Source organism: Dipteris shenzhenensis, chromosome 20 (assembly GCF_047967505.1).
Source record: "Dipteris shenzhenensis isolate YYH24624 ecotype China chromosome 20, Dip_SZ_1.0, whole genome shotgun sequence".
Classification (NCBI taxonomy): Eukaryota; Viridiplantae; Streptophyta; class Polypodiopsida; order Gleicheniales; family Dipteridaceae; genus Dipteris; species Dipteris shenzhenensis.
Window position 1 is genome coordinate 883,892 of NC_141615.1, and position 144,179 is coordinate 1,028,070.

The 144,179-nt window shown below is 40.4% G+C and overlaps 2 protein-coding genes across 2 annotated transcripts; one reads left to right on the forward strand and one right to left on the reverse strand.

The window, feature by feature from the left end:
• The first annotated feature begins 18,242 nt into the window (after positions 1–18,242).
• On the forward strand, positions 18,243–19,287 carry LOC147889103 (glutathione S-transferase U19-like). The gene is made up of 2 exons (XM_087391427.1): positions 18,243–18,643; positions 18,887–19,287. The coding sequence occupies exons 1-2, from the start codon at positions 18,320–18,322 to the stop codon at positions 19,256–19,258; spliced, it is 696 nt and encodes a 231-aa protein (XP_087247553.1). The 5' UTR covers positions 18,243–18,319; the 3' UTR covers positions 19,259–19,287.
• Positions 19,288–25,260: 5,973 nt separating this feature from the next.
• Positions 25,261–81,196, reverse strand: LOC147889104 (uncharacterized). Its single transcript, XM_087391980.1, has 10 exons — positions 80,886–81,196; positions 79,651–79,776; positions 79,383–79,517; positions 56,597–56,731; positions 48,608–48,751; positions 35,489–35,593; positions 34,723–34,824; positions 34,416–34,544; positions 25,553–25,816; positions 25,261–25,359 (listed from the first exon to the last, which is right to left on the reverse strand). The coding sequence occupies exons 1-10, from the start codon at positions 81,084–81,086 to the stop codon at positions 25,261–25,263; spliced, it is 1,440 nt and encodes a 479-aa protein (XP_087248106.1). The 5' UTR covers positions 81,087–81,196.
• Positions 81,197–144,179: the final 62,983 nt, after the last annotated feature.

Here is a 144,179-nt window from a genome sequence, read left to right on the forward strand (position 1 = left end):
ATGGACTATCCCTCCAAAACCTTCTTCAATGTGCTGAAACAGAATCAACAAAGGGAATCCATTGACAAAGTACTCAACACAGAGGGGAAGGTGTTGACTGGCATGTGGCAGATTACGAAGGTCTTTCCGTGGGGCTTGAGTGAGATAGTGGGTGAGCAGGCGATCCAAGACGACGGTTGGCATTACAGCATGGAGCAGTTACTGGAAGGGGTCTCACCACGAGTCTCGAAGTACCAAAGAAAATGTATAGGGAGGCCCTTCGATTGTGAGGAGCTGGAGGAAACATTAAAGACAAAGCCCAGACCCGAACAGACTCACGGCCAAATTTTATAGAGCATTCTGGGACCTCATCCAAGAGGATCTCATCGACATGGCCAATTTTACCGTAGAACAAGGTACTCTCTCAAAGGACGTTAACTCGGGCCTCATGTAGCTGTTTCCAAAAAGGTAGAGCAGGCTCAACGTGGGGGATTGAAGGCCCATCATGATGCTAAGTACCGCATACAAGGTAATTGCCAAGGGGTTGGCAATTAGGATTATGGAAGTTTGCTACGGGGTGGTAGGCAAGGAACAGAATGAGTTTGTGAGGGGTCGTGACATCTATGAGAATATCCTAAATGTAGCATCAATGATCGATTATGCCACGCTTTCTAGCCAAAAAATCCTGGTGTTTGGGATCGACATGGACAAGGCTTATGACCAAGTCTAGTGGGACTACATCTTGATAATGCTGGGGATCCTGGGGTCAGCCAGGAATTCATTCGCAAAGTCAAGTACAACACACTATTCAAAATTTTTGGACTTTCTCTCCTAGTTTGGACTTTTTTTTGGAGCATATCTTCTCCACTCAACTTCACTTAGTGAGCTCAAAAATTGGGTTTTTTAGAGCACTAAATGTGTCACTTATATACAAATATGGCCTTACTAAGCTAAAAAGTCAAGTGGTGACCTCTAATTTTAAAAAAAAGGCTCAGTGAAGCTATAATTCCCAAACTCGTGCATGTTGCTCCCATCCAATAACTATAATAATAATAATAGTAGTCTCCTAACTCTAGTTCAATTTTAACACTATGAAGTGAAAATATGAAACCATATGAAAAGAGTTTGTTGAATTCAACATATAAGTGGTGTATAGATACACCATTTTTTTGAAAAAAAAAGTTTGTTGAATTCAATATATAAGTGGTGTATAGATACACCCTTTTTTTGAAAAACAAACCATACAATAAATTATCTTATTGGTGGTGTATAAATACACCATTTGTATGGAAAAAAGCATACAAAACATTATCTTATGCATCTGAATCTCATTCAAAGTCATCAGATTCATGTAATGTATTTGTGATTGATGGGTCAAGTCTTGCTAAATGATGTTTAATATGGACATGACTTGGATTGGGGATTGTGATACATTTTTCAACATTGTATCCATGATTCTTTTTAAAACTTCGTGTCCTCGATTTCCAGCAATGAATAATGCTACTGACTTTCACCTCTGTTAATCCCTCATTATTTGGAATCCATTCATGTTTCTTTTGCAAGCATCCCTCATAGTTTTATTGTATATCTTCTCGGGAGATTTTTCAATGGCTTTGGTTCATACCATAAAGCTGTAAATGTTATAGGAGTTCCCTTGTCACCCCTTTCTATCTTAGTAACCTTTGCAACCCAAATTGGGCCACCTTGGTCATCCAACTCTAACCTGGATCAGAGATGTACAAGCTACAACAAATAGACCCTCTTCAATCTCATTAGATGGTATAAACTCTGGTAAGGGTTTGTCTCCCTTCTTGCCACAATATTTTCGAGGTAAAAGACATTCTTCTGCTTCCTCCATATCTACTAACATATTTATATCCAAAGGAAAACTTGGTGACCTAGCTTGGTCCGGCCAAAAGGATTCACAGTATTCAATGCTCATTAAGTTTTCTTGTCTTTCTAAAGATTGGATAAGTGCTTCAGTTGATTTAATTGTCTCCAAATTCTTAGTTGATTGCTCAAGATATTTATGCATCATGCTTTGAAGATGTTTAATGAAGGCTTTCAAACCTTTCATTTCATCTATGTCAAGTGATTTGTTTTTTGCAAGAACAATCTAGTTTCCTCCAATGGAATTATTTGTTGTAATAAAGCATATGACTCACTCCATAAATGATCTCCATCTACTGAGTAGTGCTTCCATTGCATCACTGGATATTGTTATGCATGTGAAACTGAAAGTAGTGTGGATTTGTGTGTCCTATTAGGGCATCATCTCCTGTTTGTAAATGTCGATCTATGAATGCTCTCCAATCTACCATCCTCTCTAAGATAGCCGCTTTTGATTCTTCCTTGCGAGAACCTCCAATTTTTTTTCCAATTCAAAATAGCATATCCTCCATTATCAAAACATCCATTGCCTTCAACTCACCAGAGATAACACTGAAGATTTGATCTATATCTTCATTTGTATGGCCGACAAGAAGAAAGCCAACTTCCACTTCTTCAACAGCATAGAGCATAAAGCAAATATATATTTATTCTTGTTCTCTCTCCAACAATTATCAGCTTGTATTCACAATGTGTTAGGTAAACATCCATGAGCATCTCTGACCTTTCTTATTGCTTTCATGATTGATGTAACAACCTGGTTACTATCATGGTCATGCAAACTATCAATCCATACATCACAAAAGATTCGGTATCCATGTACTAATACTCCACACAAGTGTTTTTTTAGTCCACGTTTGCCCTCCAATGCTAGTGGGATACATCTATATCATGGCAAAGTGGTTGTATTCTGGTCCGTGCCATCAATGGTGATGCACATGGACTTATCGACATGTGAAATAGCTTTCTCTCTTCAAGAAGCATACAACTTTCGAGCATCCTGCACATGACGTAAATGGATTGATCGCCATTTAATATATCTTCCTCGTTGCTGCTCACATTTACTATGTTCAATGGCATTTTTTAATTCATCACATGTCTTACATTTTGACATCCTTTGCTTTGATGGTGTCTTGACATGGCAAAAATCTCTACGCCAAATTTTGTACAACTCTGAGCATAGTCCTTAAAGTTGCCAATTGCTAAAACTTCTCCGGAGCAAGATAACATCTCTACTTTTTCCCCCTCAAAATAAGTTTTCTTGATATCTTAAAAGTATGTCTTTGGAACAATTTCATCTTGGTCCCAAAGTGTTTTGTGTGCTTGCATATCAAATATGTCACATTGTAAGATATCCCCCAATGTTTCAAACTCTCCATGTGGATATTTTAAATGTACTTTAGGATTTACAACGTTGGTGATTATCACTACACATCTTCTCTCACCACAACATTGAAAATGACACATTCATAGGATCAAGACTATGAATTCGTCCAAAAGCCACCACTTCATTCTTCTTATATAACACCACATCCATACCCTCTATTAGGGTGAATACCTATTTTATGTACAAAAATAGATAAGCAACTCAAAATGAACATAATAAATAATCATTGAGCTTATTATTACTTAATAACTTCTATATCAAAACTAGTAGAGAAGGCATTAAACCTAAACCCTACATCCTAAACTTTAAATAATTAATACCAAAACATCTTAGCCACCGTAAATCCTAAACTTTAAACATTTAATTCCTAAACCCTAAGCCCTAAATCCTAAACTCCTAAACAATAAATCCTAAACCTTAAACCTTAAACTCTAAATCATAAACCCTAAATCCTAAATCTTAAATCCTAAACCCTAAACCCTAACCCTTAAATACAACCAAAATTTAATGAATTTTTTTAATTTGTACAACAAGTTGGATATATCCCCCAACCTGTTGCTCAAATCAAGAATTTTCCTTATTTGTGCAACAATTTGATATACAGTTGGGGAATATATCCAACCTGTTGCACAACTCAAGAATTTTCTTGATTTGTGCAAGGTTGGATATACCCCCAACCTGTTGCTCGAGCAACAGGTTGGATATACCCCCCAACCTATTGCAAATTCTTGATTTGTGCAATAGGTTGGATATACCCCCCAACCTGTTGCTCGAGCAACAAGTCAAGAAAATTCTTGACTTGTACAATAGGTTGGATATACCCCCCAACCTGTTGCTTGAGCAATAGGTTTGGGTCACCCCAACCAAGCCCTGTTGTTGGATATATCCCCCAACCTATTGCTTGAGTAACAAGTTGGGGGGTATATCCAATCTGTTGCACAAATCAAGAAAATTCTCGATTTGTGCAACAAGTTGGGTATACCCCCCAACCTATTGCTCAAATATCCAACCTGTTGCACAAATCAAGAAAATTCCTTGATTTTTGCAATAGATTGGGTGCACCATTAACCTATTCCACTTGCAACAAGTTGGGGCATATATCAAACCTATTGCACAAATTTAAAAAAATCATTAAATTTTGATTGTATATTTTAGGGTTAGGGTTTAGGGTTTAGTATTTAGGGTTAAGGATTTAGAGCTTAGGATTTAAGATTTAGTGTTTAGGGTTTCGAGTTTATGATTATGTTTTTAGGATTTAGGGTTTAGGATTTACGGTTTAGGGTTCAGGGTTTAGAATCTAGGATTTAGGGTTTACGATTTAGCATTTAGGGTTTATGATTATTATTTTAGGGTTTAGGATTTAGGATTTAGGTTTTAGGTTTAGGGTTTAGGGTTTAGTATATAAGATCATGAGCTTAGAGTCTAGAATCTAGGGTTTAGGATTGAAAATTAGGTTTTAGAATTTAAGTTATAGGGGTTAGGGTTTAAGGTTTAGGGTTTAGGGATTATAACTATTATATAAGTTTAAAAGCTTAGATTGTATAACCTAAGATTTAGGGAACTTTAGGATTTAAGATTTAGGATATAAGATTTAAGGTATATAGACTATATAAAATATGCATTCCAAAGTATTTAGTTTAGATATATATAGACTATATGTTATATGCTTTCCAAAGTGTTTTGTTTATAGGTATAATCCTTTGCAAAGGCTTTACTTTAAGTAAGTATAAGTCTACCTAGTCAAAGTATCCTACTAATTAGGGACAAGCACCTAGGCTAAAAGCACATCGATTCATATTTTCTTACATTCATGTTGCATGGTGTATCAGAAGGTACGATCCTTTGCAAAGGCTTTACTTTAAGTAATTATAAGTCTACCTAGTCAAAGTATCCTACTGATTAGGGACAAGTACATAGGCTAAAAGCACACCGATTCATATTTTCTTACATTCATGTTGCATGGTGTATCAGAAGAAATAAAAAAGTATGTGATAAGAAATATTCAGAAGAAATATGTATTCCATATCATGGATACCATGGATATCTGGTGGTTGCTAAAGTAAAAAAATGATATGGATGCAATGATACTGTAGTTTTGTGCAAATCCTTAAACAAAGTTAAGGCTTTTGCAAAGTATTACACATAGTAACAAAGATAAGTAAGTATGCTAAACCTCTTCTAGATTCTATGGTTTTAAATACCTACCCTACAAATACATTATCTAATTTTTCATTCTTCGACTAACTAACAAGTATTATACACATGGAAGAAAAGCATACATGCTAAAAGTACGTGTGTAGATTTTAATATTTTCTTATTTTTTAAATTAAGTCAATTCTTTGATTGATTACTTTTTAAAATTAAAAGGTTATTAGTATATAATCTACATATTTTTAAATGTTATTAATGTATAATATAAATAATTTATATTTTTTTTAAATTTATATAATAATTAATTTATATTTATATTAGTTTTTAAGTTAATAATGTATAAAATAGCAATATATTCACTAATTCTTCATTGTTTTAAGAATAAGTATTATATAAAGCACATATGCTAGAAGACCTCCCTTTCAAGTTATATTTTTTTAATTAATGTATTTATATATTTATTTATATAATATTTATAGATTAATAATATATATTTTTAGCAAAATTATATTTTAACATTAGTTAATAAAAATTTATTATATTATGGACTAAAAATATTATAAATGGATTTCTTATATTAATAAAGTGTCGTGAGAAGAGTTTTTTAGAAAGATTTATGATTAAATTTTGTTTTGAAGTTGTTGCATATGCAATAGGTAGGGAGGTTTGAGTGGTTTTGAGGTTGAGAGAGAAATTTGTAATAAAGTATTGTGAGAAGAGTTTTTTGGAGAGATTTATGATTAAATTTTGTTTTAAAGTTATTGCGTATGCAATAGGTAGTTTGAGTGGTTTTGAGGTTGAGAGAGAAATTTGTAATAGATTGTTTTTTTTTGTTAAGGAGTTTTTTGGAGAGATTTATGATTAAATTTTGTTTTGAAGTTGTTGCATACGCAATAGGTAGGGAGGTTTGAGTGGTTTTGAGATCAAGAGAGAAATTTGTAATAGATTGTTTTTTTTATTGAGGAGTTTTTTGGAGAGATTTATGATTAAATTTTGTTTTGAAGTTCTTGTGTACGTAATATGTGGGGAGGTTTGAGTGGTTTTGAGGTTGAGAGAGAAATTTGTAATATATATTTTTTTTTTTGAAAAATTGTTGCGTGCCCAATAGCCTAGGAGAGAAATTTCTAAAAATAGGTTGTGAGAGTTTGAGGTAAAGAGAAAAATTTGTGGAAAAAAAGATTTGATGCAAAAATGGCTTTTTGAAGTTGTTGCGTGCACACAAGTTTTTTAGAAAAGAATCGGATTTGAGAAAAAATTCAAATTTACAAAAACTTGATTCTTAGAAGTTCTTGCATACGCAATAGGTTAGAAATGAACTCACCTCTTACAACATTTTGAAATTTTTTGAGAATCCTGCAACAGGTTGATGAGAGGAGAGAAGCGTGAAGTGTAAAAGAATGATCTTTGAATGAAAGAGAGAATGAAGAATGTTCTACTTATAGTGAACCTAAAAGAACTGAAAAACCTTAAAAACTAAAAAAAGCTGACTTGACCTAAAAGCTACCCATTTCCTATAAAACTCTACTTCTCCTCATTCTCTCTCACAACTTTCATGGAGCTCCTCCACCACCTCTCCACCCAGGTACTCCCTCCCTCCCTCTCGTCCCTCCCCTCCTGCTTCCCATCCCCTCTCCTCCCGCTTCCTCCCTCCCCTCGCCCTCCCCTCCCCCTCCCTTCCCCTCTCCTCCCCCTTCTTCTCCCCTCCCTTCCCCTCTCCTCCTGCTTCTCCCCTCCCTCCTCCTGCTTCCTCTCCTCCCCTCCCCCTCCCTTTCCCTCTACTCCCCCTCCTCCCCCTCCCCCTTCCCCTCGCTTCCCCTCTCCTCCTTGCCCTCCCTTACCCTCCCCTTCCCTGCCTCCCCCTCCCCCTCCCCACTGGCGCCTCCCTTCGCTGTCGTCCCTCCCTTCCCCTCCCTGTCAGCCCCTCCCTTCCACGCCGGCCCTCCCTTCCCCTCCCCCTCCCCGTCGGCCCTTCCCTTCCCCGCCTCCCCCTCTGCCTCCCCTCCCCATCGCAGGTAGGAGGGAGGGAGGGGAGGGGGCCGACGGGAGGGGGAGCCGGGGAAGGGGGAGGGGAGGGGGCCGACAGGAGGGTGGGAGGAGAGGAGGGAGGGGGGGAAGGGGGAGGGGAGGCAGGGAGGGGGTCGACGGGAGGGGGAGACAGGGAGGGGGCCGACGGGAGGGGGAGGTGGGGAAGGGGGAGGGGAGGCGAGAGGGCGGGGGGAGGGGGGAGGAGAGGAGAGAGGGGGTGTAATAATACCCCCCCACCTACCTCCCCCTTCCTCGGCTGTTAACCCCCCCTCCCTCCTCTCCTCCTGCCCTCCCGTCGCCCCCTCCCCCTTCCCCACCTCCCCTCCTGTCGGCCCCCTCCCTTCGCTCCCTTCACCTCTCCTCCCACTTCCCCACTCTTCTCCCTCTTTTTTAAGGCAGGGAGCAGTGAGGAGGACGGGAGGGGAGGGAGGAGGGAGAGGAGAGGGTAGTCGGGAGGGAGGAGGTAGGCGGGGAGGCAGGAGGGAGGAGGGAGAGGAGGTAGGCAGGGAGGCGGGAGGGAGGAGGGGGCGAGAGGGCGGGGAGGGCGCAGACGGGAGGGGGAGGCGGGAGGGAGGGGAGGGGTTCGACGGGAGGGCGCAAACGGGAGGGGGAGGCAAGAAAGAGGAAGGGAGAGGCGGGATGGCGGGGAGGCAGGAGGAGAGGAGGGGGCTAACCCCCAACCTATTGTGCACGCAACAGGTTGGGGGTTAATCCCCTCCCCTACCCTAAGCCCCTAAAGGGCTTTCAATTTTTATTTTATTTTTAAAGATAAAAAAATTAATTTAATTGAATTTAAAAAAGAAAAAAAAAGACGAAAAAAATTAATTAACTTAATTTATTTTTAAAAAAATAAAAAAAGTTAAAATAAATAAAACTTTAAAATTTTTTTAAAATTAAATTAAATTAATTTATTTTTTAATCTTTTTTAATTATTTTATTTTATTTTAATTAATTAGAAATTTATTTAATATTTTGAGTTTGAAAATCATTGTAATTCTCATTTTTTATTTTTTATTATTTTTCAAAAAACTATGGCTTCCAGTTTTGGTTCCAAGGTGTCTTTCAAATACCTTGAACATGCTTGGTATTTTATGGAGCGCAAATCAAAGTATTTTTTGGTGATCACTGCAGAGAATGTGTCAAGTGTGAAATATTATCCAGAGGCAGTAAGAAATGGTGGCATGGTCTCAAACATCAACATTAAAGAAAACAATTTGATAGAAGTTGTGTGCAAAGGAAAGAATGACGAAGTGGTTTACAAGTTACGAGTTACGCACAAGCACTCCTTGAAGCCCTTACCAGATTCAATTGAGGGATCCCAACAATTACTTAGTGCCCCCTAGAAGCATTGAAGGAAATGTGGGATATGCATTTCCAAGTGGTGGTGTTGTACCTTTAGCAGCAGTAAGTATACCATCTATAACATGTAACCCTCAAGTTGTACCACCAATATCTGTGGCGATAACTACGGTAACTCCAGTAAGAGTAACTACAATATCTGTGGCAGTAACTAAAGTATCTCTAACTATACCTACACCATTGACTACTGCAACTACAGGAACAAGAAGGAGTGATCGTGGAGCAAATTCAAGTTCTACAGCTATTCCCAGAAAGAGAGCAAAACTAACTCCTACTCCACGTGCAGATCGTTCAAGTGTAGGTTATTTAAAACCAGGTGAAAAATTGGATAGCGATGAACAGGAGGATCTGCAAGAAGAAGATACAAGTCTCGAAGACTTTTCTATAAGTGTGGTAGACTTACATCCTCCAGAGGATGAGGGGTACATTTGGGGATTTTCACAATTCAGCATCGCCACAATGCTTATTGATCGAGCTTCGTTGTTCACAAATCAAAGATAGCTAGATAAGACATTTGCACGCAAATTGTATGAAGATACGAGGAAAACAAGAACTCTAGTTGCCACTAATATCACTCTTCGTCCTATGGCGTTTAAGAGACTTCAAGAAGATGATCCTACATTGCCTGATGTCACATTTCAAAAGCGCATGGACTTTCTTGATGCTTTTGAGAACTTTAGGAGTGAATTTGTTCATGGAGAGGCTTTGTGCCAAAGCCGATATGGGACTGACATATCGAGAAGAGATACATGCTGGCAAAGAATAGATTCTTGGAAAGATGTAGGTTTGAGCCCATTGATGGGCAACACTTTTGTGAAGCTTGAAGGATCGCCCTTGATGAGGGAAGAAAAGGAAACTTGCCACAGATTGAGTGGATGGAAAAGTTTCAACAGATCATTTGTCATGTATGCATATTTAACGATGACTCGAAGTACATTCTAGAATCAGAAAGGCTGAATTCTACTCCATTTAGGTTGAAAAAAAGCTCTTCTCTTCCTGAGATCTTGATAAAGGTAAGGGAGTTATGGATGGGCTGTGGAAAGCCACAAACAGTGAAGGGCAGGAGACCTACATCTGAGTACATGGCAAAGAGGACTCGGTTCTATAGATGCTTGAAAGGTGTTGTAAGCAACATGCAAGGCATACCAAGTAATAAGGTTGAGGCAAAGGATTTGAACACTACCGTTGCAAGATACAGGGGCAAGATACAGGGATGTTACTTGCATTGTCTTCCGCGAGGACTCAGTGTTTCAGAGCATGGTGGATGTTTGTCAAGCATATGAAACAGGGAAGATATCCTTTGAGGCACCAGAGCACACTGCAACTCAGAGGAAAGAAATAAAGAAACCGATGTCTATTGTTTGGTGGAGAGCATCAAGGTTTTTCCAGATGCAATAACAGAAGAAGTATGCAAGAAGATCCTAAGTGGTGAGTGCTTCTTTGGAAAGAAGAGCAAGCATAGCAACTTGGATGAAGTGGTCACCCGAATGATTCAAAGTGAGGCTGCTCTCTCGGCACTATTGCTTTTATTAAAATCTGATGATGAGTTAGCTAGCAAGTCAATTGATGTGGATAAGAAGAAAACACTTAGCCTAGGTTAACTCCTCGATAAGACATGGGCTAGAAAGTGGTTGGCTTCAATGGATGCAAATGCCACACCAACAAAGAATCTAAGAGCTAAAATGCCAAAGGTTGTTGAGACAGAATATATGGACATCAAGAAAAAGGCCTTGTAGTCCACTGCCCAAGGTAGAGCAATTGGTGGTTTAGATGATGGTTCTCCATTCAGCTTCTCCTATGATATCCTGCTATCAGAGAATGATACAAAATTTGCACACATCAATGGCATTGATACAGAGCATGTCATAACAATGAGCAGTCATGCTTGGGAGAAGCCATGCATATTTTTCATAGATGAATTGCAAGACCTTGCAGTGTCACGGATAGTTGAACTTGTGCCGTTTATCATAGAAGGTCCTATGGTAGATAAGAAAAGAACAACGTTGGTCCTATTCGTGACAGAATCACAAAGGGATGCCTTGTATGCGAGTTTAACATCTGCATTTGGGTATTTACTTTCAAAAGTATACCATGATATAGTCCTACACAATCATATGACTGTCTTGGAAGGCATTGCCATTCAAGTCTTGCAGCCTTTCTTGATGTGCTTCTTATCCAGGGGTGGTGGAAATCTAATCAAAATTCCTTTAAGGACTCTCGAGCTTCATTACTTTGAGGACAATAAGGTTAAGCTTGATGCAGCAATGGTGGATTACACAAAGCCGATGGATCCTGATGTGATACTAGAGATGACAAAGAATTTACTGAATGATGGGTGGGAAGTAGCATTGTATCGAATGGTTTTGCTGCTGAGAAATTGCTACACCAAGGTAGAAATGTAAATGTCATTGATACCCCCCATCAAATTAAGTTCTTTGACACATATTACAGTTGCACTACCTTCTTTGAAGAGGAAAATGTCAAAGAAGAGGGTAGTGAGAAAAATGTCGAAGACGAGGGTAGTGAGTCTGAGGGTGATGATTCTAGCTCAGGTGATGATGAGGATGAAAGCCCTGCATCCAATGACTTATGCCACGAAGAAATCCGCACAAAGAATAAGGGTGATCAATTGTCAACTAGAGTCAAGGAGGTTCCACTCATCATACGGGAAGGCTCGCGGCAGCAAGAAGTAGTAGTACATCATGTCACAGGAAAAGGTAAGGCTAAAGAGGTGGAAGCACTTCCCTTGAAATTAAAACTGAGGAAGGCACCCTTGATCTTGGGTGAAGGACATGCAAGTGGATCCAGCAAGGAAGCCTTACTCAAAGAAGGTATGGACAAGGCAAAGCATGACCAGGAGGAGTTACCAGGAGGCATAGATGGTTCTTCAACCATGACCTTACAGACTCCAGAGCAGCCTACTAGTCAGGAACCTAGTAGCTAGGTCCCTACTCACTAAGAACTTGGTCATGAGACTCTAGAGTAGCCTACTAGTCAGGTGCTTGGAATTGAAGAGCAAACTACCGAGGACCTTGCTACTGAGACTCCAGTCTTAGAGTAGCCTATTAGTCAAGACCCTGGTAGTCAAGGGCCTGGCATTGAGGACATTGGTACTGAGTAATGTGATGGCTCACGGCTTTGAAATCACAAGTTTTGAACTTCTATGTAAAGCAAATATCTAATAAAAAGTTTACTACTTTTTTGATTTCTTTACTCTCATTATTGTGTATAAAGATTGTTTATGAGGTCCATTTTATACTTAATGGTGTATTTTAAACTTTATGTCAAATGTATTTTTATAGTTAAGGGTGTTTTTTAATACCAAGTGAGGTGTATATGTACACCACAAGGTTTACACATAAAAGGATTTATCTACACTACCTTTCTAAGGGGTTTATGGACACCACCTTTCTAAAAGAAATGGTCATAAAGGTGTGTGCACACCACTTATACATAAAGGTGTTTATTTACACCACCTTTCTAAGAGAATTGGTCATCTATTGATGTTCTTAGGTGATAGTACCTCAATTCACAAGAAGTTATGAAGATGTTTATGTAGACCACCTTTGTAAGAGATTTGGTTATGCATTGATGTTCTTAGTACTTAATCATCAAATCTTTTGTTTTGAGTTGTCAAATCTAGTTCAAAAAACAACATTCTCGTATATTCAAAATTTTTGGACTGTTTTTTAGTCCATTTCTCAAATTGGACTTTACACAAGTCCAAAAATTTGGAATAGTGTGTTGTGCTTCTTTGGTAACGCCATGGCTATACTATGCATCAATGGAGGAGTGGTGGGCAGATTCGGCCTGACAAGATCGATCCATTAGAAAATGCTCCAGGGCAGCTGTGCTGATAACTCGGCCCATCCGAAGAGCCAAGAGGAGGTTGGAAAGAGTCTAGAACGTAGAACGTAGAAAGGGTGTAGCAATGGAGTCAACATGAGTGAAGAACTAGTGAAAGGTGGTAGCGCGAGCATAGTCATGGTGAAAGACAGCAGCTGTGAAGGATGTTAGCGCATCCCATAGAGAGCCTGAGTGCGAGAAGAGGCCATGAGGGGAGTAGGTGATGAAGTGTAACTATGGAATCAGTAGGGCAAACTTGAAGCAGTAGCCCAAGAGGCTTATGAAAGGAACTGAGGTAGTCGAGCACCCATAGACCAATAACTGCTCGAAGTGCTAAGCAAGAAGCTTTGCTTGACCAAAAGGCAAGAGATACCAGTGGCTATCAAGAGACCATGCAGGAAGTACGATGACAAGAATGTACCAAGAGCCAGCACGCAACGAGAGAGAAGAAAAAGGGAGCCAAGGAGGCCGACACTAAGAAGTCTAAGCTTTATAAAGAAGTCACCATGCAACAAGTCCGTGAGCATGAAAGCCAAGTGCCGCACGAGAGCGAAGAGTAGAAGAAAGTTGTAAAGTGACAAGCACCTAAGTGAAGAGGTTACATAAAAGAGAGGCTATGCTATAGAGGAGAAGTCCGTAAGAGTTTTACGAACAACATGAAGGAGGAGGCATGAGAGTCGATTAGGGGAGGAATGTATGTTTATATGACACAAAAAAGAGGTGTTTCAAGAAGTTATTTCAAAGAAAGCTTGGATGCCAAAAGTAATCCACTTTTCTCGCATTTTGCTTTACGATACCAAAAAGGTATAGTTCTAGTTTTTTGTCCAATAGTTTCCATTTCCCTTCGTGCCTCCATGAACTTTTGAGAAATATAGGCAATTTTGGGAGGGTCATAACATGTAGACATTTTAGCGGTCTTACGAAATTTGTTTGAGTTCTTCACTAGAATTTCCTATAAAATTCAGTTATCAACCAAATCAAGGGGGTCCACCGTCCATTACTATGGTACACATAAAAAATAAAAAAGAGGGCATTAATTCATAATCAAGCTTAAGATACTTTTTGTAAAAATTTTAACAAATATGTACTCTGGAGGTTTATAAATAAATTCAAAAAAGGGGGGGTCATCTACACCCTTGTGAAAAAATAAACCTTTAGAGATTAAACCTTTGTAACTAAGTACTATAGTAATCAAAGTGAAGCACTAACAATGGGGGCTTAATTCATAACCAAGATTAAGGGATCAAAAGAACGAGTTAAGAGTGTATGTAATCTGGGGGGTTGAAAAAGAGTGAAAGAATTCAATTAAGGGGCGTCCTCCACACCCATGTGAAGAAAAGAAACTGTTAAACAATATCCCTTTGTAACTAAGTGAAATAATAAAAATGAATTAAGGTTAATGGGGGGTAATTTGTGTCATAAAAATCTTAGGGGGGTACTCCGCTCCCATAACTAAGAAACTATTTAAGAAATGGGGGGTATTCTACACCCAAAAAGTTTTTTACAATGACCAAACAATCATTAATAACATCGAAAGTATAAACAAAAAACTCTTTTGAACCAGGGGGGTATTCCACACCCATGTGGTATATATTTTTTAAATTAAAGCATTTAGCAATTAGTTAATGTAAAAACTTAAAAGGGATTAATATAGCATGATAGGGGCACATCTAAGTATGTGCATAATTGTGTGTGTGTTTTGTAACTTACTACATGATTAAAAGCTCATGTTTTAAAGAAAAAGTTATGTTAGAGGAGAAATAAAACAATTATGGAAGTACATGAATAATTAATAAAGAAAAGTTTATTAATACCAGGGAAAGGGAGGAAAGGGTATATTTAAAGGGAATACCACTTTATGAAAAACTTTGTAAATATGACTAAAACCAAAACTTAAGAAGCAAGAAATAACAATTAGGAAATGAAGAAAATATACTGAAATTAATTAAAACAAGGAAAATAAAAGTTGCAATAGCAAACAACCCCCATAAGGGGCACTTAAAACAACTGAAAACATGTACTAAGTGCAACATGAAATGAAGAAAAGAAAGTTTGACCCATCTTTAAAGAAGGAGGCGTAAAAACCACAACAAAAAGAGTGGTACTACCAATGATATAGAACCAGAGAAAGGGACGCCGGCTCTTAGCCGAGGTTGTGGATAAACCATGAACTGTATAACTGCTACCTGAATCAGCGAGAGTCATGAATCACAATAAGAGGTAGTGAATACTAACAGTACACCAATAGCTTCACGCAGAAGACCACCATGCGACAATATAATCATAAAAACTATCAAGCACATACCAAGGTGCGATCAGCTTATCGTAGTGGGTAGGTGAAAGCGTAAAGGGTCAGCAAGGACTGAGAAGCAATACGGAGGAGTGAGAAGGGCAACTATCAAGGAGGTAAGGAAGTGCTAATCACACAACATCCCCGATAAAAGGAGTCAATCTATCGTGCAAGAGTATTAGAGAAATGACGGACAGAAGCTATAGCACACACGCTTGAGAAGATCAGTACTACAAGCAGCCAAAGGCTTGAGCCATTACCCGGCGGCAATCAACAGCATAAAGGGAGGTCTCTCAGCTATGACTATCAGATCCATGCCATATAGAGCACAAAAATCCACAGTGCTATGGAAAAGCAGATGATAAGTTCGTATAAAAAAAGCTAGGCAATCAAAAGTACCTACGAACTAGGAGAAGCCATTGGTAGGAAGTAGCGAAAAAGAGGTAAAACCAAATGGAAACTACGCCAATGATCACGAGCTGAAGAGATTATAGTGTGCCAACTAACAACGTAGTAAATAGGGAGAGCAGGTAGTAGAAGGAGATAGAGACTTCGTGAGAAAGAACATGGGGTGGTGGGGGGGTTACAAAAGACTCAAGATGTTACAAGAGTGGGGTAATTATAGGTTGTAGTTATGTGTGTAGTTGCTTAGGTAGTTCTCTAACTGTAGTTGAGTTGATTATATTATAATGTGTTTACTATTACATACTTATATTCAAGACGTAAAAGTATAATGATAAACTTAGATGTAGGTACTAAAATACCTAAGTTATAATTGTACACATTAAAAACATAAGCTTAGAAAAGATTAATAAAAAGCGGTTTATAAATTATCTAAAGAAATAGTGAACTTGACACAAGGGGAAAAAAGAGGGAATCAAACCAAGAAAGGATAATTATTAATATCACAATCCATGATAATTAAATACTAGAAAAAAGGAACTGGAAAAGTTACAAACGTACACACGTAATATCATATCAGTATTTCTATTTGAAAAAATTGTGAGTGTGCATGTGTATGATTAATAAGTGAGGGTAAGTAGGAGTATGTGTGTATGAAGTAGTATACTTTCATGTAGGTACTAATATCAAAAAAATTTCCAAATTAAAAACATACACTTAGCGAAGATCAATAACTAGCGGTTTAAAAGTTATCTAAAGAACCAATGAGGGAATAATTAGTTAGGAAAGATTAATCTAAAAGAGGGAATTAACTTAAGAGAGGTAAATTATTGTTTTCATATTCCAAATTAATTAATTAATTACCAAAATACAGGAAAAGGCACATTTAATTTAAAAAACTACAAGATAGGCTATGGGGTAAGAATCATTCTATTATTGCACGGCCCAAGGTAGAGCAAAAAGAGTCATGTAATCCAATAAGCTTACAACAGCAAAAATTACGAAGCTTACAAGAACTGAATACTAATCTGATCACATCAAAAAAAAAAAATTATTTTATTTTATTTTTTAATAATCCATGTCCAAGTTGTCCATCTTTCATCAAAGTGATAGTTCCCATAATCCAACAAAAACAAGGATCCATGTACTAGACAGCCATAAGATGTCAGTCTTCTATCAGAGAGATAGTTTCCTACAAATATAACCATAACAAGTTGAAAAAAGAATTGTTAAAAGAATTTGTAAGCACTATGTGTGTGCAACAAATGCTAGTGTGTGTGAGAAGCAGTAAACTTGTAAGTGTATGTGTGTGTGTGTGACTTTTGTTTGTCAGAGTTTGTCTAAAGAGTGTGTGTGTGTGCATGCTTGCACGCACGCGCACATGCATGCACACATTATATGTGTGTGGGCATAGTGTGTTTATGTGGATGTGTGTATTTTGTTTATCAAAGTTTGTTTAAAAGTATATGTGGCATTATGGTGGGATTGTTTGGATGTGTGCTTTTTTGTTTATCTTTGTATGTTTGCTTCATTTATTTAAAAATAAACTTAAATGGACAATGATGACAAAAACTATAGATTTTTAGTAGTTGTAGTTAAGGATCCAATCGAAACATCATATTTCATGATGCATTTTGTACTATAAAGTTCTCCATCTTATAGCGTACAATGTTGGCGTTTCTTCTTCTTCTTCTTGGATACATACAACGTTGGTTTCTTACTCACATATGAGTTTTACTTTGGGTTAGAAGGGATGGAGGATGAATAATGGATGTGCAATTAGTTGAAATATACTAGTGTGGATCTCTCTCTCTCTCTCTCTCTCTCTCTCTCTCTGTCTCTCTCTCTCTTACACACACACACAAACACACACACTACACATCCCACATTACATGATTAGCCTTTGTAAACAAAGTTTGAGGCCAACAAACAATCATTTACATATTGCATCATCATTTCTAAAAAGTAAAATTATAACTATTTTAGGTTTTAGTTTCTATTGTCATCTATGGGAGCACTATCATATATTGTTCAACTAAGATAAGTAAAGTGAGATCTCATGGCAAGGTAAGTGCAAGTCTTTTACATTTATTGTTTGAATGTTATAGCTTGATATGTCTTTTAAGATATTTGATTTAAAAAATTGAATTTCCTACTTCAAGATTCATGCAAAGAATACACAAGAGTGGAGACAACCTTCAAGGATTAAGAGATGATTGTTCCAACATGGAAGTTCTGGGATTATTCTAGGTATATAGCATCTTACACTTCCATGATCTTGTTTTTTCATGAAATGTAAAATGCCATAAAGGTTGATTTTATTAGCTTAAGAACTTGTCCCCTTGGATTGGATTTTCATATTTTGAATAGTGGAATCACTAGGTACAATTTGGGACGGAAATCTAGTTCAGCGTTCATCTTTGAATCGCCATGGATGATATCAGTTTCGGGTTGGATCTACAACTCTGATTGCCTCCCACCCCTAGAACTTTTGGAACAAGTCAAGGTCTTTGCATGATTTGGTTGGCAAGCTTGGTCCATGGGGACTTGCAAACTAGCTAGCAATGTTTGGAAGTCTGGTCCACAGGGACATCACATGAAAATAGCAGACAGTGTTCACCAAAAACATTTTTGCTAACCAATACAAAAACCTTCAACTTCAAAATTTACAAGGTTTTTTTCAAGATTTTGCAGGTTTTTCACCAAATGGCCTAGAATTACAAATTCAAAAACTTTCTCTCCCAAAATTTTAAGGTTTTTTCTGAATTTAACAATTCATCTGACATTAAACCTCGGTTTTTTGTGAACACTGGGAAATAGGCCGGCTTTCATGAGAGTTTAGAGGATTTGAAATTTTATAAGAGGAGAGATTGTTTCAAGAGAACCTAATAAATCTCAAGGCCCTCTTACATTGTCTCTTCATCCTTGTCTAGTTTCTTGAGTGTCATAGCCATAGTCATCTGCTCTCAGCCGTAGCTCTCTCTTCAACAATGCCTTCCAAGCACGGTGTCACGGTCCTCAACACATGGGTGAGCTTGTTCGGCATGCGCGTCCTCATCGCCCTCAAAGAGAAGGGCATCAGTTACGACTACCAGGAGGAGGACTTACAGAACAAGAGCCAGCTTCTTCTCTCCTCCAACCCTATCCACAAGAAAATCCCTGTCTTGATTCACGATGGCAAGGCCGTCGTCGAGTCTCTTGTGATCGTTCAGTACATCGACGAATCTTGGCCCTCCGCGGAGAAGTGTTTTCTTCCTAAGGATCCATACCAGCGAGCCGTTGCTCGATTCTGGGCGGATTATGTAGACAAGAAGGTGAGACGAGTGGCTCTGTTTTCTCGTGCATTTCATTATTGCGCATTTCTTGACATTTTGGAAAGTCTGCGTGGTGGTGTGGGTTTGGATTTTTCGTAATCGGCTTGGTACCTGCTAGGATCGCTGCAGAATGCAACGTTTGTTGGGTTCGATGCGTCAGAAATTCTATCAGAACCTGGTACAGGTTTCCGTTTAGTGCGATTCTCTAATAGCTTTTGCTGATTGACATGCGTGGTGCTCCAGCTCTACGATGCGGGGTCCCGGATTGTAAGAAGCCCAGAGGGGGAACTCCAAGAGCAAGCCAAGAAGGATTTCATCGATGTCTTAACCACACTAGACTCTGCTCTACACGATGTGGCTGGTGGAAAGCCTTACTTCGGAGGGGATTCCATAGGCCTGGTGGACATAGCGCTTGCCCCTTTCATCTGCTGGTTGAAGGCCTACGAGACGCTGGGTATTTTCAACATACCGGACGAAAAGCAGTGGCCTCATCTCAGGCAATGGATCGATCGGGTAGTAGAGTATCCGAGTGTGAAGGAAGCTATGCTTTTAGCGCCTCAAGAAAAAGTAGTGGAGTTTGCCAAGATGATCAGGGTGATGACTTTGGGAGCTTAGCTGAATGTAGCTCTGTGAGAGCATTTTGTGGGACTAGTACAAAGTTGACGGTTGGCAACATATTTTGTTCCGTTGTGCTGGTAGGAAGAGTTGTCATTTTTACTTTCAGCTAGACAGTGATCCTGTAATAAGGCCATACTGTGGGAGTCGTGCTGCTTGCGGCACTACCTCCGTGCCGGTAGTAGAATGCTCAATATCTTTTTATTCCCATCTAAGTTTACTCCGTTTACAACGTTAGGCATAAATTATTTCCAGACTCTACTTTCCCTGCGCTCTCTCTCTCTCTCTCTCTCTGTCTGCAAAGAGTATATGCTTTGTCTCCCCTCCGCCGAGTGTGAAAAGGTCGACAGGAAGCATGGACTTTCGAGTGTCTGACGATTGATAGACGGTGTATTCCATAATTCGCTTGACTAACAAAAGTACCATTGAGAATCGCGATTCTTCTCGCGCGAACACATTGAAGATGGCGTGTGCTGCACGCTCAAATGAATGACATTCGATGTGGTCTCCTCCGAAAGCTGAAGCAATTATTCCAATACCATTTCGATAAAGTCTGCGTCTTCCCTCCGGTCTATATGTCCAGACTGCCATAGTGTTCGAATTGACAATTGGATGAAGGCTGCATGTCTAGTCTCTTCCGTAAAGTTCTTGACAAATTCCATTGGACAATTCAAACAAATTCTCAAAAGTGGTAGAATAGGTTGAAAAAATATTTGGCCACTTTAGAAGGGTACTCTATATTTTCCTCTAAATTTGCAGCAAAAAATCAATAAAAATTCACAGCAAGAAAAAGATTTATTTATGAGATAGTAAAGGCGAAGTATAGATGGTAAACCTCCAAATTAAAAAGAAGTGGCTTCCACATAAGTATGCAATTTTGTTTCAATTAATGGGAATTTTAAAGACATGAATTTCGGATCTAGGCATCGAGGAGAAGTTAAACACACACACACACACACACACACACAAAGTGATAGAGAGTGAGGGAATGATAGAGAGTGAGGGAGGAGCCATTTGTTATTCATGAGGGAAAGGGTTAAAATTAAACTACTTACATCACCAGATTCATTAAGTGCGTCATGGTACGAGCAAGCATTGTTGACAAGGCTTGTATGATGATCTCTTATAACACCAACATAACAAAAGAACTTTTATAAAGACAACAAACTAATATCTAAAAACAAGTGTACTTCAAAATGGCACATCCGAGAACAATGTATGAATATGCGAGGATATAAGTATGTACATAAGCTTCCCAGAGAAAAAAACACAAAGCTCACATAGTCCTTGTATCCCAAAGACGACATAGAGGTGATTCATGGTCTAATGTCCCAAGCAACTCCTTCGGGAACCACACCACAAAATCCTAACTTGTGTATGTGTCCCCCAAAAAGTAGGTCACAGATATGGATAAATAAACAAAGTAACAGAGCCATATATGAGGTCCACCCATAAAGGGAAAAAAATATGAACCGTCCTATGTGGTTATTGTTCAAGTGTACACGTTGGAGTCTCAAAAATCCATATTGTACCTACGGAAAGCAAGTAAATCAATTTAAGAATTACAATTATTAAACCAAAAGACTTTTGCAACTCATTAGTTAGAATACTTATGCACAGGAGCACGTATAAGATGCAAGAACTGTACATGTAATCTCCATTTTGCCCATGGAAAAATGCATGCCATCCGACACGCTCTTGCTATCCCAAGAAGCACACGAAGATCCTTCGTGGTCCATTGGGTCCCACAACTCGCAGAGGAATAATACAATGATATCCTTGGTGCATGTATCCCCCAAAAATATAGTCTCGAGCTTACAAATTCAACAAAAAACTTGAATTAGGATGGAATCTATAAGAAAAAATAATATCAATCTTATGCACTAATACATAGCTGAAACAAGTCTTAATTATTGCAAAAAAAATAAAGTGACAAAAAAGATAGTTTATTCATCCAAGGTAAGATGCCATCTTTAGCAAGTCGATCAATAAATGTGGGTGTCATTGGAGCTGACCATACATGGGAGCTATATATTTATAAATGTCAACAAATATACTATTAAATATTATCAAATTAGCATTTAGCTATTTATATATACCTCTAATACTAGCCACCATCGACTGCTGAGTCAGTGGTGAATGTGAATGAATCATCCATTCTACCATATTGTAATAAAGATACACCAGTGTCAGTTTATACAAAGGAGAAAACCACTAGAATGGCCAAACCATAATGTTTAGAGAATATACTATGCACTTTATAATATGATAATGACAATATCGAATGGAATTTTTTCACCAAAGAAAGTCTCAAGAGGGGTTGAAAGAAGAATAGTATACTCTATCTTGTTATTGTTGCCAATTGCAAAACTTCCTTGTATATTGGTAGAAACTATTTCTCCATCACCAGCATTGGCCTCACATGCATCGTCTTGAAGGAATACCTTAACAAAATTTGATGATCGGACATGTGAGAAAGCCACGAGTATCGCCAGATATAAGCCAAGAATAGACATCGTTTGGCCTTGTGATTTGCTTATTGTCATTGCAAATGCTAATCAAATAGGAAATTGCCTCCTCCTCATATCAAATAGAAGTTTCAAGCTACTAGGAAGGAAAGTAATCCTTGGAACACTCCATTTGCTGCATTGGCACTAGTTGCAATTTTAGCTTCTAAGTCTTTCATGTGGAATTCTTTGCATATCAATCGGGTCCCATTGTACACTTCTTGTCGAGGATTCAAATAGTGTAACAAAATGATTGGAGCATTCATATTCAGAACCAATCGATAAGATGGGTATCCACCTTCACAATCAAGGCTGTTTAGATACTCTGTTGCATAATAGAAAGAATCTCTACCAAAGTTTATCACTGAATCTGCATTTAGGTTTTCTTTTTCATCCCCCAGCATTGCCCTCAGTGCAACAATAATATTGACTACATCAACCTCAAGGTTCCGAGGTGCTTGAATAGCACGATCTCAAAAATATTATGCATAGTCTGCAATTATTGCAAGTCCTCGTACACCCATTCAATCAAGCCTTCTGTGGACTTTGTATCTAAAAGAAATTTTTATGGAATTACAACCTTCTTTTGTGCATCTATTTATCCCATTTCCAATGTCCAAAACCCATTGTATGAATTCATGCTCTGTTGAACTATCACCGCATATTTTGAAGTTAGCTTTATGACTTCAATGTATCTCTAGATTTTTGAGTGGCATAATGTAGCATTAACAATCTCCTCTCTTCCCGCCTTTGGAACCATTGGCAATACCTACCTAAAATCTCTCCTAACAATACCACCTTTCCACCAGAGAGCTTATCATTTAACATCATATCTTGCAAGGTTTGATCCAATGCTTCAAATGCAAACCGATGTGTCATTGGTGCCTCATTCCATACTATCAACTTAGCCAACTTCAAAACATCTGCAAGTTGACTGTTGACCTTTACATTGCAAGTGCTAATGGCATCTAGATCCAAAGCTTTCTCAAATCATAAGACTGTGTGTTGTGCGTCCATTGGCCAGTAGCAATGTTGCAATCCCAAAAGATGCACATGCCAAAGCAACATGCCCCTCACTACTCAATTGAGATAGCAAACAATAAGAGAGAATACCTCACCAACATCTACATATATCCTTGCCAAAATTTGATCAAATGCATTCCATTGATAATGTTTCACGGCACTTTTCATCCGGTTGGCCATTCTATGCCTCTTTCTCAGCATCAAATATTCTTTCTTCTTCCAATAAACCGTTTGTAGCTAACAAAGATGATCTATCGGGTATTTGCAATCCCCATCAAACTTTGATAACCTCCATCCATGCTATCGAAGAATGTGATCCAAGTGCATTAAAGCCTTATTTCTTGCCACTGCTTGTCGGACAATTAAATTCCACAAGCTTGCTTCCAATGCACAAAAGAAATCATACGAAAGATTGGAGGAGAATCTTTCCCGCAAATTGCTAGGAGACATTGGCTCATAAAATACCAAAAGTGTGACAAAGAGGTGTCTCAATTGTACACTATTTTGATAAAACATTGCCTCTTGCATACACACAAACCATTCATTGTCACTTTCCAATACATCTCTCACCATACTTGCTGCCTTTAAAGTAGAAAAGACTTGCCCATCAAAAGTGCATAGGTCATCAAAAGATTTACAACCCTTGCATTTGTTAAGCAACATACGCATGAAGAGCGCATGAAGTAGAGCTCTCTAGTAGATCATGGAGAATCGTTGGTATTGCCTTGCTTTCTTCTAGTCCACTTTTTACCGCAAACTAACTCGCCTGGAAAGTCACCATATAGTAAATTATTTGAGTCATTATGCAATTGATTATGAGTGAACCATTCTATGAGAGTAATCTTTCTGTTCTAGTCCCTATCCACTATGTTCTACAAATCATCATCATCCCAAAATATGATGTTATTCATCACCAACACATGAATCTACAACGTTGGACATCTAGTTTTTCATCATGCATAGCATACTCATAAATTCGCCAGCACACTTCTATTGTTGACACATACCATGTGTCTAAGTGGCTACTAATCTCATCGATGCCCTGTCATGACTGATGTATACATATTTTGACTACACTCATTGAGAAAATTTCAACATTAATATACACCTTGTACGCTCCTTGTACGTCATGGAGAGGAAAGCCTAGATTAAATGGCACAATCCAACAATTATTTATTGTAGCCCCTTTCATGTGAAGCTTTCTATTATCCTCCCGATGCATGTAAATAGGATAACCATCATTGCCCATGATAGTTGATTGAGAGAATGCATGTGGGTAACAACTACTACATTTGCCATCAATCATGCAAGCAACAAAGGCATTGAGTGCACCACATGTTCCATAAACATTACACTACCTAACAATCTCCTACAGCTCAAGAAAAAACATTTTATCCAAGAGCTCTACGAATACTAGCCGATCATAGTGACGAATATCCACAAGTTTAAAGGCACCTTTCAAAATCAACAATATATGTGAGTGTGGCATGCCTCTCTTTCAAAATTCAATCACACATATGTATCCATCTCCTTTTCCAAACAAATTGTGTTTAATAATTGACTGCATCATATCGTTATGCTTTTGATAAAACACACAGGTTGTCAAATCTAGTCAAATCTTATGCAGTCTGACCTAGCAATAATCTTTCAGATATTTTAGGATAGTTTGGATGCACGTGAATAAATTAGGTTTACCCTTTTTCCTAATAATTGCCATTGCATCTTGGTATATATCTTGACCCTCCTGTAAAAGAAGATGGCAACACAAGTCTACGGCTTGCAGCATTGCCCATTACATTTTGTGCCCCATCAGCTGCATTAACCATATCCATCAATCCCTGATAAACCTCTACATGTAAAGAAGCTTGATTATTGTGTATCTAGATGAGCCTAGACTCTTCATACTGCTGTACGCATCAATAATGTATTATTACAACAACATCCCCTCATGCAAAAGGCACGAATTTGTATCAGTGCAAACAAAATGCATAGTACTCTCTCTGCATAACATATTTTTGTCTTTGTATCTCATGCAGTGACATGTCATTAGGAGCATCACTATACGGGTCATTAGGAGCATCACTATACGGGATGTATATATGATAGCCATCCTTCCCTTGAGGAAACGAGAGAACATGTACATGAGCTTCTAGTCAAGAATCCATTACGGCTCAAAATTTGGATGTCTCGTTTCCCAACATCAATATCATCCCCTTGTCCTGGCATGATAGTGACAACTTATCTAGCCATAGGAACCATGTATTTCTATGAGGTCAAACATTTCTCACAAATAACCATCCTCACAATGCTTCCCCCATGGTTATGAATGCATTGGCATATGGATTGCAGTCATGCATTATTCTTTGAAGAAAATTCACAGTCCTTGTATGTACACATCCATGTCTAAAGTAGTCATCTGCTGTTGTGCATTTAGCTATGGACTAAATTTTACTATGGCAAGAATTGGCGATGCTATGGGGACTCCAGGAATTCTGCAGGTGGATCTGTGAAAGGAGAAGAGGGTGCACATTTTCTCACAATCTGCAGATCCTCTTCAAAGGGCTTTAACACCTATTTAATTTTTTCACAAGCTGGAACGTGAACCAATGTACCACCAATAGTCAGGACCATTTCATCAGTAGACAAACCAAAAGGAAGGTGATGGTGTCAATTGGAGGTGTTGGCTGAGGGGCAGGAACCGTAGGAGTAGGTCTAGGATTAATGGGAGAATTAGGATTGACTTGAGGAAAATGCAGATGAGGACCAAAGGAATCATGGGAATAGGTGGAACAACTTTAGTTGGATCTTGGGCTTGTTCATCCTGATCTGTCCATTGGAAAGCTCGAATGATAGGATGTGCAGGATCGAGCCATTGTGCAGGTGTTTCCTCGGTATCGGAAGAACTATCTTCTTCAAACAAATCTAGTGGAAGAATCATAAATGTAGGGGCATGTACAGGCTGAAGAGTAAGATCGGAAGGACCGGCAGAAGAAGGAGGTAATGCAGGGGGGAAAGAGCTATACACAGACTGATCAACATTAGAAGCAGGACCAGATGCTTGCAATTCATTCAAAATATGATGTACCTTGTGGTCTAGCTTGTCGATCGCGAGTTGAAGATCATACAAAGCTAAGTAGCAGGTGTCAAGTTAGTCTTGTACTTCAAGGTTGGGCGAATTGCACCAATCGAGCTACTGCTGCTCGACTGGCATGTCATCTATTGCTTGATCCACCAGAGCATATGGTGCATGGATGGACTAGAAACCGAACACGACTGGCCATTGGATTGGTCTAAACATCATCATAAGTGTCATTCAATCAGAAGAAGTGACAGCATCGAAATTGGAATGCGACTGTGGATTATGATTTACCGTTGTAGACCTTCTGTATTGGAGACTAGCATCTGCAGGATATCTTGAGGTAGCAGAAGAAGAAATCCCCTCAACCTTTTCGGGAGGAAGCAGCGCCGAGGCAGCGCCTCAGTGGCGACTTCACTGTCAGTGGCTGGAATTCCAGCAATTGAGACTCAAGATGTGCAGAGCCTCGTTGAATCACTACTTTCGACTATGAATCTTCAATCTAGAATCGAGGAAGATGTGCTGATGTTTCTTCCAAAACTTGCTTGTAATCCATTTCCCATTCTTCTGGCATGGGCAATGCATCGAAAGGAAAACGAGTTATTTCCACATTGGACTTGCCATATAAGACACACTCATCAGAAGGATGGACATTATGGGGAATTGGGTTAATGCTAGAAACAAGATAGTTAATAGAGCGGATGTGTATAGCACAGTGTTCACAGAACGGGGCTTCATAGAAAGACCTTTAACCTGAACATATAATCTGAGTGCAGTGGACACCCCCGTTTGGCCCCATCAAGTAACAAACTCTCGACACAATGGTAGACAGTACCATGAATCTAAAAAATATGTATACCCCTATTTTCAAAAAATATTTGGTCAATTTGGGCTCCCAATGAGACAATTTATGCCATTGCACTATTGCAACCTCTTATATTCTTCTTAAATGATTTGCTCCTAGCATCATTTCCATGTCGTAAAGTTTTCAAGGCCTCAGGTGGTTCTTCCAACGAAAACAATGACACACGACCAACTTTACAGCAATGCTTTCCCACAACCTAATGCACACTTGTTCTTGTCTCTCACTTCCATAATTGAGCACGACAAAACTAAATATACAATCCATTGGTCCAAGTGACTCGAGAGTAGGAACATTGAAGACCAATGGATACAGAGATGGGTGGAGGATGGGTGCCTTATATCATCTCTCAATGGAAATCGACATAGAATAGAGAGATTCCCCCCCCACCCCTACTGTCGAAATTACATTCGTGTGCTCTCAAATGTTTTAAGGCCCTGGTTGTAGCCAATCGTGTCCTTACATCTAATACCGTAGTGTATGTTGCATTTCTATCCCCACCGACATATTGTGGCACATTCAACGCAACTCCAAGATAGGAAACACAATATGTTGCTCCAAAATGGAGAGTATCCCAGCTTTTAAGCAATTGCACTCTCATACTTCACTACACCCATTAGCCTCTTTTTTGACGTTGTTCATCGACACTTTTTACTTTAAAAACAATGTCCGTCGGTAAAAGCAGAGAGCAAGCGTTACATCGAAATCTCCATAAATATAATTGTCGATATTTCCATCCATATAAGCATAAAGTTCTAGAAGAAGCATCGATAAAAGAATTGATAACCTCTCTGGACAAACACACAGCGTCAATTAAAGCATCAATAACCCACTCAGCACATTAACATGGTGAATTTAATCCAACACCTTCCAATAATGAGATCCATTGACAAGTAAAAATATATTGTATCAAATTTGCTCTTTGTCCTTTAATCAATCGAAGCCTCACTGGAATCTTGATCATGAGAACGATTCTCCTCCTCTCGATCATCTGTGGCCAAGTCTTGCATATCTTCAACATTTAGATAGAGATCCCCAAAATCAATGTCTGAGAAACCCTCTCAGGAACTCAAGCTATCTTCACATTCCAAAACTCTAGTAGAAGGGTTACCGGAAATGCTAACTTCCAACCCATATATTTCTTGATCTTCCATTTCATTCTCTATTTCCACATCTTGAAAGACATGTTGGTTTCTAGGTGCAACTTGAATCACAAACCACCACTTGTTGTCCACTCAATCGGGTTGAAAGACCACTTAAGACAAAAATCCATGATATGTTCATGCAAGCATTAATGAAGTGGAAGGACAAATGATATCCATATAAGAAAAATACTCACTTGCTCGTAGTGCGTGGGTAGCATGAATGTGTCAGTAAGGTCATTGCAAATTTTTGTTGAGTTAATGGCAATAAACCCACTTGGATCCTTTCTAACTATATCTTAAGTACCTCTATAGATGACTTTGAACCATTTCACATCAAATATAAATACTTGAAATTTTTTAAAATTCAATTGCAAAATATCTTGTATGATTCCAACATAATCTATTTCTCCTGCGATGAGATTTCTATCCCTCACACTAGCTCTACTGTCTTCCAAAGTAGGGCCACTAGCTCTACTGTCTTGCAAAGTTGGCCATGACTCCTCGATCAAATGTGTTGTGGTTTACATCAATTTTCTCTACTCTATAGTGATTACCATATGCACATATTGCATTGAACGAATGGTACTGTAAAGGTATTAGCAATACATACAAAAAGGTTATAAACAAATATAAATAAAAGCAACATGATTATATACCTTTAGATCACAACCCCGTGCAAATTCCTCCTCTGTATCTGTCACAATCTCCCCTCTTCAACTGGCATCTTCAAGAGTGTCTTCTAACCAATCAATGGTGCATTTTGGTAGGCATTTTTTGTAACTCTAGGAGATACTTCTTACCTCCATTGGCCCTTTGCCATGTTTTTCTATCCTCCTCTCTTTTGTCTTCATATCGTTTGATCCATTTCTCCACAATTGTAAAGATAAAAGATGTTCACTTGAGTCACAAGGAGACACTCATTTTCTTTTGCTTTCCCTTCCCTTGACCAATCTCTCCTACAACTCGTGGGTCATCGCTATCATCCCAAAGTCGAGGCATGTCTGGCATGAGTTGTACAAGAATCTCCGTAATGTAAAACATTGACTCTTGCACCAGCCATCCTTCTGCCATGCTTCCCTCTAGTCTAGCTTTTTGTCTTACATACCCTTTTAACACCTTCATAAACCATTCCAAGAAAAACATCCATCGGCTATGTAAAGTGCCTGCATATGCAGCTTCATCAGCCAAGTGCACAAGTAGATGCAAGTGGATGTCCATGATACTTGTTGGAAATGCCTTTTCAATCAAACATATTTTTTTTATGCCAATAATTCTCAATTTTGAAATGGATGATTTCTTTATTTCTTTTGATGATATCATCCTGCATTTATCCATTGGTAAGAAAAGTCACTAACATTTGCAATGAGAAGGAAAATTAGACATGCACTAGGAAACCCTTTGACATACATCATAAATACACTGAGCTTGTTGATGGTATTTGACACATCTTTAGTATTGCATCCCCAAAAACCAATTGGAAGTACATATTATAGTAACAATCATGTGTTAGCAAAATTGAAACAAGAGTTTTTTTTTTTTTGGCAAATCAAGTGCATGGAAATAAGGTTACCTATATCATTTTGTGCCAATCGTATGACTTTAGATCACTTAGTTTTCCTTTCGAAGTAAAGGCACCCTTTTAGTTATGCATGTACTCGGTTGGGGTTTTCATACCTACAATAATACTCTTCACCCATGCCTCTTCTACATTTGTCAACACCCATGGTGCCTTTGGTAAAATCACCTTGCCGGAATGGGTTTGTTTTGGCCAGAAGGGTCTTTTAGTTTTCACCAGTTTTAAGTGGAACTCCACAAGTGAGCTGTAAATCACACATAATCACTCAAGAACTCTCAATCTTCATCAAAAACTAATCTAGGAGAGCTAGACCTAAGCTTTGATACCATGTCAAATCATGTGTGCCTCAAGATCTATGGAGCGCTCTAAGGTGGATGGAACCTATGTGGAAACATGATGAAGAGAGTGCTCATGACATGTACCTCAAGTCAATTAGGTTCCAAGATAGATTAGCTTGGACTCATAAACAGAATCTTAAGTCTATGTATATTTCTCTATTCAACAATACAAAATAGGCTTCTTATATAAAGAGAGCTTTTAGAATAGTTAACACTTGTGGGATCCTCTAGTCCACATCTCTCCTTGTGGATATCCTCAATCCACATCCTCACATCATGTAGTCCACATCCTAGGGTGGCTACTTTAATACATTACTATACCATACCTTATCCTCTAATATGTGCACATGACACAATATCTCAACACAAAGCACATTTGAAACCTTAGGGTTTTCAAACCTTGGTGCTATTTCCAAATGGAAAACCTATTGTAGATGAGGAGGATGCATACGCATATGCAACATTTGAAGGTCATTTCAATGTGTTAAGCAATGCCTTAAGTGTCGGTGACACTTTCATAGTAAATGCTAAGACCAACAATATAGAGGGATATCATCAAGGGGCACTTTAACAAACAAACAGATCCCCATTTCTTTAAACTCCACAACGAGTTGATAGTTCACATACTTTGATACCTTTTGCATTGCATCAAGATCCCTATGGAGAGTATCCCAAAACAACGGTAGATGTTTTCAATCATTCCAAAGACTAAGAGGGCATATATAACAGCATGCCCTTTAATGTTAACATGTAACTATCTATGCGTTTGTGAGCTTGATACTCTATTAGATTTTCTTCTCAAATTTTTCTATATGCTTTGTTTGTAATGTTTCTTAGATTATTTAGATTTCTTAGATTTCCCTAAGGTTAGAATTATAGGTGGAACGTGATGGAGTTGGCATTATCATTATGCAAGCATTGACGCATAAGTAGCTGAAGGTAACGGTTCCACTTTGAGATGTGTACCAAATGTGGTGTCTTTCCTGAATGCCAACTTCTCTCATGGAGATGAAGCTTGCCATCCACCAAATAAAATGGAAGTAGCTCATGTGTTTCGAGAGATCAAGTCCATACACCTATGTGCAATCTATAATAATGCTTTCGTCCATCTCAAGTGATCTTCCTGCACTTGTTTGAGAAAACCATCCTCCATGGATGTTTGCCTTTATTTTTTTCTCTTTTTAATCTGACTCTAATTTAAGGCATTGTGTACATCTGTGATCCATTTGCCAATAGATTTGCATCCTCGACATGTTCTTGTGCATGTCCTGCATTGAGAGGCTCTTGTGACTTTCTCATTTTCATTGACCTTAGTGCTAACATTGACACTACAATTAGTCCTTATTAAAGGAGTCACCACTCTCTTTCCTTTTTCTAGATATGACTAGCATAGGGGAAACAATTCGGATGGAGGGCATGAACAAGATTCAACATCCATGCTAATCCCTAAGGAATGTTACTTAATGCGAGTAAAGCCACCAGTAGTAAACTTATGTCCACAAAATTTACCGTGTATAAAGGAGACTGAAGCATGCACCGCATATGACCATATCATAGCGTGCACCATACTTACAAATTTATGTCATGTATGACCATTTCTTACCACGCACCATACTTATAAAGTTGTAAAAAAAAATCATAAGTTTTAAAGTTAAGTATAAGAATGCAAAATACATTCATTCATTGACTATTTAAAGAGAATATATATTCAAATGAATATGTAAGAATGCAAATTGATACAAGCTTATAATCTTGAAATAATATAAAATATATTCATCCAAGAAAGAGTGTGAGTAGCTGCACTTTCATTGGAAAGAATATGTGTATTCTTTCAAGAGAAAGTGTAAGTAAATTATTATCTCCTCCCTTGGATCTGTTTCAAATCAATGGCCTGGATTGAAGTGCCTTTTGCTTTCATGTCCTCCCTTGGATCTCCTACAAATCGATGGCTAAGATTGTGACGCTTCCTCCTTTCATCTCATCCCTTGGATCCATTACTTGATCAAGGGCTTATTTAATATTGGCATTCTTACGCTTACTTTTGAATGAGTATTTTTTATTCATTCATCAATAGTATGTGAATGAATGTTTTACAATGTGCATTCTTACATTTGAGAAAGGTTACATCGTTACACTTACTCTTGAGGGAATATATTTATTCTTTCAATCGGATGTGAATGAATGCGTAACTATTTGCATCCTTACACTTAACTTTGAAATGAATATATTTTATATTCTTTCAATAGTATGCGAATATATGTTGATTTGAAGAAGGTCCAAGGGGAGAGATGCACCAAAAAGTTGCTCCAATTTGAGCCATTGATTATGCGCTTCAATCCTAGCCATCCAATTGCATAAATGCATCTCCACCCTTCAAAATGTACCTCCATCTCCAATGTTCAACTGTCTAGCCCATCTCCACCATAGATCTACTCAAGATCCAATGATCCACAACTAAAGGCGCCTTCTCCCTCTTCAATACCCATCCTATTTGTGAATGTTTGGAGCCCACCAAAGGCACCTTCCTTTAAGTCTCCCACCATTTTGAGCATCCTAGGTCCTTGATCCATCCACTATCCTCCATCCAAAGGCCAAGGTTTCCCCAATTCAAAATAAAGGTACCCATGTCAGTTGAGTCAATGCTACAGGACCCTTAGACCATGGGTTATCATAATGTGTTCAATTCCAATTAACTTAATCCATTTCTTAATCCATTCCTTATGAGGTCCTTTTGAGACCCCAAATCTCTTCTAATGTATGAAATACGAGAATGCAAATTTAAAACATTCATTCACATACTATTAAAAGAATAAAAAATATTCATTCAAAAGTAAGTGTAAGAATGCTAATACTTAAAAGTTCATCCACATGAAATTAAAAGAATACATTTATATTCTTTTAGTACTAAGTGTAAGAACTCAAATTTTACAAAGGTGCAAAACATTCATTTACATAATATTAAAATAATTTAAAAATTTCTCACAATAATAAGTGTAAGAATGTCAATTTTTAAAAAATGTATTTCAAAAATTAAGAACATTACATGAAGAATACTTAAAAGTCCATCCACATAATATTGGAAGAATACATATGTATTATTTCAATAGTAAGCATAAGAACTCAAATTTTACAAAGATGCAAAACATTCATTCATATAATATTGAAAGGATAAAATATATTCTCTCAATAATAAATGTAAGAATGCCGATTATAAATAAATATGTTTAGAAGCTAATCATATTTTACAAAGGTGCAAAACACTCATTCACATAATATTGAAAAACCTTTTAACAATAAGTGTAATAATGTCAATTTTAAAATATATTTTTTAAAAATTAACCATATTACATGCAAAAAACAAATTCACAAACATAAAAACTTACTTAGGAAAAATAAAAAAATTTCAACAACAAATCTTACAAACTAAAACAAAGACCATATATAGAGATATTAGGAACTTAATAAATGAGATCCAAAGAAGTCTATCAAACAAGAAAAAAAATCACAATCCATACAAGAGATCTTAGAATCTTGAAAAAGAGATCCTTAGAACTTACACAAGAAAAAAAATAAATTCCATTGTAGTTCAGACCTTCAAGGTTGCAAGCAACTTATTAGGCCTTCCTTCTTTTCTTTTCCTTCTTTGATCTCTTCTGCTCCACTGGAGAACCAAGCACGAGATGAGCAAGGAATGCTCATTTGTGTGCCTATATCATAGTGAGTATTCGTACTAATACTTAATTCCTACTAATAACCTATTTGTACTAATAAGTATTCGTACGAATAGTGATCGATGACATGGTAAATTCTTTTTAAAAACGTGACATGGCATCAATTTTTCATTGATTTTTTTATCCTCTTGAATAGTTCACCCGATTTTTTAAAAATTTTCAAATCATGAGTTCAATTTTTTCCTCTTAGCTTGACATAATGCATAATTTAACATCTCACATCATTATTAGAACTTTGAAGGATATCAGACGATAACCCACCTCATCATAGATGAAACCAATTAGACATAGAGGTTTACAATAGACATAAGATTTGCAATGTTAGATGTTTACAAGCATGTAAGAACTCCAAGTTCAATCATTGTGAACCTTATGAATCACCCTCTTCTCTCCCAATTGCCCAAAAAACTTTGAGAATACTTCACTATAACATCTTTTTGGAGGAAGGTTTGCTAGACAATCAACTCTTTACAACAGCTTATGTCCAAAAATGCATATCATCCACATAACATTTGTAATATTGTCATAAAAAACACGTTTATTGAAATAAATATATTCCACTTCTATAGTAATTGAAATAAAATACATCCCATTTCGAAATTAATTGAAATTGATACTTCATCAATACTACAATATTATAAACTTTATTTATGTTGGTTCATGTTAGAAAAAATGATAAAATAACTTCTTTTTGTAGAGAATAGATTTGTTATTAGAATTTCAAATGAAATAATTTGAATAACTAAAGAAATAGAGGTGAGAAGTTCAGACGTTATTTTTTAAGTTTGAAACCCTATCCTGCTTTCTAGGTGAGTTATATGGACTATAAACAAACTTTGTGTTCCATAGTTAGCTTGTTAGAAGTATTTTCCAACTATTGTTTACTTTCAAAGGGGCACCTTATTTTCACTCCCTTGTTCAACATGTAGCATGATGGCCTCTAAAACTTGCCTTGTACCATCATGATTTTCTTCATTGTATATCGTAACATGATTGCCTTCATTGCTTAACATGATAATATTCTTCATCTAAATAAATGTAACTTTATTAGAATTTCCCTCCATCACCACAAGAAAAGCCATGGTGACATTTTAAACAAAAGATTAGATATACTAATTTTTTACAAAATGTGCACGTTGTATGACAAGAAGGTCCAATTATAAATGCACATTTTATTATATTCAAAGTAGACAATATAAAATATACCTTCTCTGTATCATTCGATTCAACTTGTACAACCATCTTCTCTAAAACATCTTTAACACGTGCACGAGTTTTCTCCTCGTATGTAATAATGGTATTTTCCACCTAAATCAAATAAAGTTTATTGTGATTTTCTTGTTATAGATTTGGATTACTTTGTAATAACATCTCATTTATGAAAGCATATGTATGTGGTATATTAATGCAAATGTGCATCATTTGTACTCATATAATTATGCATCATGTCCATACATCACATGTGCATACATATCCTTGAGCACACCCACAAGAAAGTATATGAGCTCGTGCAAACTCATGTGCTTGCATGCACGTGCATGTGCACTAAAATACACTCTCGTGTGCAGGGCCACATGTAGATGCATATGCATGCACCATAATTGTAAACATGCACATGCATGCACACATAGATACAAAAGAAAGTACATGATTAGAATTCTTCTTCTTTTTTAAAATTTGTATGGTAGACCTTAATTTAGTGGTGTTAAAAGCATGAACTATTGTATTGACAGGGTTTGGATACTAATAATATGGGTTTTCTTACCACACAATTTAAGGTGGCTCGTGCAATAGAAATCTTTTGCATTTCTTTATTCACGTTACTCATCAAAAATGGAAAATATACGTTCTTCACCTATTTACAACCAATTTCCAGCAAATTAGCTTCAAAGGTCAGCAATGCCTAGCAACTATCAAATATCAAAGTGTAGTCACATTAGAACTATCCAAACAATGCACAAAGCAAATGTACCTCTCTTTCAACAGGATCATAAAAAAATTGGATTTTTTGAAGAGTGTGAAATATATTGTCCATTAAGTTTTTGATATAATTTCTTGTGTACATTTGCACCTGGCTCTGCATGTTACAATGTGATAGGATAAGTTGATATATTGAAAGACCAAATAAAAAAGTTATAAAATACATTGACACACTCTATTACTGGATGTATGCTCTTAATGTCTTTTTAATGATATGGCACTAAATTAAAGTTTGATTAACTAGAAATCGTAAACAAAACAAAGATTTTTTCCCTGGTCCAGGATTCTTGTTGGTCTGCACTTAGCATTCTCCTCTCTTTTATATTATAACATCATCATCGAGTGCACTCAAGGGAGAGTCAAGGACTTAAAAGTTATACTCAATGTTGGGTATTGAGACGATTAGAGGGTTTATTAGACCAACATGCATGTTCATAGCCAGGGTTGTTTGATAAGTCATGTTACCTATAGGCAAACGAATGACTTTATTATTTAATCGGGCATGAAAAAGGTTAGATAGACATGTGATTAACACGTGGCAATCACCCACGTTTGGATTGTGAACCTTCTAGGGAAAACGGGGCTGTTCATAGAAGAGGTCATCAAATATAACTTTTGCGAGTGAGATGATTGTAGAGGTGGGATGAAGATCACAATGGCTAGGTGGTGACCCGAGGGATGATCTAGTTGTATACCAGTGTGCACATGAAAATTTAATCCCCAATTAAATTTCCATAAGATGGAACCTTCACTAAAATGCCCTTCCAAAAAGAGACACATCTATGCACTTCTACCAATCCACCTAAATTTTGTACATAGGCTTCTTGGATCAAGGGATCATCATGAGAAGCACCAATATAAAATATTCATTAATACCTCCATAAATACCCCCATATTTTCATGGAACACCTTGGTAACCAACGTCTAGAAGGTGATTAAGGCCTTTTGCATCTTAAATGGCATCATGTTATACTTGTACATGCCCATAATGGAGTAATGTTGGTGGTGTCCATCAATTGGAACTCATTGTATCTAGTGTATTTGTTCATGGAGGAACATGTGGCATGGCTTGCCAACCTTACAAACACTCACTCTAAGAAAAGAAATGGGTTAGCTATCAAGTCACGTAGCAGTATTAAGGATTTGTACTCCACACATGCCTATTATTTTTTATCTTTGGCTAAAAGAAATTATGTTTTTCAAGCTCATATGTCTGCTCGACATCTAGATGTCCTGCACATGGGCTATTATGGCACTGATGAATGCTCTTCTACCTAAGATTCTTTTGACTAGGTATAACAACCTTGACATCACCTATGGTATATATCTTGCATACGTATGGCCCCCCCTAAATGCCAGGTCATCTACAATCTTGGGTTTAGTTACAATAGCCTTATGCCAAAGGCTCTATGTATACTTGTCACTTTTTTAATTTTCTCTAATCTCAATCATTAGAGTACTCTCTATTATTGTGAAATCCATATTATGCATAATATGTGGCGATGCATCAACAACTTTATTATCCTTTCCTCTTTGATACCCAATTTCCATATGGATTCTACCCATCTAGCTTGCTAGCCACTCAAGTGGCGACAGACATGTTACCTGGGTGACACGTGGCAGTTGATGTGGCACTGACATGGTAGACACGCATGCACACTAACGTGACAGTAGTGTGCTGATGTGCAGTTTGCTGATGTGTCAGATGAGGTGGATAACCTATGGTTAGTGTAACCTCAGTTAGTGAACCTTGGTTACAGTTAACCAAACCAGAACAACACTAATCTAGTTAGCGTAACCAACCAGTCACTCATCCAGTTATACTAATTTTTTTCTTTTTAAAGACAGTTGTAGAGACAATTTTTGCCACTAGTTTCCACCTACCTGTCAGCTATGTTTCCTGTCAGAAATTGACAAAAACACATAAATCAGAGATTTGCAGAAATAAAGATATGCATGCATTTATACTCAAAAAAGGAGAAACAGATGCATTCTAACTGCTTTTTGCAACAGCAGCCAAAAAAAGGGGTTTATGCCTTTTGGTTTATGCATTAAATTGACAACCTATTACTGACACAAGTTGTGAATGCAATATACCTCTTGTTGAGGTATTTTTCTCCTTGAACGCAAAGGCTAAGCGCATCAGTTGCATACACTCTGTGTGTGAGAGTTTGCAAGTCTCAAACAAGTTGTAGTGATTGCTTCACAGCAGCATGCCCAATCATCCCACGAGGGAATGGCAGAGACTGATCAAGTTCAATAGGGAGAGGGTATGCAGACAAATAAAGAGAATGCTTACAAAGAGCTGCTTACTCAGTTAGCAGAGACAAGAAGCGACCCTTTGTTTCTAGGATGGTACAACCACTCTTTGATGAAGGGCCAGAGAAGCCTCTCACTGGAGCTAACTAGAAGGAGATGGGCAAAAAGAGGAAAAGAGAGGATTCTCTTCCCAAGAAGAAAAAGGCTAAGCATCATCATAGTTCTTCTAGTTCGCCTTCTCCTTCTAGCTCTACCTTTTCATCCTCGACATCATCTTCTTCTAGATCATCAAAGTCAAAGCATAAGAAGAAGAAGAAGTCTAGCAAGAGAGCAAAGACCAAAGAGTTCAAAGATGGTGGGAAGTCAATGAGATTTGCCACATATAATGGCCAGTATGATCAAGCTGAGAAGGCAATGCAATTTATAAGGTAATTTGATGCTGCCTTTAGTTTGGAAAATTTCAGCGAGTCTTCGAAACTTCATACATTTGATTGGTACAGCCGGTGCAGCGTGGGTTTGCGTCTACACAAAATTCAAATATTCACCTATAATCACATCGCGTCGCAGCTAATTATACAACTCCCAAGAAATGGAAGGGCTTCAAGAAAGCCTTTTATAAACAAATCATTCCCAAGCAGTTTCGGGACCATGTCCTCCTTGGTTGGGAAAGTATGCATATGGGTGCACAAGATACAAATGAGTCTTATAATCAGAAATTCTGGGATTCATATCTGCAGGTTTCACCTTTCAAGAAAGTCTCAGACAAGACTCAACTCAGGAAGTATCGGGCAGGACTTACTCCAAAGATACAAGCCCAAGTGAACACTAAGGATATCAAAGATATTTCAGATCGTATGCATTCAGCCAATGTGGCTAATCTTATATATATGCAAGATCCTACTACTGTGCCTTCACTACAGGCAAGAATACCGGGGGATAAAAAGCCCCCTAAGTCTGAGAGAAGAGAGTTTCCTAGGGCTCAAAAGAGTGGATTTCAGCCTTAAAAGCTGAGGGGGAACCAAGTACAAAAGCCTTATAAGGGAAGACCACAGTTTACCTCTGAACAGATTCAGATTTTCAGAAAAGAGGGTAAATGCTTCAGATGCTGCAAAGAGGGGCATGTAGCTGCCCAATGCCCAGAAAATCCTTCAACTCTGAAGGGAAAAGAGGCAGAGAAGCCACAAGGACCGCATAAGCCAATGGCGGGAGGAATTCCTGATGTTTTGGGACGTGTGTCAAACCCAGAGGAATGAGAGTTGCTGCTATCATGGGGCAAGATAAGAGACTAGCAAGCGCTGATTTTATTTGATCCCGGGGCTACAGATAACTTTATGTCAGAAGATTTAGCCCTAAGACTGGGTATAAAGACAGAGGAGTTGGGCAGAGCTCTAGATGTTGACCAGATGTTCTGTGGGAACCCTGTGCCAGTCACTCCCTTGATAGGGAAGCTCCGCCTTCATGTACAAAGTTATGTAGATCAGAAACACTTCTTCATCTCCCCACTGAAACATCACGATGTGGTTTTGGGTATGCCTTGGTTCCATCACAAGGCAATGAAGTTGACTCTTCCTGAGAGTGTGTTGGAGTTTGTACACAGGGGCAAAACACAATGTGTGGTTGTCAGAAATAAAGGGGAGACTTGTTGGAAAGCTGAAAGGAAAGCAAAGAGTGGACACAAACTCAGAATACTTGCATTACTTAGTTGTAGAATGAAGAAGAGTGAGGTCCTTAAGTAGGCACCTCATACATGCTCACTGACATCACTGATGACCTCAGAGCTCCACAATCATCTCCTCAATCTGCTCCTAGATTCTCTCAATCATCCTATGTGGCTCTCCACCACCTAACTGTGCTTGTGGGCACCTAACTGTGCCTCTAGCACTCACACATAGAAACATAAGGGTGTGCCTGAGGCATACACCTTGAGATATCCCAACAAACCCCCCCTCAAGGAAATGCCTCAGGCTATGTCAAGGATACATCTAGTCTCATAGTTTCTCATGCCATCTCATGGTGGTCAAGGATAAATCTATGGCTAGGTTCTCATGCTAGCAAGGGTTCCCTTGGGTGTAAGGTAAACAAAAGGGATACAAAAAGACCTTCCAATGGTTATCTCCCCTGCATGTACATGCACACAATGTCTGCAGGAGGTACCATGGAACAAAACATACACATGGCCTACATCATAAGGTGACCAGAGGTGTTTACAAAACACACAAAACACAATAGTTTATTTTCATTCATTTTGGAGGACTATCCAGGCTGAGTACCTTGACATAAAAAGAGAGATCTGGAGCATACATAGAGATGTTTAAAATGCATAATCTTCATGGGATGCCTCATCTTGTGGAGGCAAAATATCCATGTCAAGGCAAGGTCTTACCACATGGGCAGTGTCTAGTGCATTATAAGATGGTACTATGATAGAACAAGTGGATCTGAAAGTCATATCCTTCAAGAGAACAATTATCTTGTCATCTCCATAGTTGTGTAGAGAAGCATATCTTAGGTATCTGACCTTCATCTTTTTCTTGTACTTGGAGTCAAATAAAAGTGCCATGAGAGGGTAGATCTCTGTAGTTGCTTCCTTTTTGGCAACCATTGATTTGGCAATCTTCAACAAGGAAGTCAGGTTGGCATTTTCATCCTTTGTAGCATAACAAGACATTGCTTTATGTTTTGGCTTTTCACATATTTTGCATAAGCAAGCCATGAGAGGCTCTAACCCAAGTATTGGGTAGTGTCTTCTCTCTTACAGGGCTTAGAATAACAACTGAAATGCTTCAAAATATAAGCATTTAATGTAGCAAAGTCTTGTGACCAAATTTCAAACAATGATGCTTTCACTTACATGCTTCATAGAAGTGGCTAAAATGAATACTTTCCAATCAAAACCAGGTCTAGCAATTCAAAACAAAACTGAAGCCACACTTGTACTGAAGTTATTGAAAGCTTCAAAAGACCAGAAATGCTAGAGTAGCATTTTATGTAGCATCATCTTCAAAAGCTTGTCAAAACTGTCAAAACTAGAGAGCTGAACTTGGAGGGCTTATAGCTCACTCTTCAAAGCAAAAGAAAGGGGACTTTCTGAGGCAAAAGAAAGCTGGTATACCACAGTAGATCCTCTGGGAAGAAGAGGCGAAAAAACGCATCAGGTCGCCTTCTCTTCCTTCAACAAAGTCGACTTGTTTTTCTCTGTTTTCTCCTTCAATATGCAGCCATTGCTGCTCAGATTTCAGCACAAGGTAGCCCAAGGTATGGAGAAGCTTGCCCTGAAAGGAATTAGAGAAAGAAGGAGCAGGCGCAGAGAAAACGCAGCAAGAAAAATCGACGAAAATCGTACAATGGCGACTAGCAGAGGTGGAAATACGTCAATCCCTTGCAGCCAGAAATTCGCCCCAACAAGATGGATCTCCAGCTGGAAGGGCGTGGGAAATGGGTGAGAACCGGAGGAGAACAGGCTCAAGCAAATTTTGGGAAGAAGAGGGAGAGATGGTGAAGAAGAAGAAGAGGAAGAAGATGATGATGTGGCAAAAATGGGCTCAAGGAGGATCAAATGGCTCTGATACCATGTTGGAAAGCTGAAAGGAAAGCAAAGAGTGGACACAAACTCAGAATACTTGCATTACTTAGTTGTAGAATGAAGAAGAGTGAGGTCCTTAAGTAGGCACCTCATACATGCTCACTGACATCACTGATGACCTCAGAGCTCCACAATCATCTCCTCAATCTGCTCCTAGATTCTCTCAATCATCCTATGTGGCTCTCCACCACCTAACTGTGCTTGTGGGCACCTAACTGTGCCTCTAGCACTCACACATAGAAACATAAGGTGTGCCTGAGGCATACACCTTGAGATATCCCAACAAGACTATCCCCATTGTATCAAATAGTTATGTTGGAAAAGCAATAAAGTCTGTAATTTCAGCGTACATGGTTTTTGTAAAAGAGAGAGATGTTGAAATGCATGCTGAAATAAGTGAAGAGGATCAGAGACCTGAAGATCATGGCATAGAACTCATTCCTTGTAGTGAGCCACCTAATAGGCCCCCATACAGAGTTAGTGCAATTCAACAAGAAGAGTTCATGGCTTAGGTGCAGGACACTCTGTCCAAGGGGCTGATTCAGCCCAGTTCTTCTCCTTTTTGCTCCCCTGTACTGCTCGTATAGAAGAAAGATGGTTCATTCCGTATGTGCGTCGATTCTTGCGCACTAACCAAAATGACCATCAAGAACAGATTCCCTATTCCGTGCATTGATGATGTGTTGGATCAGTTAAATGGGGCTTCAGTTTTCAGCAAGAGAGATTTAAAGAGTGGTTACTATCAAGTGAGGATACAGACTCAGGATGTGCAAAAGACAACGTCCCACACTACTTTTGAATTTTATGAGTATCTGATGATGCCTTTTGGATTGACTAATGCCCCAGCTACTTTTAATAGAATGATGGATCGTATCTTCCAACTCACGGGTACCTTCTTCGATGACATTATAGTCTTTTCTAAGTCCGAAGAAGAGCACAAGGAACATCTTGCTACAGTTTTTCAAGAGTTGTGAAATCACCAGCTCTATGCAAACAGCAAGAAGAGTGAATTTTTCCTGGGAGAGATCCATTACCTGGGGCATATAATATCCAAAGATGGAATACAGATGGATTCGTCAAAGATCCAAGCCATTCAAGAATAGCTAGAGTTGAAGACTGTGCATGAAGTCCTTAGTTTCCTAGGCATGTGTTCTTACTACAGAAGATTTATCAGGCATTTTGCGGACATAGCCACTCCCCTTTCACGACCTTACTAAGAAAAATGCAGCTTTCAGATGGGGAACCCCACAGAAGAAAGAATTCACCACACTCAAAGAGAAGCTGACCACAGAGCCAATTCTAATAGTTCTAGATTTGTATCAACCATTTGATGTGGATTGTGATGCTTGTGGGGAATGTGTTGGAGCTGCATTGCATGAGAATGGTCATGTAGTGGCCTATGAGAGCAAGAGACTTTGGGATGCAGAGAGATATCTAGGAATCTATGAGAAAGAGTTGATGGCTGTAATTCATGCCATCCATACATGGAAGCATTATATTTTGGGTGCAAACTTTACAATTAAAACAGATCACCAACGTCTGAGATACTTCCTAACTCAGACAAAGCTCTCCGAGAAGCACATGAAATGGGCAAACATGCTATCAATGTATTATTTTCAGATTGTCCATACTCTAAGAGTTCGGAACAGAGTGGCAGATGCCTTGTCTCGAAGACCCCAAGTCAACAATGTGACTATTGCTTATCATCAAGATCTGAAAGAAATGAGGGAGCAATTTTCTTATGATGCATATTTTGGTGAGATTTTGCAGCGAGTGCAAGAGGGGCAGTCCACTAGTCACTATTCCCTAAAAGATGGGTAACTAATGAAAGATGACTACCTATGCATCACTCAAGAGATGAGGAAAAATATTTTGGAGGAATGCCATGCAGCTCCCTATGCTGGATATAGAGGAATTACAGCAACATTTCAAGCACTAGAGAGGTATTTGGCCAGCGATGCCGAAAGATATACACCAGTTTGCCACAGAATGCCTTACCTGTCAGAAAGTGAAATATGATAGATGAAAGGCACCTAGCCTACTTATGCCTCTTCCCGTGCCTCACGCACCGTGGGAAAGTATTGCAATGGACTTTATTTTTCATTTGCCAAGATCAAAGTTAGGGAATGATGGGATTTGGACTATCATTGATAGATCTGGCAAGCAAGCTCATTTCAGTCTGGTTCGCAAAACTATAAAGGCAGATCATATGGCTAAGCTTTTCATGGCATAGATCTTTAAGCATCATGGCATGCCTAAGTCCATTGTCAGTGACCGAGATCCCAGAATGACCAGTCTATCTGGAGAGATTTATTTGATAATATGGGGACGAATCTGAATTTTTCTTCTTCTTTCAATCCCTAGACAGATGGTCAAAGTGAGGTAGCAAATTCTACAGTGTTGGATATGCTAAAATGCTACATGATTGACCAAGGTTCAAACTGAGAAAAGTACCTACCATTGGTGGAGTTTGCTTACAATAATACAATTCACAACTCCACAGGGAAAGCTCCCTTTGAGGTCATCTATGGGAAGGTGATTCTGCCACCTATCTTGAGGACCAAAGATGAAATATTTGCAGCTGATCCATTTGTTAGAGACCTCCAGAGACAGCTTTCAGCCAAGTCTCAAGAAAAGCATAAGAGAGCTATAGATAAGCATGGGAGACACTTAGATCTCAAGGAAGGGGATTTGGCGCTTTTGAAGTTCGAGAAAGCTAGGCTCCTGTCACCTAGCTTCACACCGTATCCACTTGCTTGGTAATTTTTCTTTTAGATTTATATTTGATATGTTTTGCAAAAGAATAAAAATGTTTTTCATACTGTAAAGTTAGATACATGGAGGCAAGGTCTAGCATTTGAAGGTGGACCCCCTTTGTTGGTGACCTCCTTTAGGAGGGACATTGGAAATCACACTCCACCTGAGTACCCAATTTATGAAACCAATCAAATGCACAGATTGTATACCGACCTAGTAACCATTTAGGAGAATGTCTCCAGGCTTTGGGTGTGAGCTTGGAAGCATGCCAAAGAGACATGGAGATACAAGATAAGACGACAAACTAATGAGCTCAATTATGGCTCTCTTGTGACTTTAGACGTCATTCGCTAGTACAAGCTATCAGGTACCCGATAGTGAAATCAGAATTGAATCCTGACCACTTTGTATTTTTTAGGGTTTTTGGGTGACGTGGCATGTTGATATGGCAGCCTTGACATGTGGCATAGCCACATGGCAGCCTGTGGGGACATGTGGAGAGCCATGCATGGACCATGGCACCACTTGTCACTGCAGGAACTGCAGCCCACCAAAATCCAAGGGGGGCCAGCCATTCTTAATTGGGCAGAGGGTGGGCTGAGCCTATAAAAGGCGGCCTTTCCCCACACAAAATCCAACGTCCAATTCAGTCCCTCCTCCTCTCCCTTGATGCAGCAGCCCTCCTCCACCCTTTGGGGTTCAGCCAGCTCCTCTCCAGCATATTCTCTCTCTATTGTAGCACTTTCTCTCTCTACTGCAACACACTCTCTCTCTACAGTTTCTCCTCTTCTTCAAGGATCTACCCCTGCTCAGTATTTCTGGAGCAACAAAAGCTTTCCCTTTCATTCTCCCAGCCTGTGAGCAGCAACAGCATCCTTCTCTTTCTTGCTGCAGGCTTCCTCTCTCTTCTGTAGGCTCTCTCTCTCTAGAACGACATACTCTCTCTCTACTGTTCCAGCCCCTTCTCCATGCAGAAAATAGCCTCTCTGTGCACCTCTAGAACTGCAGCAGCATCCCCTTTTCATCTCTCAGCTTGGAGGCAGCCATAACACACTCTTTCTAAAAGTATAACCCCTTTCAAGCTTTCTCTCTCTAGCCTATAGGGCATTTTTCTGAGTTTTTCTTACTCCAGCCCCATGATCTCATTCTTCCCACCCAAGGGGGCTACAAATGCATCAAGGACTCCATCTCCAAAGGAGTCAAGTCATGAGGGGAGTCCGTAATTTCAAGTTTGTCCCATTTGCAACACATTTTCATGTTGATATTGCTCTTCTCTTTCTAGATAACTAGTACTTGCAACTAATGTTGGATGGAAGTGGTGATTGTTGCTAGCTTCCTCCTTGTGGATTGATTCTCTGTCAGCCCCAGCCCTGGAGTCTTTCTCTCTATAGTGTCTATATCTCTCTACAGTTGTTTCCAAATCATCTGTCTAGGTCCTAGTCAATAACTGAGTTCTCAGTTTGGAAGGTGCTTGCACCTTGGTCTTGTATCTCCTATTTCAAGAAATAAAGTGAGCTTGGATAGGGTGGGGGGGGCGGGAGGGGGGGCATCTTGGCCCATCAGCCATATTGCATTCTCTTTTCTTGTTGTCAGCAATTGTTAAGCTGTGTAATCTGAATTTAGCCTCCTTTGCGGTCTCTAAATTACAGCATTTATATGTGCAGGCAATTTGAAAGAGTTTCTATAAAATAAAGTTGTGAGATTCCATTGTCTAAAGTGATAAAAGCACAAAGTAGTTTACAGCTCCACAAGCTAAAGGGCAAACAAAAGGTGTATGCAAAGTTATCTCCCAGATATAATTACCCTTTCAGGGTTACAAAAGAGATTAATGAGGTTGCATACAGGTTGGCACTGCCAGAGCATTGGAGGATTCACAATGCCTTTCATGTGAGTCTTCTGAAGAAATTTCAAGGGCCAGAGCCTACAGAGCCAGTAACAAAGGATCCACCAGAAGTGGATGAGCTGGAGGAGGTCCTTCAGCCAGATAAAATTATGTACCATAATGTATACAAAGGCCCTCAGGGCAAGGAATTTTACAAATACCTTATAAAGTTCAAGAATTACTCGGCATTGGATGCCAAGTGGATGGATGAAGACATGCATTAGGAAAAAAGAGAGCTCATTTTGGGGCCCTGAGAGAAATTCACGATTTCATCATTTTTCTTTCCTCTAAAACAATAAAATATAACATAAACCCACTGACATACGGTGCATAATTTGGTATTTCTGACATCACTGGCGTGTCCGGAGTGGGCCAATATCCCCAAAAAGACTTTTGAAATGCCGAAAACGGGCCTCTGGAGGCCCGAAAAAGGCCAAAAAGGCACAGAAAGCCACCTGTACAAATGAAAGCGATTTGACAGGTTGGACCAGGCGGGGGGATTTGGCCCACTACGGACACGCCGGTTATGTCAGAAAAATTCTTGAATGCAAACTCGACGGTATTTCTTTTTTTTTTCTTTTTTTGATTTTTTCAACGTTATGTTGGCCCTCCTTTGATTAGTGGAGGGCTATTTTCCTTCTGGACTAAAAGGCCCCAAAATAAGCTCCCTTTTTTCCTAATGTTGTCTTATCATCCACAGCTTTTGGATACTTATAAGAAAGCTTTTCAGTTGAGGTCAATTGAATAGAAGCCGAGGGGATGTCACCAAGCTGTAAATACTCCAAAGTCAAAGTTCAAGTTGACCATCTATTGATCATAATTATTGAGTTCTTCATTTATTTGATTATGTTCAAAGAGTTTTATTTATTTGGTCAAAGTATTGACTTCAGTCTATTATACTTAACCTCAGTTAAGTAAGCCTAACCTTGGTTACGAAAATCTGGCTTCAACCAAGATGGTTAACCACGGTTAACCAAAGAACCAAAGCGATGACTTTGGTCAGAGAGTGTTGACTTCAGTCAACAAGGCTTGGCTTACACCAAGAGGGTTAGCTTCGGTTAACCAAGATGCGCCAACCTCGGTTGGAGAGACTTGGCCGTAATACGCTTTGACCGATGGTCAAGCTCCTTAATTACTACCAAGAGGATTGACCTCGGTCAACCAAGGAATTTCTTCTATGTTATGTGCACATGTTTGTTTGGTAGGGGGACACCAACAGACTAGGATTAGTCCACAAATCATTATTTTCATGCAAAGTGGTAACCTTTAATAGGTGCCATGGTTGTGCACTTTAGTTTATTATTGCAGGTACCAAGCGGGGTTGAGAATCCAAGCGTTTTGGAGCTCTACGCTCAGCCAAAAGGCATTCAGTGACCAAGGGCTACGAAGACCCGAAAGCTTTGCCCTTGGCATGTAACTAGAATTTAGTTAATTAATTTGACAAGTGGCCTAATCAATGAGCCTTGAGCTCTGTGTATCTTCTTCATGTTTTGATTTTTTGTAACAGCAGCTCTACGCTGAACTCTCTTTGTACTCAGATTTTTCTTGAATAATAAAGACCTTCGGGGGGGTCCAGCCCAACTATTGTCCTGGGCCCTAGTGTGTTTGCACAGAGAGAGAGAGAGAGAGAGAGAGAGAGAGAGAGGGAGAGTGTTTGCCGGAAATGAGTGTTCAAATGAACACAGCTAAAGAATTTGGTCGGAGAGGTTTACAACATCCCTCTTCAATACCAAATTTTCATATGGAATTCCTGCATGAGTAGTACCCATCTAGCTTGCCAGCCACTCAACTCAAATTGCTTACAAAAATATCATGATCAACATCCATATATACTATGAACTATATAAATAATATCTCCATGCTTTCAAAGAATAATTAATAGCATACAACTCTTGTTCATGAGTTGGCTAATTTTGTTGAGATGGAGATCTCTTCTTGCTTTCAAAGGCGATTGGAAAACCCTCTTGCAATAGAACTACTCTACCACATAACTTGCATTGGTCTCTAGGGAAAATGGCTTATGAGGATCAACAATTTTCAACACAGCTAGGAGATTTAGGATGCTAATTCCAGTTAAAAGTCTCTTCGGTGATTGTTTTTAGAACGGCCACTCAGATTTCTTTCTGTCTTTCTCAAAGTCAATATGCAGACCATTTGCATATAGGTATGTGAGTTCATGTTTGCTCTCTTTCGCTAAGAGCTACTCTTTTCTGGTAGCAGCACTGGAGCAAGTTCAAGATGATTTTCATATGTTGTAGCCACATAAAACTCTCATCAGGTTAACGGTATTAAAGATGAGGAAAGTGCAACGTGAGCAAGAAGTCTCTATGAGCTTCTAAGGTGTCCACTAAGCATAAAATTCTGTGCTTGAAGCAAAATGCAATTTGTTTCAAAAAGAGTATTCCCAAGAAACATCTTGTTTCACTGTCTATGAAAGAAAAGATTTCGTAGAAGCCTCTAGAAGTTTCAGAAGGTGATGTAGCACTAAATACATTCAGATTTTGACTACACAAAATGATTGACTCCCATATCACCTTTAACAGTGTGGATGAAAATCACTTTCAGGAGATTAAATATTGACTATGATATGATTTTTTGACAAACATTGGATTGAGGGAGATGCAAGGAACCTTTTCTTTGACTTTCTGCTCTTCTTCAAGTCTCTTCTTCTCTTGTTGAATGCGCTTTATCTTCTCTTCCATTATTCTTCTTTCTGCAGCTTCCATTCGTTGAGTTGCAACCAATTCTGCAGCTCGAATTTGTTCAAAGTGCTCCTGAAGACCACTCACGATTGAAATGAGGTTCAGTATAGAACACATCAGCATCTTCATTGGGAGCAGCAATTCTTCATCCTAATAGCCTCAGAGAATGCTGCTAGAATAATTAAACGCACAGTTAAATATTCATACAGAAAGAGCTTCCTAGCAAACATTATAATATTCATACTATATATCTATTAAAAACGTGCAAAAAACATAATCGTGGAAATTTTTGCACCAAAATAATATAGGATTATGCTGAAGGTTTGATTTACAACATAGGGAGAACGCGATTTTTTCTTTTTGACACATATCGACCTTAAGGTTCCCGGCCAGGTATTATCGTTTGCCCCATTGCCGTTCCTCAGGCCTGTGGACACATATCACCATGCTCCACTCCAATTGCAAAAGAAATTTTCAAGCTCATCATGATTTTCTCTTTCTGAAGTTTTTGTTGTTCCTTTATAGGATGCAGAATTTAGTGTCTAGTATGATTTTCTTAAGTTTTTGCTGTTTCCTTTACAGAATGCAGAGTTTAGCACATGGCGTCATTTTGCTCCAAATAGAGAAAGAATACTCACTGCAATAGAGATTAGATCCATGAGGCAAATATCAAAACCTTAACAGAATTGCTCGCTATCTCAATACAGCACGAGCCCATTTAACAACCATGACCACACGACACCATTATCATTTAAGAGATGGCTCCATTACTCATATATGAAAACTCCCGAGAGAAAAAACATGACGGAGGCCTTCCTAGCAAAAGGGAATGCCAAAGGATACCCCATAAGAGCAAGTGCCTCATCATTATATTGCCTTGTGCTTTCCCTTGTCCTTCCTAAAGAAGACTGACCTTGTGCATCACGAATGGTCAACCTAGCCCATTTTGGTAGTGGCTTATCGGTGGTAGCACCTGCTCTTCATATCCCACGACATTGATACACAATGGGCTGTCCATTCCCAATAGCTGTCTGCTTCTCTGAAACATGTGAGGCAGGAGAATCTATGTCATTTTGGGGCAGTCCATTTGAAGCACTTGAGGTAGAAGTAGGTTCCTCCAACACATGTGGGGTAGAAGAATCTACCTCATGATGTGGCAAGTCATCAGGCTCAAACTAAATCACATCCAAAGAAGTATCATTATCAAGTGGCATCACAAGTATTTCAGGCATCATGCTCTCATTCTCATTAAAGTAAACATCTTTGCTAATGATGAGCTTTCTCGCACTAGGATTATAGAGTCAAAACCCTTGCTCTCAATACTATACCCAACAAAAATGCATTTGATACCCTTATCATCTAGCTTTGTTCTTTGCTATTTTGGAATCAAAGCATATGCCATTGGTCCGACCCTCTGAAGTGACTGACCTTGGGCTTGTATCCATAAAATGCCTAAAAAGGTGTAATATTGACCAATGCCTCTTTAGGACATCTATTGTGGATGTATGTGTCTGTAGTTACAGCCTCTCACCAAAATGCCTTGGAAAATTTCTGAGCATACACCACATCATCTCCATGAGGGACCCTTTTCTCCTCTCTGCAACCCCTTTTGTTGGGTGTGTAAGAAGGCACTGTCATCTGATGCCATGTCTCACAAAACAAATGAAAGACCTCAAATTTATCTTTCATGAGAAAGACCCACGTGAATCGAGAGAAGGCATCAATGAAAGTGAATAGCTGCCACATCAATATGTGGTTATGTTCATGTGTCCACAAACATCACAATGCAGAAGCTGCAGCCTCTCTGTTTCTCTCACTAATTCATCCTTTGGAAAAGGAATTCGATGCAGCTTGCCAACAACACACCCTGCACAAAGTTCTGAACTGGGCTGCTGTAATTTTGGCATTCTCTCAACCACATCATGATTGAATAAGTAAGCCAAACTTCTAACTAGCCAATTATCCCATGCATCCCTGGCATGAGTGCATTATTTGATATTTTTCATTGTATGTCTCTTGATTGACAAAGACAACCAGTAGTTCCACGAGCTCCAGCACAGCAGTCATGTAGCAGTACCCAGAGCATCAACAGCTCCAACAATAACAGATGCAATAGCTCCTTCAGCTCAAAAGGCAACCATAGGCCATGGATAGATAGCAAGCTCATATGCTTCAGCAGTAGATAGTCCCCGTATCTTCGCCAAGATAACCTCCTCTCATGAAATTAGTTTTCTCCTAGACCTCTATAGCATAGCCACAATCATGAGCTGTTTATAACCTCAGTCATAGACGGTTCCATAGCTTCATAGCTCTTTAGTGGGGCCTCTTCAATGAGGGGACCAAAAGATGCACAAAAGGGTATGATCGGTGATTGCCACATGCCAACATAAGAAATGAAGTTAGTAGTTAGCATAACAATGGCATACGACACTTACGAGCTTGCTCAAAAGTTTGAGATCATGTGCAAGGGTCATAGACCCAAAGTTCCTCTCACGAGGAAGTATCAAGAGACCTTAGGACAAGCCATTTCCAAGACCAGCAGCAACTCAAATAGCGCAAGGAGAAGTAGAGACATGACAAGGAGTGTATCCGTTATCAATGCCATGTGCATTGCCATGACATCCGGCATTGCTCTCCGTTATCAATGCCATGTGCATTGCCATGACAAGCGGCATTGCCCCCATTTGCATCCTCCAAATAATGGAAAACCATTACGGCCTTCCTTCCATTAGGATCTGTGACAATCTCACGAGCAGTCTTAGCAGTCTCACATGTGGCAAAACTCAGTAGAAGGGAGACCCTCTAGGAGAACGAGTTCGTGAGGTTCTCATGTCCTATGGACAATTAGCAAGAAAGAAGGTCACTATCCTTTTTTATGGTGAAGCGGAAGATTTGTTGTTCCTTACCACCAAGCTCCATCTTCCAACAAGCAATTGACAATGGTGCTTCAACTTCACAGTGCATTTGGGAGCACCCAACCACCGATTTGTACCAAAGCAACGCCCCACACTGTCGAACTTTCTCATCAGCAGGATGGCAGAGAAGCGAACCTTCATTGTTGCCAGTTAGGCCTAGTAGACATCATCTTATCTGCACAATGGCTTACTCATCATCGAACAATAGTGAATTGGCAAAACCACACCATTTTAGTATTGGATACACACAGGAAGTCTGGAGTGCTTTTGATGGTGCCCAAATTGACCCACAGAATGGTCTATTAATGGCTGGACACCAGCCACAGGTACAAATAATCCTTGGACAGGGACCTTCAGCTTTGCCCTTTGTTCCAAAAGAACGTCAAGGGCATGTACAGCCCATGGCATGGCTTTCTTGCTAGCAACTCTATAGACCAATGCAGCCCGCCAACAGCAAGATAGCTGAACAAGAGCATTGCACTCTCTTAGAGGCAAGCATATACGTATGACCAAATGTGTTGTCGCCTGGTTGCAGTGCATTATTGAAGTCCCCACAGAGAAAGGCATTTCTCCTCCAAGGATATTGCAACATATCCCGCCAAATCAAAGCTTAGTGATGTGAAGATTGTGGAGCATAAACTGCAGCAAATTCAAATATCTCTCCTTGCACTAGGATTTGCATAATAATCCAACAACCATCTCGGTCATTCAAAGCCACTTCTGGATATAGGGCATGTTTCACAAGAAGAACTACCCCCGAGAACAAGTTATCACCCACATAGAAAATGGCATATTTCGCAAAATGCCATGTCTAGCCTGCATAACCATGCTGATTACTGGTTATGCTCCTGCAAGGCCACTATATCAGGCTGCAATCTCTTGTTATAAGCCCATACAGTCTTCCATTTCCACAAATCACATAACTCTTGTACATTATATGTCAAACACACGATCTTTGGCAACATATTTACAATCAGAGGGAAACTTCATCTTCCAAGAACAAAGTATAGCTCGCAGTCACTGCAGCCCAGGTAATGCCCATACCAAAGTTTTCAGCAGGGGTGTGCCCATTAGAGGATGTACCTGTCCATGTGTGAGCTGAAACTATTTTTCTCAGGGTTTGCCAACATTTCTTAAGGATTTCTCCTTAGCTTATGCTTGAGTTGCAGGGGGCATTGGAGTATTACCATCGCTAGCAAGAGAAACCTTGGCCTTTCCTTTATCCTGGACAAAGAAAACTGGCTTGTTAAATTTATTTTTAAGTCCAGAGGTGCAAGGGGCATCCTTATTCTATACAAAAGCAAGCATTGCTTCAAGAGGAACCTTATGTAAAGCCAGGAGACATTGCCAAGACATATGGCCAAATTTTTTGCATTCAAAGCAAGCTCCTACCAAAAGACTTGTAGAATGCACTGCCCATTGCCACTTTATTCACAGTAATAGAGTATGATTCTTGCGTGGGGACATTCATGTCCCACAAGATGCAAAATCTATTTGAATTATTCCCATTCTGCCTAGGTGGACACACCACCTTGCCTAATAAGGTTGCAATTTTTTATAAGAGTTTTTCCAGGCATTGAGGGAAAACCACAACCTGGACCCAAACTAGACAACGGTGCCTGGTAAAAGAAGGATAGTCTCGTGTGGGAGACCATGTAAAACATGCACCATCTGCTACCCATAATAAAGGGGAGAGTGCTCCAACAGCATTTGCTTGTAATGTTCGTCAGACACGATCACTTCAGAAAAGACCCGAGCTGCATAGTGCACTTTCTGAGCAAAGAATTCACCCAAAGTGTGTGTTAACCAATTTCCCACATCTGCAGCGACTCACATTCGGCCAAGGAAAAAGATTATCACAGCATTATTAGCATATTCCCTTACTAGATCAACAGTATCATCCAATTCTACTGTGCTGCCTTACCATGGGAGCTGGCTGCTTCCAATCTTCATGCCTATCTTCAAACGCCTCATGCACACTTCATAAACAAGCTGTGCCTCATGAGAAATCTGAACTTTGAAGAGGGTCATCCTGACCCATATCATACTTTTGCTTTTTGTTTTGAGCTGATTTTTCCTTCGCATAAGTTGTTTCAAACTGATATGCTTCCATCTTAACCCAGCCTCCAAATCTAGCAAAGTAACTGACACACAAAGGTAGGCAAAAAGGCCTTCAAAGAAAATAATGGGACCATATTGGATAGAGGGCTAAAGGCCCTTTTACAGCAGGAAAAAGGGAGGGTTTATGAACAGGAAAAGGACAAGGGAACAACCTAGGAATACTGACGGTGAAGATACTTGAGAAAAAAGCTCCAAAAATATCACTACATGCCCTCACAGACACACCCACACAACACGCATAGAGGGCATAAGCCATCGAACGGGGACAAAGTGACAGAAACGTTGAAATGCAGTGCAAGCGAGATGCTACAGAAAATACACGCAAACGGTTAGAACCTCCAAATGGACTGCTTGCAAGCAAGTCGAATCAGAGGGGGGTCGAATTCTGACAAAAGATCTACAAAGAACACATTGGAGCTGTCATGACACAAAGTAGAAGCCTTGGGAGAGCTAGCGGGATCTACAAGCACCCCAATAACTGATGCGAATGGAGAGTACACGTGGCTGAAGCTGTAAGGCAGGTTGAGGAACTGTCGGGGGGAAGTGCAGCAAGCGGAGCCATGTCTAGAAGGCCTCGAAGGCTGAAACTGCCATAGACAAGATGCTCCTCACACACACACACATAATAAGTTTGATTAGTAAATGTATCTCGCACACACACACGTATTTCTTCACACACACACACACATGAATACTTCCCTAACAATGAATTATTCTTTTATGTACCCTCGTGAAATCTTCCCTTTACACTTTCTTTTTAACCACCCACATACCAAGCCCACTAATTGTCCCATACCTCCTCTAATCCCTTCTTAACCCATGCACTCATTCACTCCTTACTCCACTTGTGACTTAAACTTCACTTGTGGCTAAATTGTTTTTTTTAATTCTCTAAGAATCCATATGGTTGTCTATATTCCTAGGAAAAGCGATAACAAGCGGGAAAAATAGGCATTGCCTGTCTATCCAAACGTAATTATGATGTTCTAACACCTAGTTTGTTGAGATGGTGGCAGGTAAGTGGACCTCGACCTCGGAACCTAGACTGCCTAAGGATTCGACATTTTTTTTCAATATTATGTTTGTCAAACTCAATATTATTAAAAATTCTTATTTAATCAAAATTTTTGCAAACTCTAGTTGCATTTTTCAACTTAGATGTCTCAAACATTTTTTTCTTATATGTTTTACTTTTTAAACAAATCAATTAATGTGGTCCAGATATACACGCACCACTGTTTCTCTATGTCTGCTCGAGTATTGGCTCAAGCAAATATGGCTTGGTCCAAAGCCATCGTCAACACATACATGAGTGATTTGTGTATCACAACACAGAGCGATAGTGATAGATAGATAGATCAATCGATCGAGAGATAGATAGATAGAGATACATGGATGGATGGATGGATGGATGGTAGAAAAAGAAAGAAAGTATATTAACGTCCACGGGAGGCCTCACGGGCCTATGGGACAAAACGCAAAATGTCAAAATGACTTACAACATTTGGATAAACCAAAAAGTCGAGGGGTGCACATGGCATCTTAGCTCGAGGTTATTATAGCTAGCACACATCTAAGTTTTAGAGAGATGATTGTATTAACTTCAAGATCTATAAGACTAATGACCACTATTAAACTAGATAGGTACCCCTAGTTTGAATTGGGGCCAATTAATTAATTTGTTTGTGGGGGGAGGAGGGATGGAGGAATGGGATAAAGGGGGGAGGGCTTCAATTAAATAGAGGAGGAAGGGGGAGGGGCAATAATTAGAGGGGGAAGGGGGAGGGGCGATCTCATGCTTGGGGAGGGGAGAGGTTGATTTAAATAAGGGACGGGCATTAAAGAGGGAGGGACACGTGAGATTGGGGAGGAGGGAACCATTCATGAAGGGCATAGGGGAGGGAGGCTTTATTATACTATTATAAGGAGATGGGCATATTATATTACTTTGTAGCCTAATGGTAGGGAAAACGCTTTGAAAAAGGAAGGTTTTGGGTTCGAATCTTTTCTTGAACATTTGTGGAAGCCCCCCTTGCACATAGTCTATGCATAAATAAATTAAGCCATAGAGAAACATAATTTAATTAAAGCCTAAATAAATTAATCCATCGATAAACATAGGTTAATTAAGCCTCCACTCACCAAAACTAATTGAAATTGGTAGGAGAGGCGAATAGAAGAGATCCCTTTACATAAAGTGGTCAATTGCATCCAATGAAAGACATATCTACAAAGCTTTCTATATCGTGAGTTTTTGCTGAGCTAGTTTGTGTGCTAGCCGAAGGACTTTGTTGCTCCAAGGCTTCTTTTAGGAAGCTTCCAAGCTTTTGGGCTGGCTGTTCCAGTAGGTTTTTCAGGTTACCCCTGCTTTTCTCTTATGTGTGCATATGCTTGGCATTTCAAGAGCACATCAAAACATCTCTAAGTATTACAAAGAAACAACAAAGGATATTACAATGATAGTTATGACGAGCACTAATGTCAATGATGATGGTGGTGATGGTGGCAAAGGCAAACAGCGGGGTATTGGTGATGATGACACATGACCAATTGAATGGGGAAAAAAGATATAAACTAAAGTACAAAAAGAAGGGATTAGATTTTAACCATTTGCTTGTGAATTTAAAAATTCATTAGGTCTTCTTTTCAAAAAAAATCCTGCTTGTTCATATGTGTTGTAACACTGCTACAACTTTGCCAAGAGTTTGTTAAAGGACTTATTTTTTTTAGTACAGCTGCTGAATTATGTGGCCCTACAAGTCTCCCACCTTAAGTAAGTTCTTTGTTGGCTAGCTATAGTTTATTTATAAGAAAAAATAATAAAGTTTATTTTGAAACATGTGAAAAAATACAATGTGTAATTTTTTTTAAAAATGATTACCTGATATGCATGAAGGTTAGCAATTTGCTTTTCTTCCATGACCTCCATCATTGATTGCTCTAGAGTTCTTCCTACCAAAACTTCAAGTATAGGTTCTACCTCCTCATCAAAATTAAACAAGTCTCCTTCCTCTATCTGAAAATAGTTATTTTTCACAACACCACAAAGGATTTCAATTGCATTCTAGACTTACTAAATAGAAAAATATAAAGATTTCAGTTTTAAAATTAAGCCTTCAAGAAATTGGAAACTCGAGGTATTTTGAAATTGAACATTCTATTTTTTTCAAAAAACCATTTGTAGGTTTGTAATAACATCTCTCTCTCTCTCTCTCTCTCCCCTTGTGGGTTGCTTTTGCACTCCTTGGGAGCTGCCATGTGCCCTCTCTAAAGCAAACGTACTAGAGGGTTTCTTGCTTTCCCATAGACCTTTTGGTCTCCAATGGATGTTAATAAATCTCTCTCTCTCTCTCTCTCCAGCCCAACTAGTCCACTACTCCCCCTCCGCTCACTTCCGCTCCAGCCCACTCCACCTCTGCTTTACCCCGGCTCCACCCCCGCTAGTCCTCCGCTCTACCTCCGTCCCAACCCGCTCCAACTCGTCCCAACCCTCTGCAACAGTAGCAGTTTGTGGAAGAACCACCCCCAGGCCGCGAGCTGAGCCCTTGGCTCTACCTTGGGGGGTTAATTCAAGCTAAAGGACTCCTCATTTAAAACAGGCACCATGGAATTTCAAGAGACAAAGATATTTGCAACTACACCCCTCAGCAAGCCTCCTATTCCGATGTAGCAACGACACCCAGCCCTTATGCATTGCATTTGAAGCGAAGGCCTGGACCAAAACCGCAGGAGCAGATCTACTAACACAGGAAGTAAGAGAGCTTAGGCTTATAGTAGCAGCTCTCGGGAAGAAAGTGAAGGAGTTGGAAAACAATGACGGTAAGTAGGAAATCATTGCCGAAGTTTTACAAAATGCAGCTCATCTCCACCAGCACAAACTCTTGTCTCCACGGTCAAAAAGATGATCACGACTCAACTCAGCTCAGCCAAGAAAGATATGGCTATTCTAGCCAACAACAAAATCAACAAAGTAGATTTATATACAGAGGTAAAAGAGCAAGAAGCCATAGCAAAAAACAAGAAGACATTGCGCAAAGGGGGGCTGCCAAAGGATTGTATGGGATGTCCTACATATAATTTTATGGAGGGATACACAGTAGAAGAGAAGATCACAAGTCTCAAGAAGGAGATACCACAGATAAAATGGGATGAAACTGACATCAGTTGGATCTCTCAGAAGAAAACCCAAGTACAAGTTGAATTCACAGAGAGAGGGCAGGTAGAGTCAAGATTCTCTGACAGACAAACAAATTGAAAGGCACACGGGTATGGATATTTGAGGAGCTTACCCTGAATCAGCTCAAACAAAGGAATGTTGAACTTACTAAAGTGAAGGATGCATACAAAGATGGAAAATGGGCAGAATACACGGATGGACAAGCCTTGATCCGTGATTTCAAATCTAAACCCAAAGACTCTCAGTCTTAAACTGATGTTGCTCAAGCTGGTTTTTTTCTAAGATTAAATTAGTAGCTAGTTATGCATCTAAATCAACTGGGGCTGAGCTGATATACTCCCCCAAAGACTCTCAGTCTCTAACTGATGTTGATGATTTTGCTGTTTTTTTTGTCCCGTAGACCCGTGAGGTCTCCTATGGACGTTAATATTTCTCTCTCTCTCTCTCTCTCTCTCTCTCTCTCTCTCTCTCTCAGCAAATCTGTTTAATGAAGGCAAATGCCTTGGATTTCCACATACCTGGACCCTTAACACTATTTCACCTATCCACAAGGTAGGGGATCATGAACCCAAAGAACTACATGACCGTCATGATTGGACATGTCATGTCCAAAATCTATGCATCCGTACTTGACACGGAGGTCAGACGTTTTGCAGAGATGCGAGGGCTTAGAGTAGAGGGATAGGCTGGATTCTGTTAGAATATGAAGCCAAGTTGAGTCAGTTTGGCGTGTTCTAGTGTGAGTTCTAGTCTAGTATGTCCTATGGATGCCACGTGTCACATTGGAAGTTATCCCATATGCATAGGTGTGTGTGTGTGTGCTCTATATAAGAGTTGTACTTGTCTAGTGTCAAATCAATGAAGTATCAAGCTACAAGCTCTTTGGTCTACATGTGAGTACTTTTATTTTAGTTCATTGCTCTAGTCATTTCATTTCCATTTCATTATATCTCTCTTTGAGTATCACTTCCTCTCTCCCCAACCTACCCTCTCTCTCTCTCTCTCTCCACCATGTGCCTTCATATGGTATTAGAGCCTCCCTTCCTACCTTCTTCTTGCTCTATCTAGAGGATGAGAGAAGCCCGCAAATGGAAGCTCCCCTCTCCTCTAAGGTAGAGCCTCCCTTCCCTTAGCCTCGCCATGATTCATCGCCATCAAAGTACTCCGGTGTCCTAGTGATTGCTCCTGGTCCTCTTTTGTGAGTTCAGCTCACTCCCGCATCAGTTCGTGGTTCTCCCTCAGCATTGGCGGACATTCCTCGTCAATTGGTAGCCAGAAACTTATTTAGGAGCAGTCCAGCGAGTGTTTTTTGACCTTTTGAGGTCTGACTTCGACATTATTTGACATTTTGGCATTGTCCAAACATAAGCGACCTTGTACCGCACCATTTTGAGCGAAAAAAATGTTTGCTTTTTTGTGTACAGCTGTACGTACATCCGTACGCCCATACGGACCTCTTCAGGCAGATGCACAACAGTGCCAAGAGTCTGTACAACTTGTCAGAAGGCGATTCCGAGCAGTTTTAGGCTATTTTTTGGCATTTTTTGCTCAGGTTTGGACTCCCGTGACATCTTGCAGTGATTTGTTGCGCCATCTAATGCCTTCGAGCTTCCCGTTGGTGCTCACGGATCTGATTTGAGCAGCCCACGATTTGCGTCTTCAGCTCGGAAGCTCCCTTGAGCATTTGGTGACTCTCTGATCCGCACATTGCAAGTCATGACGTGATCTCCATTGGTAGCTACTCCTATGACCTTCATTGACACATCATTCGAGGGCATCCTCGCCTGGTTCTTCACCGGCATACCTCTTTGCATCAGGATGTGCACACTCTTGTGCGGTAGCTACTTCGGGCTCATGGGTTCTCTGCCCTTGCTATGCATAAAATGAATGAAATCTTTTATATTTTTTTATATGTTAGAGTTAAAGGTTCTTTGCCTTGAGTAGTCCCTCTAAAAAGAATGTTTGAAGAGTTAATAAAGGTCCTCTGCCTTGGATGGTCCTCCTAAAATGATGTATTTTCTCTTATATGTTTGGTGTGTGACTCCATGTTCCTAGTTAGTCTTTGGAGTCAAGAGGGGGATGTACTGTGGGAGCCATATATTGGTAGCGATATGGTCTAGTTATCATGCCTGGCATATGAGTTCCAGGATGTTGGTGCATTGGTCTTCTAGACCTCTAAGTTGTTCATGCATCCACGCTGAAACATTAGCCTCTGAGTCATGTTTGAGATGTAAAGCCATGTCAGTGCTGCTCAGTCCGACCTCTAAACCATGCTCAGACTTCAGCCTCTAAGTTAGCATGGGAGCCATGTCTAGTTCATACATTGCACAGTTTAGTAGTCCTGTCACTGTCATGTTCTATCCTTGGTTCCATTCCAGTAGTCTCTCACCTTGCCTTCATGGGGGGATGTTAGAATATGAAGCCAAGTTGAGTCAGTTTGGTGTGTTCTAGTCTAGTATGTCCTATGGATGCCACATGTCACATTGGGAATTATCGCATATGCATAGGTGTCCATATGTGTATGTCTGCTCTATATAAGAGTTGTACTTGTCTAGTGTCAAATCAATCAAGTATCAAGCTACAAGCTCTTTGGTCTACATGTGAGTACTTTCATTTTGGTTCATTGCTCTAGTCATTTCATTATGTCTCTCTTTGAGTATCACTTCCTCTCTCCCTAGCCTACCCTCTCTCTCTCTCTCTTTCTCCACCATGTGCCTTCAAGTTCCGACATGATCACGGGACCACGGACCATATACTCACACTGAGGTACATCATCGAGGAGGCCAGGACATAGAAGCAGAAGGTTCGTTGCTGCTTCCTAGATTTCCACAAAGCCTTTGATATGGTACCGAGGGCCTGCCTCATTTAATACATTCTCTTTTGTATTCTCTCTCTTGGTTTTTTTCGTCAATTCACAAGCAAGGCAAATTCACAGGCGGTGGCATCGTATTTTGCCTCCCAGCCTATCTCATGGATGGCATGCATACAAAGATACGTAATTTCTATTTCTTCATGCCTATCCATAAGCCCTCAATTCCCTAGATGGTTCCCCTGCCACATGTCATCATTTTAGACCTTTAGCTTGGTACACCATTTACCCCTCTCTTGGGGCACAATTAAAACATTTGCCCCTTGGCATTTTTTACACATTTAGGTGCACCTAGGCCTTAGCACTCAGAACCACCTAGTCGATGCCAATACACCCTCACCTAGGACCTTGGCAGTTACTTCCCGAGACCATTTTATTTACGCACATAAAATATTACAGAAGTCGGTCATCTAGGAGAAAATGCCCACTGATCCTTCTGAGGTCATGCTATCTCAGCTAGAGCATAACATTCCTTCCCTCTTCAAGCATCAGTGTCCTCGATGATGAAATTCTCCATAACTGGTATACGGATTCCCAGGTAGCTTCCGATAGAGGTAGACCATGCCATGCAACCAACACCGTGGGTATCTTCCGATTGCGCACTTGCATTGTTCCTCGGTCCTGGATTCTTGTTGGTTTGCGTCTTGCATTATCCTCTATCTCCTGAAACAAAACAACACCTTCGATTAGTGAGTCACCTGTATGCAAAAATTTCTTTAAACGAGAAACATGAAACACTGGGTGCACCTTACACCCCGGTGGTAATTCTAATTTATAGGCTACCTTGCCTATTCTTTTTAGAATTAACCATGGCCCACAATATCGAGGTGATAACTTAGCACACTCTCCTACAGTCAAAGATTTAGAGTGCGAAAGAACTCTGTGAAAAACTCTTTCTCCTTCCTTAAATTCTCGATTGGATCGGTTTTCATCCGCATACGCCTTAGCTCTATCCATAGCTTGGCGGATGTTAACTCTCGCAAGTGCTAGCATCTCCCGCATCTGAACCACAAAGTTCGCGGCACTAGGCACTTTCTGAGGTATTCCAACTATAGTTGGATTCGCTGGTCTATAATCATAGTTCAACTCAAACGGACTGAACCCTGTAGAGGAATGTTTTCTATCATTGTAGGCAAACTCTAACAATGGCAACCACATGTCCCATGTATGTTGCCTCAATGACACATATGCTCTAAGCATATCCTCTAAAATTTGGTTGATTCTTTCTGTCTGACCATCCGTTTCTGGATGATCCCCACTACTCATTCCTAACTCAGTCCTTAGTGTCTCAAATACCGCAGTCCAAAAATGATCGGTAAATTTGACATCTCTGTCTAACACTACGGATTTGGGTAATCCATGCACGCCACTTGCAGGGCACTAATAGACTCTCTAGTTGGAATGAAGTGAGCCATCTTGGTAAGACGATCAACCACCGCAAGGATAGAATCATATCCACCTTGTGTCGTAGGCAGACCTATAATGAAGTCCATGGAAATGCTCTCCCACTTACCTAGTGGTATCTCCAAGGGTTATAAAAGTCCGGGTGGCTTCACCCGTTCTGCCTTACTTACCTGACACGAAAAACAACGTCACATATTCATGAATATGTTTTTTCATCTTTGGCCAAAAGAAATCTCGCTTCACGAGATCATATGTCTTCTCGACTCATGGATGTCCCGCACATGGGCTATCATGGCATTGTCGAATGACTCTCTGCCTGAGATCATTCTGATTAGGTACTACTACCTTGCCATTTCTTTTCAACATACCATCCCTTATGGCATATCTTGCATAAGTTTGGCCTTTTCTAGATGCCAAAACATCCTTTTTCCCGGGTTTTAACACATGAGCCTTACGCCATAGGCTTTGAACGAACTCATCCACCTTTTGAGTTTCTCTAATCTCGGCCATTAGAGCACTCTCTAACACCGTGAAACTCATGTTATGCATAATGCGTGACAACGCATCAGCAACTTTATTATCCTTCCCTCTTCGGTACCGAATCGTCAAATTAAAATCCTGCACGAGTTCTGCCCACCTAGCTTGGCGGCCTCTCAAGTCAGGTTGTTTATAAAAATGTTTCAGAGTATCATGATCAACATCCACATAAAACTCTGATCCATACAAATAATGTCGCCATGTTTTCAAAGCATGGACAACAGCATACAACTCTAATTCATGAGTTGGCCAATTTCTTTGAGAGGGAGAAAGCTTCTTGCTTTCAAAGGCTACTGGCCTTCCCTCTTGGAGAAGAACTGCTCCTACCGCAATGCCACTTGCGTCAGTTTCAAGGAAAAATGGTTTCTAGGGATCAACTATTTTTAACACCGGTCCTGTGACCATAGCTTGTTTTATGGTGTTAAAACTTTCCTGTTGATTTTGTCCCCATATAAAAGGTACTTTATCTGAGGTCAAATCAATCAATGGCGATACTATTTTGGAATATCCTTTGATATGCCTTCGATAAAATTGGACAAATCCCAAGAATGATCGCAAAGCGGTCAAACTCTGAGAGATTGGCCAAGTCAGTATCGCAACCACTTTCTTTGGATCCATTTCTACCCCCTCTGGAGTAATTATGAATCCTAAATATTCAAGTCTAACCATACACAGTATAGTTTTCTTCTTATTTACATAAAGACTGGCTTTCCTCAAAGTACTAAACACTATTCTTAAGTGTTCACGATGCTCAGTAATACTTTTACTGAATACTAGAATATCGTCAATAAAATGTACTACAAACTTTTCGATATACGGACGTAGTAAATCGTTCATAAGCATGACGAATGTAGCTGGAGCATTGGTAAGTCCAAAGGGCATTACCAAAAACTCATAATGACCAAACCTGCTTCTGAAAGCGGTTTTATGCACATCCTCGCCTCTAATATGGATATGATGGTAGCCACAATTAAGATCTATCTTGCTGAAAATTACGGCCCCATGTAATGCATCTATCAAATCATCGATCCGAGCCATCGGATACCTGTGCTTAATAGTGATATTATTCAATGCTCTGTAACCTATACAAAGGCGAAAAGTATCATCTTTCTTCCTCTTTCATATCACTGGCGAAGCAAAAGGTGAAAAACTGGGTTGAATCTGCCCCAGCTTGAGGTATTCTTCCAGTTGTCTTCGCACCTCAGCTTCCTTTGTAAAGCTTAATCTATAGGGAGGTCTATTTACATGTTCTGCCCCCGAGATAAGCTCAATTTTATGTTGAACATTTTGCTCTGGAGGTAACCCATAAGGTAACTCATCCCTAAAACAATCAGAGAACTTCTCCGATATCTCTTTAGTCAACTCGGCCATTTCCCCATCTTGGGTAACCTCAGTGCTAGCCGATGCATCATCAATCGACTCTACCGATGCTATACACAGACACAGAAACTCTTTCGGAGTCTTTTGAATTTCCATGGCTGAAATCAATGGTCCTCGAGGTAAATCCTTTTCACCTCGCAAAACATATTCTACCCCGTTCATCTTGAACTGGTAAATATGCTTTTTCCAATCAATGGCTGGATTTTTTCAAAAATGCAAAGCCATACCTAGGGCTATATTTGCGTGAGCTAGCCTGATCAATTCAAAGTCCAACTTCTCAACATAGTCCTGTATTCGAAGTTCCAACTGGGTAAACCTTTGGTCCCATACTTCAGTTGAACTTCCGTCCGCCATCCTGACCGTATAAGCATAGTCAGACGGACTAGTTTTCAACTTGAGCCTCTTAATAAGCTTTGAGTTAATTACATTGTGTGTTGACGCTGAGTCAAACAACACAATCACATCATGATTGGCTACTTGCCCTTTCATTTTAATCAACTCGGGCTCATCGAAAACTGTATGCCCCGTTGCTGCGGGCTTTGAAAGGATGTTATCAGGTGCACCGCTTACTAACTTAGTAACAGACACACTTAACAACACAGGTACTAACCTCTGAGAAGGTCCCGCCAATTGCATCTGCATATGTTCTGCATTGGAACTCTCCTGCATTTCCGCGTCGCATTCAGATATTATCATATTGGCCGTTCAACGGTCTTTGTTTAGTGGACAATCTTCCCACTGATGTCGCTAAAGGCAGCCAAAGCACAATCCTTCTTTTCTAGCTTTTTCTTTTTGCTCAAGGCTCAACGAGGACTTTGACCAAGCCCGGGCTGCCATTGGAGTTACTTTTCTTTTCACCCCAACGGTGGTACTTGTCTTTGCTTGTCCCTCAACCGGCTTCACCTACTTGGTTTGGCGACTTGGCTGCGAGACACTTGTCTTTGAAGTCCATTTCCTTTGAAATCCCCCTTTTCTCGGATACTCATGCTGAGTCCCTACCTGCACAAACCCACTAGGTCTACCTCTGGCATCCTCGTAGTTCAGGGCTACTGCAATAGATTCATCTAATGTAGTCACGTATTTAGCCCGAACTTCCATTTTAATCTTGTCGTTCAATCCATAGATATAGTCTTTCAATTGAATCGACATAGGGAGAGGGTCTGTTATTTTCATAACACATTCCCTGAACTTGTCAGTATACTCTGCCACTGACAAATTCCTCTAGCGAATGTTTCTATAAGCATCCCAAGCTCGGGACTCTTCGTCACGTGGAAGAAACTATTTCTTAAATTCAGCCTTAAACCCTTCCCAGGTAGTAGGGGCAACCTGATCTTTCTGTTGCTTGCCTATCCGCTGCCTCAATAAACAGGTGAGTGGTCTCGCGGATTTTCTTTAGATCAGATCTGATTTCACAAATGGCGAAGGCTTCTCCCCACTTGTGTAACCAAACCTCGATCACATCAGAACTGCGCTCGGCGGTCATCCGACCAACGTACTTTTTTTATCTATAATTAGCAATATTAGGTACCTTGACCTTCGCACGTTCCGACGAGTGTATACTAGGCTCTGGCTCTGCTGGAGCTTTGCCCTATTCATTTCTAGATGGTCTAGCCGACAAGGTTTGCACCATCTCTCTAATTTCATTTTGACCAGCGTTCAGTATAAGCTACTGGTTCATGATCTGTTGTAAGGCATCTTCTAATACAGAAATCCTACCCACCAGAGTAGGTGTTGTGTGATGGGACACTTCTTGCGTAGATCGCGCTCTAGATTCACCAGGGTTTACCCTGGAATCTTGTCCCTCTACCTCCATTCTTTCAAAAGAGAGAATAGATTTTTTTTATTTTTTTATTTTTTCACTTCGAATTTCCTTCTGCTGTATAGGAATAAATCGACTGCAAACTCTGCCATACAGGAATAAATCGACTGCAAACTGGAAACTAAATTTTATATCAAAGGAAAAAAAATAATGCTCCCTAGAAACTCCACGTAAGGTAGATGTCCCGAAGCCTGCTCTCTGGTTCGGAATGATACGCTATTTACTGCTTTGAGGAGCTGCCTCCAATCTGATATATTGCTCTACCCGAAAACTCAACCCAAAACTTGATCGCCAAGGCTCTTACAACGGGTAGATTTCCCAGTCCCGGCTAAGCCATACATTCCAAAGACGGAGACTCGAGACGGGCCGTTGTGTTCTGATGTTTGGGATATCGATTCTAACTGGCTATAGATCAGCCATAAAAGTCAATCTTTTCCCTAGCCGTTTGCAGGTACGCACGCTCGAGTTCACTTGCAGACTCGTTAAACACCAATCCGCCCCAGCTGTCGAGGAGTTTCACAGTTTCACACCATTTGCCAACATCAACGCAACGGTCTTTTGCAATTTGATCCTACGCGGAAGTCTCGAATTCCCTTACGTAATACCACTACAAGCCTGCGGCTGTGCAGCTACGGTAGGTTGATACACGCTCTGCGCTCCTCGCCGTATCTCGTCGAGCTAGTCAGCCACGCATCTTCCCTTTTTAAGTAGCCATGATGCACGAAGCCAGGCCCTCCCGCTTGCGATGACGTCCGTGATGATCACACTACATATTGTCCGTGTCACACATCCTATGCATGCGCTCCCTTCATACGCAATCCCCTCATCCAGCCTGATGCTCTGATACTAAATGATACATTCTCTTTCGTATTCTCTCTCTTGGTTTTTTTCGTCAATTCACAGGCAAGGCAAATTCATAGGTGCTGGCATCCTATTTTGCCTCCCAACCTATCTCATGGATGGCATGTATACAAAGATACATAATTTCTATTTCTTCATGCCTATCCACAAGCCCTCGGTTCCCTAGAAGATTCCCCCTGCCACATGTCATCATTTTAGACCTTTAGCTTGGTACACCATTTACCCCTCTCTTGGGGCACAATTAAAACATTTGCCCCTTGGCATTTTTTACACATTTAGGTGCACCTAGGTCTTAGCACTCAGAACCACCTAGTCGATGCCAATACACCCTCACCTAGGACCTTGGCAGTTACTTCCCTTGACCATTTTATTTACGCACATAAAATATTACAGAAGTCGGTCATCTAAGAGAAAATGCCCACCGATCTTTCCGAGGTCATGCTATCTCGGCTAGAGCATAACATCATTAGATGACTGCAAGAGCTGGGATATGACCAAGAGGTTATCTAGGCTGTCATGGCACTTTAGATAGGGGTTGGATGGGCAGATGACGTCATGAGTACCATTGGGGTCAAACAAGGGAGGGGTTGGTTGTTTGGACTCTATATAGATGAGCTCGAGATTTTTGTGTAGACTTTGGGAGGGGCTGGTTGTTCCCTTGCTCGTGCTTTGCTTCAGATCTTGCCAGTGCTTTTATGTTCCTCTACAGAGGGCCTTCAGAGACACTTAGACGCATTGCAATTCTTTTGTGAGTCAGATGATCTGAATGTTCCTCTGCAGAGGGCCTTCAGAGACACTTAGACGCATTGCAGTTCTTTTGTGAGTCACATGATTGAATGTTAAACTTGGAAAAACCATGGTTGTGATCTTCAATACCTCCTGAGCAGCCATGCATAGAGATCAGTTTACCTTTGATGGATCGCCGGTTGAGATTGTCTTGTCTTACACATACTTAGGGGTTCTTTTTTCAAGCTTTATTTTTCCAATGAGACCAGTGATGCACAATAGAGGATATGCCTCTTTAAGGCTGGAGAGGCAATGGTTCCACTCACACTTTTAGGACCCCTGGACCAAGGCCCTCTTATTTGACTCCTTGGTCCAAGCACCTGGGATATATGGCAGCCCTTGTTGGGGGCCGGATCTCTCAGATGCAGAGTGGGCTCAAGTGGAGCATATCTAGGTTATCATGTTATCACGGATGATTCACAATAAGCCATCGGCTCATTCAAGCTAAGTTGAGATGCTCTCCACTACAACTTGATGCAGCATTCTAGGTCATCACATATTTATACTGTGTTAGAGGGTATGGGTACTGCACTTCAGGACGTTGCACACTACCGTGGTCAGCACTGTCCTCCCCTATGTAGCAAAGGGTGACCAGAGATGTTGGTACGCCCATAAAGAAAACTGGTTTGAAAGATTGGGGCTCCACATGGATAGTCTTCCTCCCTTCCAGTATAGCATCAACACATCGTTCCTCCCACTTGGGTACCACAAAATCAACTAGGTCATATGCAAGGACCTACTATAGCTACACACATTCTATTCACTGAGGATTGTAGTGAACCAGTGGAGGTCCAATTGAGGAGTCTATTCAGCATTGCTTATGGGACTGCAGATAGGTGAGGATCATCTGGAAAGGGATCACTAGATTATTGAGCACCTTTATATGCTCTCTTTTCTTTATGACCTCAGGTTCGGTAGCTTGGTTCTCTCTATCTGAGCCTCATGTGTTTTATGAGAGACATGCGTCTTCCTGGGCTCTTTCAATTGGATGACATATGGTTGAGTCGTCTTCGCAGATGACGTTCTTGGCTATCCATATAGACCTGCATATGCCTCTGTGGATACTTTATGGGAGATTCTGGCAAGCATAGCAGCATGGCATATTTGGAGATCCACATCCACAAAGGATCTAGATGGTTCCCAAGTCCATCCTACACACACAAAGTCCAATATTTGGACAGATATAGTACACCCCTTGATGGCCATTTGTGGGAGTATATAAGGGTTTTCACAGACAACTTCTACCAGGAGGACTGTTTTCTTCAGAGAGTAGAGCGGCTCACCGTCCTTCTCGGAGGGCCCCACAGGGTTGAGGTGGCACTTTCAGCCTGAACCTTGGGTTTTCTCTAGACCTCTTACGGGAGTTTGATTTTTCCTATTTGGGTTTTGTTTTCTCATGATTGCATGAGCCGAACAATTTATAGATTTCATTGGCCCATAGTTGTGCCAAAGCCTGCGTCAAATATCCTCAAGAGAGTCCATGTCTATGCCAATGCTTTGTTGCAGCTAGTGTGCTCCCGATCTAGATCCTCTTGCCTATCTCATTGAATAGCTGAAAAAAGGAATATCAAGGGCATCCTGAATGAAAGAGTCTCTCCAAAACCACTCTCCTAGTTTGCACTAAAGCCTTTGCAAGTATCTCCTCTCCCAAACCCAAAACCTCCAAAACATCTCCTTTGTTGCGCATAGATCTGGATCAATGTATAACCTCCTTTGATACCAAGCTACTATCCTAACTCTTTGAGGCGTACATCCTCCAAAGTCCTCCATTCTGGCCCCCTATCTTTGCATTCTATTGTCGTCCCGCACCATAAATGCCATTTGGCTACATGACATGTGCAAGAGACCATCTACTTTGGTCACCTGGCTTCACGACCTCCGAAATTTGTCTACAACATCTCCCCTGCCACCATCATTCACCGTCCTTGAGAATAGGAGGCCTCGGGCAATGCATTGTTGCCAAGGACTGATAGAGCTTTGCATAGTTCTTTGGTGCTCTTCTTATTTGTGACAAAGGCAAAATGCAAATATGTGAAAATAAACTAGCCATTGTCCTTGCAAGGTATTGTATATGCACAATGGCAAGAAGAAAAATATAATGAAAGTAAAGTTCAATACATTATGGCCTACAAACTAGAGAGTTCTGCCTAAAGGGATGTGATCTTAGTTTAAAGAGCTACCCGTGACAATTCTTAAGGCTTTGTTTGGTTTTTCATCTCAGTCACTTCCTTCGATTGACTCTCATAGATCTAGAATATTTGGTGCAAACTTTTTGTGTTCCTATCCTAAAGCTGTCTTATCAACTGAAGTTTTTGTTTTTCAGCCAGTTCTTCTTTGTCAAATAGGTAGATTCTTGCTGTAATTTTAGGACTGCAACCAGCCCATTCCTCTTGAAGTTCACCTCTCACATTCCCACACGCTCCTTTGTTGTGGCAGGTTATCCATTTCTGTAATTTCAATAGGACAGCAACCAGCCCATTGCTCTTGAAGTACACCTCTCACATTTCCACACGCTCCTTTGTTGTGGCAGGTTATCCATTTCTTGTTGTGGCACTTCCTTCTGTATTTTACAACACTCTTCCTTCTCCTGCAAGAAACTCTACTAAAGCTCTCCTGACTCAGTAAGGCACATAACTGAGTTATTAGCTCGTCCATTTCCATCTTTATATGCTATCTTTGTGACAACATCCACTGATCTTGCCTTGTGCAGTTGGGGAGGTCAGTGCCCAAATGAACAAAAGTATCATCCATTGCGTGCTAGGCCAAGAGCATGGACCGTCAGGCCCATGCATACCTCTCATGGAAGCTCATGCAGTTGGCCGTGTGAAACCGGCCTTTGGGAAATCCAAAGGGCAATTAACAGATAACCACCACCAAATACTTAACTTTCAGCCACTGGAAAATATATACGACACACAAAATAATTCCAAAGCTAATATTGAGGAGCTAGATTACCCTTGGCTCACCCCCTTGAGAAAGATGGTGATGGTCCCAGAAATGGAACGGAGCTAGATTACCCTTGCTTGCACCAGACACCAGATTGGCCCTAAAATTTAGCGCCCCTTTTACTCTCGTGCATCTGATCAAAGCCAGCCAACTGAATAATCCATTCACAAGCACTTCTGTCCTGCTATGCAAACAGTTGCAGTCTCAAAAAGGGATCCTAGTCCAATGCAACATTCCATAGCAACATGTAGGGCTTCGGAGAGGCAAATAACTGATCAGAGGGATCTGGGACCCCTGGAGCAGCAGCAAACAAGTCAGCGAATTGATCTGGAGCAATTCCCAAGCAGTTTGGCAGTCGAAATCAGCAGCAACAACAGCCCTGGAGGGGTGACTAAAAAAACAGAGAAATAATTTCCTTCTAGCACCCTTCTAATTGAATCTAGAAGCAATCTGGCACCTTGGAGACCTGCAATTTAAATTTCGTCCAGTTCTGAAGGTCTGGAAGAGCTCAAAACAGGGGCGAAATCTGAAAGCGACCTGTCTGGTGACCCTAGAGTGGACTTGGGAGCAGCAAAATCAGGTCTGGCAACCCTGGAAAGTCTCTGGCAGATGTGATTCAGCAGATCCTTCGACCTGGAAGCCTATCTGGCAACTCCAATCAGCCTGGAACTGGGTGCGATTCATATCTAGGGCCCTGAGAAGCCATGGATAACAGGCATGCAAAAAAAACGAGATTCTATGGCAAAACTGGCTGCTCAGGGAAAGCTGGATGTCTACTGGCTTGGCCCCCAATCTACCTGGTCTTGGAATAGCTGCCTTTGCTTGCCTTGCAAGTCACTTGTGCCACATGTGGCCTCCAAGCCCAATTTAGCCAAAGGGATTTTTACCCCTCTCTAACCTTCAGATCCTTGCCTTGGCCTATGGAATTAATTGCACTAAAGTGCCCTCTGAACTGTTTTAATTAGTTTGAGGCTAGGGCAATCACAGTAAATTCCTGTAGCTTAGAAATTCACGACCCCATGATAGACCCCCCTCTTGAAACACAGCAAACGTCCTCGTTTGCTGTTTCAAAAATAGCAAGTACAAAAATAAAAAAATTAAAAATACTGATTGGCAAGCTCTACCAAGATTACAGGTACCTGTTTAGATTTATACTTGAATCAGATAAATCGGCAAATAAATACAACATGTGGCTCGGTAAACTTTGAGATAACCAGCCATATTGTAGAGATATATATATGGATGGAAACTTACAGTGACTAATACACTGATCCAGAAGTGTCACGGCAGATATACCGTCAGCAAGCGAGACCTACAATGTCACCCGACCTCTAGATATCAGGAGCAGTCTGAACCAAGGGAGGAGTGGAGGTGCTACCCCCCTCTTGAGCATCAAGAAATGCTCCAAATGCACGATCAACTGAGCCTGAATGAGCACCAACCGAAGTCGGCTCAAGCTGAAACGCCTCTAGATAGAGCTGCAACAACTAAGGTGAATCTGCCAGTTCACCACCCTTCATCCACTTCGCATTTATTGCTGGATAATTTCTGGATGTAACCAAATAGCCACGGATAACTCTACCTCTTACCTTGTGTTCCTTGTGTGCCAGATTCTATTCCGGAACTAAGGTTTCATCCAACTCTTCAACTTCAGGCTGTTTTTCATGAGGCATATCTTTTGGCACATCTCCTTGAAACGGTTTCAAAAGACTCACATGGAACGCGTTGTGAATCTTCCAATGAACTGGTAGCTTCAACCTTTAAGCTGCATCATTGATCTTTCCAAAATTTGGAAGGGACCATAATATCTCATAGCAAGCTTGTTATTGAGCCTGTCTTTGCTCTTGTTATTTTTCAGCCATGCTTTCTGAAAGCGCAAGAGAACCCAATCATCTTCTTTGAATATCAATTCGCAACAATGATAGTCGGCTGCTCTCGATTTTATCTTTGGTCACAAAATGGGTGAAACTTTTCAGTTAACTTCCACAATCTCAAACGGAGCTTTTCCTGTAGAAGTATGCACTGTATTGTTGTAGGAAAACTCAACCAGTGGCAAATACTGCTCCAATTTTGCTTTGTGATCCGAGACATAGCTTTTCAAGAGATCGAGGACAGTGGAATTTGTCTCTTCGGGCTGCAACATCAGACTCTGGATGAAACGAAGATGAGAAATTCAGTGTGGTACCCATATTCTCAAACAATCCTCTCCATCATAGACTCGTAGGTCCCTGTCACTAACAATAGACCATGGCATCCCATGGTATTTGAAAACATCATACATGAAAAGCCTTGCCATCTGGTCTGCTGTAATTTTCTTAATCACATTGGAATAAACTGAGTCTGTTTGCTAAACCTGCAAATAATGGTCAAGATACCATCATGACCTGACGGCGTACGAGGAAGATTTTTAAAAAAAGTCCACGGCAATGCTTTGCCATGGTCTATCTGGAATAGCGAGTGGCTATAACAGTTCAGGGGCTTTCTGCTTGTCATACTTCACTTTCTGATAGATGATGCATGTCCTGAGATACAATTCAACATCATGTCGCAAAGCTGGCCAGAAAAGAAGTGCTCAACGGCCTTCACAGTTGCATCTATTTCTCTGTGTCTTGCATAAGGTGGAGCATGACTTTCACCTATAACTTTGGCCCGCAACAACTGCTTTGTAACACATAAACAGCCATGCATCAACAGAAACCCTCTCGGAGGGCATAATGATCATTCCTTTGCCCTTCACACAACTGATCATATATTCTTGCAAAGTCATCATCCGTAGCATATTGCTCTTTCATGGCATCCAATTCATCATGATAGGCAATAGAAACTACTAAAACCTATGGTTTCTTTGATACGGCATCTAGCACTGGTCTCCTGGATAGTGCATGAGCAATTACATTTTTATTACTAGGCACATGCACAATCTGAAAACGAAACATAGAAAGAAATTTGCCCAACGCATGTGCTTCTCAGATAGTTTTCTCTGTGTGAGAAAATACCGTAGCAAAGTCTAAACATAAAAATCAGTGCCCAACGAATAGTGTTTCCACTGTGACAAGGCATGAATTACAGCAAGCACCTCTTTTTCATAAATCTGAAAATTCATTTCAGCGGCCTGCAACACCCTACTCTCATATGCAACTACCCTTCCGTCCTGCATAAGAACTCCCACATGCAGAACGGGTCTTCGCAAATCTCGCAAGATTAACACAGGATTGGAGCATAGCTTTTCTTTGAGCTCTTCTAAATCTGAAATTTCCTTTGTCGACCATCAAAAGGATACCCCTTTCTTCTGCTGCAAAGCATGCAGAGGTGAAGAAATGTCAGCAAACTAACATATAAACCTTCTGTAGTACGAGCATAGGCCAAGAAAGCTTCGTACTTCATGAATGTTCATGCGTGGTGGCCGATATATAATTGCTTCCACCTTAGCTAGATCCATCTGGGCTCCATCTTTGGAGATGATGTGCCCAAGAAAGTGAGTTTTTTGCATGAAGAATTCACTTTTCTTCGCATTAATGACCAGCTTGTATTTTCAACTCTTCAAACACTACCGCCAAATGTGTTCGATGCTCCGCCTCACTTTTAGAGAACACAATAATGTCACCGAAGAATGTTCCCACAAAAGACCTGTGTTCTCAAAAAATCATGTCCATCATATACGATTGAAAGTGGCAGGAGCATTGGTTGTCACATGCACCCCTGCACTTGGGTGCAATGTGACACACTGGCTACATCGACAAGTGCATAATAGTTCCCTAATAGGAGATTTTGTCGTCTGTGATCCCTTTGTGAGCCCTTGTCCAGGGACAGTCAGGCACAAGCTACGTAAGCCAGTCTCTCAGCCTTAGGTCAAGTCAGAAGATCAGTTCTTGTTCACTGGTACCTACTGGAGAATAGTAGGTTAGTGTTTCCATCTTAGGATTAGTGATAGGTCTAGGTCCAGCCTCAGATAGGAGCCCTTCTGGGCCCCCTCAAGGCTAGAGCAGGTGAAGAGGAATGGGCTGGGTAAGGGCTGCCTTTATAGACTGCCCTACACCCCTAGATAGACTTTTATGGGGCAAAGGGCCTGCAAAGCCAGCCCAAACCAGCCAACTGGAATTCGGCCAGTTTGGGGCTGGTTGGCTCAGCCCCAGCTCCCTATTTAACGGGGAGTCCTTTGCCCTGATTTCTCATCCATCCCTCCTACCTTCAACATTCCTATAGCTCCACTCCAGCCCCTCTTGAGCAGCCTGACACTTCCAAAAGTTGGCCTCTAACCAGCCTCAGCTCTTGGCCTCAGTTCAGCCCTCCTAGAAGGTGTTTACGCAGCGCATCAGTCGGGGATTCAGATCAGCAAAAGGAGTAAGGTTTGGGGTATTGTTTCACCAGCTCTTCTCAAGTTATCGTTTACAGTTTGCACAGCTAACTTCTCAGCTCTTTATTTCAGTCATCTCTCAACTCTCTTTAGAATCTATTACTCCTAGCTTTCACTCTCTCACTCACGCATTATCCCTGCATTCCAGTGGACAGCACAAGCCTCTTCCTTGCCTTGTAGAAGTGCCCTACATTGTCAGTGTGGACAGCATCAAGGTCTCGGCATTGGTCGGCATTGCCTCTCACGTCTTTGGCTCTGCTATACGTGTGCATAGTGTACTCTTCAGAAGCGTGTTTTTGTGCTCTCTCGAGGAGTGTTGTATTTCTCAGGTCTCCAAGTATAAAGGAAATTCTCCTCTGATTGGGGGAGGGGGGCCTTAATGGCTACAGGGACCCAATCGATTGTCGACTCCATTCTCTCTCCAACCTTATCTCCTTTCTCTCTCTATGGTGCATAATACTAATTCCTCGCTAAAGGTTTAAAGAAGGTCTTGCTGTGATTACACGATCAGATTATTGTTGCATGTTACATCGGTATTAGAGCTTCGGTATGTATCCAGCTTGACTACCGCGGGTGTATGGTTGTATTGAGATCCGGAAAGGACACACAATCAAGTGCCATGGAAGGGTCGGGAAAGCAAGTCAACCTTGAAGGCTATGAAGAGAAGAAAGACTACCAAAAAGATACGCTTCTGCCAAGTGCTCAAGAAGTGATGGCGAATCTTCTTGAGCAGAATCGGGTCTCCTACAACAACTCAAAGAACATTCATCTAGCTAGAAGAAAGCAGAAGACAGTTGAACTAGACAAAACAACGTATGGAGGAAAAAGAAGTAGAAAAGCCGTTGGAAGAAAGAGGAACCACAGATTTTGAAAAACTGCTCTTGTTGATGCATGAGGAACGCAAAAATGAGGGCGATGCGTAGAGCTCGCCCAGGTAGAGAGGCAACAAAAGCTGGACCAAGAGGCGATGCTTCTCCAACACAAACAGATATTAGCCACTATACAAGCAAGTTTAAGTGCGGCAATAGGCACCGCCACAACTTCATCATCGACAAAGTATGATGGTAAGTGTGACCATTCAACTATTCTTCAAGTCATTCATCAGTTTGTAGCTCATTTTCTGTAAGTGCTGATTCAAGATGGGCAAGACAAAGTCCACATAGCAGCTCCTCATCTTATCGGTGAGGCGGTTACCTGGTGGTAACATTGGACTTGTAAGCATACCAACCCAACAACTTTTAAGATGAATTTCGTTTGGGCAACGTTTGTTACCGACCTCAAAGCCCGTTTTCTTCCGCCACAGTATATGCTTAACCTTGAGGATGAGTTTTCTCGTCTCTCCTAAAATGGTTTGGCTGTGTTGACATACAGTAACAAGGTCGTCACTCTGGCGCAGCAGTTGGGCGTGTCTGAGAGCAACAAGATGAAGCAATTCATTCGAGGATTAGACACAAACATTTGTTTTACCATCCGGAACTTCGACCCGCCCAATTACAAGTGGGCACTGACTCTCGCCTAGAATAGGCTGCCCCTCCTATAACCAAAGGCACCACCTCGTCCTTTGCTGCCTCGCCAAAACTGAAACTAGGTCAATGGTCCAATTCTTGCCCGAGCGGCCTCCCACTCTGACCCTTTGCCACTCAAGGAAATCAAAAGCCCCCTCTACCTCCAGGTCTCTTGCAGTGTTTGGCTGAAAAAGACCCCAGGCCCTACTCTGTAAAGTTTGTGTCGGCAGAACCAAGGGAATTCCACATAAACAAAATCGTGAGAGACGCCCCGGTCCTTTAGAACTACCCATACTAGTGGTGGGGCCCAAATAGCTGTGCAATCCCTCCCACTAGGTCTCAGGGATCACTGTCATCTGTGTGCATGCCCCCCTCAAATGGGAAAGTCCATACTCTCGTGCCTCTACCCCTCATCTTATCAGGAGAAAAATCTGGAAACCAACTAACCAATAGAGAGGCTGGTTTGTAATTGTCCACAATCCTTGATGTAGAACTCTTACGGTCATTTCCTCCATTTCAAATAGAAAGACATAATACCCTTTGGTGAGAAAATGAGCGTTTGTTACTATCAGTCCCTTTCTCACCCAAGATTCAAGAAAAGCAGCTGGAGGACGAGATGCTGGAAGGTAGCCCATCAGAGAATGTGTTCTAATCCATAGAATCTTAGCGCAAGTCTTCATCCAAAGTAACAACTACAGATGTACCTTGTAAAGAAGGCGGCACTCCTCTAATTTGGTAGCTCTCTCCCAAAATTCCTTGTAAATTCTTTGGTGTTTCATCAGACTTTGTTGGCGTGCTAACTAAACACGTCCCCAGCACTCCTGAAACCTTTGATGCAAGCAAACACAAGAACACACCAAACGGGAGGAATTTGAGCAGGTTGCTTACCACCCAACCATGACATCTACGGGATGTGAACCCGAATCAGGAGATGTCCCCTCCAAGCCACGAGCTGAGCTACTGGCACAAACTCCCAACCAGATCCTAACCAGCCTGGTGTCCCCTACCACCAGGTGGCGCTTAGAGGCCTAGGATCTGCTGCTGGGCCTTGAGCTACGCTATGATGCAGGCGTGCATCCGCAACACAATCCAGGATCAGACCTAGCACCTGGGAACGAGACTTGCTCCCCTCGGCTCCTTGAGAACTGAACCTCTGGGCCCCTCATATAGACTCGGGCCCAATGCGCCAAAAATAGCGAAGACCTCTAACTGGTTCGTACCCTTGCCACTCAACCCGAGAATCAAGCCTGCCTAGCCCTAAGCCTCCCCAGGCTACCTGAGCTAGTCTTGTGTACGCGAGTAGACGTCAAATACCAATCCGTGCATATGACATACTTCCCCTCCTCTCTAAGAACTCACTTCTGAGTTCGCTAAAAAAGCCGATTTATTACCGACAATTTGCAATGGCTGTAATAAATCCGCGCTTCTGAGACGTTCTGTCTTAATAACCTGACAAACCCGACAACCTACCACATAATTTTAAATAAATGCACTCATCTTAGGTCAATAAAAGGTATGTTTCATAAGAGACAAATCCGATGTATACCTGGATGTCTAGCACTAGGAGCATCATGACACTCCCAGAGAATCTTGGATCTAAGATCCGAAACCTCTGGCACATATATCTTTCCATTCCGGAACAGCGAGCCGTTCCTAATCATCCACTCACCTCCCGCCGCCTGTATCGTAGGTGGCACAATCCCTGAGTCTTGGTCAACCATGGAGCTCCCATCCTGGACCTTCTGCCAATAAGAGCTGAAATGACTATCAGTTGTGCAAAGCTCCCTCAAGGATTGAAATAGGTCTGAGGATATTTCCGTAAATGACATTACTTGACTCGACTTAAGGCATCCGCCACACTATTTATGGAACGTATTTCAAAATCAAAATCTTGCATTAACTCTGCCCACCTAGCCTTTCTACCCCTCAATTCCGATCCATCACACACATACTTGATTGACTGATGATTTGTTAATACAAGAAACTTCGAACCATACAAGTAGTGTCTCCAAACCTTTAGAGCATACACAACTGCATATAGTTCTTTTTCTAGTGTGGGCCAACGATACTGGGTGTCATCTAGCTTTTCTCTCTCAAAAGATACAAGTCTATCCTCTTGGAATAAAGCTGCCCCAATCGCAAAATCACTCGCATCGGCCTCTAAAACATATGGCCGGGTAGGATCGAGTAATGCAAGAACACGAGCTTCCTTGATAGTTAGCTTCAAGGTTTCAAAAGCCTTGTTCAATGCATCATTCCAAGAGATCAACTGGATAGACCTGCATCCACGACCTTTCACTATGTTGGTCAAGGGTGCCGTGATGTTCGAATAATCACACACAGACTTCCGTAGAAAAGCAAAAGAACGAAGTTGTTTCACTGTCTAAGGGATGGGCCATTCCAAAACCTTCTGGATACGATCTAGATCAATGCTAATACCTTCAAAAGAAATCTTGTGTCCTAAGTAAATGATCTCCTTCATAAAGAAGTCACATTTACTCATCCTAGCATAGAGCTTATGTTGTCTTAAAATAACTAAGACAATTCGAAGGTATCCAATGTGATCCGCTATATACCAAGATGTCATCTAAGAACACGACCACCATCGGGCTTGCATTGGGGTCACATTGCCCATGGAACCAATTTATGATTCCATGGGAAGTCTCTACCATGTGGCAGCCCCACGAGGCCTTCCCTTTGCACCATCGGGCTTGCATTGCCCAAGGAACAAATGGGTCCAACAAACAAGATGTACACTTCACAGCTGAAAGTAGCACAAATGATTTAGCTGGCCTTCATCGTCTTGATGATGATGAAAAAATGCAAGGTCCATATAGCATATGCTTATGGTTTCCATGGCCTAGATGCGAGCAACTTAGTCAGCCACCTTTCATGATTTAGTTAAAAGGTTTATAACCTTGTATTAACATCAATTGCTTTCCAAAAATGCATTAAATCAATAGCACAATTTATTTCGGAGAAAGTATACAAGTTTTTAAAAATATATGATTGGGAAAAAATAAACGTACCTGAGTTCCAACGTCTGGGCCAGATTTCTGAGGAATGAAGAGTGGTGTAGGGGGCCTATCAAGGAAAGGATCTGTTTGTGTATCGATATCATATTCACTCACGTTCTCTACGAGTTCCTCCAAATATGCATCTGTCTGAAAGATGAGTCCCACCTCAGTCATGCTAAAGAAAATTACCCCCTCTTTCTTCAATAGAGTTTAATAGGGTTTTCTTTATAGTAGATCAATTTTCACGACGTGGTCATTGCACTAGGTTGAAATCAAAGACCTGTATGTCCAAATGTTTCCTTGTGGTGCATGGCTCACTCAATGCCCTATATTCTTTTACTACATGCTTTGTCTTTCCTTTCTGGATCTTTTTCAAAGGTGCAGCATCATGGTATGACTGGTATGACTGCAGATGTGTCAGTATTCTTATATCAGGTCACAATTTGCTCCAAAGCCAAAAGAAACATTTAAACGTGTTGCTAAAGCGTTACTAAAGGAAAAAAGCAGAAGACCTGCAAAAACTATAAAAGACGTTCCAAATAAATTCCTATGTAACTTTCGATCCTTCACATTATAATGTTTGGCAGCAAGGAACTCGAAACATCCTCGGGTCACCAAAAATATGCAACCCAAAAAAAAAACCTCCAATCAATGTCTCGTTCCAGAGAAGGTTCATTTACATACAGCGAACGCAAAACCTTTCTAGTGCCGTGATACGAGGGCTTTTAATATATTGAGCCATCTTATTCCAATCCGTCATCGCCACACGTTTTGAGATAGGAACTCAAGTGATGTATGTAAAAATCATGAATCAGAAGTCTCAGGAGTTATTCCAGTCACTATAGCACTATGTTGTATGGTACTCTTGCATCCTCTTACTAAAACCCCTAATCTCCGCATTAGATTTGCATCTATGCCTGGAATTCAGCTGAACTTCCACGCCTGTTCATTTCTTCCTCCTTCCTACGTGCACTTCGATGTGGTCTTCGACAATTCTGCACGGATGATAAAATATCTAATCGCAAGATTATTTGGACTTGAGCGACCTTCTGATCAACATGTATCACTAAGGCGCATATATAAACTAGTTTCTCGAAGCTCTCGACCAACTATCCTTGCAAAGGATTCATTTCGATTGTCACAGAGGATAAATTTTGTGGCAGAATTAAAGGGCTAATTATGTGGCTATTCGGATTGCAGATTAGGGCTATTTGAAAGGTTTTCTGTAAAGGCATTCTAATCTGAATGAAGTAATTGTGAGCATCGCCTGTTATCTTTGTTTCGCCGTGACAAATGTGTGATGCTGGAGCTTTGCAAGTATAGATCAGTCGTAGCAAGTTGTTCCCAAATGCGCAACAAAGATTCTCCTTGTTCACTGACAGTCTTATTTCTTATACACTTGATGAACATTTGGAAACTTTTGGAGCTTCTCCCAAGTCTGAGGCTATGATAAGAGAAAATAACGGACGTAAAAACTTGGTGCAATTCATCGTCTGCAAGCAGGAAAATGCCGACCTTTTGCCGAATTTGGGTTGAGCCTCGAATCACACGAGGATCAAACATTAGATTTAATATCCTGCCAGGCATTTGTTTATCAGGTGTCCCAGATCTGCTCCGGTGGTGTGGTGAAAACCCTCCTTTGTTGGTAGCAAGTGTTCCCCCGGCAGGCCGGGGGAGAGCCGAGACTGTAGAACCTCCTTGCCTAAGTCGTGACATGGTACCAACCAATCATGCCTCAATATGCTACAGCCGGTGTCTCTGTGATGGGTAATTCCATTACGCTCGAAAAGTGTAAGAGGATTACAACCGTCGGGTAGCCAGATTTAGAGCTTATACAAGGTGACTCAAATGAGAGAAGGCTCAACTAAAGATGTCATTGGCCATAATTCCATTTGAAGGGGACCTTTTCTTTGGGACTTTCTCCATGGCCCCTCCACCATAATATGTGGGATAACTCCATCTATAGCACATGAGACTCTCCTCCTCACTCCCCATAAAGGATTCCCTTAGTCCATTCTCCACAAAAGCCTACAATGAGTTCCCCTAGCACTAAACCATTCACAAGGATAAGGTGAGTATATATACAATTCCTCCCTCTATATATAGCTATATCATAAAAGTGATGGGGGGGGCATGCCCTTCAGCTAGCCTGAAAAATATCCACCTTTAATTGATTAAGATTACAAATGACCATGGAACCACGACATAATCCACATATCCAAGTGCCGGCTAATAGCTCTCCGACAATCCAATTACATGATAATGGACAAAGTATAATGGAAGAAGGTAACACCTCTCGGGCCCACCGACCTAGGTTGCAAGCACTCTACTCTTAACAACCTACTTAAGAAACCCATAAAAATTTTGATTGAAGAGAGAGAGAGAGGGGGAGAGAGAGAGAGAGAGAGAGAGAGAGAGAGAGAGAGAGAGAGGAGCCTTGATGCACACTCTTGCAAGCATTCCATGCGTTGAGCTTTTGATCTATCTTAAGGCCCTTCACTCTCATACCTATCCATTTCATGCCCTTTGGCCCAACCTCATAAACATTGTTGTCTAATCCATTCATCCACGTTTAGAGCTCCCTCTTAGAACCACTCTTCTATCCATCCATTTCATGCCTCCTACAACCTCATAAACATTGTTCTCTAATCCATTCTTCCGTGTTTAGACATCCCTCTTAAAACTTAGAATAGTGTTCTTCCTACGTAAGAAAGTGAGCTACTTTAGCTTCTTCTCAAAACTTCCAAGCCATTATTTTAGTCTTTGAACAGTAAAAGCATCAATGGAATTCACAACTTTTGCCCCATGAATTCTTTATTGTCTAGGAGTCCACTTTTATCCACATCATAGCCCACAGCCAAAAAAGCATGGACCATAGTCCTTGGTCTATCCTCACAATTCCTTTCGGTAAAGAAACTAATATCATATAGACAAATTAAATTGATAGCCTTAAATGATGCATTCATAGAATGTGATAGCCTGACTGTTTCCATTCTTCCTCTATTGCCACGATGATGTTCATAGCTTTGTACACGGACATTCAAAGAGTCCACCCATGGACTTAGCAGATTATTGACATTTTCCATCCTCTACCTTGTGAGGTTATCGTTTCTTTATGTTTAGGCCATAATTATACTTGGTAGATTCGAAGGCCTATTGTGTTGATTCTCAATTACATCCAATGTTATTGTAATTTCTAGCACACTCAATAAGGTCTTAGGCAAAAACATCTTTCTCATGCACCTTTAGTGTGAGATGCTTCTAGATCATTATTCATACTAAATGTCAAAATTAAGAGTCACAGCGAGCATATTTTTGTGAGGGGGTCACTCCTCATATGTAAATAGAAGGGGGTTTTAATAGCAAAAATAGAACATTTTACAAAAGGAGCTTTTAAATTAGGGTACTGCAAAAAATTAAGAAGGTGTCACTCAAGGCATTACAATTTACAAATAAGGGATTTTAATAATACCCCTCAAATGCATGCGATGTATGGTGTTTTCAAGTAGTGACCCCCACGAGATGATTTTTCATGGGTCTAATGATGCCAAACCGCATGCAAGTCTTTGCTTGTTGGGAGGGATACATTTCTCATCTTGTGCTTAAAGTAGTTCTATAGCCTAGTGATGAGTAGATCCCTTTGAACTCAACCCACATAAGATCCACGACTTAATTGAGTCCAAGAGTATAGAGAAGGTTCTTGTGATTGGTCTTGTCAATGAGGCTCATGGTTTGAACAAAAGCAAAGAAGTGATGAAGAATATCATCATTGATGTTGTAGGGCTTCTCAAATCTATGGGCATGGTTAATAAAGCAATGGATAAGAGGCAAGTAAGCCTTCAAGTATGAAGTGGAAGCTTAAAGAGGCAAGTGACCAAGGAGATAAGGGGAGGGTTGGGGTAGGAAGAAGAGGCATGAAAGGGGTGGGGGGGGGGGGTTCTACAAAAGAGAACAAGGATGGGAAGAAGCAAAGACTAAAGAGGCGATAGAGCTATATAGAAGTAGATGAGATGGATATGCATGAGGCATAGAGGAAAAGGAGAATATGGTTCAGATGGACTCAGGAGTATGTATTAGCATGGAAGTGGGATTGATGGAAGTAATGCACTTAGTGAAATGTTTGAGTGGTTCTATCACGATATAATTAGGTTCTCCTATGCAAGGGATAAAGCTTTGCAAACAAAGTTAGCCCAAGCAATTCATCAAATTAAAACGAATAAAAGAAGGAATTCATGAAAATTGTTGCAAACTTCCCAGAAACATAAAAGGTTGTGAGCAACCAGAAGCTGTTAGGAAAGCATTGGATCACCAAACAAAGAATTAATATGGCTCAACAGGCAAGGGAATGACTATGACAACAGTAAGAACCACCATACTACAAATTTTCCATAAGCTAGTCAAAGTGGTGGAAAATCTTTGCCCAAATTGAAGAGAAAAGCTGGACATGGTAGAGGTGGAGGAGGTGGAGGTGGAGGTGGAGGACCTCCTAGAGGGAGGCACTACAGAAAGCCAAGAATGAAGGCTCTTTTTAAGATAAAAAAGTATCAAAATAGTGTAGAGCCTCTAATTAAGAGAGTGTTGTTCGCTCGATTGGTTAAACAAATAAAGCAAGAATACAAGGATGGCCTCCAAATTCAATCTATCATACTTGCCACCATACAAGTGGCATGCAAAATGGCTATAGTATCCCTTCTCGAGGACACAAACTTGTGTGCAGTCTATGCAAAGATCAAAGGCAATCCATTGCTAAGGCCAACCACATTTTGGTGATTATAATGCTTAAGGACACCGATTTTGGTGGTTATAAATCGTTTTGTACAAATGATAAGGTTGTAATTATTTTGTAATACTTGTGGACACCAAGTTTGGTGGTTGTAATTATTTTTGTACAAGTTTGATAATGCAAACATTGTTCATTTCTCAGTGTTATATCTTGTTTTGGGCAATGGCTTCAGCACCATTAATTTGTTTGTTGATTTTTTAATAACTGAAGAATTTCTTTATGGTAATGCCTAGTGACCATATTCTATATATTTGTTTGGAGATTGGCTATTTTGCACCATGAGAGGCATTTGCCCTTTTTTTTTTTGAATAAAGTCCATCTAGCCACTTGGAACCCCGAAAAGCTTTATTTTTTCAAACTTGTTAGAGGTTTGGTTTTGGGCACATACGATAGCAAATTTTCCCAAAAAAATTGGGGAAATTTGGCCATTTTTGGTCCCATGTGTGTGCAGGCATGCAAATTGGTGCCATCTAGCTGGTTTGCATGCTTGCAAGCACATGGCACCAAAATGGCCAAATTTCCCCACATTGTTTTGGGGAAATTGCATATGCAACCACAGGAAGTCTTTTCACAAGAAAATTGGCCATTTGGACTCCAAAAAAGGCATCAATAGGCATTTTCCCCAAAAAGGGCATCAATAGGCATTTTCCCCAAAAAGGGCATCAATAGGTACTTCTGTTGAATGTTTGTTGTGATTTGGACCTCCCATGGTGCCATGGAGCTTTCCCCCAGAAACATTTAAGGAAATTTGGCCATTTTGTCTCCATGTGTGCGCTTTGGGCTATTTCTATATGCAACCATGGGAAGTCTATTCAGAAGAAAATTGCCCATTTGGACCTCAAAAAGGGCATCGATAGGCATTTTCTCCACATTTGGGCCCCCAAAAGGTTATTAATAGGAATTTACCCCAAAAAGGACCTCAATAGGCTCTTTGTTTGTTGTGATTTGGACCTCACACTTGCCATGGAGATTCCCTCCAAAAAACGTTGGGCAATATTGCCCATTTTGGCCCCATGTGCATGCAGGCATACAAATTAGTCAGATGATTCGCCATCTGGCCAATTTATGTGCCCGCATGCACATGGGGCCAAAATTTTGCCCAAACTTTTTGGAGGAAATCTCCATGGCACCATGGAATGTCTAAATCACATTAAAGATCGAAACAAAACTACCTAAAATTTTGATAAGTGGGCCAAGCCCTTTATGGGACCAAATGTCCAATTTCACCCAAAGTTTTGGGGCAAATGCTATCTAGCACCATGGGAGGCCTATTAACAACAAAAATTTAAAAACAGTTGCCTAAGAATTAGGTATTGGGGAGATTTCCTTACATAGGGCCACATGCCCTTTCTTTTAATAAATATTTTAGGGCAAATGCCTCATGTGATGCCAATCAACATGTTTGAACCACATACAATATTTTATAGTTTAGGATTGCTGAAAATTATGCAGGAATGATCAATTTGATAGTGAAGTCTCATAGGGCCAAATGACAATTCTTTTGAAAAATTAAAAAGAAGAGACTTATCTAATTAAGGGTTAGGTTAGTGGCTTAATTTTGTTTTTCTCTTTGGCTTTACCACCAGTTCTCCTAATCATCCACAACCCCCACACCACTGCTAGGAGATATATATAATACCTCTTAAACCTACCTACTACCAGTCAATGCTAGGAGATACGATTGAATTTTATCCAAAGTTCTTGGCAAATCCTTCTAAATCACTGAACATTTCTTCTTTAAAAAATTAAATGTGTTGGTGATTTAGAAGGATTTGGCTAGAACTTTGGATGAAATTTATTCCTATCTCCTAGCATTAAGTGGTTGTGGGTAGGTTTAAGAGGTATATCTCCTTTCTTTTTTAAACCTTTAAATTCATAATCCACATAAATAATTTTTACAATGAATGCATATCATATAAAATACAATTTGACCACAAAATTTAATTGCATTGCAACTTACCAACATGTTGGAAAAAAGAAAAACTTATATTAGATTTCAATGTATATATACAATATTTTTTGTATACTCCATTTCACTTTACAAGATTCTTTCTTTCTTTGCCTCTTTCAATTTTTACAATAATGCTACTCTCCTCTGGGGTGCCAAGACAGTGGATTGTATAAAGGTTTATACAATTTGCATGGCATTGTAAACACCTATCAAAGCCCTCATAATAGCAGATGCCAAAATTTTCCTACTAATATCTCTCCAAAAGTAGAAAGCACTAGATCTCACCACACCAAAATCTACATATGCATGAGTGGTGGAGCTAAAGGGACAATGGACACAGCTTTGAAAGTGTCATGCATTTTAGCAGCTCCTCCTTTCCATGAGGTGATAATGTAGGATGGATGCACATTAGGCTGTGGCACTTGAGCACCTCAGTAGTGTCCTAGTACTGAGATTGCACCTAAGCTGTCGACTCAACCCAAACATCACATCACAAAATTATCAACTTCAATGACATCCTAAGAGTTAATTAACCATATGAGTGAGCTTTATTAAAAATCATCAATTTGAGGGCATAAATCAAACAAATTGGCAAAATGTCATTAGCTTACAATCTTTATTGGATCTCTTTCATCGTATCCCTTCGTGCAAATATTGATGGAGCTTTTGCTCTCATCAATGTTTGTACGTGGTGTGATGATGAGGCCTCTATATTGCTTTGAATTCTCGCACATTTCTCCTACCTCTCCATCATTACATTTTCCTAGACCTCCTGAAACTCCCTCTCTATCATTGCCACATGACTTGAGTCATGCATTTCCTCCCATATGGTCAAGATGTAATGCTCCAAAGTGTTGACAGGTGCCAAATCTGTGCACCGATCAAGCCCTTGTTCTGAGAAGCCCAAGTTGATATTATTCTCTCAAGTGGAGAGTGCCACTAGTGCTTCATCTTCCCTCAACTACTTGATATATTGAATTTCAATTAAAAGAAAATATTCCCAATTTTCATATGGAATCGTTTGCATCAAAACCTCTTCCATCATGCCTTCCTCCTCATCTTTTTGCTCTTCTTGTTCTCTCCTATAATGGGTTGTCCCATGGAGGATTTCCATCTACTTCGTAGGGGACCCCACCAAGTTCTAAGCTTATCAATTCTACCATCTCTGCAGTGTATCTTTCTTTGTACAAGGTTTTGCTGAATCACTCTACAACAAGGTTGGCTTTTACAATAACATTGATATTTTCATCGTCATCTCTTTCTTATGCTGTTGCTACAAGCAGAGCCAACACTTCTTGTGTGATAGAAGTGCAAGGGTGTCATCATCTCTAAAGTAATTGCACAGTCTGCTATTTCTGAAGCAAACATCTATGCAACTATCTATAAGGAGATTGATAGGAACCTATTGTACTCTATCTATATCTAAAATAGATCATGTAGGATCTAATTACATTGATGTAATCTATCACATATCTAAAAAGATTCATGTGCTTCTAGAAAATAACCATCACATTTAACTTGTGATAAAAAATCTCATATAACTTCTTCTCTCTACTCAAACAATGGGTAGAATCCATGGAGTTATGGTATGCCTCACGGGATATGTCCATTGGAATTTGGAGGTTTATATTTAGATCTAGGGACTTTGTATGGTTGGCTCTTTAATACACTCCTAAATGTCAAAGGTGACTTTTTTTACATTTTGGACAATAAATTATATTAGCATATTTCTAAGAAATTTAGGAACCAATGTTCAAAGTTATCACCATGATTAGATACTAAAAATCATGAGAATAACCTACCATGACACTTTTCCAAAGTAATCAACATTTTAAAAGCTTAAAAAAATAATATAAGCTCATTGCATGAAATCCAAAAAGTGTGAACTTTGGCTTCACAAATGAGATCGCACTTGGAAAACTATTAAATTTTCAATACTAGTATGACTGGCCAAGGTAAGAGGTTTCCATTTATTGAGCATTGATGTTGCTCCTTCTTACTATCTTTCCATTTAGTGTAAAGAAAAAGTCACCTGTCATCAAAGGTTATAGAAATGTATTCTCGAATGTGCTTCAAGTTGGGTTCAAGCTCCAATTGGCTACATGTGGCCTCAAGGCATTGGATTTCACCATTTGGCATATGTATCTCTACCTTTGTGGTGTCAATTACATCAAAATCCATAGGTATCCATGTGCCATGATCATTTTCCAGCACTTATAAGCATATCTCATGTAACAAATACTACGCACTACTTCATACCTTATTACTAAACTTTACTTACTAACTACACATAGAAAATGGTCTCCTTTTTAAAAACCTTCCCTAACATCCCATGTTGGGTATAGGAAATTATCAGGAAATTCCTTTGTCAGGTCACTACACACCCAAATAGTCTCTGTTTTGTGGATGAAGACCAATTTGAAGTAGTAAATAAAGACAATGGAGGGCATGAACTAACTAACACCCACATATTTTGAACCAAAAGTAAATTTGATGGATGATTGAATTTCAATCCTCATCTTCATTCTAAATGCATCTATGGAGAATGGATTAGGATAAGTCCATTCTGGACTATCAAAGTTAAGAAGAGGAATAGTTGGAGGCCTCCATATGCACCTGCTCTTTGAGGTACTTGTGATAGCATGCATTTAAACAAAAATACTAGTCTTTATTAAGGAGTTAGGACTCCTCCTTGAGATGATCAACTCCTCGATGTTTGAATGGAAAGCTTGAAATGTTCCCATGAGATTGTCCAAGAGTAGGGTTGCAACTTTGGTAGAAGGAAGGATACCTACACAAGAATCAAACAATGATAAAAAAGATGATAACGAGCCAACCAATTTGTGTGTGTGTGTGTATCATCCCTCTCTCTCCCTCACACTACCCCTACTCTCTTCCTTACACCCCTCACCCCTCTCTCTCTATTTCTCTTTATCTCACTCCCTCCTAGCGTATGCTCTCCACAACACACCCTCTCTCAACACACATACACATACACATTAGAATGGACAAATGAAGTCCCATAATGCACAAATTACAATGTAAAGGAGAGATACAACTTGAAGGAAAGAAAGTTTGATCTACATACCCTAAGTTTATATCTTGAACCATGTACATGTGCTGAAACTTCACCTTGAGTCCTTTTTTGGTAATTAAGAACCCTCTAATGTGACTCTTCCAATTCTTCTCTTTCACCTTGAATGGACCTAGTATAGATGGTCAAATTGTGATCCAGGACATTAGCCTAAACTCTTGAGCAATCCAAACATCACAAGATTGAATGGATAGCTTTGGTCTAGGGGCAAGGGAGTGCCTCACCATTGTAAAAATAATGGGAGCAAGCAAAGGGAAAGAGGTTGGGAGGAGGAAAAGGTTGAGAGAAGGAGGCTAAGAGGAGGTTGAGAGGAGGAACAAGCTAAGAGGAAGGTCATGAATCAATGGGCATAGTTTGGGGGGACTACTGGGAGGCATTTTTTTGGAGGGTGGGGAACACTTTCCAAAAATTTTTGTGGAGGGAGAAAAATCCATGAATTTTGAGGTCCGCCACGAGAGGGAGGAGGGTATCTACTGGGACTAGAAAAAAGTCAAGGGGGGTGTGTGTGTGTGTGTGTGTGTGTGTGTGTGTGTGTGTGTGTGTGTGCACATGTGCATGTGCATGTGTGTGTGTGTGTGTGTGTGTGTGTGTGTGTGTAAATGTCTCAGGTAGTGGTGGGGGCAAGAGGGAGGCAAATAGGGACCAACTCCAGCAATGAGAGGCCAATACAGAATCCTCCATTCTTTTAATTCCCAAGCCTTGCCATTGAATAGTTTGCTAATCACAAGTCTTAAAGGCTTAATCTGAGCTTTGGCACTTTTTTGAGTCTGACATTCCCCTAATGGTAGAAGTGTTTGAACATTGCAAATGGAAAAGTTGTGGTGTTGTAGGGAAGTGCACTTCTTTATTAGGAGGAGATGCTAATAAAACTTCTTCAGTTGTAATCCTTTTTAACAAAGTAGGGATCATCAACTCCTCTAGCACGAATTTTGAAATAGGACATAAAAGTGTCCTAAAAACATAAAATGTCTTTCTAAGTAGCCATGTTTGAGAAAATTTTCACAAGCTACAGACGATGAATTTTCATGTCCTCTCTTACAAATTTTATCAAAAAATATTCTATAATATAATAAAGTATCCTCGGATTAATTTCTCCACCCCAAAACCTTGGTGCTCAAAACAACACCCAAAAATAGTAACTTTAGGTTTTGTGGAAAGTGTGGTCTAACAAGGTCATAATGCATGATCTTTTGTTGAAAGTGTGGTTTTGTGAAAAGTGTGGTCTTACAAGGTCATAATGCATAGTCTTTTGGATCAATAAAATCATAACCATTGGTATATGGTTAACAAAATATTGTTTAATAAATTTAGGATTTATCCAAGCGTTGTCGCCTATTTTCTCTTATCTTTGTTGTCAACCAGGCTAAAACTGACCCTGTAATCAATTATCTTTTTCTCAAAATATTCTTATTTTGAGGTTCCTATATATTGGATGGAAACTTCTTTGTATATCAAAGATAGTGTTACATTTTTCAACTTCTTAAATTGGCTAAATGTGAGGGTTTTTAAATCTTTTTTTGGGTATATCCAAATGACATATTATTCTAAGTGTGCCTAGAGAGTATTCCTTGAGAATAGTTTGAGGTCATGAATGGTCAAACATGATAACATGGGTTATATAAGATATATTCCCATAGTTTCATAGTGATATAAGAGCATTAGATGAGATATACAAAGTTTCAATGACAGGTATGCACCATTGTACTAGACTACAAATTATTACTCATGAATTGATGGTATATTATATTATGTAACACAAAAGTTCAAGGTTTAGAATTTGGTTATTTGTATAACATCAATTCATGATGATTACTCATGAATTGACGTTATAGTATATTACATAAAACAAAAGTTCAAGGTTTGGACTTTGGTTATATGTATAAAACATAGGTTTCATTTTGTATAGGATACCCAGGGGTACTGGCTTTGGACTTCTTGGTATACCTTTCGACTAATTATACCTATAAAATTAATAGGATAAAGTCTATTTGTAGCCTCAAAATCCTCACAAGAGAAATCTCTATAGTTAGCATCAAAACAGTTGGTGATGCGGTAGGTGAACTAGAAGGGGTAATAGGAGGCACTACAACAAGTACCAAAATTGATATCACAATAAGGTTAAGGCTTGTTAAATGATCTTGAGTACCCTACAAGACTTGAGGTGGGAGGAGCATTTAAGGTAAATTATATAATATTTCAAACTTAAGTTTTAAAAAAAAGTCTTATAAGATTATTCCTATGAAAAATTCTAAGTCTCTCTCTCTCTCTCTCTCTCTCTCTCTCTCTCTCTCTCTCTCTCTCCCCCCCCCTATCCCTCTCTCCTAAAAGATAAGTAAATGATGTCCCTCTCCTTGCCTTCTTTGATTCCCCCCCTTAGCTATCATTAAAATAAAAATCTTGGCCATCATAAAGATAACAAAAATTAAAAAGACAACTACATTTTGAGGTGGAAGAATAACATATGCCCTCCTCCCTCTACCCCTTCTTCCCTTTTTACCCTCCCCCCCTCTCCCTCCCCCTTTATCCCAATGATAAAAGAGCATTGAGGAGATTCATGGAGCAAGCAGCGAGCATTATGGAATAGAGCTTTAGGAGATTGACAAGTGATGGTGGATGTCCATTGTGGAGGAAGAGCTATAGATGGGCCATGGGTAAAAAGAAGAGTTTTTAAAATGTCAGGCCACAAGGCAGGGCCCTCAAAAGGTCATCAGACATCAATCCTAAGGATTGAACTCAACATACCCAACAACAATAGTGAATGAGAGGTGGGAGGAAGGGATGCAATGCATGACAAAGAGAGGAGGGTTTAGGGAGATTTGTGGGGAAAGGATTGAGTGTAGGGAGTGAGGTGGGAAGTATGGAGAGCATGGAGGCTACACTGCAACCAATTGATAGCTACCACACACTCCTATTTATGTGTAGAGGTAGCCCTTGCATTATGCATCCATCTAGAGCACCCATAGCTATGCTTGAAAGTTCATGGATTGCATGTGCACTTTGAGGTGCTAAAAGCCTCGATTGAGAATCATTGCTAGAAAAATCATCCTTTAGTGTGTTTTAAACCGGATAAATTTGGAAATTTAACTACCATGGGTAGTGGGAAGGAGGTTTTTCCCAAGGGTTTAAATTTATGGTGAAATTGATTTTAATATTACAATGTGAGATAATACATAATTTGGGGGAAAACTCCATAGATAGTGGGAAGGAGGTTTTCTTAAAGGGTTAAATTTTATGGCAATATTTGTTTATAATAACATAATGTTGGATAGTACATATTACATGGTGTCACATTGAAACTTCTCAATATTTAGTCTCTTGGTATCTATTCATGACTCTCACTCTCTACACTCTAGACTCAAGCTCTAGCACTACTTTTCTCCTCGCTCCTATCTTGTACAAAGCTTGCACTACTTTTCTCTTCGTTGCTATGTAGTACCAATCTTGAATCAATTACAAGACATAGTAGGAACAAATAAAGAGTCGCTATTCCCAGGCTCCATTATCAATCTCCAAGACTTCATCTAGCCTCCAACCTTGAGAGTCCAAGACTAGCCTTCCGTGACTCCTAGGTACTTTGCAAAAGAATGTCTCCATTACTTTTGAGTCTTGTTACTTGTGTCTTAATCTCAATTCTTGCTTGTATTGTTTCATTTAACATTATGTAATATGTATTATGAATTCTTCCTTGCCTAATAAGTTGTGACTCGCTACTTTCTATTTGCCTTCCATCTCTAAGTCCCACCTCTCTAGAGTCCACATTGCTAGCTTATACACATTAAGCTTCCTTATTGATTGCATATACTAATGGCTAGATCCTTATTGATTGTATAGGTAATGTCTCAAGTTTTTATATACACTAGTTGTCATCTCAACATTTGGTAGTATGGAAATTAGGCTTTTTGTGTGGCAAATCATGGCTCTATGTTGTTGGGCTAGAACAAGTCCTTTCGTAGGAGTCATCTGCTTCTGCTAGGACAAGTACAAGTAGCAAGCAGCTTGTTCATAACCTCATCTCTAAGGAATAATTTTGACAATCCTATAGAAAAATGTTTGATATGCACTTAGAACTGCTCTCCTCTAAATGTTTGCCCTAAATTGCTAGTCAACTAGAGCTACATCATAAGAAGTAAAGACAAAGCACATTGATGTTAGAGAGCACTTCATTAGAGAAAGAGTGTTACTTGTTGGTGACATCACACTGCAGCATTGTGATAGCAAAGAAAATGTTGCAGATATCTTTACCAACCCACTCGATAAAGAGCTTTTTGAGAAGCACCGACAAGCTCTTGGTTTGATGCATAGGAAGGACATTCCCATTAAAGGGGTGTGATGGAATGTAATGTTCAGTCCTTCTTCCATTTCCCTAGAATCATCATCTTGTGGGAAGGCCTACTTCATGATGTTGATCTTGAGGGAAGGTGTTGAGAAACCATGCTCAACATCATGTGATCATATATGCATAGCACTAACCCAATAGAGTGCTATAAAGGAAAGGGTTAGATGCCCTAACCCTAACCCTAAAAGGATTTGTATATGTTCTACATTTTCAACTAAATCTAGTGTACAGTTAGTCATTTGTGGTGTGCTCTCTAGCTGTGCCCTCTTTCCTCATCTCCACTCTTCTCCTCTCCCCTCTTCGTATTTTGTCAGAGAAAATTATTGGACTCAACATGCAAGGCTGCATTATTGCTAAACAAAGAACAATGTTCAAAAAGCAAGGTCTTAGAAACATGAGGATAGCTTTTGAATATATGGGTGCAAAATTTGGTGATCGAGAGCAAAATCAAATGCATGAGCACAATAGCCCTATAGAATAGAATATCCTATGTATTGCAATTAGGAGCACTACAATCATTGGCTCCATTTTCAACGCTCTTTTTGATGCAAAGTAAACTATTAAAAAAAAAAGAAAAATCCTAAGCATCGATATTAGCCTCCATATAAATGTTGATATTACAGTCGAAAAAGGGTTGCTATATTCATCAATAAATTAGTTTTCAATGCTAATATGGACAGAGATATTGACTCTGGGAACCATTTTTTGACCATTATATGGATGGAAATATCGATGCTGTTAGGGAAACCCGAAGCTGTATCAATGAAAATATTGACGCTATAGATTTGGGGCAAATTTGTTTTAGGGTAGGTTAGGGATAATTTTTCGCTAATATGCCCTTCTGATAAAAGGTCTGTATTACAGTGTACTGGCCATTTTATATGTTTACATTCAGTTTGAGTATAAAATTTTTATATTCTCTTTCAAAATTGAGTACAAAATCTCATGTTTCCATGAGTACAAAATTATATTCTCTTGCACTTTCTATATCCAAACCTCTAGCCTAGTAACTACTATTGTCCTCATCATTGCTCCCACCCTCCTCGTCATCCTCCCCTACTCCTCTTGCCTCTCTAGCTTTGGCATCCTCTTGGCGAGCTTGTTGCAAGAACTCATCTCTATCATCTTGTTTAAGAAGCACACTTGTCAAAGGTTATTGTATCCAATAGTTGTTTAATTTGAGCATTTGAAGAAAAATGGGTATATCAAGTGCTTACATTCAACAAGGGAACAAATTCCCCACTCGCTTCAAGTAAGTCAAACAAGGCTTGCATACCATTGTCGTATGCATTTGAGTACTCCTCCTTTGTGCATTGTCTACCCATTTTCATTTCCTAACATTACAAGCATGCATGTTGATTTCATGATTTACCACAAGCATTCCTAGACTACATACAAAAAGACGTGAAAGAATAGGTACTTAGAAAAAAATGATAAAATCAACCCTTCCTGCTCGAGTCCAAGTGGGATTGGCCCACTTTACTCTTCCTTGCAGTGGTTGCCTACTGCTGATCTACTTTTATGGAGTCTTGAGTTATTTCTTTACAATATTCCAATCATCGTCATGGACCCATGCAGGCTTAAAATCCCCTGCCTTTGCTTTTCGATGGATTTAGTCTTTCTATGATTTTAGTACGGCAACCATCTTGTTCAATATCCACCTGGAGTCAAACTCTAGTTTCTCACTAGGCATTGGGAACTTCTTCCTTAGTGACTTCAAAATATAATCTTTTTTTTGGGGGGTTGCTTTCGAAAATCCACAAGCACCCTCTTGAATTCGGAATGGGAAAGGCCATGCATGCTGTTAATTACCCGCTGACCTCTCTCATCCATAATTATTTTATACGTCCTATTAATTGAATAGGGGAGGTTGGTGGATGTTTGGGAGTCTACTTGAGAACCCTCTATGGGACTTGCTATACAAGAGCCTAAGCATTTGCGTCGACACCTCTTGCGCTCTCTCTCTCCTGAAGTCCTGCCTGAATGGTGCCTTGGGAGATCTCAAAAGAGGCAGGTGGACCCGACACTCACTGCCTTTCCTCATCAAACACATGAAGGATTCTATTCTTCTCCTCCAGATCAAGATGCACTACTAGTTTACGGGCCTTACCATACTACTACTAGTGGTAGTATCATCAAAGGGCCTCTTTCTACCCCTCCACTAGATCCTCCACTTGCCATCCTTCACGGAGGTGGAAGAGAGTTTATTTAGAATGAGAGAGAGAGATAAAGGAGAAGGAAAACATAGCATCTATGTTCTTGCATTTCTGAGCTCATAGAAGGTCAACATTAGGAGGTATCGTACTCCCCAGATTTGCTGGGTCGGGGGTTCCTTGTGGTTCTAGGTCAATCCCCAGTACTGTCTCCAGAAGCTCATACGAATCTAGAATAGCAGTAATTTTAAACTTCCACAGAGTGTAGTTCGTACCATCTAGCTTGCCTTCAGTGAAGGCTGGTGGGCAAATCCTCAACGCCTAGATTGTTGGTGCAGCTAGTGCAATTGCAGCTGCTAAACTTGAGCCGCTTCCTATTGCCATCACTCCGTATGCCATTGAAGCCCTTGCCTCTCTTCTACTCTTTGATACTTAGAGCCGCCTGGGCTCTAATATTATGTTAAATTACACAGTGCAGTAGAACAGAAACTGAACAAAGAATAGAGAGTACACAGCAAACTGGAGAGGAACAAAATTTTACTTCAATACTGATGTAGTACAGATGATGGTTGCATCCACCCATGCACTCCCACAGTGGAGCTTAGATGGCGATCTAGACAGATACTAGGTGAAGAGCTACTAGCTGCAAGATCTAATCTGATTTGAACTAATCTGATACAATGGACTGAGGAGGTCGCCTCTTTATAGCTATGAGGGCGGTAGTCAAATCAACATAGTCGGTGGAACCAATCAGTCAACCTAGTCAGTGAAGCCGACCAGTCAACCTAGTCGATGGAACCGACTAGTCGTCCATGGAATATTCAGGGAATATTCCTTATACCATCGCGGTGGGGGCGAGAGCCCCCGAGGTTATTAGGAGGGTGGTTACTAGGAGGGTGCGGCATTGAGCATATCTAACACCCCTCCTCAATGTCCACCCATAGGTGAACTACCTTCTCGGCCCAATGCTGAGTCTCTGAAGATGACCCTAAAGCTAATCCTTCTCGAGTGCCTTGGTGAAGATATCTGCTCCATTTTGCTCTATTGGACAATAGACCAATTCCACTATCCCGTCCTCAATCAAATCATGCACATAGTGATATTGAATCTCTATATGTTTTGTGCGCACATGAAACACTGGATTTTTAGCAATGGCTATGCAACTTTGATTGTCGGACCTCAGCACAGTTGCCTCATCCTCTTGCACTCCCATGTGCCATAAGATCCTCCTCAGCCACACTGCTTCACAAGCAGCAAAACATGCTGCATTGTACTCAACCTCAGTAGAACCTTGGTAGAAGACAATGCCACTGTTGGTTGTTTTTTACTGATCCAAGAGAAGATACTTGAACCTAAAGAGAAACAATATCCAGAAACTGATTTCTTGGAATCAACATCTCCAACCCAATCTGAGTCACAATGACCAGCCAAGGAAGTGCCCGTATCATAGGTGATGCCATAATCAAGAGTGCCCTTCACATACCCGAGCACCCGCATCCTGGCATTCCAATGATTCTCTTGGGGCTTATTGGTTGGAGAACCTACTCAAAATGCAATAGCAAAACTGATGTCCAGTCTGGTGTTGCACAGATAGATGAGACTGCCGACCAACTTCATGTACCTCCCAATGTTTGCTAGTGGTGAGGCATCCTCCATAGACAACCTCACACTTACCTCCATAGGTGTAGCTATCTCCTTGCACTCGGACATACCAAATGCCTTCAAGATCTCCCTTGCATATTTCTGCTGAGAGATGAAGATCTTGCCTGGCTCTTACCAGACTTCAATCCCCAAACAGTAGTGCATCAAGCCTAAGTCTGTCATCTCAAACTCAGTGCTCAATGCCTTTCTTGTCCGCTGGATCATGTCTTCATAGTCACCTGTAATAAGGAGATCATCCACATATAGAACAACAATAGTAGATTTTTCACATTTCCTGTACACATACAAGTTAGCATCTGAGGCACATCTTTTGAAGTTTAATTTATGAAAAAATTTGTCTATCCATTGGTAACATGCTCTTGGGGCCTGTTTTAGCCCGTACAAAGCCTTCTTGAGCTTACATACCTTGTTCTCAGAATGGGGGGCCTCAAACCCTGGTGGCTGAGCCACGTACACCTCCTCCTTGAGGTCACCATTCAAGAATGTTGATTTAACATCGATTTGATAAACTGGCCACTTTTTATGAGCAGCCATCGATAGTACTATGCGAACAATGGTCATTTTGAAAGTCGGGGTGAAAGATTCTTGAAAGTCAAACTCTTCAACCTGCAAAAATCCTTGTGCAACCAATCTAGCTTTGTACTTTTCCAAAGTCCCATTGGCCTTGTACTTTACCTTCCAAACCCACTTGGTGCCAATAACCTTTCTGTTAGGTGGTCGATCTACCAGCTCCCAAGTTTCATTCTTCATGATGCTGTCATATTCTACTTGCATAACATTTTTCCAATCTCGGTCTGCAAGTGCTTACTCCAAACTCACAGGCTCCTTTACTTCTGCAATAATCTCATCCATCAAGGCCATATTGACTATGTGAGCAGAAGCCCTCCTTTGCTCCTTGATTCTCTGAGACTGCCTTGGTCCATTTGCATGCTGCTCAACAGACATAGGCATCTGGTTATCATGGTGGTAGATTTGCCTTACCCATCATGGCAATGGCTTTCCCAATGGTGTAATAACAGATTGGTGACTTATACCTTCATCATCTGATATTTCCTCCTCCTTTATAGCTCCTGGGATAGGTCCATAGTGAATTACCTCTTTGCTTAATAATAAAGTGGAAGAGCTCTTCTCTGCCTCCATTGCATGTGGCTACTCCTTGAACACCACATCACGGCTTGCTATGATCTTCTTTGCCTCTCGATCATACAACTTATAGGCTTTCTTCTCATCATAATAGCCTAAGAAGATACATTTGGTGCTTTTTGGTTGTAGCTTGTTTCTCTCTTTGTCTAGTACATGCGCATAGCATTCACACCCAAACGTTCCAAAGTGGGAGACAGATGGCTTCTTATCGTTGTAAGCCTTATGTGGTGTTTTACCTTTGAGTGCCTTTGTATAGCTATGATTAAGGATGTAAACCGTAGTATTGATAGCCTCAGCCCAAAAGTGGTTTGGTAGTCCAGCACCTTTCAACATACACCTCCCCATCTCCATGGTGGTCTGCATTCGGTGTTCAACAACCGAATTTTACTGAGGCATATGTGGTGTCATTGTTTGTCGCCTCATCCCTTTGCTCTTGCAAAAATCTCCAAACTCTATAGAAACAAACTCACCACCACCATCCGATCTGATTTTCTTCACTTTTTTCCCTGTTTCATTTTCAACAAGCTATAGCCATTCTTTCAATTTACCAAAAGCTTGAGCCTTTTCGCAAAGAAAGTACACCCACATCTTCCTACTATAATCGTCAACAATCAATAAAAAATAGGAAGATCCCCCCAAGGCCTGTGTAGGCATCTTACCACACAAGTCAACATGCACCAACTCTAGAGGAGCGTTTGCTCTATTCTTACTTTCTTATGGGAATGCGTTTCTCTGTTGCTTGCCCATCATGCAAGCTTCACACGGTTCTTTGATTTCTGCTACTGTAGGTAAGTGAGCAACCATACCTTGCTTCTACATCTCCTTCAGCACTGCAAATCCGATGTGCCTGAATCTTTCGTGCCAAAGTCTGCTTGTGCCCACCACTCCAGCGGTGGTTGTAAGAGGACTTAGCTCATACAGGTTGTTCCTCCTTACTCTTGTGCCAACAAGATTGCCAGCACTATCTAGAATTTTTGCTCCTGTCTTGTTGAACCTCATCTCATGGTCAAGGTCAATTATGGAAGCAATCGATAGCAAATTTCTCTTAATTTTGGAACATACAGCACATTAGATAGTTTCTTAACATCTCCATTTACAGAAACAAATGAAACCGTACCTATACCCTCAACAGGGCATTTTGCATTATTTCCAACCGTGTGATGGGTTCGTGTAGAGGCTGCATGGAACAATATAGACCCTTCTTGCAGGTCATGTGATGGGAGGCACCACTATCCAACACCCATGAATCAGTGGTTGACACTTCTTGAATTGAGGAACACTCTTCCTCAATGGCCAGAAATAGATCCAACTCTACTTCCGCTATGTTAGCTATCTCTTTCCCCTTATCTGTCTTCTTCAAGGTACCATTCTTTTCATCTGCTTTCTTGACCTGACAATCTACAATCACATGGCCCTTCTTCTTGCAGTAGAAGCATTCTCCCTGAAACTTCTTCTTGCTGCCCTTCTTCTTTTTGTCACCACTAGTAGAGGACTCACCTTTGGTGAAGGAACCACCTTTGCCTTTCGCAATGGCAGAGAATGCAGCATCCCCATTGCCACCTCCATCTCGAGCTTTAAGCCTCAATTCCTCCTCCATAAGTAAAGCACAAAACTCCTCAAACGACAATGGTTGGGGTTTCACCTGAGTGTTAAGCGCTAGTACAAGTCCATCAAACAGACACCGCCGAGGTAGCTCTTTGCTAGTCTTTTGTATCCCAGCACCAGCCATCTGGTCATGCATATTTTTGATTCGAGTTATGAACCCCTCTGTTGTCTCTCCTTCATTAAACTTCTTAGCTGCTATGAGCTTGATTCTCCAGGTTCTAGATCCTTGTTTGATTCTGCGTCTCATACTGACTCTTCAATATGTTCCAGGCCACAGTTGCCTTAGATGTATGTTGAATCAAGGTCAAAACACTATCAGTAGTACTTGTAACCATGGCACACAAAGCATCTGCATTCCTACATTTCCAAGCTCATAGAAGTTTGGCATTAGGAGGTATCGTACTCCTCGGATTTGCTAGGTCAGTGGTTCCTTGTGGTTTTGGGTCAATCCCCAGTACTATCTCTAGAAGCTCATACGAATCCAGAATAGCAATAATTTTAAACTTCCATAGAGTGTAGTTTGTACCATCTAGGTTGCCTTCAATGAAGGCTGATGGGCGAATCCTCAATGCTTGGATTGTTGGTACAGCTGGTGCAACTGCAACTGTTGAACTTGAGCCGCTTCTTGTTGCCATCACTCCGTATGCTGTTGAAGCCCTCACCTCTCTTCTGCTCTTCGATCCTTAGAGCCACCTAGGCTCTAATACCATGTTAAATTACACGGCGCAGTGGAATAGAAACTGAATAAAGAATAGAGAGTACACAGAAAACTGGAGAGGAATAAAATTTTCCTTCAATACTGATGTAGTATAGATGATGGCTCCGTCCACCCTGTGTGCTCCCACAGTGGAGCTTAGATGGCAATCTAGACAGATACTAGGTGAAGAGCTACTAGCTATAAGATCTGATATCTGAACTGATATGATACAATGGACTAGGGAGGTTGCCTCTTTATAGCTATGAGGCCGGTAGTCGAATCAATGTAGTCAGTGGAATCGACCAGTCAACGTAGTCGGTGAAGCTGACCATTCAACCTAGTCGGTGGAGCCGACTAGTTGTCCATGGAATATTCCCTATACCATCGCCTCGGGGGCTCTCACCCCTGAACCCCCACCAGTGGAGCTAGCTGGCCCCCAGGCCCCAGCAAGAATAAGAGGCTCCCACATAATCACCTTTCTACCATCAACAATCTCATTGATAGACCTCATCTGACATGCAAGTCAGGATCCATCTAGTGTCCCAGGCTCACATATGGCTTCTCCTCATATGGGGGCCTTACAACTTGAGCACCTTGGACCACCGGTGGTTACCTGGAGGGTGGGGCATTGAGCATATCTAGCAGAGCCAATGGATTCATATCACAAAGTATACAGAATACACAATCAGAGAACAACATAGTCACCTCTGTGACTTCCATTGTGCAACTTCTAGTCATTGCTGGGCATGAAGGCCTGCCATAGCCAAGAGCTTGTCTAGGTGTCACATTAGGGTGATGTTGATGATTGAAGAACAAATTGATGTAATGGGGTGTACCAAGGGGTACAAGGTCTGTGTGAAGTTGTGTGAGCACTTCAGTAGGTGAGTGAGAGGTGAGTCTAGTGACTTGGTAGTTAGGTATGTCAGGTTGGTGTGATGTGTGGATTTGGAGTGATCATAGGAGGTAACTGATTGAGCTAATCATGGAGATGATTGTGAATCTGGGATCTACCAACATGGAGGTAGTTGCCTATAAATGTAACCACTCATGAATAAAGACTCATTCATTGTGATTCATTAGTTGCCTCATTGTCCACAATGCTCCAACATGTGGTATCAAAGCCACCCTAGCTCCCTAGCGGCCTAGATTCCTTATTCCAAGATGATTCCGTCATCTTCTCCAACCTTCCTCATTTTTGCCCCTTTTTAAAAATTTCTTGCTTAAGCTTGTTCTCCCAATCTAGGCAACCATTGCCCGAGCCCTTTTTGTTGTAGCTTCCCCTCACTAGGGCGCACGCCACCCTAGAGGATTTTTGAAGCAAGTCTCCCTACAACTCGTGCCAACACTATATACAGTCTATGCCATTTCGAGGAATGTGACTTGCTGGAATCAAGATTCTCTAATTCCTTTCAGAGGAGGCTAGGCAACAGCAAGAGCTATTCATAGCTCAAATTTGACTTGATATGATCCACTGAGCAAGGAGAAAACATGAAAAAACTAGTCAAAAAAGGCACAAGTTTCTCAGACGACCTGACGCGCCAATGCGCATTGGTGCAATTCCTCTCTGGTGGGAGTCCTTTGGTACTAGAGCTTAATTTCTATTGCAAAAGCCCTCTCAAAGTTGCTTGATGCTGGTCAAATTTCATCCTACAAGTTGTTGCTATCTCTGGTTGCTATTTTGGACAGTTTTAGCTTTGAAAAGGTTAACCAAGTCAACAAAAAATTGGGGCTTTTGACCATAACTGGAAGTTTTCAGTATAGTGGATCTTCTTGAGAAATAGAACTCAGTTATGGAACTCATGGGTGTCATTGTACTTTGCATTTATGGAGATGACTTAATGGTCTATGCAATATATCTTATGATGGATACTCTCCATAGGTTCTCTACCTTGGCTTTGCCTAAAATGCATGTAATGATGAAAGGTTATGTGCTTCGCTTGAGTAGTGATTTGATGAGCATAGATCTGAAGATCAAGGAAGACATTATGTGCCTCAATGGTGATATACTAGCTAGTGATTCTTTTATGGAGATATGTTCTTGGATGCATGACAAGAAGATTATGAAGGACAATACATCAAAAGGTCTGGTGATCAAAGGACATGATGATGATCAAGTTTGATACTCCAGGTTCTCTTGAAAAGGACAAGAGAGGCATCCCCAAAGGATACCTCTCAAAAAATTAATGAAGACATTCCACATTAGATTTTTTAGTTTGTGTGATGGTGTCAATAATGGTTCTCTACCATGGATAGTCCATCCTTAAATGACTGTTAGTCCTTTGTTTGAAGTTTTACTTTGTTGGACCCATGGGTATTTCCATACATAGTCATTGTCCAATCCTCCAGCTATAAACCAAGAGTCCTAGGAGTGGGCCATAATACAACTAGTAAGTAGCGAAATAACACCAAAGCTCTACCAGGCATAGGCAGTAGGTGTAAGCTGGCTCAGAGCTTGGAGTGTCTATTTCTTAGGAGGTAGTAGAGGCCTTTCCAAGAGAATACAATGAGGAGTAGTAGGAAGGGGCTCTGCCATCATTGTTGGAGCATTGTGGACAATGAGGCAAATGATGAATCACAATGAACAAGTCTTTATTCATGAGTGGTTACATATATAGGCAATTGCCTCCATGTTGGTAGATCCCAGATCCACAATCATCTCCATGATTAGCTCAATCAGTTACCTCCTATGATCACTCCAAATCCACACATCACACCAACCTGACATACCTAACTACTCCCCCCTTCCCCAATCAAATTTTTGGTTTGTAAAGTCTCCCTTGGTGGTGGCACAAAAGCTAAGGCATGTAGGCCCTGCCTAGATATTTAGCAGGCTACCACTGGCCCAAGCAAGCCTACCCTAAGACCCAACCTATCTCTTGCTATTCTAGCCCTCCAAACCTATCCAAAACACTATGCAATCCTACATTGAAGCTTCCAAGCCTCTTCCAAGCTCCAGATCTAAAGGCAAACAATTCATACAGCTTGCTATACTGGATCATACACTTGTTGACATCATCACTACTATCATCGCCATGTTCTAGCTTGTTCTACCTACATAGATGTTCCCTCTCCATTTGTAGTTAGCCAGATGGCATAGCAATGCTAGATCAACCCTCTAGGAGATGCGACTTCTGTGTAGGTAAGTCTCTAGACTTGCTACCCATGTGGCAACCCATGTGCTGCCCATGTGGTAACCCCATTTGTGTTTGGTTTTGTTGTTAGCATGTTGCCCACATGGCAGTTAGAGTCATGCCCATGTGGTAGCCATGTCAATCCACCCCCCCTTTGCTTTCCTCATCTTGGGGATTACAAATGGAGAGGTGACCAATCCTCTTCTAACACATCTAAGGGCAAGCATGTGTCATTGATTTGGCAACCATTAGATCACCATTTACATCTAAGGATGTCCTTTTTTTTTCGATTTTCAACCATTGGATCAGGATTGTACACCTAAAGGCTTGTATGAGGCATTTACTCTCAACCATAGATCTCAATGTCCATCTAATGGTACATGTAGGCACCTTTTCCTAGCCATCAACCTAGATATTGAAGTCGGGAGGCCACCATGTGCATTTAATGATGGGGCAACGAGCTAGTCTCCAAGTGGAAGGTCATCATGGACATTAGTTTCTGGCCATTAGTTCAAAATAGATGAATGGCCTCGATACACCACCTTCAAGATCGAAGGAGAAGCCCTTACGCATATTTGCCATGTGTCATATCCTCATGCACTCACTCATGATTACGCACATTCCAACATTTTTAACATCAAGCCACAAGACAAGGCCCTCATGGGGTCATCAAAAGTGTGTGTGTGTGTGTGTGTGTGTGCACAAGGAGATGGTTGTGGTAGCAGCGGGGCTTGCGGGTTCTTCTCCAAGTTCTTAACTGCTGTTAAAACAAGTTCTCTTATAGATTAGAAATTGAGTGATGCTTTGCAAAACAAGACCATATCACTTGTTTTTATAAATAGGAAGGAGTTAAAAGCAGCTTTCAGGGGATGATTGGGGAAGAAGGTAGCGGGTAGATTGTGGGCAATAAACCATATTGCATGATCGTACCAAAGTGGTTGTGCTCTACAATCTATATTCTCCTCAACACATCTGCACTTTACATATGGGCATCCCACATTGAAGATATCATTCAGATATTTAGGAGTTCTCTTCTCCCTCTTCGAGATTCTACTTTTGCACCTTTCGAAGACTCCCACTGGTGAAGAACACATCCTCGTGGCAAAGGCGAACGTTGGGAAGAAGGAAGCCAGTGGATAGTTGTGGATAATACTGATCTAAAGTTCTGTGCTACCCTTTTGGCTTCAACTTTTACATTCTTCTCAATGTAGACCAAATATGCGAAGAACAGCCAAGTGCCTGGTGCAAAAGGGGCCAATAGGTTCATAAAATGTACATAGCTCCCATGTTTTATTATAATAGGCGCTTAATTCTGCCTCCAATACACACAAAGGAAATAAGGGGTTTGTATATGTTTTTGTGGAGTTCTTCTTGGGTGTAATTGTGGTAGACATTAGCTAATATGAGTATATTTTTTCTTTGTCCTCATTGGATAATCCTTCCATATCATTGAAACTATGCTCTGGGATGCTAGAAGAGGATTTCGGCAAAGAAAAGCATTTCAGTCCCAAGTTTTCAGGTGATAAGGGGCCCGCTGGGGGTGGTAGGTTGGAATGCACAAACAAACTTCTCATAGTGTTCGGGGTTTTTTATGCAAACATCACCATGGCAGTGATGTCTTCTTCCATAAGTTGTTCTAGGCTTTCTGTAACAAGTTGCTTCACTAAAGAGATGGTCTTTTTGACCTTCCCTTATCAAGGACTAGAATGTGGCACCAATCATCAAAGGAGATCTATAATAGTAACATCTTCATGGAATCTGGAATTTATTTTATTTCTTGGGAGCGATAGTGTCGTGCACCGGTTTGCTGAACATAGTTAAAACTACATGGCATCCAAGGGATGGGGATGAGAGGGGCACTGAATAGCCCAATGCTCTCAGATCATGATGCCATGCTGAGGATTGTTGTAATCAACATTGCATCAAGCATACCATTAGTTCAAGAGATTTTTGTTATCCCTATATGGAATATATTGCTTGTGTGTGTGTTTTTGTTCCTATCTACTACTTGCATTTTCAGTCAATTTGTTCTATAACCCACCCCTTATTTCTCTACATAACATGAAGGAAATTCCAAGAAGCCAAGCTATATTCCATTATATTCAGTCCTCTCCCATCATTATCACCTTTTTCAAACTCATATCCAAGATTCCTAAGGTAAATGGTTATCCTTCCCATCTTATCTTTTTCTTCTCTTTTCCATTACAGGTTCATCATCAACAGGCATTGTGCTAGGCTACAATCATAATATCCAACTGAAGAAGGAGTAGAGTCTTTCACATTCCAAAAACTATCATCATCAAATATTCAACAAACAAAGTTGATCCAACTTCTTTATGTCTATTCTTTTGCTTTCTTTTCAAGGGTATTTTCGCAGTGCCATAATGGCTCAGGGGTTCGTTCATAAGAGTTTGTAATATCATGGTGTGTAAAATCTCTTCAACATTGCTTGCAGTATCTCTAGTTCCTCTTAACTTCTAAAAGTTGTAGTTACACTATTTGGATCAATCGATTCATCATTAATACCATCCACAATGGTGCTTATATAAGTAAAATGTAGTTCATGGGTCAACCATAAGAGCCTATATACCAAAAAAACTCATTTTAGAAAGGTAAACAAGTTTTCCTAATGCTCTCATAACCCATCACTAAACCATCATGGAAACTTAAACCAAGTCTCCATTAGGGATTATGATCGTATCAGTAGATCAAAACTGAGGAAAATGAGACTCTTCAGCAAAAATAAACTAGTCAGGGCCTCCGCCCTTCTTCTTTATCATCCTACAACTGAGCTTCTCCAAATGTGTCTCCAAGAAACCATGCAGAGAAGTGTAGGGAATCACCTGCACCATCCAAAATAGAAACCATATTTAGTTTCAATTCTTGGGAAGACAGGTTTCAATGCCCCTACACAGTTGCTATCCATGTCCATCTACAACAGTATTTTGAAAACATGCTGTAAGCCCATATTCCTATACATGCAGTGTAACCCTGTTAAAGGAATTTATGATGGATAAATTCTCTAAAACAGTCCAAATTTTTGCTAGTGGGTAGGTTATATGTTCAATGTTCAGCCAACATTAACACTCAGTTTCCCCATAGTACATTTGAAAGTAGAAGGATATCGATATCTCATTTTTTGTATTGTTATAGTGTCAATTTCCTGTGTCTTCTCTCTGATTGCCACATGGGACCCAACCTAAGGGTTCTCATTGTTTTCCTGAGGAAGCCTGTAAAAGCTCTCAAGTCAGTAAACTCCGTGTAATTAGTTACACAATCTAGAGTAAATGACAGCACATTTTTTTCTTTTTTTTTTTTGATGCAAACTACTAATCCATCCTATAATTTTTTAGCAGTTCATTTCTCAAACGGAGTTTCATAATTCTTGAGTCAACACATAGCTTCTAATAATTTGTAAATATGACTAACTTTTCTAGTAGTTCACAATAGTCATTTTTAACAGCAAGAATGTGGTAATTCCCTTCATAAATTATGAAGAATACCTATGTATTTCTTTAAAATAACTGCAAATACAGATCTCATTGGGGCTGAGCGACCATCAACTAATGCGAGTGCGCATCCTCGCATATGGGTCGATCTTGTATAGTGTATACCTTTTTCTTCAACGAGAATGCTAAGTAAATCTTCTTCAAATCTCCTACCTTGCGTGTATCCTAACGGGAGTATTGGCAACCAGTGTCGATTATCTTGAGGCGTTATTTGGAGGAAACTCGTTGATAGTTACTCGTCAGAACAGTGCTCGTCTCGTCCCTACTTCTTCATATCTTTTCCAGGGGGGAGTTTCCATGCGCTCTAGCATTGCCTCACTATTTCCCCGGTTGTCTGCTATGTTTCTTGTGATCCAGTATCTCACAGTACGTAGACTAATATCCAATGACGGTATGCTAACATGGAGATCCTTTAACTTCTACGCATGCTCAAGTCGTAGTTTGTCTAACGTCGAGATGGGAATGTCTTCGTATCATGCTCTCTGTCGAGACACTCAGTCTGCATGGGTGCTTGTCCCCACCACGCGAGCGTAAGGAGGGTAGGAGCTCCGTTACTCCTAGACCTGGGGGCTGTCCAATGGGCCCATATCAAGTGTCGATTCCTCTGCTCCTAAGCACAAGGTTTTGTCACGAGCAGAGAGGACGCGGGGAGAGTGTCGTTGAACGGAGTAAAGTGGGCACGGGGGGAGCGTAGACGACTAGTGCAAGGGGATAGGAAGGTGCGGAACTCGTGTATGTATAGTTCCAGTCTCCCCTAGTTCTGAGTCCATCTTGTGGACCTCATGGTTCCACCCTCCTCAAAGAGGCTCGGTCTTCTATACTCTGTGTAATCGCCATCTTCTTGTGCCATTTACCGTTTCTTGCGGTTTTCTTGGTAGCTCTTGTCAGGGGATGTCAAGAGGCACGTAATGTCCTCGTTTCAAGCTCCGGTGCAATGTTGAAAGCCCGTTTCATTCATATTGACTAAAATAGTCTAGTTTCATAGTGCTCCAGTTCCTTACCTGGCCTGCGCCGTCCTTAGTTTTGCTGTGAACACTACTTTTGTCGGTTTCTCCTACTCCTTCGTGACCGGCAATCCCATTGAGCCTCTTCTACCATGGAGCAACTCCGCCGATGATGGAAGTGCGCCTTAAACGTTCCAACTCCTGAGAGCTCTAGTCAGTAATGCCTTGGGGGAAGATAGTGAGGGTAGTACTCGGGCGGGTCCAATACAGTGTTCCCCAAAAACTTGCAAAGCCTTACAATGAAACTGCAAAGTTTTAGGTTTCACCTGACTTTTTTCTATTTGCAGGTTTATGGAAATTGTTCTTGTAAGTGTTTTATAGGTATTACACTTGGAACATTAAAAATGCAAATTTTATGGCTTTTCATTCATAAAACATGCTTGCTTTTTAGTCAAGTAGAATATAAAATGGAGGTTTTTAAAGTGTGCATGTTTTCATATATAAAAACATTAAATTTATATAGCTTTAGATATATGGGTTTTAGTTGGATAAATTATGGTTTGTGGAGGAGGATTAAGATAACCTCATGTCCCTTCTAACCTATAAGGCATTGCCATGTTTGGCTTAGTCTCCTCTAACAACAAGATTTGCCCTCTTTCATTAGTGTACTCCTTCGTTGGCTTTTCCCTCCTTCACATATCGGCTAATGTCTCAGCATACCAGCTTGTTGGGTTCTCCCTCCTCTGTGTACCGGCTCGTGTCTCAGCCTCTGCATTGCACCATGATTGCATTAAGCAATCCCCAGCTCTGAGGTAAGATTTCTTTGTCGACTTCCTCTCCTCTTCGCTCCATCTTTTGTAGCTCCTCTTCTCTTCACTCCTCTTTTCTTCAAGGCAGTAAGGCGATTAATTTCTGATGTAATCACTTGGATCATCCCAAAGTTTGATTGTGCCATCAGTGGGCGATGGAGGAGAGTCTTCAAGCAGGTGCCGCTAGTAATGCGGCTCTTCTTTCTCCTAGGGTTTGAAGAACTCGGGAGGAATTCGATCTCAGCTTTTTAGGGATGCTATCAATGTAATTTTGCCTTGCAAATTTCCTCTCTCCATTGTTTAACTCTTGTGAGTCTAGAGACTTGTCAAGTTCTCAGAAATACTCTGCTCATCCTTGGAGGAGCGGCCATTTTTACTGTTGAATTTTTGATGCAAAACAACTCCCTCAATTGAGCTGGCGATCCTGCACCTCCTTTGTCTTTAGACTAGTCTTTAGACTTTATGCAACCCACACTTTATCTGTCATAGGTGGAGTTATGCTCTTGATTATCAGTGTGCTGAGACTACCTTCTACCATATCATAAATCTGCAGGTTTCTTTTCAAATACATATCTCTATTGGTCTTTTGGGAGATATCTGATGATTGTTACAAAAGCATCAGTTAGTCTTTCCATAGAGACATCTAATAAAACATGTATTTGCTGTACTTTAGCTTTGTAATGCTATTTTTGCATTATTGGATATACAGGTACTACAAATTCTTCCGACTACTTTCTTCTAGTTTCTCTAAAAGGGGGTTTCTTATGTGTTGTCTTTCATTTGTGCAGTGACGGTTGCTTTGGGGCAGCTCCTTCTTTCTCGTAAAGCTTCAGCCGGAGTTCTAGTCAGGTGCCAGGCAAATTTTTGTACTTATTATGATGTTTTTTTCTTTAGTATCAGGTCTATTGTTTTCTTAGGCCATCTTTGCTTCCTTTTTACCTCATATGATTGCAACTTGATTGCTGCATTTGTTTTTTTTTGAGAGCTTGAATCTATTCTTTGACTTGCATGAACTTTATGCTAAACAATAAATGTAGAATTATTGATTCAACTTTCAACTGCTTGTTGTTTGACCTGAATTTTGCAAGCATCTAAGTAGTCATTGCATTGTAATATTTTACAGATTTACACCCAACCATGACTCAAAGACAAACAACTCTTTTTGCATTTCCTGGAATGACCAGATTGAGAGAGTTATATCGTAATGAAAAAGCAGTGGTAATATTTGCCACTTATATTAGTGAGTCTATCTCGCACACAACAATATAGAGGTTGAACGTATCACCTTTTTTTGGTCTCTTAGTTGATGAGTCTACGGATATTTCAGTCATGGAGCATCTCACTGTGTATGCCACTTACATCTACGATCATGAGCCTCAGGTTTCTTTCTTAGGTTTGCTTGAAATACATGACAGGACAGCTAGGGGCTTGGAAACTACAGTTATAAAATTCTTTAAAGAATATGGCATAGATGAGAGAAAAATGGTCAGCTTGGGTTTGATGGTGCATCTGTAATGATTGCTTCTACAAATGGATTGGCTGCATTATTGAAGAGAAGGAGTCCTTTCATGACATCGATACATTGTGTGGCACACCGAACTCACTTATGTGTTTCTAACACTTTTAAACAAAATTCTGATGCACAACATGTGGATTGTGTGTTGAATGAAGTTGCTAGAATTTTCAAGAAAAGCTATAAAAGGTCATCTAGATTGGCAGAGTTGGCTAATCATCTTGATTGTCCAAGCTTGAGGATGGAAAAGATACACAAGATGAGATGGTTGAGTAGATTTAAGGTAATTTCCAAGATTTGTGAAATGTATGAGCTGCTTTTGGTATGCTTACAAGAGTGTTTAAATTAGTTGCAAACTTTAAGTTCATGTACATGTTGCATTTTTTGGGTGACGTGATGGATCATCTTGCAAGCTTGTCATATGCCTTTAAGAAGTATTATGTGGATGTTACAACTATTTCTAGTTTAGTGGCTTCCACCATCACTATGCTAGATATGGAATTTATGGGGCGTCAAGACATCAACATCAATATGCAAGGGCTTGATCATTTATGGATTTCCTTCTATTCCTGAGTTTGGTGGCCAAGATGGATGGCTATGTTCCATGCGTAGGGCTTTAAAAGGGGACATGTACTATGGGGTTAGAATTGATAGATGTGTCATTGGTAGTGATCTTGCTATTATTAGTAGTGATCTTACTGAAGCTCTTGAGTTTCAAAGTGCTTTTTGTAATGAAGTGAAAAGAAATTTGCGATCTAGGTTTTTTGAAAATCCTTGCACCTTCCACATTTCCTTCAACTCAAGAGCTTAAGATGAGCTGGGAGTGTTGGTACAGCAGTACGGAAATGATGCAATGTTAGTGGATGGTACACATGTAGGATGCTTGATTGATGGTAGAGCATTGAAGAGGGAATATCATATTTTTAAGATACAAGCAGCATCGGATTGGAGAGGAAAGGTGTTGAAAGATGCACGGTGCTTTATTAGTAGAAATGAAGTGCTCCATGATAAGTATCCTATGCTTCTTCAAGTTGTAGAAATTGCCTTGTTGCAATGCAGCCGCACATCTATTTGTGAAAGGGGCTTCAGTATTTAGAACATCATTAAGAACAAGCTGAGAAATAGATTGGAAACCAAGAACTTGGATTCACTTATGCGGATTTCAATCAAAGGACCACCTCTAGTAGAGTTTGATTTTTTGCCGGCTATACAATTATGGTGGAATTGGAATGAATTATGCATACAGTGAATTGGAATGATAATGTATCATGACTCCTTAAGCTGTTTCTTGCTTTTTCAGTGAAGTGAAATGATAATGTATCATGACTCCTTGAAGTTGTTTCTTGCTTTTTCATGAAGATATATTGTGATGAATGTAGTACCATTATATTTTCATGAATGTATTAGCAATGTTCCCTTGTAAACTTTCAATATATAGTAACATTTCTTATAATATGCCCATTCATGTTTCCATGATTATAAAATTGTTTAGAGTAGTTGTAAAATATAACTTCAAGATTTGTCAAATTTTTGGAAATATGGTTGAAAGTATTCTAAGGCCATGATGACACAGGATAAAATTCAACTGTGCTAAAGTGCTCAAATTTCCCTTTTCACAAGGCTGAATCATAATATCTCAGGTTTGTGATTGCTCGGTTGATTCATAGACTTGTAAGTTTTGGGATATCAGGTTTCTCATTATGCAAATTTTTGGGGAACACTGGTCTGGGGAGTCTCATACTTTGGGCAACAACTTTTTGGAGTCCATTGCCTCTCGTATTGAAGACAGGAAGTACCCCCTGGGCCCTCTGTCTACCGTGGATCTCCTACCCACTTACAGTTTTACGCGCTCTCCCAGATCCAGTACTTGCTTCTGCAAATTCTTCTCCCATTGCATGGCTCGAGTTCTGGCTTGTACTTGTGGTGTGATAATTCACCCCAGCTTCTCCATGTCTACAACTTGTGTTGCATGGTAATCTGTGCAATGGTTAAGTGCTCTCACTTGTGGTCGCTATTTCAGACCACTATTCACAAGTGTGAAGCGTAGGGAGATGTTCTCAATCCCGTAGACATTCCAATGCTGCTCCATTATTCACAAGATTAAGTGCCGTGGCCATGTCCTTCCCACGTTCTCTTTCACTTTTTGATCATTCTTTAGGTCCATGGTTATTAGTGGGGTTCTCACGGGTAAAGGTTCAATCCACTTGTTCATCCGATCACCCATAGTTTCCCCTATGCGTCTATGCTTCTAGGTTACCATATCCCTTTGGTTTATTGAGCCCACCATGTCCCTTTGACCATCTACCATAATTACTCAATTTTGTGCCCACATAGTTAGGGTAATACTTACTAAGTTCTTATTCATATCCACTACCATCCCTTTTTGGGTTCTACTATTATTATTTGGGGTTCCTTAGTATGGCCATACCATGTCGAGCTTGTCTTTTTCTCGAGAAATTTAGGGTAACGAAATACTTGGTGCAATTTGATGGTAACATATTTACCATTTCAATAGAACACTATCCATTTTCTTCTCTTCCAATATACTAGCATAGTTGCAGTGGTTGGTGACCTCTCATGACCTTATTGGTAGTATATTTTCTTCATAGGATTTTTAGATAGTCGGGTCCTCTATCCCTTACTTTTGGGGATTTTCAAAGCTAATTTAATTCTCATGAAATACCTCCAGGGGGGTAACTCATCCTTCTCCTATTAGTGTTCACTCTATTCTCCACTTTCTCATTCCCGTGGGGTATCACCCTATCATGTACTTGCCTCATCATAGGTATTGTAATACATATGTACTACATTATTTGATTCTTTGTCATTATTCCTCGGTGAGCATTTTTTGACCCTTCTAAGGACTGATCTATCATTCTTTTCCTATGGCGGGGCCACTCTTCGTTTGGTTCCTTCCTCCAGTCCCCAGGGGGAGGGGAAGTGTGTGTGTGTGTGTTTTAAAAAAAAAGGAAACCTATAAACAACACGGCACACGATGCTCATTAGAAAAACTTTTTTCATATTTTAATATGGATATATGAGTACAACTAGTAACAAAAGTCAAATCGATCCAGTAGTCTAGGTTCCGAGGTCGGGGGGTCCACTTACCTTCCACCATCCAGAAAAAATTGGTTGTTAGAACAACGGAGTTTTAAATGGGTAGACAGGTAATGCCTGCACACCCCGGCTTGCTATTGCTTTACCTAGAAAAAATAGACCCATCTGGACTCGTATTTGAAAAGTGAAAATGCTAGGGGGGCATCATGAAATGTTGGAGACAGAAGTGTTGGCCCACCATATAGGAGGCATGATGAATAGCAATAATCTAGAAGCAAAATTACCTAGCCTTCCATATAGGAGGCATAGACCGGCATAAGAAATGACTTTTTTAACAACATACATTGCTCTAGCATTTCATGGAAACGGTGTAACAACATACATTGCTCTAGCATTTCATGGAAACGGTGTAACATAGGTTAGCTTTTTCAAGTCAAAAGCATAAAGCCCATCATCTTACATTGTGTCATAGCTTAGTGGGTATATATGAATTGTTTAGGCAGAGGATGTTCTCACATACTATAAGATTATTATTGTCTTTTTTAAAAAACTTTAGCCTGCCATCAAGGAGGCATGATAGATTATTAAGCCTTCCATGTAGGAGGCATCATAAAATTAAGAAAAGACCTAGCCTTCCATGGTGGAGGCAGCATTAGCTTTAGCCCAAAAAAAGAAATACGATAGAAGGAAAAAAAAAACATTGAAACACAATCATCTAGCCTTCCATAGAGGAGGCATGAAACAATTAGCTATGTCAAATTAAGCCAAGACCTAGCCTTCCATGGAGGAGGCAACATTAGCTTTAGCAAATAAAAAGGAAACTTGTATGAAAACACAATCATCTAGCCTTCCATAGAGGAGGCATGAAACAATTGACTGTGTCACTGTGTTAGGCACTCGTTAAAATATGAAATCACAAATAAATGCCTACACAGGCAAAACATGCAACTCAACCTTTATGAATATGGGACTAATTAGACTACAAATCCAAAAAAATAATCTCTTAAAAAAGTGCACGTTGCATTGAGGGATGCTACACACTGGGTGGACCAAAAAAGTGTCTTATTAGCTCATGGAAGAGACAAGTTAGGTAAAGACTAGTGGAGTCTTAGTTTATCAAACTCTTGGATTTTCGAGGAAGATAGAGTCATGTTCTAGCATTTGTGTAAGCGTGATGCATTGTCACTCCGTCTTTGCTAGCCTCTTCCAATTTTTTATTGATGAGGGCAATAGTAGTAGGATCCTGGTTAGCCAACATACGGGCCATCTTTCGAGGTGTATAAGTGCAAAAAATGTCCTAAAAAGAGATGAACATTTGTCAGTACAAAGGGTAAGTAGGCGGCAGCAACATAAAAAGTGCTAGGGGGGGATATCATGAAATGTTAGAGACAAAACTGTTAGCCAACCATATAGGAGGCATTATGAATGGCAATATTTTGGAAGCAAAATTGCCTAGTCTTCCATATAGGAGGCATAGACTGGCATTAAGAAAGGACTATTGTACCAACATACAATGCTTTAGCATTTCACGAAAAAAATGTAACATAGGTTAGCTTTTCCAAGTCATAAGTAAACAACCCAACCAAACATACAATAGCACATTACATTGCATCATAACTTAGTGGTTACTTATGAATTGTTTAGACCAAGGATGTATTTAAGTTCCATGTAGGATGCATTAATAATATAATTTAAAAAATCCTGGCCTTCCATAGAGGAGGCATGATAGACTATTAAGCCTTCCATGTAGGAGGCGTCTAGCACATAAAAGCATGCAAAGACCTAGTCGTCCATAGAGGAGGCAACATTAGCTCAACAAACAAGAAGACAACAGAAGGGGAATTTGTATTAGAGTACAATCATTTGGCCTTCCATATAGGAGGCATGCAACCATTAACTGTGTCATTGTGTTAGGATCTCATTAAGAAATCAAATCACCAATAAATGCCTCCACAAGCAACCTATGCAACTTGACCTATACGAAGATGGGATGAGTTAACATAATTAAGATAATAATTATCATAATTAAAGCCTATGCATTTGTGAAAATACACATGCTAGAGTATTGTAAGTTAGCCAAAACTCTAGACCCAGTCTTAAAGCAACCAAACTACATGCTAGTTATAATTTTAGAACCCCTAGCCTATAATACCGAGTACCTCAAACCATACGCTAGAAAGAACTTTAGAACACCTAGCCTATAAGACTAAGAATAAGAAAAAATGCTTTAAGTAATACAAAAGCTAACATTAACCGTAATGTAACTAAAATGACTACAAGACAAAAATAAGTAATGCTACCATTATAACTACATGATGATCGATCAACTACGAAGCGCCACCACACAAGGTGACGTAAATAAATGAGATACTTCATCAGTCTATCTACTAAAGCAAGCATGGCACGCAACCTTGTTGATTTATAACGTAAGAAAAAGGCTACAGGCAGAAGGGAGGCTTCGCCGTGCACACAATAGCTTCAAGGGAAGGGAGAGTAGACATGGCACGTAACCATATGACAAAGAAAGGAGTCAAAGTATGTGGAATAGGGAGGGCCAGAGAGACTATTGAGTGCACAGCTAGCATTGAGCAAGACTCCAAGACTGCTAAAAGCGTATGTAAGCGATATGCAACCGGATGGTAGGAGAGACACCCAACCCAGAGATATCCCCAAAGCTGGCACAAGTATTGCTATCCCATCTCTGGGATGCAACACAATAGATGCAGCTCTGTAAGATACTCAGTAGGAACACAGCCAGGGCAATGACACTTCTACAGACATTAAGATGGTGAGTATAGGGAGTAGCATATGGTGTCGTAGCCACAAGAAACGGAGGAGAGAGCATGCATTGTTTCTAATACCATGCTGTTCAAGTGTCAAGCAAGTAAGTAGTCGTAGGCAAAGAGAGTATAAGAGGTTAGACAAACACACCTGAGAGGAGGCCTTGAGCATTAGGGAACGAGTAGGAAAAGGAGGCGAAGCCATAGGGAATGAGTAGAAGCATGGTGATGATCTTGACAGTTATAGGGGGGATCACTATAGAAATAGGGACCTCCTTCCTTGTAATAAATGACCACCAAACCCTCTTACTATCTGTCCACCATATGCACCATAAAGTAGGCCAAAGATGCCAACTAATCCCATATTTATAAAAAAAAAACGTGCAATACTTAGGTAAGGCATACATAAATATTTAGATATCCAAAAGTCCGTCCATAAGTCCATAAAGTGGCCAACATTATTGTATCAAGGTAACTAAGGGGGAGGGATTTATGTAAACGAAATCAATTGTTTTATTGACTCCATTTACTACATCTATTTTCACTAACCATTGCTCGTTAAATCCACGTGAGGGATAGATTAGGATACGGTACCTGAAGCTTTTCATGAGCTTTAGATTTTAACCACTACTTATGACCATAAATTTAGCATAATTACTTCAATTACAAAAAGGACGTCATAGCAAGTATGGACTATCCCATGTATGTACTACCAAAAATAATTATTAGAAATGGCCAAAAATTACATAATGAAATTTGTGGAGATATCCCAAGTCTTATAAAAAAGCATGTGTGCATGTATGTTATGGGGTCCAATTAAAGAGTGTGTGTGTGTGTGTGTCTGTGTGTGTGTTGGGGCGCCAACTTCCTTTAGTAATAAAACCTATCAAAATCTTGAGTATGAGATAAATTTAACAATATGCCATGAGTAGAAATTATTCAAATTAACATAGTTGTGTTCTACACTAAAAGAGCTTCAAATATGTCTTTACACCTTGAAATTTGAATAACACATGAAAAGGTTACATTAATTTGAAAGGAGAGAGGTTTTCATATTTTAGTGTATTTTTTGTTTTAGCCCCCCTCATCCAAAAGACCCCCCCCCCTTGGGCCTCACATATTATGAAAAATATGCACAAATCTTAAAATCTTGCATATTTTTCAAGATATACTTATATTTTGTGGGAGGAGGGACACGAAATTTTCATATTTTTCCCTTGCATATTTGAAAATTTTAAAGGAAATCCATGCATATTATATATGGACCTTGTCCCCCCATAGCTTGGATTTTGGACGAGGGTAGTAACATATTACATATTGAGTTGGTGTCCCATGGTGTGTGTGTGTGTGTGAGAGAGAGAGAGAGAGAGAGAGAGAGAGAGAGACCAGGCGTGTGTGTGTGTGTGTGTGTGGGTGTGGGTGTGTGTGAGTGTGTGTGTATGTGTGTGTGCATGTAGAAGGGAAAAGGAATAAGAAGTGTGTGTGTGTGTGTGTGTGTTCCCTCCGATCGCAAACCCACAGGTTTGACACACAGTCCTTTGTGAGGGCAGTAGTCTGCCCCACTTTGGAGTGGGTCAGACTACTACTCATAAGTGGTTATTTTGATTATAGGTTTTCATTCATAGTGGGTAGGGGTAGTGCATACCAATCCATGTCTCGATCTTCTCTAAGTTGAGGTCGCGCATCCTGGGAAAGCTTGGTCTAGGAATTTTACTATTATTTTTTGGCTTCTATTCATGTCAAACCCATTCTTTCCGAAGGTGCTGATCAAGTGTTTGCGTTGTAAAAACAATTGAAATCTCCTTTCTTCGTGTACAATATTGGCATTACTTGTGAGAGTATCACTTTCTCTATAGAGGCTCTAGGTCTATTACTGTTTGCTAAAATATACTTACATACCAGGTATGGTAGATAGTCTGTTTTGTCAAACTTGCAGGTTACTGCTACCCCACTATCCCTTTGTGTTATTGTGATGGTCATATTTAAGAAGTTTGCTTTTGTTCCGACCAATTGACCATTTGGACCTGGGGTTTTTATGTACATTGTTTCTTTTATCTCCAAGAACTGTAGGGGGTAGATCCACCAGGGGTCATGTTTACTCCCATGTTTTGGGTCAAAGAGTGTTTAAGGTGTCTCCATATTTAATATTAATATATCATCCATGAATCGGTAGACATTTCGAAGGTTTGAGAGCAAGTCCCATTGCTCTAGTTTCCAAATCCTAAGTATTGCCTTAAATTCAAACCAGAAAAGGTACAAATTACACCACAATGGTGAACATGAGATGCCCATTGGAATGCTAGCAATCTGCTTAAATACCTCTCCCCCCAATTGAATGTGCATGTTCCCAAGAAGCCAATTGTTCACTTCTATACACTCATTTTGAGTGAGGTGGACCCATTTTGCATTTTTCTTATCTCTCCATGCACATTGTTTTCTATTCGGATGTATATAAATATATTTTTGTTCCATTTTTTCGAAAGCCCAAGCAATAATTTGTGCTATTACTAGTTTTAGTCCCCATTCCCCATCTACGGGGATATTCTTATAGCATTTCCCAATATCTGCCGTGAACACCAAATGGATTATCTTTGGGAGGTTTAGTTTCACCTCGTAGATGGAATTTACAATCCAGAAAGCACTTAGGTCAACACTTAGGTCAATTCCAATACTACTCCATTTTTCATTTTGAAGATGCTTTGCAACACTCATGATAGGGTATAGGCAACCTTTTTGTATCTGAGTCATTGTCTCTACTATCTCTAAAAAGACGCATGAGTGGGCATTAGTAATCCATCAAAATGATTCCTTGTGGGCCTTATATGTGGCCATCAAGTATGGAAGTGATAGCGAATGTAGTGAGAAGTGTAAATCAAAGTGGTGATGGAGGACGGTGATGGTGATGGCGATGGCGACCTACGTCCCTCGCAATCTAGGCTCCCTCCACTCCCTCTCAGACTTGCATACGGTGCCCTTCTTGTGTCAGCGCCCCTCATTCCCTCTTTTGGAAGAGATTACTTCGACCTTGACTTCACAGACCTTGCTGTATTCCCGCCGCTAGTAGACAACTCGACTGTGCTTTCCCAAATGAATGTCGAAGATGGATACAGAGATACCTAGACCTCTCCTGCTGGGTCCCAAATAGGATCCAGTGATTCAGGAAACTCCTACGCCATTGCCGATCATGGAGGTAGCAGACTTGGAAGGACCACAGGTCATGGTTCTCTCAACACCAAAACAACGTCTCCAAGCCACCCTAGACAAGCTTCAACACCCGGTGCCTCATACATGGGGGCTCTCTAGCAGAGCAAAGGGGGCTTCTTCTCTATCCCCTTTAGAGAAAGAAAAAACCTTCTAGCAACTCCCGGACAAGTCGGTGTACAAGAAAAGAGGAATGGGACCCAAACAGCAACTGAGAAGTCAACCCAAGAGGAAGGCCAATCGTCCAATAAGATCCCCGGCAAAGGTGACCCCCTCGCCCCCAATGAAACAAAAGCAGGAAATTTATCATCTAATGCTACACAAGGCTTTCAAAAGTAGAGCTCAAGCATTCCAGGAGAGAGGACGCCTTCTGAACCAGGTAAAACCATGTTTGCCCAAGTCGATGAAGATCTTCTTGATGAATCGGTTGAATGGCTCGAGTTGCATGCACTTGTTGGATATCTGCATGGTCATCATCCCCCAACTGCTTTCCTTGAAAATTGGTTTAGAACCAATTGGAGCAAGAGAGGCAATCTAGTAACCAATGTCTGTTTCCTCCGTAGAGGCTCCTTCATTTTCCTCTTCGAAAAGGCTAAACATGCTATGAGATTCTTGCTGCATGGTATGTGGACTGTGTGCAACGAGCCTCTGTATCTTGAAAAGCAGTGAAGGAAATCGAATAACCCATGCTCAATGATTCTATCGGTATGGGTAGAGCTTCCATATTTTCCTTTCTCACTGTGCAACCAAGCTGCATCAATCTACAGTAGTCTAGGAGAGGTTGTTAGTGTAGAAAGGGAACAGTTTATTAATCCTAGAGGTAATCCCCAGGTCTGTGTGCAACTCGATGTAGCAGAGGAGTTGCCTGATACAATTGTGATTCTTAATTGGAGAGGAGGAATACTAAGAGAACAAAAGGTTTTGTATAAGAACCTTCCCAACTCGTGCTTTTTGTGTGGTCTATCTGACCACACAGTTAAGAGCTGCCCGTTAAAATGAGTCAAGGCCAAAAACAACTTTGAGTAACCCAAAGGTCCTAACAAAAAATGGACACCCAAACAACCTGAGATTCCCAAGTAGGCGAAAACTATTTCTCGCCTAGCCAGCCCGATTAAACCAAAATGGGCAGTCTCAACGTTACCTGAAGCTAGTGATGTGCCCCCCCGACATACCAATGAAAAATGCTTTTGAAGTGTTGACTAAACCTGTTCCTGAGCCCAGCCCTCAGATCATTCCCAAGCTGGAACAGGGTGAAGATTGGGACAAGGATTTTGAAGATGAAGTAATAAGAGTGACAATATGCTTATTGCGAAGGACCTAGATGACTCTGAAGAAGATCTCCCTCTTCCTCCCTAGTCAAATAAAGACATAGTAGTTAATGGCAAACCTACTGTTACATCACACAGTAAGAGAAGATTGTCTACAACCAAAGGTCCTATAGCACATGCAAGTAGCCTAAACCCTAGGGCCAAAAAGGGGCAAAAAAAGAATGGTAAGTAACCCCATTTCTTTTCTGACCCTGAATGTTCGAGGTCTCACAGACCCCAGCAGGGCAGGTATGCTGGCCACTTGGCTGAGAGATAACTCTATCTCTTCAACTTTTTTGGCACTACAAGAAATTAAAACAACAGGTGAAGCCCTTGATGCTCGACTCAAGAGTGTTAAAAAGAGGAGAACTTGGTTTTCCATAGCATATGAGGAAGGTAGATGGGGGTGCGCAATCGAAATTCTATCGCACTACTCTCAGAGTGTTCTAGATGTGATTGTTGACATTGACAACTAGTGGATTCTTTTGAAGTGCCTACTCAAGGGCATTTCCTTCTCCTTAGTCTTAGTTTATGCACCTACTAGCTGTCGTGAGAGGTGCAACACTTGGCAGTCCCTATCCAACCTCGGAGATGACTTTGTGCTCTTAGGTGACTTCAACATGGTTGAATTAAGTAGTGACAAATCGTTGGGAAAAGGGAATAATTTAAGAGGATCTGAACTGCGCTCTTTGGAGTGAATTCAAGGATTCTCTTGATTTGGTTGACACTAATGGAGCAAGTGAATTCACATGGTCCAACAGGCAGATTGGGGACACAAGAAGAGAGGCTTGCTTAGATAGAGTGTATCTCTCCCAAGTCCTCCTCCAAGACACTTCTAATTTACAAAGCACAGTCTTCTCCACTTTTGCATTTTCTAATCACAAACCACTTCTCCTTCAGTGTGATTTTGGGTCAGGAAAAGGTGCCCCATCCTGGTTTAAGGCGGATCCCACCCTCTTCCAACTAGGGAATATTCAAGATAAAGTGAAGGAGCTATGGATCGCTCCCAAACTCATTAATGAGTCCGTGGCTGATTATTGGATGAGGACGGTTCTCAAAACGCAAGAAGTGCTTAAGCATGCTAGAAATCTTAGAGAGAAAGTTTGGCGTCAGAGGATTCTCAATGTCCAAAAAAGGTTCGACACTCTTGAAGCCCAGGCATGTAACAATGACACACAAGCGCAGGTCGATCTTCATCTCGCGAAGAGTGAACTAGCCAGGCTTGAAAGCTTAAGACACTCGTCAGCCAAATCATACACCAGAAGATGGTGGGCTGGCAAGCTGGATAGGCCAACCAAAGAGACATTCAAGATTATACACAGGAAGAGAATGTTAGAGGAAATCCCACTCCTAGAAATCAAGGAAAACGTTTGGGCTCAATCGGACACTGAGAACAGAGAGTACATTGTTGAGCACTTCAAGAATATCTTGTCACAAATGACACAGGCAGATGATAGAGTTGAGCAGGCAAGAGCTAGATGCAAGGCGTCAAGGCAAAAGGTTGTCACTGGTCTTGACCCCAGCAGACCTTGGAAGCACCTCTAACCCTGGGTGAACTCAAGGAAGCAATGCTGGCCATGAAAGATGGCAAAACTCTTGGAGAGGATAGCCTATTTGCAGAATTCTACAAGGTCTTTTGGGATTGGATAGGACCTAGACTACTTGAGGTTTGGCAGGAAAGTATCTCCACTTCCTGTCTCCTTGAACACTTCAACAGCGAGATATTTAAACTTATCCCAAAAGATAAAAGAAAAGATTTAATAAAGAACTGGAGACCTCTGACGATGCTTAATTGCAACTACAAAATCTTTGCCAAGGTTCAAGCAAATAAGAATACAAAACAAGATGGACAAATGGATTCTACAAGAATAGAAGGGATTCATAAAAGGGAGACACCTCCTAGAGGCTATTGTCAATGTTTGGGAAGGATGTGAGCATGCTAGGGAATCTAAGCAAGACTTCTGCTTCATCAAAATAGACTTTGATAAAGCATATGATAGGCTTGATTAGACATTTCTTCTGCAATCCTTGACATACATGGGTCTGGGACCAAATTTTGTTGCCACGATCAAGTTACTGCTGTCCAACGCGATGGCCAAGGTCTACATTAATGGCGAGATGTCCTCAACTTTTTAGCTGAGAAGATCAATTAGGCAAGGATGCCTCATCACCCCACTACTGTATGCTATTGCAAGTGACTCATTGGGCTAGTTACTGATAGAAAAGACTGCTAAGGGATCATTAAAAGGAATTGAATTGCCCAAGGGTAAATAGATGGTGATGTAGTAGTTTGCAAATGACACCAACTTAATGCCTAGGAACACTTCACGTGACATGAGAGAAGTCATGGGATGCCTGAACACATATTGTCTAGCCTCTGGCTCTCTCATCAATCATAGTAAAATAGGATATTACATGCAACGGAAAAACACAAGATGAGCTGGAGCATCTGGGCTATCAACTGATCCAAAAAGGTACTGTTTTCAGACTGTTAGGCATACCCATGGGTTTTGAGGTGTCAATGAAGGAGAGATGGGAATGGGTACTTTATAGGTTCAGTTCAAAACTGGAAAAGTGGAGAGGATTTTGAACAATCCAACTTGGCAAGAAGAAGGATGGTACTCAATCATTGCCTGTACCCCATAACCATCTTCTACTTGTCCTGCTGGCATCCTAGTCAAGTGGGTCTTGATAAACTCATCGCCAAATGCAAGTCCTTTCTATGGGGATGCTACAATCGAATACCCAAGGTAAGATGGGATTATTGCACTTGTCCAAAGAGTGAAGGGGGGCTGGCAGTGATTAACATAAAGCAGGTGGTGGCGAAATTAGCAGTAGCAATAGCAACCTAGATTTTCAAGGTCCTTCTGAACCCTGATCTGGAGGGCCATGCTCCTTGCTCGTAACTTTAAGCATGTTAGACCTGTCAAGGCAAAACAATGGAAGAACTACCCAGCTCTATTTGATGTCTTCTGCTCGGAACCCTTCTCCAATAAAGGTAGTGATTATGGATTCAAAGAATTTGCATGTCCGCTAAGGTGATAGAAAAATATACCTTTGTAAGACTAGAATAAGCCCAATCATACAAATTTAGAATTTTTGTTGTTCTAAAGATAAAAAATCTACAAAGAAAATAAAAGAGAAGAAAAAAGAGGTAAACAAAAACTTTTATGAAAAACAAAAGGAAGACATACTTACCAAGCAAAGCAACACTTATGTCGTCATCAGTGCCCAAGCATAAGCAGCTATACTGGGTTTCTAAAGACCCGCGGAGTCTCTTGGGCAAACCTAGTGCTTCCTAAAATACGTCAAATAAACAAAAGAGAATGAAAACAAGAAATAAAGAAGAAACGAAGCAAGTGACTAAGCAAAAATAAATAAGCAAGTCAAGAAACAAAATCTTCCAAAAAACTCTCTCTCTCTCTCTCTCTCTCTCTTAAAACATAAAAAGCCAAATGGCCCTTTACACTTATGTATCGTTTCTACAAAGAGGCAAAAATACATTTCTAACTTAGAAAGCACAAGCATACTCAAACAAACTCTCTTTTGAAACTAAAAGAACAACCAAGTGTTTGGTGCAAAAGGGGCCAACAGGTTCATATCACGTAGCTCCCATGTTTTATTATTATAGACGCTTAATTCTACCTCCAATACATGCAAAGGAAAGAAGGGGTTTGTATATGTTTTTGTGGAATTCTTTTTAGGTGTACCTGTGGTAGACATTAGCTAATCTGAGTATATTGTTTCTTTGTCCTCATTGGATAATCCTTCCATATCACAGAAACTATGATGTGGGATGCTAGAAGAGGATTCAGCAAAGAAAGGCATTTTCGTCCCAAGTTTTCAGGTGATAAGGGGCCCACTGGGGTTGTAGGTTGGAATACACAAACAAACTTCTCATAGTGTCCACGGTTTCTTCTGCAAACGTCAGTAGGGGCATGCTCTCTTCTTCCATAAGTTGTTCCAGGCTTTCTACAAGCTGCTAAAGAGATGTTTTTTTCGACACTTCCCTTACCAAGGACCAGAACGCGGCACCAATCATTAAAGGAGAGCTGTAATAGTAACAGCTTCATGGAATCTAGAATTTCTTTTATTTCCTGGGAGCCCAAAGCAATGATGGTGTCATGCACCGGTTTGCTGAACATAGTTAAAACTACCTAGCATCCAAGGGATGTGGATGGGAGGGGCTTCGAATAGCCCAATGCTCTCAGATCGTGATGCCACACTGAGGATTTTTGCAATCAACATTGCATGAAGCATACCATCAGTTCAAGAGATTTTTGTTATCCCTATATGGTATTGCTTGTGTGTGTGTTTTTGTTCCTATCTACTGCTTGCATTTTTAGTCAATTTGTTCTATAACCCACCCCTTATTTCTCTACATAACATGAAGGAAACTCCAAGAAGCCAAGCTATATTCCATTATGTTCAGTCCTCTCCCCTCATTATCACCTTTTACAAACTCATATCCAAGATTCCTACGGTAAATGGTTATCCTTCCCATCTTATCTTTTTCTTCACTTTTCCATTACAAGATGACATCAACAGGCATCCTGCTATCCAACTAAAGAAGGAGCAGAGTCTTTCACATTCAAAAAACTATCATCATCAAACATTTAACAAACAAAATTGATACACGTTCTTCATGTCTATTCTTTTGCTTTCTTTTCAAGGGTATTTCCGCACTGCCATAATGGCTCAGGGGTTCATTCAAAAGAGTTTGTAATATCATGGTGTTTCAACATTGCTTGCACTATCTCTAGTTCCTCTTAACTTCTAAAAGTTGTAGTTCCAGTATTTGGATCAATCCATTCATCCTTAATACCATCCACAATGGTGCTTATATAAGTAAAATGTAGTTCATGGGTCAACCATAAGAGCCTATATACGAAAAAACCTCATTTTAGTAAGGTAAACAAGTTTTTCTACTGCTCTCATAAACCATCACTAAACCATCATGGGAACTTAAACCAAGTCTCTGCCAGGGCTTATGATCGTATCAATAGATAAAAACTGAGGCAAAGGAGACTTTTCAACAAAAATAAACTAGTCAGGGCCTCCGCCCTTCTTCTTTATCATCCTACAACTGAGCTTCTCCAAATTTGTCTCCAGCAAACTATGTAGAGAAGTGTAGGGACTCACCTGTCACCGTCCAAAACACAAACCATAGTTAGTTTTAATTCTTGGGAAGACAGGCTTCAATGCCCCTACACAGTTGCTATCCATTTCCATCTACAACAGTATTCTGAAAACATGCTGTAAGCTCATATTCCTACACATGCAGTGTAACCATGTTAAAGGAATTCATGACGGATAAATTCTCTAAAACAGTCCAAATTTTTGCTAGTGGGTAGGTTATATGTTCAATGTTCAGCCAGCATTAACACTCAGTTTTTCCATAGTACATTTGAAAGTAGAAGGATATCAATATCTCATTTTCTGTATTGTTATAGTGTCAATTTCCTGTGTCTCCTCTCAAACTGCCACATGGGACCCAACCTAAGGGTTCTCATTGTTTTCCTAGGGAAGCCTATAAAAGCTCTCAAGTCAGTAAACTCCATGTAATCAGTTACAGAATCTATAGTAAATGATAGCACATTTTTTCCCTTTTTTCTTTTTTTGATGCAAACTACTAATCCATCCTAAAAATTTTTAGCAGTTCATTTCGCAAAGGGAGTTATGTAAATTCTGAGTCAACCAATAGCTTCGAATAATTTGTAAATATCACTAACTTTTCTAGTAGTTCACAATAGTCATTTTTAACAGCAAGAATGTGGTAATTCCCTTCATAAATTATGAAGAATACCTATGTATTTCTTTAAAATAACTGCAAATATAGATCTCATTGTGGGCTGAGCGACCATCAACTAATGCGACAATGCATCCTTGCATATGGGTCGAGCTTTGTACAGTGTGTACCCTTTTTCTCAATGAGAACGCTAAACGAATCTCCTATGAATCTCCTACCTTGCGTGTATCCTAACGGGAGTACTGGCAACCAATGTCGATTATCTTGAGGTGTTATTTAGGGGACTCTCATTCGTGGTTACTCGTCAGAACAGTGCATGTCTCGTCCCTACTTCTTCATATCTTTTCCAAGGGGAAGTTTCCATGCGCTCCAGCATTGGCTCACTATTTCCCCGGCTGTCTGCTATGTTTCTTGTGATCTAGTATCTCACAGTATGTAGACTAATATCCAGCAACGGTATGCTAACGTGGAGATCCTTCAACTTCTACGCATGCTCAAGTCATAGGCTGTCTAACATTGAGATGGTCATCTCTTTGTATCATTGTAGTTCCGTTCTCCTGTAGTTCTGAGTCCATCTTGTGGATCTCGTGGTTCCACCCTCCTCAAAGAGGCTCGATCTTCTACACTCTGTGTAATCGCCATCTTCTTGTGCCATTTACCGTTTCGTGCAGTTTTCTTGGTAGCTCTTGTCAGGGGATGTCGAGAGGCACGTAATGTCCTTGTTTCAAGCTCTACACCGGCCTCCAGTGTTTTCTCCCAAGATTGGGACCATTCCCTATCAGAAGATTAAGCACAACAATGCCTGGCAATGGGCCAACTATCGATAGGATGGATTGAGCTTTGTACTATCGCTAGAATATCCTATATGATTGCCACCATGAACCTGCTCATTTTGACATCGGCAATCTTGTCATGGCCCACTATACCTATACAGAAAAAGGGTCTCGAGCAAAACCACGTATGAACTTCGATCAGTCCACTACATTGATGAACATGGACCATGGCACACATTTCTATCATCAAGCCTTTCTTTGTCTTGAAATCCCGTTTCATTCATATTGACTAACATTGTCTAGTTTCATAGTAGCTCCAATTCCTTACCTAGCCTGCGTTGTCCATAGTTTTCATGTGAGCACTGCTTTTGTCGGTTTCTCCTACTCCTCCGTGACCGGGAATCCCGTTGAACCTCTTCTACCATGGAGCAGCTCCGCCGACGGTGGCAGTGCACCTGAAACGTTTCGACTCCCAAGAGCTCTACTCAGTAATGCCTTGGGGGAAGATAGTGAGGGTAGTACTCGGGCGGGTCCAATATCCGAAGAGTCTCACTTTGGGCAACAAGCTTTTGGAGTCCATTGCCTCTCCTCTGTCTCCCATGGATCTCCTATCCTGTAACAGTCCTACACGCTCTCCCAGGTCCAGCTGCTTCTCCAAATTCTTCTCCCATTGCATGGCTCAAGGTCTGGCTTGTACTTGTGGCATCAAAGTTCGCCAAGCTTCTCCATTTCTCCATCTCGTGTTGCACGGTAATCTATGCAATGGTTACTATGACTTGTGGTCGCTATTTCAGACCACTATTTAGAAGTGTGAAGCGTAGGGAGATTTTTTCAATCCCGTAGACATTCCAATGCTACTCCATTATTCATGAGATTAAGTGCCGTGACCATGTCCCATGCTCTGTCTCAATTTTTGATCATTATTTGGGTCCATGGTTATTAGTGGGGTTCTCATGGGTAAAGGTTCAATCTACTTGTTCATCCAATCACCCGTTAGTTTCCTATGCGTCTATGGTTCTAGGTTACCATATCCCTTAGGTTTATTGAGCCCACCATGTCCCTTTGGCCATCTACCATAATTACTCAATTTTTTGTGCCCACATAGTTAGGATAATCCTTACTAAGTGCTTATTCATATCCACTACCATCCCTTTTTGGGTTCTACTATTATTATTTGGGGTTCCTTGGTATGGCCATACCATGTTGAGCTTGTCTTTTTCTTGAGAAATTTAGGGTAACAAAATACTTGGTGCAATTTGACGGTAACATATTTACCATTTCAATAGTTCACTATCCATTTTCTTCTCTCCCAATATACTAGCATAGTTGCAGTGGTTGGTGATCTCCGATGATCATGTTGCTACTATTTTTTCTTCATAGGCTTTTTAGATAGTCGAGTCCTCTATCCCTTACTTTTGGGGATTTTCAAAGCTAATTTAATTCTCATGAAATACCTCCAGGGGGTTAACTCATCCTTCTCCTATTAGTGTTTGAACACTCTATTCTCCAATTTCTCATTCCCGTGGGGTATCACCCTATCATGTACTTGCCTCATCATAGGTATTGTAATACATATGTACATTATTTGATTCTTTGTCATTATTCCCGGTTTAAGCATTTTTTGACCCTTATAAGGACTGATCCTGGGGCGTAAACTTCCTTTAGTAAGGAAACCCATCAAAATCTTGAGTATGAGATGAATTTAACAATATACCATGACTAGAAATTATTCAAATTAACAAGGTTGTGTTCTAGACTAAAAGAGCTTCAAATATGTCTTTACACATTGAAATTCGGTTTACACATGAAAAAGTTACATGAAATGGGTTTTCATATTCTAGTGTATTTTTTATTTTACCCCCCCTCATCCAAAAGACCCCCCCCCCTTGGGCCTACATATGAAAAATATGTATAAATCTTAAAATCTTGCATATTTTTCAATGTATATACCTTAGATTTTGTGGGTGGGGGTACATGAAATGTTCATATTTTCCCCTTGCATATTTGAAAATTTTAAAGAAAATCCATGCATATTATATATGGACCTTGTCCCCCCATACCCTAGATTTTGGATGAGGCTAGTAACATATTACATATTGAGTTGGTGCCCCAAGGGACCGATATATCATTCTTTCCCATGTGGCGGTGCCACTCTTTATTCGGTTCCTTCCTCCAGTCCCCAAGTGTGTGTGTGTGTGTGCACATGCATGCGTGCATGTATGTGTGTATGTGTGAGAGCGTGCACGTGTGTGCACATGCCTTCATGTGTGTGGGGGTATCACGCACGTGCATGTGTGTGTGTGTGTGTGTGTGTGTGCGAGAGAGAGAGAGAGAGAGAGAGAGAGAGAGAGAGAGAGAGAGAGAGAGAGAGAGAGAGAGAGAGAGAGAGGGGGGGGGGGGGGGGGAGAGGGAGGGAGAGGCAAAATGATGGACATTGGAATGAGGCACAAAGATGATGTTTTATTTATTGGTCATGGATCAAAGTACCCATTTTATAGGTGGGAGAGCCTTATCTTCCACATGCATAGACACTCACACATCATAGACATCATATGAGAGGTACGTCATTGACAGCACATGTGATGTCACACACACCTACAAAATCCAAGGCCATTTGACTCTTCACACTCACACAAATGACACACCTTATTGCCATTATGCACACCTACCATGGCACTTGCACCAAACTAAAAACACATTCACACTAAGACTTAGATGAAGACCTAGTTCCCACATTTGAGCTAAGATTGTTTCAGTAGTTTTGGGACAATTCCAAGTCCTAATGTTATAAAAAATTCAATATTACTTTCATGCCATGCTCGAACTTGAGGGCGACCATGGCTTATAATTTTCAATTATTTCGTGCTCTAACTTAAGTTCGAGCATTAGTGTATACTTTTCAATAAATAGGATAAAGAGAGAGGGAGAGAGATGATCAAATTCATCCCAAAATCAAGGAATTGTCCCAAAATTACTAAAATAGTCTTAGCTCCAAAATACAACAACAAACCCTCCTTTCGAACAAAGGTGGTAAGACCAAAATGCAAAAGGAACAACCAACCTCCAACTTCATCATGTCATTATAGCGAGGCAACCTACCAAGGTGGAAACCCCTTGTGCCATGCTATTCCATGAATCAGCGTATGACCAAAGCTGATATTATTGCTTAATCACACCCTCTGGCTCCTAATTGGCTACAATGTGTAACTCAAAATCCTAAAACTAAGGCTCTCATAGAATAAATGAAAAAGAACAAGCATTCTAGGGGGACAATCTATGGCAAAGGACCCTTATTGAAACTCACACAGATATCCTTTTATGCATAGCAAGGGCAGAGAACATACGCACATACGAAAACATATATAGAAAGTAATAAATGTAGATCTCTTCGAATGAGAGATGTTCCCCGTGTAGATATTGCACACATGTGTCCACATTTGTTCTCTTTTGATGATGTGGCCATGAAGCTCTCAACAAGAATGTCCTAGAAATGATGTCAATGTAGCCCATTGGGCATGGCTACACAGGGCACTTAGCATACATGACTCTCAAACTTTCAGCCTAGGGGCTTCAATTTTGATAGGGGTCTGAATTTAAAAAGCCCCAATTTTAATAAGTACAATTTGATGTAGATGGTACCAGTTTTGCTTATTTAGGTCAATCTATGACAAAATCCAAGCCCATTTTTTCTTAAATGTTGATGCAAAAAAGATGAAGAAGAACTGTGGTGAAGTTTTGGACGAGAGGAATGTTGCCTAGAGCTAGTTAGAGTGAAAAATTTAGGTGAGTAGACCTAGGCAACCGGTTGCAGTTGGGTGAGCGAACCTAGGCGAGTGTTTTCAAAAAATTTTGTATGTATATATATAAAGGGAACCAAGTAGGCAGCAACTACTTTAGATAAGAACAAGTAGTTTTGTGGTCCTTGCCCTTGCTTAAAATAAATAGGTCCCAGCATGCCACCTTGAGTTCTTCAAAATATGTGTGTCTACATGATAATTATGAAGTGCACATACCAATAAAATTTTGCGTGGGGTCACACTTTATGTGCATATCATGGAATACTATAAAGGTGGTCTTTCCCTTGTGAGGGCAAGCCTCACATCTTGGCTCTTCACAGCAAAGGCTGATGGGTGAACCTATGCATTTCTGTGTCAAGGCCCAAGACTCACATAAACATTCTAAATGGTATCTAGTATTGGACTGATGTTGGAGTCAACATCCCAAGCATGTGTGCATGTGGTATTATAGAACCACACCATTTGAGTTATTGGGCGACCATATTGATGTTTCCTTATAGCAGAAAAACATGGTGTTGGTACTGCAAGGCCATTCTTTGAGATAATTGCATTGCACTTTTTTTCCTCAATTATCCACCCTAGACACTTAACCCGACTCCCTTGATTGGTTCTTCGAATTTCCCAAAAGGTGTCCACCACCTTTCAATCCACCACCCTTTTCCCATCCTAGTGAGCCAAAACTACTTGATGGGGGCTTGCTGGCCTTGCGAGGTGGTGTTTATTCCAGTCTATTCCTCAGCTATCAATGTTCTTTGAGAATGTCCTCTACTTTTCCTAGGTTGGTTAACATAACCATATCAGGGCTATTGCTGCTACTCTCTAAGGTTTGTTTACATTTATTAGTTTTCTCCGCTTCGGCACAGTCTCCCTATCACCTTCCAAGTGCGTTCTCTCATTATTTAGTGGGGTTCCAGCCATCACATCCCTAACAACATGTACCACCTCTAAAGGCCTACGTGTCTTTTCCTCTCTTGCTCTCTACTGCAATGTGTCAATAGATGGGACATGGCCTATGTGTTGTCCCTTATCATAGGAATGTTGCTTTGCACTTTAGATGATAGCATTGTACAAATCATTGACAACAACATCATACAAGGACATCTTGGTTTTGAAACCTTTTCTGGCTAGCCAACTATGGTGTTTGGTTTTTGATAGATTTATAGTTCGTATTAGGGTTGTGCTAGGGATTTAGATTACCTATGAAAAATGTAAACTACGATTAGTAGTATGCATAAGATTTATTGACAAATCATCAAATAGATCATACACACATTGCATTTCATACCGTTCCTTTGAAATTTTCCTAGTGGTGAATCCTAACTCCTGCTCAGCTTAGCTAGCTCTCCATGTAACGTAACTCTTTGTTTACAACATTTCCTCACCTCAAAATGCTTGTGTCTCTTCAAATACTTGGTTTGCATCCACCATTGATTCGCTCATATGCCATCACTCACACAAATCCTTATGCTTCGCATGATGGGCAGTGCTACATAGGCATGGTGGTGGTGCAAACTTTGCTCCCAATGAAATAGGCATGAATGCTCCCTTCCTTCCATCTCAAGACCTCCATTAAATACCTATCACATGGCCAACCACCCTGCCTATGCTTCATCGGCCATGAATCCATAAAATTTTGCCTTCTGATGGTCGGAGCATTGCATGACCTGGTTAAGGTTCTCCTAGAAGATTATTTGAGCCTCTATATCTTCTTCTTTCATCTCAGATGTGGCTATAGTGAGCACTTCATGCAAGCTTTGATAGAGTTTCATTTGCATTTCTATTAATGGTATATTGTCTTCTCAGACATCTTATATTGGTTATTATCTTTTTCAAAGGAGCATTACAAGTGCCATCAGATTTTATGTATTGCCTAGCAATTTTTGTTGCCATTGGGCAAGCATGTCATCTAAGATTCTTTCTATTAAGTTATTTTCTTGTACTGACCAAACATGCCGTTTGCTTCTAGTGTTTGTGTCAATCATGTTGTGTTCTGAAAAAGATTTAGTAATGTTTTGTCCTTGCTTATTGTTTGAGCTTTGTGCAATAGCTACTGCTTGTTTGTGATTATGTTTGATGTTTAGCTTAATTGATGTACTAGTAGATAGTGTGGGAGCTTTAGCATTATTTCTAAATGTTGATCTGATTTGGATGATGGATTCAAAGTAAGGCATATGCAGAGGATTGTCATCACATAAAATTGGTAATGGAGTTGCATTGAAACTTTCACCATGCTTGATATAAATCATTTTGTTTAATAGCGACCTTGTTTAAATATGACCATATGTAGAGTGGATTCTTTAAGAATGATGAGATCCACATGATAATGAAAATTTCTCCCTAAAGTCCAGGACCACCCTTTATCGTTGATTTGCTCATGAGTCAAGTATTCTTCACAGCTTTGCACATGATATAGACTCTTCAAAAAAATCTAGACATAAATATGCTTAGGAGCACTCAATTGCATTGGTTCAAGCAAATATAGAATTGCTATATTGCTCCTACTCATATTTCTTCATATGTTGATTGTACATGTGCTAAATACTTTAATAAGTAATCACCCAAAGTATATTTGTAATTTTTTATGTGACACAAGTTTTGACCATGCAACACAATGTTGATTGCCTTAGCTTGCTGAATGCCTAGCTTAGTTGGTAGATCTATGTATGCTTTGGCAACATTACCTTAACCTTTAGTTAAAAGCTTTGGAAGTGTATTGCGTGGCAGCTCAAATTTAGATAGTGCACGTATCTTGATAATTGGTTCAAAATGAGGAGAATGTCCATGAGTATCACCGTTTAAAATTGTAATGGATTTGACGTATATTTCTCTCAAAATTGCAGATACACCTTCTTGCTTACAAATGACCATACATGTATTGTTTCTTGAAGAAGTTCATAAATATTAAAAATAGCAAAATGATCACCTTGTAAACCTCCATGCATTAGTGAAATGCTCATATATGCAAAATATTCGCTATGAGTATACACCCATGTTGTTTATATATAAAATCCAAAGGCAGATATGTTTACAAGAAATCTATTGCTTGCTCTTCATTAGTACGCAAAGATGACACAAACCTCTCAATCACCACAATGCGAAGACCTTCAGATGTCATGGATCCATGCATCAAGTATGTCATTGTATCAAATAGGCAATCACCTATCATGTACTCCTAGTTGCTTACACGACATAACTTTGTTCGTGCAAGACATTGTCAATCAATAGGTTTTTACTCAATGAAATGTTGTTTTTTGTAACAGCATTTGCATAATCTTTTTGTTCTTCTCTCTCTCTCTCTCTCTCTCTCTCTCTCTCTCTCTCTCTCTCTCTCTCTCTCTCTCTCTCTCTCTCCTCCCTCTCTCTCTCTCTCTCTCTCTCTCTCTCCAATCCACCCTCTTCTTTTTTTTTCAAACATTAGAAAAGAAGAAACTGTAAGCAAGATAGAACTTGAAAGAAAAACATGTGTTTTGCTTTTACTTGTTTTTATTTTTTTGCAAAATAGCTTTTTTGATCGGAGCTTTGTTTGGATAGTATGTTTGAAAATAGCTTTTTTTAACTGTAGAAAATTTGCAAAATAGCTTTATTAAGTAGTGTATGAATTTGCATTTGTTTTATTTGTCCAGTAATCTCGCAAAATGTCTACTCTATTTGCCAAAGTAACTGTAGTTACATCAACGTTTCAATAAGTAGCATCTTCTGCAACGAGTTCCTCCTCCCCCTTAAAATCTTGTGGTGTTTTGTTATCGTCAAGACTCCCAACTAGCGTGTAAGTAGCCAATAAATTACTAGGTATCAAACCATCTACTTAGAGCTGACCAATTGTATGTTGAAATTCCCTTCCATTTTCCTTAAAAGTACTGCTAAACTAGAACGTCTATATGACGTAATGAGAAATCTGAGGATCTCTTACGTTTATTTGGATTTGACTACCATTCTCTTGTCTACTTGTTGCGATCATGTGATTGTGACAATTCCAAGTTGAACATGCTTTTTTTGATGCATGCAATTGTAAACATTCTTGCCTATTCTCTGTAAACTGGTCGGTATCTTGCAAAGTGAGTATGCAGTAAATAATGGGGACAAGCAGTTTGTGAGAATGTCAATTCACCATACACCTATGAAAATGATAATGTGAAACAAATCTGCATCTCCCTTGTTTACGGCTTTTAACTCTTAATTGCCACGTTCTTCTTTAGAAAAAAAACAAAACAAAACAAAGAACAACAATTTAAACTAAGTAAATATCACTGGGTGGGACACAAAGTATTATGTTCTATTATCATGTCATATTTAATGCTGCTTTCTTTACCCACATAATATTGGTAAACTTCAATCAATTGCTTTACTGTAGATGAATCAATTTACTAGGGCTACTCTATATAGGGAAGGGCACCTATCATTTAACACAGAAAGTATCGCTGATGTGCTCATGTCATAGTAAAATGTTAACTACACAAAAAATGGAAAAATGAGAGGAAAAAAAGAAGCTTATTAGTTAGACGGGGCTCAAACGGGGAAGGAGGAGGGGGTGTTCCATCGCAACTTTTAAGTAGTGGGCTGAAAATCTTTCATTCTCATGTGTTCCAACGTCTTCTAAAATTGCAACTGATGTGTTTTCATAGAACCTCAAGTCAATCATACATCTTGGTAACAATGTAATAACTGTGCTTCCTATTACTTTCAATGTTAAGTCTGAATCACCTTTGTCCCATTCGGCTTTTTTCTTAGCAATCCAAAATTTTTTGATCCTCACATAGTTTCCCGACCTAATTAGTTCCTCATATTTAGCAATGAGGTCTTTATCAAGTTGCAGTGTAATCATTCTGAGACCGTCTCGATCCATTAAATCCGCTCTTATGTTGGGGTATGGTGAAATACTATTTCTATCGTACATGCCACGATTTAATATTAGGTCCTCAAATATGACTCTTTGCATGCTTGGAATTATGTCCTTTATCATTATAACTTGCAACTCATAAGCTTCTCTTTTTCGTGACTTGTTACTTGGTATTATGTAATTGCTTTTTGCTCTTACGTTGGCTGCCTGTTGGCTGACTCAAAAGTTGATGCCTGGATAGCTATCTTTGAAGACTAGTTCTTATTATTTTCTTTGCTATCTTTGTTATTTGTTTTTAACCAGTAGACATCTTCGAGTGCTACAGAAGTACAAATTTGTCTCAATCATTTCAACTCAATGTCTATTGAATAAAGAACATTTAACCTAGAACACTCCATCATAAATTTCACTAGATATTGGCAAGGATATATTAATTAGTATTATTGTAAATCAATTTCTACTATGTTGCCTTTGAATATAGTGTTACCCAAATAAGGAACATGTACTAATAATAACATAGAATCAACATTCATCTAAGTCCAAAAAAATTATTTACAAAATATCTACAACAAATATACTGTAGCTTGCAACATTTCAAATCAAGAGCCACTATATACTAGTAGGAAAAATCAATATTATTGGGAACTAAATGTTATTTGCAATATATTCACATCCGACATTGTATAAGTACACAAAATTGCACCAGCTAGTAGTCGTGATGCACTGTCAATAGAAATAAGGAGAAACTGTTCATATAGGTTAAGTACACATTAATGGTTAAAGCTTTTTGTTTGTGTTTAATAAACTCCATTGTCTTTATAAATTATGTAAACCAAGTTTCTTACATAGTTCAATGCTCTCTTCATCATCAATGTCTTTGCACATCACATTGCCGAGCATGTAATTAGCACACCCTTCTAATTGTACCTTCTTTGCTATGGACATATTTATTAGTGGATCCATAAATGGGTACCACTGTGGTGTGCGCGCACACGTGTGCTTTAAGGTGATTAGAAGGACTAGTTTGGTAAGCTATGAGCTTGAATTGCTACCTGTTTTAGAGAAGTTAGGCAATTCTTCAACAAGGCTTAGGGCCTATTCCCACTACGAGTTAGGTTATGTTAGTGATCTTAACATAATCGATTCAGTTAAGTTAAAGTTAACCTTAACAAGGGAATTGCATTCCCATTGGTAACCCATTATGTTATGCACTAAGTGGTCCTAACAAAAAATGTCGGGGCACTTTTCATACAAAATGGTTTATCTCATCAATCCAAAGTCCATCCTTTAAAGTTAAGGTCACAATGGATTCTTCTTTTCAAGGCCTTTCAAACGAGTGCCCATGTTGTATAGTTCCGAGTTGATCTTGACCATGCAAATTTCTTAACAAGAATCTTGCTTAAAGTCACATTTCCACTGCTCACCCTTAAGTTAACCATTAAATTTTAACATTCCAACTTCTTTCTCTTCATAAAAGTCCTTCAAGTACCTATTTTGAAGGAGTTAAATTTACAAGGATTTTTTAGGGGCCGTTAGGAGATTTAACTTAACTAGACTTTCTAAATGCCAATCGGAATGCACAATTATGTGAACATGCCGTTAAGAGCCTTAACTAGTGCTCCCTAACTACTAGTGGGAATAGGTCCTTAGGGCCTTAGCACATGGATGGGGCTAGCATGGGTTTAGGATGGGAATATTTTTGTCATCATTACTCCCATCCTACACCAAGTGGTCTAAGATGGATTTAGAATGGGAGTAGCCACTTTTTCTCCCATCCTGGACCATGGCCTCTAGACCCTGGCAGCCAGAATGGGTTCCCTTTTTTTAGGGATTCAAAAACATGGAAGGATGACATGTGTCCTTGTCCCCACAAGGTCCCCACCTCTTAAACACATGAAATGTTGCCATGTGTCCTCTTCCTCCTAAACCCATCCCTAGTTCTTTTTTTGTTAGCACATGGTGGGATGGGAATAGGATAGAAATATGCATGGGACCAGGACCACCTTTTCCCATCTTCATCCTATTTCTTCCCATGTGCTAAGCCCCTTAGTTATGCTAGGTAGATCCCGAGTCCAAAACAAAGTATCACGGCCATATTAAGCGTCTTTCCACAGCTTGAATCGATTAAAAAACCTAAACTCTTAAATAAAGCTCACACATATCTGATGAAAGACGAACCATCAGTTCCAGTTTTCTTATCACCAGCGTTAAATGAGGCCTGCATACCTCACTACCACCATTGAAAAACAAATGCATTGCAGCCAGCATTTGTGAGCGATGGATGGAAATCGGACTAGGAGTTTGCATGGCAGAGACTTGCGAGAGCCAAGATTACCAAATTGTGCTCTTTGGCTTCAGAACAGCTAACACAAACTTTATGTCTCCCAATGCTTGCACAGTTATGAATCGCATCGTGTAGCTTCGTTGAAGCAGGTCAAGAGAAGTCGTCGTCTTAGGCTGCTCACGTCATGTTTCAGGGAAAGACAACTATGTCCATTACATGTAGGTTTGTCTTAAGAGAACCTCAGTCACAAACATCCACATCACAGGCAACTCCCTCCAGAGACATCAAACTATGCTAGAGCTTCCACAAGCAAACCTGCTGATTTCACCACTTCACAAGGATCTCCGTTGAGATGTTACTCCATAGATCTCCATTGAGATGTTACCTTTTTTATGTGGCTACACCACCATAGAAGGTTGGTTTTAAAAATGGTTTGACACAGTGAAAACGCTTTAAAGAAGCCACCCTACAAGAGGCTCTCAGCATAAGAATGCCTACAATATGTGTTAAGAAAGTGGAAGGTCAAGAAGTGGATCTAAAGACACTACATAAAGAGCTTCCAAGGTCCCTTCTCTTGCTTGTGCTCAGACAGAAAAACTATGTACAGTTCTTGGAGCTGTTGGCACACTGCAATGATTAGGAGCCTTGGCTTCCACTGTCTTCAGTCCATTGAGGCGGGATATCACAACATTGAATTAAGGTAGCCATTTTGGCAAAACTGTATGCAAGCTCATAGTTGAGGCCTTCCAACGAACTGATTCATAGGCCTGCAGTATTGAGTGCTCAACTAATTAAATGAGTTGCATTATAGCTGCTCACCAGCTGCAAACAAAATAAAATAAAACTTTTTAACGACAATGGCTTCTTCATGTAGAAATAAAAATCCGCACCAATTGAATGTAAAAAATCCAATGCCAAAAAGGAACCTCTGAAACCATCCATAAAGCTTGCACAAATCCATGAAAGCGCACTGAGGAAAGACAGTATGGCATTTCAGGGCCCTTTGGCCATTGTTCCAAATTTGAATGGCCTGTATTTAACAATCACCTTAGATCTCCACTTTCCAAGCGTGTGGGGATTGGGGAGGAGTGCCCTTCTGCATACAGCATGCACACAATAGTTTTGGTGCAAGCAAGAAGTCACTGCCTCATCCATTACAGAAGTTCACTGCTCAGCTAGTGACTCACATCAAGGCATGTGTATCCCGCCCTCACAGCACAACCAGATGTACACCTTTGCAGGCCCTATCACCTCATGAAATATAATCCACTCATCCATCTTTAGCTTGCTTACAAACATCCATGAAGTTCCTGTTGGAGTAGCAAGAAGGATTCAGCAAGTGAAGCAAAATGGAGAGTACTTTATTCACGAGAGCTATGCCCAATATATAGGCACAAGTTACATCCAGGAGTGACCTCACATGTGAGCTCAGTAGAGCACATGTGAGCTCAGTAGAGCATCTAGATCCACAAATCACTCCACTAATTTCTCAATCAAGCCCATGAATCTCTCAATCACACTAGAACCTTCTAGCACACCTACACTCACACACTCCTAGCATATGGGCACACACCCATACATCAATTTGTCCTTCAGTTCCACCACACCAAAGAAGAAAACATAATACATATAATTACTACGGGAAATATAAATTGCACCAATGATAGTCATACCATCTTCAGGGTGATGACATAAGGTTTTCTGCTCAATGGAGCTATGACGGAAAATAAACTCCTCCAATGGATAGTCTTGCCATTTTCATAGTGATTACATAATGGCTTCTGCTCACCTCTCCATTAAGTAAAAAGAAGAGAAAGTGAGGGAAGACAAAAAGTACAAGCAATCAATCGACCACGCAAAAACTCACAAAGGGCTACACCCTGGACATCTAACACACACTAGGTAGAATGTAGTATATATAACCAATTTACTTTCACAACACACAGAAATGAAGTGTCGTTACGCCCTGGAATCAAATCCAGTTCAACCAGCTCCTTGCTCCCAAAAAGCCCGCTGATATAAAACATGCAACATTGACATAGAAGCCACCATACCCATGGTCTCACAATCCCAAATTTTGCTCTCCCAACCTATCACACCCTGCAAGTCTCTTTAAATGAAGCAGCTCCAAGAACATATTCCATTTACTATGCTTTATCCATCCCAGTGGCCCAGGTTTAGGGCTCATGGCTAGGCATATACAACCCCTACAGTCAGCCCAAACTTGGGCATACACTAAGACATCCATGCTGACAAGAGTGGCCCATGTAGTTGCCCTAAATCTAGTGTAAGATGGACACAAAAGTGCTGCCGATGTGGCAACCATGTTGTTGCCCACATGGTAGTTTCATCCCAGCCCTCTCTTTCAGTTCAACCTTCTCCTTGGCAGTCCTTTGAACCTTGGCCACATGGGTGTCTATGTCTCTCCCCCCCATGATGCCACAGGTGTCACTCCCCCGAGCTCTCTGCATTTAGGGGCTTGCACGTGTGAACTTGACATATCTATCCCAGTTAATACCGCCATATGTAGCTCAATCAATTTAAAAGCATATAAGGCATTTTTTCGAGTTTAAAGGTAATTGGCTTACACCCCAATGCCCATGACTATATTTTCTAGCGATTTAATAATCATGTGAGCACCATGTTGGAAAATAATAGAGAGCCCTCTGGCTGAGCCAAGATCTACCGGAAGATAATTGTTCTGCCCAGGGATAATTACACATGCTGATCAGATCGCATTCTCCATTCATGTTTACAAGACACATTAGATCTGGAAGATACAAAATAATACTTATATTGAAGCAGAAATCCAAGTACAAGTCATGCCAAATTTTGTACCAAGATCTGCAGCATACTTGACTGAAGTAAGGCATTCACACGCCTCATGTGCTGCACCACCTGCTATGGACTCTTCTCATCACGTACCTTTCCTATAAGCTTTAGTAGCTACAGATGTTGAGCTTAACTACTCCCCAACCAATGACTATTCCAGCCTAATGTAGATATGCCCCGATTAGTGAGCAGTTAGTAGACTGTCCTGATCACCGTATCCCTTTTCTCTTCACCCTTAAAGATGATATGCAATATGTGCACCACTGGATGGACAGAGGGCTCCTTAATAGGGGACGGAGCCCCCCCAAACCAGACCAACTTGGTAAGGGCCAATTGGCCCACACTCTGTGGTCCTCTTTTTGCCTCAACATACTGCTGCTAACCAGATTGGTAGTCCTTGATTAGACAACATGGACAAGCCAACCACGCTGCCTTTGAGGCCTATAAATTAGCCTACTGGTGGCACCATTCCTGCCCATACCAGGGCTTGCATCTATTAAAAAATCTAAGCATGTACTTCTAATATATACTATATGTCAACCCAAGCACAAGAACTGCCAAATCCTATCCGAACACCTACAGTATATAGTCACAAAGTTATGGCACCGAAACTGGCTGGACCTAGACCACACACTTTCCTGTAGGCTTCAGTAGCTAACAAGGGTAGCCCACCTGCTCACCCTCCAACTCTCCAGTAGGCTCTTCTACATAGTATAAATTTGCCCTCTATGAGCTCCCTGGAAGGTCCAAAACTTGTGCCCCCAAGTGGGGCCTTTTATAGGGACTGGAAGCCCTACAGACTGGTCGACCAGTCTGCCAGCCAGTTGACTAGATGCATAGACTAATTGCTGTTACCCCCTTGAATCAAAACCAAGTCAACCAGATCCTTGCTGCCAAAAAAGATTGCTGATATAAAACATGCAACATTGACACAAAAGCCACCATACCCATGGTCTTGCAATCCCAAATTTTGTTCTTCCAACCTATCCCTAACCAATCACACAATACAAGTCTCTTTAGATGAAGCAGCTCCAAGAACATATTCCATTTATTATTAGCTTTATCCAGCCCAGTGGCCCATGTTTAGGGCTCATGGCTAGGCATTTACAACACTTACAGTCAGCCCCCAACTTGGGCATATAATAAGCCATCGATGCTGACAAGAGTGGCCCATGTGGTTGCCCTAAATCTAGTGTAAGAAGGACACAAAATTGCTGCCACATAGGCGTCTATGTCTCCCCCCCGTAATGCCTACAGATGTCACTCCCCTTTATCCAGCCCAGTGGCCCATGTTTTTTAGGGCTCATGGCTAGGCATTTACAACCCTTACAGTCAGCCCCAAACTTGGGCATATAATAAGCCATCGATGCTGACAAGAGTGGCCCATGTGGTCATCCTAAATCTAGTGTAAGAAGGACACAAAATTGCTGCCACATGGGCATCTATGTCTCCCCCCCGTAATGCCTACAGATGTCACTCCCCCGAGCTCTCTGCATTTAGGGGCTTGCACGTGTGAACTTGACATATCTATCCCAATAAATACCATCGTATGTAGCTCAATCAATATAAAAGCATATAAGGCATTTTTTCGGGTTAAGGGTAATTGGCTTGCTATAATAAAATACAATTTAGATGCCATGAGACCCCTTAACAGCACTGCCTTGGCTTTGCGTGAGAAGCAAAGAAACATTGTATTGAAATACATATAAGATCCAAAATACGTATAAAATCCCGTCCAATCACACCCCATGACTATATTTTCTAGCAATTGAATAATCATGTGAGCCGGTCCGTGTTAGAAAATAATAGAGAGGCATCTTGCTGAGCCAAGATCTGTCGGTGCACAATGGAAGATGATTGTACTGCCCAGGGATACTCACACATGCTGATCAGATCACACTGTCCATTCATGTTTACACACATAATGGAAGACACATTATATTGAAGCAGAAATCCAAGTATAAGTCGTGCCAAATTTTGTACCAAGACCTGCAGCATACTCTGACTGAGATAAGGCATCCACACGCCTCATATGCTGCACCCCCTGCTATAGACTCTTCTCATCACGTACCTTTGAGCTTACCTACTCCCCAACCAATGGCTATTCCAGCCTAATGTAGATATGCTCCGATTAGTGTGAGCACTTAGTAGACTGTCCTGATCACAGTACCCCTCTGCTCTTCACCTCAGAGGTGATATGCAGTATGTGCACCAATGGATGGACTAAGGGCTTCTTAATATGGGACGGGAACCCCCCAAACCAGACCAACTTGGTAAGGGCCAACTGACCCACCTGGCATCACTGCCACCAATGCCGATAGGTCTGAGGTCCTCTTTTTGCCTCAACATACTGCTGCTAACCAGATTGGTAGCCCTTCATAAGACAACATGGACAAGCCAGGCATGCTACCTTTGAGGCCTGTAAATTGGCCTACTGCCTTGCACAATGGAAGATAATTGTACTGCCCAGGGATACTCACACATGCTGATCAGATCACACTCGCCATTCATGTTTACACAAGTAATGGAAGACACTTAAGATCTGGAAGATACAAAATAATACTTATATTGAAGTAGAAATCCAAGTACAAGTCATGCCAAATTTGTACCAAGACCTGCAGCATACTCTGACTGAGGTAAGGCATCCACATGCCTCATGTGCTGCACCACCTGCTATAGACTCTTCTCATCACGTACCTTTCCTATAGGCTTTAGTAGCTACAGATGTTGAGCTTACCTACTCCCCAACCAATGGCTATTCCAGCCTAATGTAGATCTGACCCAATTAGTGAGCAGTTAGTAGACTGTCCTGATCACCGTATCCCTTTTCTCTTCACCCTTAGAGATGATATGCAATATGTG

Excerpts from the sequence above, each read along its gene's own strand:
- LOC147889103 (XM_087391427.1), top strand. The coding sequence starts at position 18,320 with ATGCCTTCCAAGCACGGTGTCACGGTCCTCAACACATGGGTGAGCTTG. Across the intron at positions 18,644-18,886 it reads CGGATTATGTAGACAAGAAG|CTCTACGATGCGGGGTCCCG; the intron begins GTGAGACGAGTG and ends GTGGTGCTCCAG.
- LOC147889104 (XM_087391980.1), bottom strand. The coding sequence starts at position 81,086 with ATGTCACGACTTAGGCAAGGAGGTTCTACAGTCTCGGCTCTCCCCCGG. Across the intron at positions 79,518-79,650 it reads GGAAACATTTGGACATACAG|ACAGATGCATATTTGGAGGA; the intron begins GTCTTTGATTTC and ends CTCATCTTTCAG. Across the intron at positions 34,545-34,722 it reads AATCGAATGATACAGAGAAG|ATGAAGAATATTATCATGTT; the intron begins GTATATTTTATA and ends ACATTTATTTAG.